We start from the raw sequence: 144,179 nt of genomic DNA on the forward strand, positions 1-144,179 counted from the left end.
TAACTGCTACCCTCCCTATAAACTCGTCCAAGTTCTGGACCGCCTTCCGTCGCCTTACCGGAACTAAACCCTCCCCCTACTATCCTCTTCTCCACGATGATCGCCCCTTTCCTGACGCCCTTAGTAAGGCCAATCACTTTGCCTCCTACCTGTCCGATGTGTTTTCCATCCCTGATGATCCCCAGTTCGATTACTCCCTCTTCCCAGATATCCGCGATCGAACTGATACCTCTGTCCCTCCCCTCGCTCCTGGTTTCCAGTACTTGGACAACATTCCACACACGGACCTTAATGCCCCCATCACCACACAGGATCTCATCAATACACTCCGCACCAAACGCAACACCGCTCCTGGTCACGATCGTGTCACCTACCGTCACCTTCGTGAAGCTCCTGTCTCTTTTCTCTCCACCCTGGCCAGGCTCTACAATGTAGTCCTGTCCACCGGTTACTACCCCGACCTGTGGAAAACCTCCCGTATCCTCATGTTCCTCAAACCTGGCAAACCGCCGTCCGCCGTCTCCTCCTACCGTCCCATCAGCCTTACCTCGGTCTTCAGCAAGGTCCTGGAATCTATCCTCACCCGCCGCATCCACCAGCATCTCCGCCAGCACCGCCTCCTCCCCGTTACCCAGTGTGGCTTTCGGCCGTCCTTCTCTTCCGACGATCTTCTCCTTCACCTCACCCATCTCCTTTCCGAACAGCTCAATTCCCGTCGCTCCGCAATCTTCCTCTCTCTTGACCTCGAACGCGCATATGACCGCGTATGGCATTCCGGTCTCCTCTTCAAGCTCCAAACCTTCGCCCTTCCCATTAACTACGTTCGTCTGATCGGTTCCTTTCTCTCCCGCCGTCCTTCCTATGTCACCATCCATAACACCGATTCCTACACCTTTTTCCCCTCCGCCGGTGTGCCCCAAGGCTCCGTCCTCTCCCCCCTTCTGTACTTGTTGTACACGGCGGACATGCCGCCGCCGTCACCCCCCGTCCACCTTCTCCAGTTTGCCGATGACACCGCCTTCCTTGCCCTTGCCCCCACCCTGCGACGCTCCCAACACCTTCTCCAATCCCATCTTGACCGGTTCACCGCTTGGTGCAACCAGTGGTTGCTCAAGGTCAATCCTTCCAAAACCCAGGCGATCATTGTAGGCAAAACCACTCCCTCCTTCCGCCTCCTTGATTTCTATCTCACCGTTTATGGCCGTCCCATCGCTCTCACCCCCACCCTTAAGTACCTTGGCGTCACCCTCGACCGTCGCCTCTCCTGGACTCCCCATCTCCAGACAATCCAAGCCAAGGCACGTTCCCGACTCCGTCTCCTCAAGCTCCTTTCCGGCCGAACGTGGGGTCTGGACCCCTCCACCATCCTCCACACCTATAAGTCCCTCATCCGCCCTATCCTCTGTTACGCCCATCCCGCCTGGATCTCCGCCCCCCCTTCCTTTTATAAATCCCTCCAAATCCTTGAACGCCATGCTCTCCGCCTTGCCTATCGCATCCGTCTCCCTTCCCCCACGTGGATCCTGTATGACCTTATCCCCTTCCCCCACCTCCTCCTCTTCCTCGAAAGGATACGCATCCTATACACCTCCCGTAAACTCGATCCTCCTCACCCGCTCGTCTCCCCGATCCTCTCCCACCCCCGCCCGCTGCCACGCCTGTACTCCCACGTCCCACCCGGTCTCCATCTCTCCACCCTCCTTACCCTCTCCCAAGGTGGCTTCCGCCAGCTCCCCCTCCCTGATGATGCCCTCCTCCCCTCCATCTACCCCTCCTACCAACTTTGATCCTCCCACCCTCCTCCTGTGCTTGCTCCTCGGGGCACCCTCCCTCCCTTCTCTCCCCTTTCCCTCCCTCCTCCTTTTCTCGTCCCTCGTCCCCCGGGCCCCCCCCTCCCCTGTCCCTATCCTCCTGTCCCCGTCTCCTAAGCCATGGCATCCTCTTTTCCTCCCCTCTCCCCCTCCTCATCCCTGTTGCCCTCTTGGCAGGTCCCCGGACTCGCACACGCTCAGTGGACATTCGCGCGCCGGAGATCACCGCCATCAGTGTATCGTGTGTGCCGTCATGTTTAGTGTTCAGTGTTTACCGTCACACTCCATCGTTCACCAGTGCCATCGTCTCCTTCAGTGTTTGTGCGTCGTCTCAACAGTTTGCAGTGTGGCTTATCGTCGAGTGTGAACGGCTCCGTGTTTGTTTCTCTGTGTCTCCTGTTTATTGCCCACCGTTTTGTAACTTTTATGTTTTTCTCCTGTTTTTGCTGATTGTACCTTCTATGGCTGAAGAGCAGCGTAGTATGCTGCTGACAGCCTGCCTGCTGTACAGGCTTTAAAATAACAATAAAGTAAAAAAAAAAAAAAAAATTGCTGCCTAAGGCATTTTAAGAAATATTGCCTCTGCTGAACGCTGTCCAAGAAATATTTCAAATACATTCCTGAACGAAGCTTGTAGGTATTATACATTGTAGTGTGAACAGTATAACTTCACCGAGCGACTTACTGGCTTTTGTTATGGAAATCATTCACGCATTCTATTCTGAACATTCTCTTCGTGACATGACGTCCTAACATTTTCTTAAAGGTTTCTGGGCCGGCCGACGTGGCCGTGCGGTTAAAGGCGCTGCAGTCTGGAACCGCAAGACCGCTACGGTCGCAGGTTCGAATCCTGCCTCGGGCATGGATGTTTGTGATGTCCTTAGGTTAGTTAGGTTTAACGAGTTCTAAGTTCTAGGGGACTAATGACCTCAGCAGTTGAGTCCCATAGTGCTCAGAGCCATTTGAACCAAAGGTTTCTGGTATTGAGAGGGCTGTTCAATGTGTCCCCCACTCACCTGTTAACGTTGTATCCCAACATCTACTTTAATACTGCATAAAAGCAGAAATGTCATGAGCAGATTAAATAACAAGAATCCAGACGTGTTAAAATAGCCGTATGAGGAAAAATACGAGAAGCCTTAACATTAATAAAACAACGTTAACAATACTAATCATATGAACATAAATACATACAAACATAATAAGAGGAAATAGAAAAACTGAAAAGCACACGAAAATTTATTCTCATGAGGAAAAATGCAGGTTAAAATTTGCGGATATATTAACGGAGTGGAAAGAAGCGGATTAATTAGAAATACTATGGAATTCTGCGGAGGTCGTAGTGAAAATAAAATTAAAACAATGAAATGTATCGGTGCAATGAAAGAAATCCTGGACGATCAGCAATAACAGTATATACGAACAATAAAACTCTTACCCAGCAAATTCACAGCATACCCAGAACACGGGAACATGTTGACGCAACGAGCGGAAAAGAGAGATTCAGAATAATACGGGAACAAAAAAGCTAAAATTAAACTGCGAAAATGCCCTTTTCTCCACATTGCGCGGTCCAGTAAGGCCCAAACAACAAACTAACAATAATAATAGAGGCTGTTTGTGACGTCATCTCGAACAATTTTAGATATACTAACCGCTTGTAGATATGAATACTACGACTGCCAGTTTCGAAATTCTCCTGGGAAAACTGACCCTGAGAAAGATTTGTAAAATAATAAATTATTTCAAATAGAACTTAGGGAAACACAAACATCGTCCGGTCGCCGCGTCATCCTCAACCCCTAGGCGTCACCGGATGCGGGTACAGAGGGGTATGTTGTCAGCACACCTCCTTCCCGACCGTTGTCAGTTTTCGTGACCCCGACAGACCTAAACTTTGGTGATCTGAAGGAAATCAGTGTTACCACTACGACAAGAGCGTTGGCTATGACGACTTATCTCCAGTAGCTTGTTAGATAGGTGGTTCGTAATCCTAGAACGTTTGTTGCCTGACAGTAAACGATACGTGTGCTAAGTTTGACTGAAAATGATCCAGTTGTTTAGGAGGAGATGTGGAAAACACCCACACACACACATACACACACACACACACACACACACACACACACACACACACAAATTCATTTTTATAATATATATCGATTCATTATTTAATTACCAACATTAGATCTCTAATGTTAGGATGTTACAAAAATGGTTCAAATGGCTCTGAGCACTATGGGACTTAACATCTGAGGTCATCAGTCCCCTAGAACTTAGAACTACTTAAACCTAACTAACCTAAGGACATCACACACATCCATGCCCGAGGCAGGATTCGAACCTGCGACCGTAGCAGTCTCGCGGTTCCGGACTGCAGCGCCTAGAACCGCACGGCTAGGATGTTAAGTAGTAAATTAAGTACAAAATGTGGTTTTTTATACCGTACTGCAATTATAAATTCTATGAAGCTTTAGTAATCTAATGTTAAGAATAGCTATGTGAATGATAACTATGCTAAGGGTACAGGCACCATCTGTTATCCACAGCTGCACTCGCATATCAAGAATTTTATTATGATGAGTAATGGTGAGAAAGTAAGGTACTGCAAGTGCAATAACGACAGCTACACTCACATGTCTGCCTGTTCCAGTAAGCGTAATAGCTCGTGATGCGCCCACTACTCTTCCCAGTCCCAAGCTGTCCCGACGCACAATGCATTGGCATGCACAGCACTGCTGCCAAGCAATGCATACGGAGGGATATGAGCAGGAGTCAGCATCTATGTATTGTATAACTAAAGTAGCTATACATTAAAAACTTATACATTATGCAACAAACAGTGTGGAAATATGGATAAAACATACTGAATGTTGTATAAGAATTGTATTCACTACTTTGAATCGTATCTCCTAACACGTGCCATCCAATAAAAGCATTTTCACAAATATGATAAAGAACAAAATCAAAGAACAAATAATTTCTCAAAGCGTAAATGTTGTTTTTGTTTCTGTTGTTGGATCTTGAGTCCAAAGACTGGTTTGATGTAGCTCTCCATGTTAGTCAATCATGTGCAAGCGTCTTCATCTCCGAGTGACTTGACTACTGCAACTTACATCCCTCTGAATCTACTTACTGTATTCATTTCTTGGTCTCTCTCTGACTTTTACGCTCCCCCACGCTTCCTTCCAGTACTAAGTTGATGACAACCTGATGCCTCAGAATGTATCCTACCAACCGACCCTGTCTTCTAGTCAGGTTGTACTACTAACTTCTCTTCTCGCCATTTCTATTCAGTAGCGCCACATAAGGTATGTGATCGACGCATCTAACATTCAGAACTCTTCTGTAGCATCAGATTTCAAAATTTTCTGTTCTCTTCTTGTGTAAACTGTTTGTCAACGATGTTTCACTTCCATACATGGCTACACTTCATACAAATACTTTCTGAAAGAACTTCCTGACACTTAAAACAATGTTTGATGTTAACAAATTCCTCTTCTTCATAAATGATTTTCTTGCCATTGCCAGTCTACATTTTGTATCCTCCCTACATCGACCATCATCAGTTATTTTTCTTCCCAAGTAGCAAAACTCATTTACTAATTCAAGTGTCTAACTCCGAAATAAGAGTAAACATTTATCACTAGTCCTCGTAATATTCTTTAAATCAATGTCTTGTAATATACACACTCTAAGGAAGCGTATGCTCTTCCTCAGGGTCCAAGATATTTTCGTATCAAATTTCATCGAAACCGGTTCACCGGGTTAGCTGTGAAAAAGTAACTGACTTAGCTACTTTTGCCTATATGGTATTAGCAAGGATAAAAAATTCAATAATGATATCTTTTACCGTGGTCCGATTTTGATGAAATGAAAACTTTTAGGATTCCCCTGCTGAAACACCATGAAAATGTTTCTAATAGTTTTGGAAAGCCGAGTTCAAACTCACAGACAGTCACAACACTGTTACAGATTTATTAATAGTATCGACTTGTTTAGACGTGGCCTAAATAGGAATTAAGTGCGACGAGAAATTTATACTTATGTTTGTGGTTTTCTACTGCTTTCAGTTGGCAAACCTCATCAGATTTCTCCAAAATACAAAATGATTCAAAGGAAACTGACCATACCAAAGGCTGACACCGAATAAGAATGATTAAACAAGCCGGAAACATCAGTATTGTCAATTAGCTATTAAATTCTGAATCTGTATGCAATACATGTATGAACTTAGCCGTGCTGGCTCACCTCGATTCTCTCTTTCGACCTCCTGGCGTAGGTTCTTAGCGTGTAGTCGGGCACCCTACCGGGGCGGAGGTGGAGCGCGATCAGCGTTCAGCACATGCTGCATTCTGTGTCTTGGTGTGCCTGCTATTTCCTATTTGGGGACAGCTGGGGGGTTGATCTGCTGCGTGTCTTTCGAGGACACTCGCACGTTGCTCATGTGTTCTGCCCTTGCTGGCTTGCTTGTATCACCGATGCAGGACTTTGGTGGGTAAACCTTGTGGTTGCTGGCCCGCCGCTACGTAATCGAGTGTCGCTCCGGCCTCCATTGCTCTCAGCTGGCTTGCTGTCTTGTTAGAGCCTTCTTGTATAATTTTGCTGGTGTCTCATTAACGTGTATTTGGTATTTGTAAAAGGGTTTTTCGCGCAATCTATATTACAGGGTATGTTGTGGAATTGATTGTTCGTCTTACTTACTGGGTTAAATTGCTTACTAGATTAAACTGTTCTTCTAGATACGTTTGAAAGATAACCTTTCTTAAATCCTTTATTTAGTATGGTCATCACCTGTTATTAATTAATAATTTTATTCAACTAGGTTTTAGATGGCCTCGTATGCACCAGCTATGCATATTTGTTCACGTGTCAGTAAGGTAACTGTACTTATATTATCTAAGATACGCTCGACTGTTTGGACTTCCTGCCCATTCCGCTGTCCTTACAGTTCTTTACGTATTCTTATTGGAGTTCAGTACCTTAAGGCACATCTTTATGTAAATTTAATAAGGTCGTTTTAGCCATTTATTTCCCTATAGAAACTCCGGTAATTTGACGCAACTAGGGGTTGGAAAGCAATATTCGGGGGCCTTTCATTAATTTATGAGGGAAGCACTCTCCTGTTATTAAGTGTCGATATTTTTAGGTCAAGCGATTTCACTTACTGACTTCTGACATTTATATTTATTTCGATTCAAGCCTCTTTTCCTGTCTTGGCCAGTTCTGAGATATTTAAGCTGTGTGTCCTGCCTTATTCCCAGGTATATTAGTGATCATGAAATTATTTTGGATTGTAATCCTTTTTACAGTTTATTCGAGGGCGTGGAGTACCTCTTGTCTGATCGATTTTGTAACTGCCATCAGAGCAATCTTGAGCTTTAAGGAAGAGTGTTTTACGATTACTTTTAAAAGGTTCTTACTTATATTAAAATTATTTTTCTATTGTCACCAAGCTTAACCCAGTAACATATTGTAATTGAATGTGCTTTCTTGTCACCTATTACATTTTCAGGATAAACTGTATTATTCACTCGAGTTCTTGAAATTGTAATTGGTTTTTTGACCCTAAACAAATTGGATCTGAGCAGTTATTCTGTGTCTGTCCTGGAACTTATCCATTTATTGTCAACGATATTTCTAATGGCGTTTTACTTGTCGCTTGGCAAAACCATTGAGCTCTTTAACTCTTGTTAAACTAGAATTTTCCTTAAATATATTTCCTAATCCTATCTTGTTCAGGAAGTTCTACATATGTAACAGTATAGCCTTGTAACAAGTTTTATTAATTGTTTTCCTGACTGTGTGCTTCTTCACTTTTAGCAAGCTTACAGATATATGTGAATTAGTTGTCGTATCAGATTAATATTCCAGTAATAGATAATAAATGCAATTATTGTTTTACTAACAGATATATAATTGGGACCCAGCTCTTTAAAGCTTACCATTTGCTCTTATGGTCTCGTATTGTGGTGCATTGCATGAACGTTAACGAACCTAGACTACACAAGAACAAGCCACTGAAGGAAAAACACCGCTCAACAGACGACTATACTTTTTATGGTAGAAACTGTTTCAAACGTCTTACTGCTTGTGCAAGGTTGCGGATAGTTAAACAGCAGTTCACGTTAATCGATCGACGTTTTACCATCCGTCATAACTCTGTTATCTATTACCAATTTTTTGTTAACGTACACATAACAGAATCTGGTTACAATATCAATATTCCTGTTGCATCATTTGGTAGTGACTACTGTGGCTTTTGGTATTGGACTGCTGCTGTGTGGGTGCACCGAAAATGATGTACTATGTAAACATGTTTCCCTGCGAAGTGTGCAAACTGTTCCATTCGTTTGTGTGGAAACTCCTTAAAACTTTACATTTTCACTTTGATGGCAACTGAGGGAAGATCGTACAGATATACAATAACTTCTATTTTGGAAAATACACCTTTCTATAGTGTGAATCTTAGCGAATTATCAGATTAATACGTTATGTTTGCAAACTACTGACACAAACTTTTTACATAAGAATGGAAAACCTTGTAGAATCCGAAATTATAGATCAGTTTGGATTTTGGAGAATATAGGAATACGCGAACCTATGACTAATTTTTGAAGATAAGCTAAGGAAACGCAAACCCACGTTCATAGCATTTATAGTTTGTAGTAAGATTTTGACAGTGTCGTCTGGAATACAGTGTTTGAAATTCTGAAGGTAGCACAGGTTAAATCCAGTTAGCGAAAAGTAACCACATGCTAGGTAGAAGAGTCGTGGGGCGTGAATGGAAAGAGTGAGACGGGATTGTAGCCTGTTCCCGATGTTATTCAATCTGTCCTTTTAGCAAGAAATACAAGAAACCAAAGATCTTGGAGAGGGAATTAAAGTACTAGTAAAAGAATTAAAAACTTGGGCGTTTGCCGATGACATTGCAGTTCGTCAAAGACAAGAAACGAACTGGAAGAGAAGTTGAACCGAATGGTCAGTGTCTTGAGAGGAAGATATGCAATCAACATCAAGAATAGCATAATGAGGGTAATGGATGTGGACGAACTAACAGAGGCGATCGTGAGAAAATCAGATAACAAGACGAGACACTAAAAGTAGTAGATGAGGTCTGATATCCGGCCAGTATAATAATCGCTAATCGCCGAAGTAGAGAAGATGTAAAACGTAGGCGGTAATGACGAGAAATGCGTTTCTCAGGAAGATTTTTAACACCGAATATAGATATAAAAATTATTAAGTCCGTTCTGAAGATATTTGTCTGGAGTGTAGCTTCTTGTGGACGCGAAATGTGGACGGTAAACAGTTCAGACAAGAAGAGAATAGAAGCGGTTGAAATGGGATGCTACAGAAGAATACTGATGATACGATGGGTATTGTCAGTTGTGACAGATAATGCCTAAAATTTGGTATTTTTGGCACAGTCTTGACTCTGTGGATCTCGGAATATTGAATTTCCTAACGATTTCCGAAATGGAATGTCCCACGCATCTAGTTCCAACTAGCATTCCGGGTTCAGCGTCTGTTAATTCCCGTTTAGTTGCTATAATCATTCCGTAAACCCTTTCACATGAATCACACGTGTACGAATGACACCTTCCTACATGCACTGCTCTTTTATATCTTGTGTACACGATAAAACCGTCATCGGATATGTGCATATCTCTGTTCCCGACTTTTGGGATTAAATGTGCGAACTGGAAAAATTCACTTGTGTCCAGTTACATCCACTTGCCCACAATGATGCCAGTGTAATCGTTTTCCTCATGCACCAGATAAAACCTGTTTAATTTATATTTTCATCGTTCACTCTGTCTTGCAAGTTCTATGTAGCTGGTCCTATTGATTTCGCCCGGTAATCGATAGCGGTTGACCTCCCCCGCATTTTGAGACTTTCTCGATGTAATTTTACGTGGGCCACAATGACGCTGCCCTCTCGCTGGAACACTGTCACCGGCGCATTATGGGCGCGCATGTTGCTCACAATTAATTGCTCGCTGGCTGCGATATTAATTGTGGCCTATTGTGGAGCCACGCCGCATTATGCGAACTGTCTGCCCGGCCACATGCTGGCCGCACCGATGCGAGCGTCGATGGAACTCGCGCCCTCCTCTGTGGGGGGGTAAGTGTGTGTGTGTGAGTGCACGCCACGTGGCGTGTAGGCCTAAGTTCGCAGAAAGCTCTCCACGTGATGAATTGTCGTTGCTTGTAAGTGACAACGAACAGACATTAAATTTTAACAAAGGGATGAAATAAATATACTTGTATTACTTTCTCATAACATTAGCGTTAGCGGAACGGATTACAGAACTTGTTTCAAAGAAGGGATGGTTGAATATTGCAGCCACACACGTATGGTTATGCGCCCTATCGTTTGTAAAATTCCGTGGCGTAGTCTCCCGAGGGAATATCAACTCGGAAAATTTGTAGAGCATTGTACTTGCAATAGATGACCATTGCACTCAACAGATACATCGATAGATTGTTCATCCTATGTCACCCTGTCGTCCTCAATTGCGTATCATATTACGTTGGTAATTATCATAAGACCGACTGTACACAGAAGAATAAAATTAAATTCCACATGTCATTTGCGTTTCGTCATTCCCTTTTAAAGTACACAGCGCTTTTTTTTTTTTTTTTTTGCTACATGCCACGTAAACATCAGCATCGGTTCCTTTCCACCAAAATTTATTTTGTATATGTTTCTTTATTTTGTGTACATTTGTAACAGATAACGCACAATACTTTGAAAAAATTTACAGATAATGTGAATAATGTAGGACATACTGATGCTTACGAAAAATAACAAAAAATTCATTCATAAATTATCTACAGTTCTTTCTCAAACTACGATACCATTTAGTCGCACAACACAAATTTAAAGGAGACTGAATTTTTACCAGATGTTTATGAAACGATGGCTGAGGTACTACATCTAGTAAATTACACGCACTATGTATGTTAATCTGTAAAGTTTATTACGTCTTATAATCTAATTTTTATAATATTTTACTAACGAAACGTATTATCTCTTGGTAATTCCATTCTGTAACTAAATCATTGAAACATAAATAATATCTACAACCTCAAATTTCAGTAGCAAACTTTCAATAGGACGTAAACAAAGCGTTTCACTAAACGAAAACTCAACAGGAAAAAAGATATTAATTCACAAATGCTGGAAACCAGCAGTGTTACCACAACGTATACAATATCTCCCAAAGAGAATTGCAGGAAGGAAAAATTTTCCGTTTGTTTTGCGAAATAACAGTCGCTTGCTACAACTGAACTAAAGAGGTTGTCACAGCGTACAAGATCCCAACTATAATTTTAGTATATAAAGCGGCGATTTCTATATCCAAATCCAATAATGTATATGTCAATGGACAATGACAATGAAGTCATGCAGAATTGATTTTTCTATTATTCAAAAGTACCCTGTGTTCTACGGCATCGTCAGTGGAAAAGTTTGTACGTGCTCTCATGTGTTCTTATTCTCGTTTTAGAGCTGTCCCGGTTTCTGTCATTCGAATTTCCATTATCTCAGAAGAAAAAACATAATCGCTCGTTTACTTCATGTTATGTTTTGAACAACATATGCAATTATTAAGATAATGATCGTACTTTTTCTTTATTGTTATTTTAGCCTCCTCGCTCCACTTAGGCGGAAGGTGGGCTGCCAGCGGTATAGCATCCGGCTCTTTAGCCAAACAGCTATGGTTAAAACGTTTAAAATTTTACAGATTTTCCGTTCGTGGAGGACCACATTCATGCGCAACCCTCCCATCGTTTGTACATAACTATTCATTATTCCACATGAAAATGAAATAAATGAATAGTAATTTATACAAAATCGCAAAAATTCCTTCCAAACAATTTAAAAAAGGTTTTTAAAATCCATAGAGAGTTATACGGTGTTCACATAACATTAAACTCTTGATGTCCTTTATTGTCTGTATAAAAATCGAAAGACTAAATGATACAGACACAAGCAAAAATTTATAGTTATAATACGTTGCAAAACCAGTGATGCCCCCTTAAAGAGGAAACAGCTCTTTCGCTAGAAATCAGAAGGACCTGTACAGGTTAATGACATGGGGAGCAGAAAAGTGTTGTTTATGGTTGAAGGGTTTGGGTGTAAATGTAGGAGTCCTTTGAGTATTATCTATGGAGATAATAGTACGTTTAGTAGTGGATAGTGGAATGACTGAAAATGATGGGGAATTTAGTATATGGACAGAATAATAATATCGAGAGAAAAATGGTTGGGAAAAAAAGGTACAGGGAAGGAGAAGCCCTGATGTGGAGTGGGAAGGATGGGGCCGTTTATAGTTGTTAGCATGAATAAGTAATGCGGAATTTTAGTTATGTTACGTAATTTTTTGCTTGAGAAACAAAGTAAAACAGCTATCACATTCTGGGGAATACAACATCAGCTGCCAAAACTGTGACCTACATAGGTCAAAGTAACAGGAATTTTGAACAGGTTTACTAAACATCTTGCAGCCGTCTGTCTCTAACTACCAGATAAATCAATAGTGTCTCCCAGTTTGCTCTAAACTAGGCCATCTGTTGATAAAACTGAGAAATGGTTCCTATATATACAAAACTGGAAACTCTAAAATGATTCAAAATTTTCATGCATAAAATTTACGCAACCAAATCACAAACCCAACGAAAAATCAGACTGCTAATACACTGCAGTTCTTCACTCTTCCAATCTACGGTTGAAAACGTTCCCCATATTGTGAGCTCTTACTTGACCATGTCTTCTCCAGTTCCTTCAAAAAACAAGGTCTAAGAAAAGGTGTACATCAAACACAATACACCTATCTTTACTACGATTTAAATACTTTCTCGACAAACTACCAAAATATTTTTTTTTGTTTTTCCACTGTTCATATCTGCAAAGCAAAAGTTGTAATTCGCCTTTCTCTTGCGTTTAATTTTAAAGGTGAATTGTATTTCATTACTGGTAAGAAGAAATAGTAGAATTATACTAGTGACGGGAGCTGAGGCGAAAATCCGCGTAATCTGTGAATGATGGCTAATTGCTAACAGGGTGATTAATGATCGTATTAACAAATATCTGTATTTCAATGCCAGCATTTACTTTGCTACTTTGCATTGGAATATTCCTTTAAAAGGCATCAGACTCCGTTGCAAGAATTTAGAGTAAGTGTTTTTTTTATTGACCTCGCAATATACTTTTAAGGCTGCATCGATAGCGGCTCATCAATAGCATCACCGCATTAGTACAGTCTATCAGAGCTCGACGCTCACTGTTCAACTAGGCCACAAAAATGTTTAATTACCAAGATTAGGACAAGGAACAATGATAATATGAAATATACACATTATGACTTTCACGGAACTGTTACCAGTCCAAACAATCTCTACATACATGTTGTTCATTTCAATTGAAGACACTGAAATATTTCGGGAACTACACACCGGATCAAAAAATGTTATAATTCCAATTTGTTTGCCTCGGAGGGGGATACCACACTCGGCCCCCTTCCCCAAACCGTGTGTGGTTAGCAGGGGGGAAATTTAACTTTGAAATCTTCAACAAGAACAATCGTTTTTTATTGTAGGTTACGATTCCACTGCAAAATCTACAACCGTTTTGTCTGAAACATTTTCTTCGTTTCGCCGCAGATGGCGCTGTAATCGGAGGAACCGAAATGGGTACACAGTCGTAATTTACGACATGTTACTCAATGGCTCTTGAATATCCAATGGCACGAGGGACCCCATCTCTGTGCCTGAGGCTAGAACAGCCAGTATTTCATAATTGGAAAACCCACTCGCGAAATTGTATTCCTTCGACATATCGTACAGGGAACTATTCGACGCGACACTGCAGCCGTGGCTGGAGACGAACGCTATTGTACTTTTCCAATTAGAGCAAGTGTCAAACGTAGTACCGCCAAAATTCAATATACTTAGTAATTCACTTTTACACAATACAGAAGGGTATCTGCGGGAATTTCAGCATAGGCGTTGCTGATGCGATCGATCATGTGTTCACGGCGTGTTGGCACTTGCTGGTACACCTTACCTTTCAAATATCCCCAAAGATAGACATCTGGTGACGTCAAATCCAGCGACCTAGCGGGCCAGCTAATAGGGCTACCTCTCTCGGTCCACAGACCAGTGTAAACACGGTCTAATACCTCCTGTGCTTCAATCGCGTGGCGCTGGGCAACAGTCGTGCTGAAACCACATACGTTGTCAAGCGTGTTGGGAAACATCCTGCAGTAGTACTGGTAGTTTCAGCGCCAAAAACGTACGATATTTGGTCCACTCAACGTACCGTCGATAAAATTCGGACCATTGCGTTTTTTCGCCATGAAGCCAAACCATACGTTAACCGATCAAGGACGTCGATGGTCAACTTGCCACAACCAGTGGGGATTGTCTACACTCCACTATTGAATGTTTCGCCGGTTAACGCTACCGTGGTTTTTGAATGTTGATTCATCGGAAAATAGAACCTCGGCAAAGTATGTGCAGGTCGTCTGCATTTGTTGACGTCCCCATTCACAAAAACCTATCAGGTTATAGAAATCGGCGCCATGAAATTCTTGATGCAGTGCACGTGGTATAGATGATACTTATGACGATGCAGTATTGTGACAATGCTATATCGGAATCGCGGTGTGATTGCCGGACACTTATCCGTGGGTTACGGTGCACTGCCGCTAGTACAGCTATTTCATTAGTTTCTCCTGTAACACGTTTGATTTGTTTCCTTTTTACGCTCTCTATGCTACCGTGAGACACAAAGGCGTTCACAACCTTGTAAAAGAACGAACTAGAGCAAGTTTTCTCTGGGGAACGCTCAGCATACAGGGCAACAGCTTCTTCAACATTTCCCTTTTTTTTTTCTTTTTTCTTTATTGTATTTCAATTCCCCATCGGGGCGGACTGGCAGCAGCATATGTGCTGCTCTTCAGCCGAAAGACATAGAACAAAACAATAGAAGACATTTAAAAACAGCAAAGGAGAGAAGAAGGCGAACATAGATATAAAAAAGGGAGAACATCATGGAAGGCAATATACAAAAAACGGGGTGACTGTAAAATGGAGATAAAAAAACTGTTTAAAAGTAGCACACACAAAAAGCCACACACTGCGACGATTAAAAGAACACAAGGCACAGTATGACTGGAGCATAAAGGTGTTGACGGATGGCATAGCACACAACGTAACACTGACGGCGAACCTCAAGGCAGTACACAATTAAAATCACACCTCTGGACGCACACGAGAAACAGCACGAAACACAACACTGACGTGGCACACTGATGATGATCAATACAGAGGATCTGCCAGGTTCAAGGAGATGCGGGAGACCTGAAGAAGGGAGGGAGGGGAAGAGATGGGGGAGGGGAATGGGGGGCGCTCGGAAGAGGGCCAGGTAGGGAGGGATGTGGGAAGAAGAGAGGCAAGTATGGGGTGCAGGGTCGCAGGGGAGGGGGGCATGGAGGAAAATCCGCTCTGGGAGAAGGAGGAAAGAGGAGAAGGGGGCCCTGGGGAGGGGGGGGAACAAGGCCGGGTTATAGTTGGAAGGAAGGGTATATGTCACGGCGAAGTTCGTCATCCGGGAGGGGGAGGCGTTGGAAATTGCCCTGATGAAGGAGATGGAGGGTGTGGAGGTGGAGAGAGGGAGGGATACAACGATAGAGGCGCGGCAACAGGCGAGGGGCGGAGAGGAAGGAGGAAACCAGAGGGTGGGGGGGATCAACCCTGCGAACAATGTAAAGGATGCGGAGATGTTGGAGGAACAAGAGGAGGTGGGGGAAGGGGATCAGTTCATACAGGAGCCGTGTGGGGGAAGGAAGGCGGATACGGAAGGCAAGGCGGAGCGCATGGCGTTCAAGGATTTGGAGAGCCTTGTAAAAGCGGGTGGGGGCGGAGATCCAGGCGACGCTGGCATAACAGAGAATAGGACGGATGAGGGATTTGTAGGTGTGGAGGATGGTAGAAGGATGCAATCCCCATGTCCGGCCAGACAGGAGTTTCAGCAGGCAGAGGCGGGAATGGGCTTTCTGCTGGATGGTCAGGAGATGAGGGGTCCAGGTGAGGTGTCGGTCAAGGGTGAGGCCAAGGTAATTCAGGGTGGGGGTGAGTTGGATAGGACGACCACAAAGGGTGAGGTAGAAATCTTGGAGGCGAAAGGAGCGAGTGGTACGGCCTATGATGATTGCCTGGGTTTTGGAGGGGTTGAGACGGAGGAGCCACTGGTTACACCAAGTGGTGAACTGGTTAAGGTGGGTTTGGAGGGTACGTTGAGACCGTTGAAGGGTAGGATAGAGAGCCAGGAAGGCGGTGTCATCAGCATATTGGAGAAGGTGAACTGGTGGGGGTGGCTTGGGCATATCAGCTGTATACAAGAGATAAAGGAGAGGGGAGAGGACAGAACCCTGGGGGACGCCAGCCGTGGGATAAAAGATACGGGAGTTGGTGTTGTGGAGGGTGACATTGGAAGGACGGTGCGAGAGGAAGGAAGCGACCAGACGAACAAAATTGATAGGCAGGGCGTAGGTTTGGAGTTTAAAGAGGAGACCGGGATGCCATACACGGTCATAGGCTTTTTGGAGGTCAAGGGAAATAAAAATGGCAGAGCGACGGGAGTTGAGCTGGAGGGACAGAAGGTGAACAAGGTTGAGGAGTTGGTCGTCAGCAGAGAAGGAGGGTTGGAAGCCACACTGGGTAAGGGGGAGGAGGTGGTGTTGAGCAAGGTGCCGATGGATACGGTGGGAGAGGATGGATTCAAGGACCTTACTGAAGATGGAGGTGAGGCAGATGGGACGATAGGAAGAGGCGGCAGAAGGGGGTTTGTTGGGTTTGAGGAAGAGGAGGACGCGGGAGGTCTTCCACAGGTCAGGGTAGAAGCCAGTAGAGAGGATGACATTATAGAGATGGGCGAGGACAGTTAGGAAGGAATAGGGGCTTTCTCGAAGGTGACGGTAGGTGACACAGTCGTGACCAGGGGCCGTGTTGCGTTTGGACTGGAGGAGAAGTTTAATGTCTTGTGCTGTGATGGGAGTGTTGACGTCGGAGGGGGGCAACTGCCCCAAGTACTGGAGACTAGGAGCAAGTGGAGCGACTGAGGTATCAGCACGTTCCATGATGGTGGGGAAAAGAGAATAATCAAAGTGGGGATCATCGGGGATGTAGAAGAGCTCGGAAAGGTGGGAAGCGAAGTGGTTGGCCTTACTGAGGTTATCTGGAAGGGGGCGATCGTTTTGGAGAAGGGGGTAGTGGGGAGCGGAAAGGGAACCAGTAAGACGATGGAAGGAAGACCAGTACTTGGAGGAGTTGATAGGGAGGGTGGCATTGAGTCGTGTGCAGGTCTGGCGCCAGTCCCGGCGTTTCGTTGCTGTAATAAGGTTCCGTACGTGTCGCTGTATTTGCCGGTGGCGTTGGAGTGCATCCCTGTCACGAGTGCGGAGGAAGGAGCGATAGAGGCGGCGGGATTCACAGAGGAGGAGGACAGCCCGCGAAGGGAGAGTGGGACGGTGTGGGTGGATGGTTTTAGTAGGAACATGGGCCTCCACGGCGTCAGTAATTACCGTCTGAAGGAAGGACGAGGCGCGGATGATGTCGTCAGGATGGCGATAGGTAAGAGGGTGACTTTCGACCTGGGTGGAGATGGAGTCCCGGTAGGCATCCCAGTTGGCACGGCGATAGTCATGGGCGACCTTGGGAGGGGGTGCAGGTTGCGGAGCCGGAGGGGGGCGGTTTGCAGACGTTATGGTGAGGACAGGGAGGTGATCGCTACCTGTGGGGTCAAGGACGGCGACAGTGATACGCCCAAGGAGGTTGGCGGAGGCAATGACAACATCGGAGGTGGTGTTACTTTCGGGTCGGGTGTGCTGGGGAATGGGAACAAGGTCACCCTGGATTGTGGAGAGGAACTGATGCCACCTCCGAAGGGCAGCAGGAGTGCGGCTATGGATGTTGAGGTCGGCGGCAATCACATAGGTGGAGAAGGTGTGGTCAATGTGTGAGATGAAGTCATAAGGAAGAGGAGCAGTGGAGCGGACATAGATGGTGGCACAGGTAATGGTGAGGGAGGGGAAGAAGACGCTAAGGATAAGGTGTTCAGTGGGGACATTGAGGAGAGGTTGTGGCCGGACGGGGATATGCTTAAGGTGGCCAATCGCGACTCCACCCTGCGCACGAGGACCAGGAGCATCAGTGCGGTGGAGGATATAGGGGGAGGTGCGGATTGAATGGTGGGGCTGGAGAAAGGTTTCGTGCAAGAGGAAGGTGTCGACCTGGTGGTGGGAGAGGGTGTGCATGAGGAGGTATTTGTTGGAGCGGAAGGAGCGAATGTTCTGGAAGAGGATGCGAGACTCGTGCCGCGCCATGACGGGAAGGAGGGGGGGAAGAGAGGGAAGGGAAGAGACTTAAACGAGGGTGTCGAGGCGGGTGAAGGTGAAGTGGGCTTGGTTGTGGGAGTAAGTGGCGAAGGTGTTCAGGTGGAAAACAGAGCGAGCAGCAAGGGATATTTGTTGGAAGGTGTGCGGGCGCTGAAAAGGGTGAATGTTTTGGAGTACAACGGTAATGAACCGGATGATGTCCTCGGCCGTGGGGGGTGGACGGAGGGAATTGTTAGGATGGACAGGAGGATCGACGGGACGAACTGGGACTGTAAGTTCAGGGGTGGCTGGAGGGGGTTTAGCTTTACACTTGTGGGAGTATGTGGGATGGGGGCCATTGCAGGTATTGCAGGAAGGAGGAGCAGCAAGGTTGGGGCAGTTCTTGAGAAAGTGGGAGGCCTTGCAATGGGGACAGGTGGGAGGTTTTTTGTAGTTGGGAGTCAGGTGGTCATTGTACATCAGGCACCGTTGGCAATGGTAGGATTGGGGAGGGGATTTGGAGGATTCAACAGGGTGGCGACGGTGGTATATCAGGGCACCCTGGGTGAGGAGATGGTCTATGGACGGGGCGGACTCTGAGAATACCCGCATGAGGTAGGTGGGACCAGAGGCATTGTGGATACGGCGGGCAGAGAGGATTTCCAAGTCCGGGTGGGAGTTCAGTTCTACCAACACTTCATCCTCTGTGATCACCGGGCTGAGCTTGGTGATCACAGCGGTGTAGGTGGGGGGGGGGGGGGGGGGGCGACGGGGAGGCTGGGGCTGACGAGGAGTGGAAGCGGAAAGGAAGGGTGTCAGGGAGGCGTGGGGGCCAAACATAACTCGTGGGAGTTTTCGCAGGAGGTCTGTGTGAAATGATGGGGACGAGGACTTGATAAGGATTGAGTCCCTGCGGGGAATGAGTTGGGAGATGGGAGCACCAGGTAAGTACTTTCATATTTCCTTGGTGAGGGTACGAGCGTAGAGGAACTTAGGATCGGGAGTTGACAGGACAAAGGTGTGGAGGGTGGGGGCCAAGGTAGGGGTGGCAGGAGGAGGGGTGGTGTCCATGGTGACGGCAGGGGGAGGGGGAGGTGGCGTTCATTTTTTGTGGGAAGTGGCGGGAGCAGAGTCGGTAAGGACGCGCTTTTGGGGTTTTTTGGAGACTGGAGGCTGGGAGGAGGGGAGAGGGACGGGGAGGAGAGGGAGGTGGTGGGTGGCAGATCCCTGTGGCGTAGTGGAGGCACCGGGAGAAGCAGCTGGTTCAGTGGTGGCGATGGTGGCTCGGCGCAACGTGATGCGTGCGGGAGATGCAGAAGACGACGCGACGGGGTCGGTGAGAGAGGGGAAGCCAACCACCTGAGGGGCGGCAGCAGAGGCGGCAACAGAGGCGTACGTGAGGGCGGGGGTAGTAGTGGGAGCTGTTGAGGGTGTGGAGGCTGGAGGAAGGGTGTAGAGGTGTGGGTATACAGCAGGGGAGGAGATAGGGGGGTGGGTAAGTGGAGGAAGGGAAGGGGAGGTGGAAGGAGGGAGGCCAGAGGCGGCACTCCAGGAAGTGACGGTGGGAGAGGGGGAGGGGGAGGTGTAGATGACGGTGGAGGTGGGAGTACTCATTGCAGACGAACGGCGACGGACAGACGGACGTGCAGCAGGCGGCGTCGGCGTCGGCGATGGGCAGCGGCGAACAGCAGGCGGCGTCGGCTGCGTCGGCGGCGGCGAACAGACGGACGAACAGCAGGCGGCGGCGGCGGCGGCAGCGGTTGCGACGACGGCGGTTGACAGCCAGCAGGCGGGCGGACGGACGGACGAACGAACGAACAGCGACAGCAGCGGGCAGACAGACAGACAGACAGACAGACAGACACACACAATCTTCGAAGACGGAGATTCCACCCTGAGAGTAGCCCAGGCTTTGCAATCTGACGCTTTCGAAGGAGGGGATCCAACCCTCTAGATGAACATTTCTCCTACAGTCTCCATATATCAAGATTATTTCGATTTTTTCTTCTGTGGTTGCAACGTTCATCATCCACTTGCGCGTCTGTTTTCCATATGACAGGTTCGCACGCAAAACGCATTAAATAAATATTGTAATGTTCACAGCCGCTGTCAGTTCTACTTGTGCACGATAAGTGATATCAGGTCGCAGTGGTTATGGTATGTCGTAGTTCGCTATACAGCCGCGGTGGCGCGACGAGTTGTCCCCTGTTCGATATGTCGGAGGAACACAACGTTGCGCCTGTGGTTTCCAGTTACAAGTTATGAAACACTGGCCACTCATACCCTCGCAGCATGGAGGTAAGGTTACTGAGTAACATGTCGGAAAGTACGACTGTGTACCCATTTCGATTCCTCCGATTACAGCACCATCTGTAGCGAAACGAAGAAAATGCTTCATTCAAAACGTATGCAGAGTTTTCATAAGAATCGTAATCTGCAATAAAAAAACGGGGCTTCCCATTGAAGGTTTCAAAGTTGCCGAGCCCCCAACCCACGCACGGGGTGGTGTGGAAGATCGAGTGTGGTATCCTTGGATGTCATCCTCCGACGAGAAAAGATTGGTTTTTTGATCCGATGTGTGGTTTTCGAGGTATTTCAGTGTCTCCAGCGAAAATGAACGCCTGTATAAAAGGCAGTGTCCCGATTGACTCACCCACTGACTCATCATCGCTCAGACCAAACTGCTAATAATGGAAACTTGCGATTTGCAGAGGGTCATGTTTTTACACCATACACCTCGTTTAAGATGGGATTTATATTCGAAATTCCGTCCCTATCGAGTGAACCAGGAGATAAAAGCTTTTTGAAAATATCCCTCTATTAAAGCAATTTTGAGGCTAGATCTACGAAAATTGGTATTTGGTTGTTTGGTGAGAAATAAAGTAGCTCGTGTGTCAGCTTTTCTGAAAATTTATTCCCTAAGGGGTGAAATTGTGATGAAACCTGATTTTGAAAATAAATCATTATTAATGAATTACTAACGTATTTTTAAAGCTATACCTATGAAAACTGATATTTAATTTCTCGGTTACAAATGTAAAAATACGTATTTCATTGTTTCTGGGAATTCAGTACCAAAGGTGGTGAAACAGAGGACGAAAAGTTTTATGAAAAGATTTCATTCTGAAGACATTTGAAAGCTAAATCTTTGAAAATTGGTATTGGGCTTCTCGGTCGGAAATGAAAAGAATAGGTGTGTCACTGTTTTGGTAACTTAACGCCTAAGGGGGTGAAATTCCGCTAAGGATAAAATCTTGGAATTTGGAGACAGTACTCATCTTATAGTTTAAGAAGGGATTGTTCAAAATTCCACTCTAAGGGGGAGAAATAGTTCATGAAACGTTTTATGAAATTATTTCATTATGAAACCATTTTCAAAGCTAATTACACGAAAATTTGTATTTGGCTTCTCTGTTAGACATAAAGACATATGTGAAAGGGGATGGATGTTTCTATGGAAATATCACCAGAAGAACGCAAGAACACAGGCATGATTAACAGAAACCTTGGGCCCGAGCGACCAGACTCGGTGTTTCGTCATAACTACATTCGGAAAAGACTACACTTCAGTGGCTCAGTTATCATGAATTTTTATAAGGTTCTGAAATTTACAAACAAAATAAAAATTCGATTAAAGAAAACAATAAGAATGAAATCTCTCAGTTATCATGAATAGTTTAGAAGGTTCTGAAATTTATGAACAAAATAAAAATCTGATTGAAGAAAAACAAAAAAATTAAAATGAAAATGAAATCTTCAGACCTTGCGAGCGGAGCAGCGGACGCTAAGCTACTATAATGGTAAAACAAGACCACGAAGCCGAATCTGATTCCTCAATATTCTTTCGAACAAAATGAAAAGGTTATCCAGAGTCTGGATATTAAACAGATATTTATATTATTTTGTACTTTATTTGAATACATAGGGTTTTGTATATACTGTTCTCATATAAATTGTAATTTTAGTGATCGTCATTGTTCTCACATGCTGTTTATTTTCACACTCAGGTTTGTTCAAAGAGTGTTCAAATGGCTCTGAGCAATATGGCACTCAACAACTGAGGTCATAAGTCCCCTAGAACTTAGAACTCCTTAAACCTAACTAACCTAAGGACATCACACACATCCATGCCGAGGCAGGATTCGAACCTGCGACCGTAGCGGTCGCGCGGTTCCAGACTGAAGCGCCTAGAACCGCTCAGCCACACCGGCCGGCACTCAGGTTTTTCGATGATATACACTGATCAGTCAAATCATTATGATAATTGCCCACTCTCAGATAAAATTCCGTCTGATGGCATAGCGAGCGGTAAGAAAAGTGTATAAGGAAAGAAGGACGCGTGTGAGATCACAGCTATCGATGATACGAACTGCAAATGAGAAAACTGTTATGGCCCGCAGCCTGTGAGCGAACATCTCGAAAAAGACGAAGCTGGTGAGCTGTCCACATGCTGCTGTTGTGAACATCTATGGAAGATGGTTGAAGGACGGTGAAACCAGGAGAGAATCGACAGCTATCTGTGGCAGGTCCGACGTCAGTGCTGGAGTAGGGGAAAGTGTTGCGAAGCCTATTACTGAACATGGCACTCCACAGGCGACGAGCCTTAAGGTTTCTCACACCTACCCAAAGACACAAACAGTTAAGATTACGATGAGCATGGGGTCGTTGAGACTGGATAATGGATCAGTGGAAACGATTGGTCTGGTGGTAAGTTACACTAGGTGCGTGGTCGACCCTTGATGCGCTGTCATCAGGCGCACCGCTGTTAGGAACATGTACCGCTCCACGTACACACGCAGGCGTGGGTAGTACGCCTCTTGTTCTCTCAGGGACATACAACTGTGATTTATATGAGACCTGTGGTAGTAACAGGAGGCACCATGACAACAGTGGTTCACCTCTTAATGCATGATTTCTTCCCAGACTGCAATGGTGCTTTCCAACTAGATACTTATCCGTGCCACAAGGCCACAGTAGTGCTACAATGGTTTAAAGAACATGCTATTGAATTCATATTGATGTCTTGGCCAACAAATTTGCCTGAATTAAATATGATGTAACACGTCTGGAAAGCAAATGGCGCCAGTCGCGCTCTCTCTTACCATAAGACCGTAATTTACGTCAATTCCGAAACCTATTGTTATGTGACAGCACTAAAATTAGATTATTACTTCATGTTTTTCGTCATCGTAATGTAATATCGATTATATTTTTTACATCTTACCTAGGAAGCCAATGATTAACTTCTCATTATTATACAATAATTGGTTAATAATTTGCATTATCAAAATTATGATTTACACCAAGTTGTTTGATTAGTATTGTTGGCAAATGGGTTTATAAATAACTGATATCTCAACGTGCTGACATGAGGAAAGCTTCCAACCGATTTCTCATACACAAACAGTAGTTGACCGGCGTTGCCTGGTGAAACGTTGTTGTGATGCCTCGTGTAAGGAGGAGAATTGCGTACCATCACGTTTCCGACTTTGATCAAGGTCGGATTGTAGCCTATCGCGATTGTGGTTTATCGTATCGCGGCATTGCTGCTCGCGTTGGTCGAGATCCAATGACTGTTAGCAGAATATGGAATCGGTGGGTTCCGGAGGGTAATACGGAACGCCGTGCTGGATCCCATCGGCCTCGTATCACTAGCAGTCGAGATGACAAGCATCCGCATGGCTGTAACGGATCGTGCAGCCACGTCTCAATCCCTGAGTCAACAGATCGGGACATTTGCAAGACAACAACCATCTGCATGAACAGTTCGACGACGTTTGCAGCAGCATGGACTATCAGCTCGGTGACCGTGGCAGCGGTTACCCTTGACGCTGCATCACAGACAGGAGCGCCTGCGATGGTGTACTCAACGACGAACCTGGGTGCACGAATGGCAAAAGTTATATTTTCGGATGAATCCAGGTTCTGTTTACAACATCATGATGGTCTCGATCGTGTTTGGCGACATCGCGGTGAACGCACATTCGAAGCGTGTATTCGTCATCGCCATACTGGTGTATGACCCGACGTGATGGTATAGCGTGGCATAGGTTACACATCTCAGTCATCTTTTGTTCGCATTGACGGCACTTTGAACAGTGGACGCTACATTTCAGATGTTTTACGATCCGTGGCTCTACCCTTCATTCGATCCCTGCGAAACCCTACATTTCAACAGGATAATGCACGACCGCATGTTGCAGGTCCTGTATGGGCCTTTCTGGATACAGAAAATGTGCGACTGCTGCCCTGGCCAGCACATTCTGCAGATCTCTCACAAATTGAAAACGTTTGGTCAATGGTGGCCGAGCAACTGACTCGTCACAATACGCCAGTCACTACTATTGATGAACTGTGGTATCGTGTTGAAGCTGCATGGGCAGCTGTACCTGTACACGCCATCCAAGCTCTGTTTGACTCAATGCCCAGGCGTATCAAGGCCGTTATTACGGCCAGAGGTGGTTGTTCTGGGTCGGTCAACTGATTTCTCAGTATCTTTGCAGCCAAACTGCGTGAAAATGTAATCACATGTTGGTACTAGTATAATATACTTGTACAATGAATACCCGTTTATCTTCCGCATTTCTTCTTGGTGTAGCAATTTTAATGGCCAGTACTGTAATTTTGTCAGATGTAATTTCTTTGTCTTCAAGGATAAGTCAGTGTTGATGTTGTTCTGATCACACCTTGAGCAAGCTTTGTTGTCAAAAATACCATATGGCGAGTCTTGGCTGCATCAGTACTATGAGACATGAAAAGACGTTAAAAAAAAAAAGAAAGAAAGGAAAAAAACTTACGCACCACGAAGGAACTTTCGAAATGGGTCGAAGAGCAATACATGTGATGTACATGTGCAGACAAACGAACGATTACAGTTTTATAACAATTGGAGGATTTATCCGATAAGTTATTCGGCTTAGAATTGATTGACAGAGATGTTGGAGGCTCTCCTGAGAGATATTGTGCCAAATTCTGTCCACTCGGTGCGTTAGATCGTCAAAAGCCCGATCTAGTTTGAGAACCCTGCCCATAATGCTCCAAACGTTCTTAATTAGGTAGAGATCCGTCGATCTTGCTGGCGAAGAAAGTCTGGTAAGCGCGAAGACAGGCAGGAGAAACGCTTGCAGTGTCCGGGCAGGCGTTAGCTTGGTGAAATGTAAGCGTAGGATGGCTTGCCCTGAAAGGCAGTTGGAGGAGGTGTAGAATATCACGGACGTACCACTGTGTTGTAAGGCTGCCGCGGATGACACCCAAAGGCATCCAGCTATGAAAATAAACGGCACTCCCGACCATCATTTCTGGGTGTCGGGCCGTATGGCGGGCGTCATCCAGGTTGGTATCCCACCACCCTCCGGGGCGTCTCAACACACGTCTTCGCTGGTTACCGGGGCTCACTTCGAAGCGGGACTCATCACCGAGGACGATTATACTGCAGTCAATCAGATTCCAGGCCGAAGATATGTCACGAATGCATGGTATGCAAAGTGCTCCCACGCTGCTCATACGGCTGGCAAGGATTTGTTGTGGTAGTACGCTCGACTGCTCCATCAGCCCGTATGTCAACTGCTGGATGGTTGTTCGTGTAAGTGGACTTGCTGCAATACATCACCCATTTCACGAGTGCTAGTTGGGATTTAATTCTGGGACGTGCGCAGGCCAGGCAGTTCGCCGAACATCCTCTCGTTCCCCGAAATCCACCATTTCCGTTCTTCCATGCCTTCGCGCATTGTCATTCATGATAATGAAGTCAGGGTCGAAAGATGAAATGCGGAAGGGGTAAGGTGTTGCAATAACGGCGAGCTGTGTTCAAAGATTTGGAGGTCGGTGACCCCATGCAAACATTATGACTCTCGGCACCGTAACACCTACACCACGAAAACGATCGCATTCGACATTGTTCCTGGACGCATTACCTGTCCCACTTCTCCCCACATGACGTACGTCCAGAACCACTACTCAGACTGAACCTGCTGCCATCCGAGAAGAGGAAGTGACCCCACTCCTCGTTGGTACGGTTCTCAAGGTCTTCGCGCTACTGCAAACGGTGCTGTCGATGTGCTGGTCTCAACAAAATAAAACATACTGGTAGTCGGCAAAGAGACCACCCCACGCAGTCGCCGTGCCACTGTGCAGCGTGAAAATGCGTGCCTTGCATGTGATTGCAATTGTACCCTTTGTGACGTGGGTGCTTTCTTGCCTGTTGCACAATGCAGCGGCCATCTGCTACCAGCTCCTCTTCTACGGGCAGCAGTACGTGTAGTTCGCAATGGTCACAATGTTGTCAGCAACATCGAACTCCTGGACTACACTGGTCACAATTCGTCCTTCTTCCAGTATTCCGATGATTCTTCCCCGAGTGAAGTCATCCAGTAATTTTTCTGGGCTATGTTGTGACGAAGAACACTACCACAGTGCACCGTAACTCCTCACCGCTTAAGACACACTTTTCTTGTTTCTATAACTGCCTCACATTCGTGGCCAGCGACATTTGGTGCTATAGTCATGCGACTTCACGCCATGTGACGTCAGTCGTCTTGTGCACAACCGGGAGCGCTATGGTAACATGCTCTCGTCATTTTCATTCATTTTCATGGAGTTTTTAGTATGTTACGTTACTTTATCCGTCTTGTACCTAGATTCTGCAAAGTAGCACAATTACTTTAACTGCCGCTTTGCCAAAGTTTATGCTTAATTTAAACATTAAGATTAACGTAAAAGAAGAAGGTTCAAAATTGATTTTATTTTTCTCTGAATAAGTATGGTAACGTATCTCGGAAATGTAGAATAATATTTTTTTTTTCTTGCTTACTTAAGTCAGATTATAACATTTCAAGATAGTTTGCGTTAACAATTTAGCAAGCAGATACAGTTTTGTTAACTCAGGACTAGCAACTGATTCCGTAGCTAGTAGTATGTTTCTTCCAGATGAAAAAATCACAGGGTAAGGTTCTACTGGTTCTCGTCCCAGCATTGAGTACAAGCACTCTGGTTTAGTGGGCGGTTAAGTCATTTGAATATGATGTGTGTGTATGAAGTGTTAGGACGACAGGAGCAAACCTAACATCTGTCAAACGAGTGCCATAATAATAATTCAGTCAATTTTAAGTCAAAGTAAACCATTTTTTTCAAATCTAATGTCATCAAAACTTTCAGTACAGTGTCCAGATGTTACAATATTAACTCGTACTCACTGCGGGACTAACGCACGTTTAGAATTACGTAACTCTAACTAAATAATGTGACTGTAATGGTATCTGCGATATCCGGAAATTTAAATCTCATTCAAAACAGCAAAGGATTGTGTTATACTGTACGTAAACATCTAGCGCTACCTAGGTCTGGAAACCTGCCAGTGACTTGTCGAATCCATGCCACACGGAATCGTCATTATATTGTGTTACAGAACTGGACCAACACTATATAAAGATATGGCCATTATAAGTAACCTCATCAGAGTTCGAGCAATGAAAACGTAAACCTTAGCGGAATTTCGTTGTGGGCCATCAATGAATCAGATTCTTGCAATATGAAGATAATTTATAGCGTGGTAGTGTGTTTTTATAGCATTCATTTGTTTTTACGTTTCTTTAATCACATAATATTTCTCAGGTGCGACTAGGTCATCAGTGCATGATGAGAAATCGGGCGAATTTTGCCAACTCTAACGCTGCCCGCTTCGCTATTGAATGCATATCGGAAACTGTTGTCCCACACCACAACCCCTGAAGCGTAATCTACCCTTTTATCACGGCTAGTGTGCGGATTTGACCTACATCGAGCTGAAGCTAGCCAGTACTTCAGTGGTCTTCCACAGAGGCCGCTACCGGAGGTTGCACTACTTCGAGCATCTCCGACACGTGTTCTAATGAGGCAAGGAGATGACATCACTCTGGCTGTGAGGCGAGTGGACGGTGCTCTGGGTGAGAAGCCAATGTACGGATGTGGGACATCACTCATTGGCCACAACCAATAGCGCGGGTTCCAAGTATTAATCCACGCAGTTATTTAACTCATGCCCCATCGAGTCAACAGCAGGTCTCGTCTTCAGTCGGCAGTCTACAGTCTTCATCAGGAGTCTTCTGTCTACAGGTATAGCTGCCGCTGCAGCCACGACTGCTCCGAGACGTCCGTAATGGATTCAGATCTGCACAATGCTTACTTCTGGAGAATGACTGTTTCGTGTACTGGACGTACAACGGAATACTTGAATAACGGCGGGTGTATGTGAATCCACCTCGTTTATTTTTTTTAAAACATGCTACTAGTTTCGACACCAAATGGTGTGATCTTTAGGCCCCTTCACGAGGAAACACACATAACTTGATAGAAGAGTATGAGAGCACAGACAACGTAAATCATAATTTATGACTTAAAAGGGATAAATCACATAATAAAATTTCATAATAAAAACAGAGTATTGTCATCTTTGAAAGGGAATGGTCCGATCAAGTTCGTCGAAACGTACCCTGCAATTTCTCATATAGGAAGAAAACACGCCAAAAAAAGTTCACTGTCAAAAATATAGGAGCTTAGATGTACTGCAAGTATTTTTTTAAAAAAATGGTAGGAAGCTTGTAGCGTTAGATTATACATTCATTCCCCCCTCGCACGCGAATCGTCGAACAAGCAGCAGTGACACGAGAACGTAGAGGGGCCTAGCGTAAGTCTGAAGTGGAATCACGCCGATTTTAAGAACTTAAACCATACCAAATCATTAATTTTTTGAGTAACTTGAAGTTCATATTGCCAGCTAAACCTGTACAGATGTGATTGTTACACAAGTGACTAGCAGATAAAACGAAATCTTGGCGTTATTTGGCGTTATACTGTATTACAGATGACTTCTATCAGTCAGCTACAAGTTGCTATTTTCTTTAGACAGAATTGAGATGGAGTAATAAATTGTCGTGGCCCTTGATGTGCATAGGGTGCTACATTTCAGATGTTGCCAACTGACAATACACAAATGACACAAGTTTAACAAAACTGTTCCGCCAATAAAACTGAAATGATGAAGAGCTATCGGAAATTATATTATCCGGCAATTGCCGGCCGAAGTGGCCGTGCGGTTCTAGGCGCTGCAGTCTGGAACCGCGAGACCGCTACGGTCGCAGGTTCGAATCCTGCCTCGGGCATGGATGTGTGTGATGCCTTAGGTTAGTAAAATTTAACTAGTTCTAAGTTCTAGGGGACTAATGACCTCATAAGTTAAGTCCCACAGTGCTCACAGCCATTTGAACCATTATCCGGCAATTATCTGAAAATGCCTTATATCGACAAAAATTTCTTTGCAGAGAGGCAGAATCACAATATTATTTATGCGTGGAATGCAAATTATAGAAACAGTATATTCGTCAGCGTCCTAAAGGCAGTGGTGTAGCTACATCCAGACCAAGAATACTACAAAAGCAATGAACTATTTTCTGCAACTGGTGAGGAAATGTTTTGGATGTAATATTCAAAATTATTCACTCCAATTTTCCAGATTTTCCAACGTCGACTACATGATATTTTCCAACCAAACAGCCCTTTTCTTGATATTTGTTCCTAATTTGCCCTCAGGTTCCAGAAGATTTGATATAAAGATTCGGTAACAGTAATTCGCTGACACTTATCGTTAACACTGTTGTATACGAATGATTAATATCATTCGTAGACGCAATGTGACTCTGCCCTTTTTCACTCGTAATAATAAAGTTCTAGCACCAGATTGACTGAATATCTTTACAAACTACATTTGGGGCAATAGCAAGAAGTTTTGTCTCCACATCCGCTACAAATATCTATATAGTATTACATATTAATGACGTGTCCTGCACTTACACGGTTACTTGTAGTACACTTCGTACTTCCCCTCATAATTTAATGAGTACGTTTCAGGAGGTCGAAGAAACATGGAAATCAGTAACGTTCATATCACTAGCAATTCAGAGGGCTCAGTCTTGTAGATTTCCTTCGGTAATGGTGCACTGACTCAGACAGGCAGTTCAAATACTTTCGAATAGTTTTTCTTTCACACTTGTGTGGGTTTCATTTTGGCGCATACTTCGTGCTTAGTGTAAATTTTTTGCTCCCTTCACGCAGCTCACGTTCAGATTTTAAGAAACGAAGCTGGCTTTGGAGACTGGTTCACTTTAAGCATCTTCTCCCTCGAGTGATTGTCAAAAAATGGACGAAAAAGAATTTCGTGTGGTGATTAAACATTACTTTATGAAAGGCAAAACGCCTCAGGAGACTAAAGAGAAGCTTGATAAACATTACGGTGACTCTGCACCTTCGATTAGAACAGTTTATAAGTGGTTTCAAAATTTTCGGAGTGGCCATATGGGCACAAGTGGTGTTGAACTTACTGGACGCCCAGTGGAGGTTACGGATCCAAAAATCGTTGATAAAATCCATGATATGGTGATGGATGACAGAAGAGTTAAGGTGTGTGAGATTGCTAGTGCTATGTGCATCTCGAATGAACGGGTACATAATATATTGCATAAACATTTGGACATTGAAAGCTATCCGCAAGATGCTCACGCTTGACCAAAAATTGAATCGTGTGAAGTGTTGCAAGGATGGTTTGCAGCTGTTCAGGAAGAATCCACAGGACTTTAAGCGTCGTTTCATCCCCGTGGATGAAACATGGATACATTACTATACTCCTGAGATCAAAGAACAATCTAAACAATGGGTTATCAAGGGAGATTCTGCACCAAAAAAGGCGAAGGCCATCCCTTCGGCTGGAAAGGTTATGGCGACTGTCTTTTGGGATTCGCAAGGGATAATCCTCATCGACTATCTGGACAAGGGTAGAACTATTACAGGTGCATATTATTCTTCGTTATTGGACCGTTTGAAAACCGAGCTGCAAGAAAAACGCCGGCGATTGGACCACTGAAAAGTCCTTTTCCATCACGACAATGCACAATCACATACCTCAGCAGTTGTGGTCCCAGAATTAATGGATATAGGATTCCAACTCGTTTCACATCCCCCCTATTCTCTAGACTTGATTCCCTCGGACTACTATTTATTCCCCAACTACAGGAATGGCTGGCGGGACAAGGATTTTATTGAAACTAGGAGGTGATTGCAGCAACTAATAGCTTGGACAGTTCCGATTATTCGGAAGGGATCAAAAAATTAGAACAGCATTGGACGAAGTGTGTAAGTCTAAAAGGAGACTATGTCGAAAAATAAAAATGTTTACTCCAAACACGTAAGTAGTTTTTATTTTTGCACGAACATTTCAAGCGCCCCTCGTATTCCCTGTTTCTTCTAACGTTTTCTCAATGTCTAACGAAATGTCACATCACTCGAGTGAATGTCCAAGATATTAAATGAAAAGAACACGTATGTAGGTCCCTAGGAGAAGTTGGTGATTTCGTCTGCATATTCTTTAGATTTGTGTTGTTCATCCTACACATTTGCAAAGCTGTAAAAATTAATTGGATTCCACATTACGTGAAACTCAGGGACATGCACAAAGACAAATGCTATAAGGAAGGATGTGCGAAGAAATCGCAAAAAAAGATTAACTCAGTTTTATGTCTATAGTCAACACTTCATGATATCGCAAAAGGCCACTGCTGATTATTATGGACGTTAAATGAGTTCGAGCGAATAGCAACAGTGAACCACTCTGTCAGAGAAACTGAAATTCGCTTAGGAAATTACGATCGCATTGTTCCGCGTTATCTGTTTACCGTTCTGCATGCAGTGACGGCTATGTACCTGTCCGTTTTGGAAAAATTTGGAAATTTGTGGTAAGTTCCCTAAGTTTACGCACTACGTGGTCTAACTTAAACTAACTTATGCTAAGGACAGCACACACACCCATGCCCGAGGGAGGACTCGAACCTCGGACGGGTGGGAGCCGCGTGAGCCGTGACAAGTCGCATAAGACGGCGCAGATAGCCCGCGCGGCTGCCCGTGTTGTTCATGCACCGTATGATACAGCTACAGTAGGCTGAAACACTTCTCCACCCACATGACGAGCCAAGAATATGTCAAGTTTCAACATTAAAAGAAAAAAAAGCTTGTAACGTGTTTTAGAAGGAAACACTTTGACATTGTATTCCTTTCAGTGTACTCTTCCTGCATAAAAAAAATTCTGAACAGGTGTCAACATGTCGGACTGGACAGTTCCCACGTCAATGGCCACAAGTAATCGCGCGAATTCTCAGTATTAATCCACACAGCTATTTAACTCGTGCCCCGGCGAGTTAACAGCAGGTATTGCCTTATCTGAATGGGCCGTCTACAATCTTCTTCAGTACTCTTCTGTGTACGAGTATAGCAGCCGCGACAGTCACAACTGGTCCTAGACAGATTTAAACTAATATTGTACCTGAAATGGAAGTTATGGTTCTGTATTGTTCTAATCAAAGGGGGTTTATTCGGATTGTATTAGTCATTTGGTAGCTGTGTTGTAAAAAAACTGCCATCGAACAGAACCCCGAAATACAGTCAGTCAACTCACGCATATCCGTAAAATATTTAAACAGGATTCTCTGCCTGTGTAGTCTTCACTCAATATCATTACGGCATACTAAGGCCAACTAGTAAATAGTGCAGACGTCACTTCCCTTTCTCGGGTTTATGTAGAAAAGTGAGAGACGGGACAGAAACAAGCAGGCCACAGCGTTTAAAGCCCTCCACATTTTGAAGTAACCGCTAATAGCATTGGCCTGGGCTTGTGACTCTCTCATTAAATTCTGTTGTGATTCGCTCGCGGCGTCATTTCGCACGGTGGCGTCTGCCGCTTCATATTTCAGCCTCGATTTATTGCACAGTTTGTGGTTTCATCAAGTTGACTAAACGTTTTTCCTGCCTCTCTACCCGGAATTTTGATGTCTGTTAATTTGTCCGTACACCCAATACACTCGTTCAAAGTCAATCGTCTCCTCTGGCTGCGGAAGCGTTGCTGCCGTTTTACCAAATTTTTTAAACCGTTAATACTTATATTTCAATTAACATAATTTTGGGTACACTGTAAAACATTCCACACTATTATTTTTGTACGAGCTAGGTTTTCTGTAAAGGTAACGCTATTATTGAAAATAGGGTAGTAATTCGAAATACGCTACTAAGAATACAAAGAACTAGTAAATAAGCAACAAAGCAGAATCAAGCCCTTATGAGAACAATTTTTTGGGGAAGTTTGTACTGTGTAAACATGTGCGTCAGCGCAGTTTTATTTTTTCTCTCTTAGGAAGCAGTGTTTGCTGGTTTTGTACGTTTTGTACTACTCATTTACTAACAGTTAATGGAAAGCTCAGGCTGACCATTCACTTTTACGGGAACTACTTTCCGCAGGGAAACTGTTAAGATGTCCACCTATGTTAGTGGACTTTTCCTAAAATTGCTAAATAGTCAAAAAGTCCAAAAATCTCTAAAGTTTTAGGCAATAGATAAGTCACTCGACCACACAACGCTGATGAAATATTCTTTGATTACCTGCTTTCACAGCTGATGATGTTTCAGATAATGGTAGACTAACCATTTCAATGGCTCTGCGTTAGCGTCAACATACTAACGAACTTTTCCAGCATTACTCGAATACGTAAGGCAGGGGTAAAATGACTAAGCCGTAAAAATTTGCTTCAAATTGTGTGTCAAATATGCGAAGTATTACATATCTGAAATTAAAGAGGTGGGTAACCGTATACAGTTTTTCAGGAGGAACAAATAACACTTTTCACCAGAATACGAAGTTATGAGTTCAGCAGAAACACCGACAACAACGATGAAAATGTTTTGTACGAAGTGAGTCGACGCCTATAGTTTTCTGAAAGGAAGGTATTATCTACAGTTACGTTCCACTTCGTATCTACCCAGGTTGTCGTAGTTACTAAAAGATACCAGATGAGTGAAAATCCTAAGTTGATTTTATGTTCGTAAAGAGAAAATTTCCTGTCTCCTCCTAATTACAGTTCAAATGGTTCAAATGGCTCTGAGCACTATGGGACTTAACTTCTGAGGTCATCAGTCCCCTAGAACTTAGAACTGCTTAAACCTAACTAACCTATGGTCACCTCACACATCCATGCCCGAGGGAGGATTCGAACCTGCGACAGTAGCGGCGGCGCGGTTCCATACTTAAGCGCCTAGAACCCCCGGCCACTCTGCCTAATTACAGTCCCATGTAACTGTTACTAGCAGTGGAGCTTCGGCTGAAAAGGTAAATTTGAAGTACTTGAGGTCTTTGCATTTAGCAGGAATAATATTATGTCTTTGCAACACTGTAACGATCAGTACATTTAGTAACCACGTGTCCCTTAACATTAATCGATAGATTATGCCTACCATTCTACAATACTGATAGAAGACTAATGAACATTGTAGTTACGATGCCATTTGATTTTCTATGAGTGGACGTAAGTGTAAAGGAACCCCTCTGACGAGATTTTACTACTATCATACACTATCCAGTCACATCAATGGACCACTTGTCAAAACCTGAATAACACACCTTTTGCAGCGTAGACCGCCGAGAGACGCGCAGGAAGTCAATGAGGGTCTACAACAGCAGGCCGTGCTGGGGCATGAGTACCAAAGAGCTCAGTCTCACTTCACATTTTCCCCACCACCACCGTTGCGAGGAGAGGAAGAGGGGAAAACTGCAAATGCACTAAATGGATGTCCGGCCGCACTGCATACTACGTGGTTTTATATTTCACATTTCTCAACAACGTAAGTCACAAGAAAGCAATTTTCCACAATTATTTAATCATTGTTTGCTCGGTGAACAAGTAACATAATTTTTTGACGGGTTAAAACTGACAGCATAAGGACGGACGCAGACAGTTTCACAGCTCTTTTGTCTTTGTTTGCTTTAACAATTTGGATGGGGCCCGCCTTTAGCAAAACACAATTTTCTGTTATATTCCAATCATGTTTCACACCAATTGCAGTATCATCCGTCGACTTTTATTTTATGGCTGTTAAACATAAAGAATGCCTTTTACTGTTTGTACACATGTAAATACTAGTTTTTATAATCGTAATTACATTTTTTTGAAGAACACATTAGTTTATGTATTCTTAACTCTTTACCACATAGTGTGGTTTTCCTGATATCTTATGTTTCTTTATAGTGCCTTTAGTGCCTATAAAAACGTAATACCTCAGGATAACCACATCGTTTCGTAAAAAGGTATGAATACATAATTTGATGTGTTCTTCAAAAAATTGTAATTACGATTTTAAAAACTTATATTTACGTGTGTACAAACAGTACAAAACACTACTCATGTTTAACAGTCACAAAATAAAATCCCACTCATGATGCTGCAACTGTAGTGAAACATGTTTGGGATATATAACAAAACTGTGTTTTGCTAAAGGCGGACCCCATCCAAAAACATATGTATTGTGACTTACTTAGATTTCTAAACGGAAAAAAGATCTTTCACATAAATATGTCGGTCGGAATGTTGTAGTGTTTTTGCAACTTTATTAGGGATACTTGGAAATCTTACCTGAAGAAAGTAATATAGATGTCCTGGACAGTTTTAACGTAAAAAGATTTGTCATTAAAACTGGAATTACCTTGCAGGTCACTTAGTTACATATTCACGTTCACGGGGGCACTTTCGACGGAAACGGCAGACGATCTAGAAAACAGTTCGGGAACAGGTATAACGTAGACAGTGTCCTCTAAATCTTTATAAAACTATCATCTTAATTCTGTCAAGCCCACGATGAATTCTCCCAATGTCGCGTTTTCTTTAATGCCAGTGAGATTAAGAAACTGGGCTGTTTTTATCACAATGTGTACCGTCTACAGGTCGATTTTGTTTTTAAATATGTCTCTTTTAAATCAGAAAGAAGTTGCTTTGCAGTGCCTTACTGTGCATAGTGTGTCATGATCACTTAAAACCCGATGTCTGCAGTCCATTTCATATGATCTAATTTTCGCTCCTGCACTCCTTTTTCGTTCATTAATTCTACATTAGCGAGTCTTAAATGGAAAAATCGATCCATGCAAGGCTCTAGACTTAACCAACGTACCTTGCGGTAACATACGATATCTCCATATTCTTTGTTCCGTTCTACTAAAAACGGTTGCAACTGCCAATCGAATAATGTATGCGACCTCAGAAATTTTACTATTCGTACTACCAATGCTTTTTGATGTACAGAACCATGAATCGCGTCTATCGATAGTCGTATTTCTTTGATCTTTCATTATCACATAAATCTTTAAATTCTTTTAACATGGTAATGTAATGTCGTTTCATAGAAAATATTCAGTACCTGTCGCTTATGCAAATTAAGTATTTTCATATCTCCTTTCTATCATTCCAACTCATTTTAAAGGATTGCGAAGATAGATCGCTAGCCTGCCTCTTTTTGCTCGAACAGCCACTGGACGTGTGGATGTCCTTCATGACACGAACAAATGGTGAAGCTCAAACAGCACCGACAGTATTATTCTGGCAAACTTAGAGAGTTGAGCCAACCAAAATGTGCCGCAGCGCAGTGCTAAATGAGATGTCACGCTGTTCCGTGTACTTCCGCGAAGGAGCGAGTGGGAGGCAAGGCTTTGGACTGGATGTGGGTCGCACACGCTGCACGAGCAATATATGACACTCCGCGACAGGTCCTGTTCTACAAGGCACCAACGGGATATGGAGCCACGCTGACGCCAGCTCTGTGGCCATCTGCACAAGATTTTTCATTTGAGGTTCCAGGGTGCCAACAGCCCGATCTAGGTGGTCCCACATATTCTTAACTGAGGTTAAATTCGGGAAATTTAGTGGCCGGGGGCGTACGATAAACTTATGCTGGTGCTCTTCGAAGCTGCTTGACGTGTACCATTTTCCTGCTGGTAGATGCCATCTTCTCGAAGATCAACAAACTGCATGTTGAAATGGACATGTTCCCCAAGGATACATGCATACTTCTGTTGATCGACTGTGACTTCCAGAATGACGAAATCACACGATGAATTCCACAAAAACATTCCTCAGACGATCATGCTCCCTCCTCCAGCCTCGACCCTTCCGACAATCCGATGTATCATAAAATGTAATTCATGTGAAAAGGCCACCTGTCGCCAGAGTGGATGTCCATTTGCGGTATTTGGCGTGCAACTTGCGACCTTCTTCGCCGATGAACCACCGTCAGCACTGGTACATGGGCCATGCGCCTGATGCAGAGGCCCATGCGCAGCATTGTTCCCTAAAGGGTCGTTAAGGAGAAACTGTTGGTAGCCCCTTTGTTCTTTTGGGTAGTCAGTTGCTCAACAGTTGGAGGTCTATTTGTCTGTACTCATCTAAACAGCTGTTGGTCATCTCTGTCCTCTAGGGCTTGTAGTACACCACATTTGCCTCTGCGCCGATGTTGGCTAGCACCATTTCACCATGTACAGCACACTATAACCACAGGTGCAAGGGAACTGTTAACAAATCAAATGGTTCAAATGGCTCTGAACACTATGGGACTCAACATCTGAGGTAATCAGTCCCCTAGAACTTAGAACTACTTAAACCTAACTAACCTAAGGACATCACACACATCCATGCCCGAGGTGGGATTCGAACCTCCGACCGTAGCGGTCGCGCGGTTCCATACTGAAGCGCCTAGAACCGCTCAGCCACACTGGCCGGCAACTGTTAACAGACCTAGCCGTTTTGATGAAGCTTCCATCCGTGGAGGAAAGGCAATGTTAATGCCCTCTTGGAAGTTAAAAATGGTTCAAATGGGTCTAAGCACTATGGGACTTAACATCTGAGGTCATCAGTCCCCTAGAACTTAGAACTACTTAAACCTAACTAACCTAAGGGCATCACACACATCCATGCCCGAGGCAGGATTCGAACCTGCGACCGCAGCGATCGCGCAGTTCCAGACTGTAGCGCCTAGAACCGCTCGGACACCCAGGCCGGTTCTTGGAAGTTAGATAGTTCGCTTCGTTCCCTCACTACGCCAACGACTGCACCATTTGCTGTGTCTCCCCAACACGGTTTGAATTCCTCCACTGCTAGTGTTGCCATCTGCCATCTGTGTGTGAATATTGCATGTTGGCATCAAAGATAGGAGGTGATCACACTAATATGACTCGATCGTCTATGACTTTGGACGGTTCCCCGCGATACTCGTGTTGACACACCCCCTTAAACTCATCAGGACATTTCAGTACAATGCTCATGTGACAGTTTGCCCTTACGAGTATAATCTATTGGCACCACACCATGGCAGTACCAAAAAAACATTCATTAGCACTTTTCGCAATAATGATTGTGTCATCACGTTTTTGGCGGTGATAAATGTAGGTGTTTCCAGTGTTTGGTTCTCTCCTTCGATTGTGGTCACAGTGACACTCCCAGCACTCTACTGGGATGTACACGGCTAAGCAAATCATGTGAATTAGCCTGAGACTGTTGCAATACTCGCGCTGCTGCCTCGGTTAGGTGCGCTTTTTGGATGAATGTGATCAGTCGAACAACTCAGATCGCGGAGACATTCGCCATGGTCCCACTCGCACGCAAAATGGATGACACTAATCCATGATTGATTTTCACTTTTTCCACTATCAACTCGACTGTGGTATATCGGACTTCGAGCGACAGAGCTTCCACTTGTCCTGCGATTGGCAGTTCTTCGTCAGTCAGACAACATTGGAAGTTTTTGCGCCACCTTCTCCTGTGTCATAAGCTGATAAATTGTTGCCGTACATTTCCACCTTATCAACATCGATTTAACAGGGTAGTTCCCTTCAAATGCTGAGGGCAAATTACTCCACTTTATCGATCTCCTGCGCGATTTGGTTTCGGTGCCTACAGCAGAGTGCTACGGTACTGTGGCGTGGTTAATCCATTGTCTACCAGGACTCCACGTATGTATCTCGAAAAAAAGATCCAAAAAACTAATTAGGCAACTTTACGTGTTTCAAAGTGATAAATGAAACACGATGCCACATCACAATTTTCAGTAATATGATTCTTAGAAAAAAGATTTCTTACCGAGCATTTCTGTGGTTCGTACTATAAAGTACTATGTTCTCCCTGTATAGTGCCTAAGGTCTACTTGCAGACGTGCCGAGAGGAGAGGTTAAGAGCTAGGGTGGTCTGAGTCTGACGGGAACGGTTGACGGGCAATTTTCAGTAGTAAGTCCCTGTTTCACACCTCAGATATGCTCCTGCTGAGGAGTAATTGAACTTCGTTGTCGCTGTGTTAACAGTGCACATTCCTCTGGTGCTTTCTCGTTTACTGGAGTTTAAGTATTTTATCGGAGGTTGTGTTCATAAATACATGATTGAAAGAGCTAAGAATCACCAGCTCATCTTTGGAAAGAAAACTGAGTAACCAGAATGGCAGCCGAAACTTCACCTCGTGTGGTACAGGCAAGTGAATCTAAATACAGTTACACTGAAGATGCAAATTTTTGTCAATTGTCTCTGCGACAACTTTAACTTCCACAAAGGGTGCCAGTCAATTCAGATGATCATCAAGTCACTTTTTTGAAAGCAGTTATATCTTCCAGTCCACTTTTTTGCGTTTCATGTGAACTACGTTGTTACCTATGTGATTTCAGACTTTCTCGGCGTGTTAAAATAATAAAATGTTCGTGGCTGATCAGCCGAGTGCTGGCATCGTCTTGTCGTCACGTTTCAATGAGTTTCGTGTCCACTACCTTCAGGCGAAGAATCTGATCATCCAGACAGATTTTATCTTATGTTATTCGGCAACAAAAGGTTTAGTTCGCATGTGAGACTCCAGTTGCAAGCATACCGAACTAAAAGTGAATAACCCCAGGAGATATCATACTAATGCCCTAAGCTTGATAACGGCACCTTACGGTGAGGAAGAGAGCTCAAAAGTTTATTTAGTTATACCTCATATAGTTGAAACCATTCTATGATGATTAGATCAACAGTGTTACCAAACAGTGGCTATGATGATTGTTACGTTGCTTCCACTTTTCCTAACAGTGTAAAAATTTTTATATGGCATTAAGATCGGATAATTTAGCGGGCAAAGTGTTCGTCAAACCAGACACGTATCTGTGGAACTCTGTGAACAACTTTGTTAAATAAATACTTGAAATTTCGCAGCAGGTATCGATCTTATTGAACTATTTTAATGAAACAGGCTTGTTGTTTGTTGTTGGTGTTGACAGCATACTCAAGATGAAGATGTAAAAGAAACGGCAATATATCGTCACCGAGAATCTGAAATAAGCACCCTGCCGTGGACACAACGGCCGTTATGTAAATGATTAGGAGCTACAGGTCGCAAACAATTGCGACTCTACGAAACACATTATACAACCGTCCACTGCGCTTATTCATATAGAGTGGCAATTATTGAACTGCATGAAATAAAATCGTCATAACTTCTGAAAGGTTTGCGTAAGGACGTTCAAACTGCACAGTTGGCCAGGGTGCATGATGGGAATTAGTATAGTTTCGTTTAGCGACGAAGTCCACTTTCATCTGGATAGGGTCATCAATCAGCAAAACTGGCGTATTTGGGGGACTGAGAATCCGCATTCCGCGATCAAGATGTCTCTTCACTCTCAGCGGGTAACTGTGTAGTGTGCCGTGTCCAGTCACTGAGTAATCCTCGATAGCACGGTGACTACTGAAGGTTTTGGAACTTGATTTCGTCCGCGTTATCGAAAGTGACCGTGATTTCAACATGATGTGGTTCATGCAAGACGGAGCTCGATCCCATAGAAGCAGGAGAGTGTTGGATGTCCTGGAGGAGCAAAGTGGGCACAGCATTCTGGCTCTGTGGTACCCAGAGCCGCTGGCATGGGCCTCGATTGGCCCCCATATTTTCCGGATCTGAACACACGCTGCTCCTTTTCTTGGGGCTATATTAAAGAGATGCTGTACAGCAATAACCCTAAAACCATTGCTGAGCTGAAAATAGCCGTTCAGGAGTTCATCTACAGCATCGATGTTCCTACACTTCAGCGGCTCATGCAGAATTTCGCTATGCGTCGGCGCCACATCATCGCCAATGATGGCAGGCGTATTGAACATGTCATAACCTAAATCTGAATATCTGTAGAGACGTTTGCATGTTGAATAAAGTGTGTGCAAGCCGTAGTTTGTAGCTAATTTATATTTTTTCATATAGTTCAATAATTATCACCCTCTACATTCTTCAGGCCACTGAACTGCAGCCGGCCGAAGTGGCCGAGCGGTTCTAGGCGCTTCAGTCTGGAACCGTGAAACCGCTACGGTCGCAGGTTCGAATCCTGCCTCGGGCATGGATGTGTGTCTCGTCCTTAGGTTAGTTAGGTTTAAGTAGTTCTAAGTTCTAGGGGACTGATGATCTCAGATGTGAAGTCCCATAGTGCTCAGAGCCATTTGAACCATTTGAACTGAACTGCAGCTCTATTTGCTGCTGAGACAACGGACTTACGCGAAGTACCCGACTCCGAGTGCCCATCACATGCACACCCCTTCGCATTATTCAGTTGTAAATTGTTGAAGATGTACAAGAATTTGTTCACAGTAGCATTCCCTGTCGGGTCTGAGACTAACAGATTCTAGCGCTCTCTTCTCGGTTCGGTGTCGATTGAGAGCTTCTTACACCCACTGTTCTTACGCCGTGTTACACTACTGGTAAACAAGCTCGACAGACTAGGTTGATACACCAATAAATTAACTGACTTCATTCGCGGAGTGGTTATGGGCGCGCCCCAAAGTATTATCTCCTGTCTGTCCTTGTGGCACATATGCACGTCAGCCAATCTTAGCGCGTTTATTTCATACAGCCAACTGTGTCGTACATACCACTTTACTGTCTTGACTTGTATCAGTGGTGGAGAATCGCAAGATGTTCTAGTAGCAGGTACACACTCTCTATTACACTCAAGGTGCGATCGTTATTGTCTTATTGTCTGCTAATCTTAGTTTTTGTGGCTGTGTGTCACTGAAGACTTCACGTTAGAAGTGTGCTGCCCGTCTGTGTTCAGTAAAGATGAACAAAATCAATGACGATGAATATTTACTTCCACTATGGCGAAAGAAAATAAATTAAGATATGTCGAGGTGTTCCCGACACTGTTTGGTATATCCGTAACAAAACAGAGCAAAAACTGAAATTATCATTTTTAGTGAACAATCAGCGTGCTTTCTTGGTGTGTTTGAAGCGTCACCTTTGTCTTCCTTTTTTTTCCATTAGGGTTTCGTACCTCAATCGGTAAAAATGAACCCTTACAGGAAATAGGAACACACTGTTGTCAGTCTGTCTGTCTGTTTGTCTTACTCTTTGACTGTGAAAAATCCTTTCTCTCTGAAATGAATAGACGTATTAAGTTGAAATATATGTACACATTCTATGGTAAACCGTCACTTGGGAGTGTAAAAGAACTGAAGCTTTTAAGTCAATGCAATCAAAGATACTGCCATTTGTCAGATATTTAGATGCCTGCAAACAACCCATCAAATCTTACAGGGTACTTTCCGTTGACCTAGGATTTTGAATTGTATCACACAAAAAGGTTTTTTTTTGCCATTTTTTACCTGACTGACTTTCTGCCCGCCTGTCAAGATACCATTTTCTCATGAACAGATTGACATATGAAGCTGAAATTTATGTCACAAGCTAAGTTCTACGATCCATTGTCGATACAATGAATGTAAGATTCTAAGTCAATGCGATCAAAAGATGTCACACATTTTGAGCCCCGCTAACTCACTCATCAAAACCTAGACGGTATCTCCCGTTGACATGCAGTCATGGAATTTCGGAAGACAAGTTTTAGCAGTCAACATAAACGGCAAAGTCAGAAAAATGTTCGTTTACTGTTTACCACAGTAAAAATATTACTTTTGCCATTTGTTATCCGAGAATTAGAACAATCTCGAAAGTCTTTAAATTCCCGGGACCGATATTTTGCCACTATATGGTAACAGGCAAAAACCATCGAGATTCTCGATTCCGGGATGGATGAACTGTCTATATAAATAAATATGTTTGCACAGAAGCCTCAGAGAGCGAGCCCTGTTTTCGTCTGGCCGACAGTTTTATGGAATGTTTCTTTGTACTTTATTTTTCAGTTTCCTTTAATTATAATATGAGTGCTTAGCAAGCACTCCAATTTTTTCTGTATTCTATTTTGAAATAAGAGCATTGTGGTTAAATCATCTATTTATTTCTCAGACCTTATTAATCGTGATTCAATGCCATTTACCACAATTGCACCACATGTGGGGTAATTTGACATATTTTTTTCTAATACATCATCATATTAAATGATATTTTCATAATTAAATTAGAGACACAACAACACATGCACCAGAATTAGTCATCAACGCTGTAGATATGATAGGGAAAATAGAAAATTAAAAGCTGTACCAACTACAGCCAACTGGCACTTGGTGGCGTTGCATTAGAATGTATGCACGATGTACCGGAACTGCACTGACAAACTTTCTGAGAGTGTTCAGGAGTACAATACTTATCAGCTGATCTAGCCGAAATCCCGAGAAAATTCTAGTCCTATGTAACATAACTTAGTCTGTGGTGGCAGTAGAGGAAAGCAAAAGTAAAACCGAAGTTATAAATTTCCCATTTAAGAAATCGTTCGCGCAGGAGAAAAGTACAAATAAATCGTCGTATAATCATCTAAGAGACTCCGTTATGGACGACATAGTAATAAGCATCAACCGTGTACAGAAACAGCAGAAAAAGTTGAATGCAAATCAGTCGATAGATCCTGATGGAATCCCAATTTACGTTTATAAGGAGCACTCTACAGCATTCGCCCCTTACCTAGCCTGCATTTATTGTGAATATCTCGCCCAGCGCAAAGTATCAAGCGACTGGAAGAGGCATAAATGACTCATGTACATAAGAAGGGCAAAAGAAAGGACGCGTAAAATTACAGACCAAAATCTTTAACATCGGGTTGCTGCAGAATCCTTGAAGATATTCTCGGTTTGAATATAATAAATTTCCTCATGAGAGAAAATTTTCTGTGCACATATAGGAACGGCTTCGTAGAGAATCGCTTTTGTGAAACTCCGCTTGCCGTTTCCTCACATGATATCTTGTGAGCCATAGACGAAGGCCGACAGGCGAATTTCATATTCCTAGATTTCCGTAAGGCATGTGACACGGTACCACACTGCTGACCGTTAGCGAAGGCACAAGCATACGGAATAGATTCCAAGGTATGTAAATAGCTTGAAGACTTTTTAATTAACAGAACCCAATATGTTGCCCTCGACGGCGAATATGCGTCAGAGATAAAGGTTTCGTTAGGAGTGTCCCAGTGAAGTATGAAAGGGCTGCTGCTATTTCATAATCTGGTTTACAGAATAGGCAGCAGTCTGTGGCTGGTTGCTCATAATGCTGTTGTGTGTAGCGAGGTGTAATCGTTGGGTGACTGTAGGAGGATACAAAATGATTTAGATACAATTTCAATTTGGTGTGATAGATGGCAGCTAGTTCTAAATGTGGAAAAATGTGAGTTAATGCAGACGACTAGGGGAAAACAAACACATAATGCTCGAATGCATCATTAGTAGTGTGCTGCCTGACAGAGTCACGTCGATTACATATCTAGGCGATACGTTGCAAAGCAATATACGCTGAAGAGCCAAAGAAACTGCTACACCTGCCTTATATAGTGTAGAGCCCCCCCCCCCCCGCAAGATGCAGAAAAGCGGCAAAATGACGTGGCATGGGCTCGACTAATGTATGGAGTAGTGCTGGAGGGAACTGACATCATGAATCCTGCAGGGTTGTCCATAAATCCGTAAGAGTAAGAGGGGGAGGAGATGTCTTCTGAACAACACGTTGCAAGGCATCCCAGATGTGCTCAATAATTTTGATGTCTGGGGAGTTTAGTGGCCACTGCAAGTGTTTAACTCAGAAAAGTGATCCTTTAGCCTTTCTCTAGCAATTTTGGACGTATGATGCGTCGCATTGTCCTACTGGTATTGCCCAAGTCCATAGAAATGGGCAATGTACATGAATGGATGCAGTTGATCAGACAGGATGCTTACGTACGTCTCACCTGTCAGACTCCTAACTACACGTTTCCGGGGTCCCATATAATTCCAACTGCACACACCCCACACCATTACAGAGCCTCCACCAGCTTGAACAGTCCCCTGCTGACATGCAGGGTCTATCGATTCATGAGATTTTCTCCACTCCTGTGCACGTCCATCCACTCGGTACAATTTGAAACGAGACTCGTCCGACCAGGCAACATGTTTCCAGTCATCACCAGTCCAATGACGATATTGACAAGCCCAAGTGATGCGTAAAGCTCTCTGTCGTGCAGTTATCAAGGATACAATAGTGGGGCTTCGGCTAGGGAAGCCCATATCATTGATGTTTCGTTAAATTGCTCACTCGCTGACACTTGTTTATGGCCCAACAGTGAAATCTGCAGCAATTTGCGGAAAGGTTGCCCTTTTGTTACGTTGAACGATTCTCTTCAGTTGGAGATTTGATGTGTCACCGGATTCAGATACTCACGGTACACTTGTGAAATGATTGTACAGGAAAATCCCCACTTCGTCGCTATCTCGGAGTTGCTGTGTCCCGTCGATCGAGCACCAGGTGTAACATCACGTTCAAACTCACTAAAAATCTTTATAATTTGCCCTTGAAGCAGCAGTAACCGATACAACAACTGCGCCAGCGATTTGTTGTCTTATATAGGCGTTGCCGAGCGCAGCACCGCATTCTGCCCTTTTACATATTTCGGTATTTGAATATGCATGCCGATACCAGTTTCTTTGGCACTTCTGTGCACAGTGGAATGTGCATGTAAGGACAATAGTAATTAATATGAAATCGACTTTATTGAGAGTATTTCAGAATAGTGTGAATCATGTTGGTTGCTGTTCGAGTGTTTGGAATCCGCATCAGGTCGGATTAACGGAAGGCATCGAAGTAATTTAGACGGAGGCAGCTAGATTTTTAGCCAATAGATTCGAACAACAAGCAAGTACACTAGTGGCCATTAAATCTGCTACACCACGAAGATGACGAGCTGGAGACGCGAAAAGTAACCGACAGGAAGAACATGCTGTGCTATGAAAATGATTAGCTTTCCAGAGCATTCACAGAAGGTTGGCGCTGGTGGTGACACCTACAATGTGCTGACATGAGGACCGATTTCTCATACACAAACAGCAGTTGACCGGCGTTGCCTGGTGAAACGTTGTTGTGATGCCTCGTGTAAGGAGTGGAAATGCGTACCATCACGTTTCCGACTTTGATAAAGGTCGGATTGTAGCCTAGCGCGATTGCGGTATATCGTATCGCGACATTGCTGCTCGCGTTGGTCGAGATCCAATGACTGTAAGCAGAATATGGAATCAGTGGGCTCAGGAGGATAATACGGAACGCCGTGCTGGATCCCAACGGCCTGGTATCGCTAGCAGTTGAGAAGACAGGCATCATATCCGCATGGCTGTAACGGATCGTGCAGCAACGTCTCGATCCCTGAGTCAATAGATGGGGACGTTTGCAAGACAACAACAATCTGCACGAACAGTTCGACGACGTTTGCAGCAGCATGGACTATCAGCTCGGAGACCATGGCTGCGGTTATCCTTGACGCTGCATCACAGACAGGAGCGCCTACGGTGGTGTACTCAACGACCAACTTGGGTGCACGAATGGCAAAACGTCATTTTTTCGGATGAATCCAGGTTCTGTTTACAGCATCATGATGCTCGCATCCGTGTTTGGCGAGAGCGCGGTTAACGCACGTTGGAAGCGTGTATTCGTCATCGCCATACAGGCGTATCACTCGGCGTGATGGTATGGGGTGCCATTGGTTACACGCCTCAGTCACCTCTTGTTCGCATTGACGGCACTTTGAACAGTGGACGTTACATTTCAGATGTGCTACGACCCGTGGCTCTACCCTTCTTTCGATCCCTGTGAAACCCAACATTTCAGCAGGATAATGCACCACTGCATGTAGCAGGTTCTGTACGGGCCTTTCTGGGTACAGAAAATGTTGGACTGCTGCCCTGGCCAGCACAGTCTCCAGATCTCACACCAATTGAAAACCTCTGGTCAATGGTGGCCGAGATAGTGTCGGAAGTTCCATGCGGCTTTTCGCGGATGATGCTGTAGTATACAGAGAAGTTGCAACATCAGAAAATTGTAGCGAAATGCAGGAAGATCTGCAGCGGATAGGCACTTGGTGCAGGGAGTGGCAACTGACCCTTAACATAGACAAATGTAATGTATTGCGAATACATAGAAAGAAGGATCCTTTATTGTATGATTATATGATAGCGGAACAAACACTGGTAGCAGTTACTTCTGTAAAATATCTGGGAGTATGCGTGCGGAACGATTTGAAGTGGAATGATCATATAAAATTAATTGTTGGTAAGGCGGGTACCGGGTTGAGATTCGTTGGGAGAGTCCTTAGAAAATGTAGTCCATCAACAAAGGAGGTGGCTTACAAAACACTCGTTCGACCTATTCTTGAGTATTGCTCATCAGTGTGGGATCCGTACCAGATCGGGTTGACGGAGGAGATAGAGTAGATCCAAAGAAGAGCGGCGCGTTTCGTCACAGGGTTATTTGGTAACCGTGATAGCGTTACGGAGATGTTTAGCAGACTCAAGTGGCAGACTCTGCAAGAGAGGCGCTCTGCATCGCGGTGTAGCTTGCTCGCCAGGTTTCGAGAGTGTGCGTTTCTGGATGAGGTATCGAATATATTGCTTCCCCCCTACTTATACCTCCCGAGGAGATCACAAATCTAAAATCAGAGAGATTGGAGCGCGCACGGAGGCTTTCAGACAGTCGTTCTTCCCGCGAACCATACGCGACTGGAACAGAAAAGGGAGGTAATGAGAGTGGCTCGTAAACTGCCCTCCGCCACACACCGTTGGGTGGCTTGCGGAGTATAAATGTAGATGTAGAACTGGCTCGTCACAATACGCCAGGCGCTACTCTAGATGAACTGTGGTATCGTGTTGAAGCTGCATGGGCCGCTGTACCTGTACACGCCATCCAAGCTCTGTTTGACTCAATGCCCAGGCTTATCAAGGCCGTTATTACGGCCAGAGGTGGTTGTTCTGGGCACTGATTTCTCGCCGGCCACTGTTGGCCGTGCGGTTCTAGGCGCTTAAATCTGGAACCGCGTGACCTCTACTATAGCAGGTTCGAATCCTGCCTCGGGCATGGATGTTTGTGATGTCCTTAAGTTAGTTAGGTTTAAGTAGTTTTAAATTCTAGGGGACTGATGACCTCAGATGTTAAGTCTCATAGTGCTCAGAGCCATTTGAACCATTTTTTGAGCTGATTTGTCAGGATCGATGCACTCAATTTTTGTGTATATGTAATCACATGTCAGTTATAGTATAATATACAGGGTGTTTCAAAAATGACCGGTGTATTTGAAACGGCAATAAAAACTAAACGAGCAGCGATAGAAATACACCGTTTGTTGCAATATGCTTGGGACAACAGTACATTTTCAGGCGGACAATCTTTCGAAATTACAGTAGTTACAATTTTCAACAACAGATGGCGCTGCAAGTGATGTGAAAGATATAGAAGACAACGCAGTCTGTGGGTGCGCCATTCTGTACGTGGTCTTTCTGCTGTAAGCGTGTGCTGTTCACAACGTGCAAGTGTGCTGTAGGTTCAAAATGGTTCAAATGGCTCTGAGCACTATGGGACTCAACTGCTGAGGTCATTAGTCCCCTAGAACTTAGAACTAGTTAAACCTAACTAACCTAAGGACATCACAAACATCCATGCCCGAGGCAGGATTCGAACCTGCGACCGTAGTGGTCTTGCGGTTCCAGACTGCAGCGCCTTTAACCGCACGGCCACTTCGGCCGGCTGCTGTAGACAACATGGTTTATTCCTTAGAACAGAGGATTTTTCTGGTGTTGTAATTCCACCGCCTAGAACACAGTGTTGTTGCAACAAGACGAAGTTTTCAACGGAGGTTTAATGTAACCAAAGGACCGAAAAGCGATACAATAAAGGATCTGTTTGAAAAATTTCAACGGACTGGGAACGTGACGGATGAACGTGCTGGAAAGGTAGGGCGACCGCGTATGGCAACCACAGAGGGCAAGGCGCAGCTAGTGCAGCAGGTGATCCAACAGCGGCCTCGGGTTTCCGTTCGCCGTGTTGCAGCTGCAGTCTAAATGACGCCAACGTCCACGTATCGTCTCATGCGCCAGAGTTTACACCTCTATCCATACAAAATTCAAACGCGGCAACCCCTCAGCGCCGCTACCATTGCTGCACGAGAGACATTCGCTAACGATATAGTGCACAGGATTGATGACGGCGATATGCATGTGGGCAGCATTTGGTTTACTGATGAAGCTTATTTTTACCTGGACGGCTTCGTCAATAAACAGAACTGGCGCATATGGGGAACCGAAAAGCCCCATGTTGCAGTCCCATCGTCCCTGCATCCTCAAAAAGTACTGGTCTGGGCCGCCATATCTTCGAAAGGAATCGTTGGCCCATTTTTCAGATCCGAAACGATTACTGCATCACGCTATCTGGACATTCTTCGTGAATTTGTGGCGGTACAAACTGCCTTAGACGACACTGCGAACACCTCGTGGTTTATGCAAGATGGTGCCCGGCCACATCGCACGGCCGACGTCTTTAATTTCCTGAATGAATATTTCGATGATCGTGTGATTGCTTTGGGATATCCGAAACATACAGGAGGCGGCGTGGATTGGCCTCCCTATTCGTCAGACATTAACCCCTGTGACTTCTTTCTGTGGGGACAGTTGAAAGACCAGGTGTACCGCCAGAATCCAGAAACAATTGAACAGCTGAAGCAGTACATCTCATCTGCATGTGAAGCCATTCCGCCAGACACGTTGTCAAAGGTTTCGGGTAATTTCATTCAGAGACTACGCCATATTATTGCTACACATGGTGGATATGTGGAAAATATCGTACTATAGAGTTTCCCAGACCGCAGCGCCATCTGTTGTTGAAGATTGTAACTACTGTAATTTCGAAAGTTTGTGTGCCTGAAAATGTACTGTTGTCCCAAGCATATTGCAACAAACGGTGTATTTCTATCGCTGCTCGTTTAGTTTTTATTGCCGTTTCAAATATACCGGTCATTTTTGAAACACCCTGTATTTGTCCAATGAATACCCGTTTATCATCTGCACTTCTTCTTGGTGTAGCAATTTTAATGGCCAGTAGTGTATTACGGAGATGCTTCGGTAGCTCAAATGGTCCCTGGGGGGAAGCCGACGTTCTTTTCGAGGAGATCGACCCAGGAAATTTGGAGTACCGGCATTGGAGTCTTACAGCAGAATGATTCCACTGCCGACAACGTATATTTCACGTAAGGCCCACGAAGGTAAGATCAGAGAGAGTAGGCGCTCTTTTTCCCTTGCTCTATTTACGAGTGATACACGAGAATAAATGACTAGTATTTGTACAGGATGCCCTCCGCCTCGTAGCGTACGGTGGCTTGCTGAGTCTGTATGTAGATGTAGGTGTACTGCTAGCGTATGGAAACGAGACAGCGCATACTGCCGACATTTGCACCATTGTGCACGATTATCAGTTCAATACAGAAACAAATCTAACTGGAGCAAGAAACCAAAAGAAATGCAGTAAGTCTGTAACGAGGTGCGGCATACTAGAATATTCAAAAGATATCCCTGAACAATTACTGAAAATTTACCGGTAAAGCTCTGTTCCATCTTACAAACAGGGCAGGGGCGATAGGGAAATATTGTAGCACCGGTGTGGACGCATATTGAAACTTTATGCCACACTTCCAACTTTTTCCTTCGTCCCTGATTGCACACAAAGGACTGGGACATATCAGTTCATTGTCAAGACCTTCGTCATCTACGGCACTCTAAAGGAACTAATTAACATTTTTTTCCTTTTTGCTTATGATACAGCGGAAGATCGAAGTCGAAATAATCCTGAAGAATGATGAATAATATTTGAGTAATTGATTATAGCTGATGATGTGATCCGTACTAATTAGAGATATGCAACTACTGTGGGCTACCGTTGGCTATCACAAGTAGGAGTGGAATACTGTTGTTTCCCTAGTAGCTTTGGTCAGCTAAGGTCGTAACCGCGTAATCTGTACGTTAGGTGCGTTGCATACCTATCGGACGTGACATTATTTCTATCGCTTTGTTTGTGTATGTGATCAGTGTCTTACTAGATTCCCCTAGTAACAGGAAGCGGTGGAGCATGTAGAAACTGTGTGAGAGTATATAGAAGGCCGCAAAACCAACGGAACATTTTTGTACCACATACGTATCCACATGTCTGAAGCTTAAGAGAAAACAGTATTTACAGCAAAATTTAAATTTTCGACAACTAATTCAGGTTTTATTCGAAAACTGTTGATTTTTAACTTGAAACAGAGAGATGTTTTAGTAAAAATAAGAAATAATACATATTTATCATATAGCTTTAGAAAACGAACTTTCCTCAAAAATGAGGTAAAATTTAAGAAAAAACACGAAATAAAAAAGTATCAAACACGTTTTCAGTACTTCGTCGAGGTTATACAAAAAACACATTATGTTATTCATAAACAACTTTGGCATTTATTAACAACAACAGAAAACTTTGATCGTGATGAACGTTCTACAGAGTACAAATCTCACAACAATAACAACATAGATCTTTATATGTTCGCGCATTGGTCACACAAAACATCAGAAGTTACACGATTAACTATTTTGTAAGGATAGAGAATACATAATGGACCAACACCGAACGATGGGCGGTTCTGATCATGTACAAAATAAACAAACAAAAAAGACAAGTCGTCGGCTCCCAGTTTCTGCCTGACACATTCAAATGTTCAAATGTGCGTGAAATCTTATGGGATTTAACTGCTAAGGTATTAGGTCCCTAAGCTTACACACTACTTAACCTATATTATACTAAGGACAAACACACACACTGTAGTGCTACAACGATGAAAATTAATATTACGACGATGTCAAACCTTATTATCATGATTTAAAGAAGTATTCATGATATTAAAAATGCAATTATAATTTTATTATTTTCATTTTTGTGCTCAGTGTATCAAAGACTTTCCAGTGCACGGAATAAATTAGCATTGTTTGTACTACGAAACTAAATATGGTTGTTAAGGGTTAAGCATGTAATAGTTCGATGTAAGACATTTTGCTGAGTTTGAATTTTGTTCTCGTACTGGTTGGTAGAGAAGGAAAAGTTCCTTAATCGATGTGAAGGTATGAAGGCTGTAAAAATGAGAAAGAGAGAAGGTAAATACAATTTATTCAAAACAAATATCTCCCAAGTGTAACGTCTTGTCATTTCCTATAACTAAAAATTGCAAGGTCTAATCTGAGCCTGTCCTGAATAACAGCGAAGAACATTTATGTTATCATATACTTTCTTCGTTTGATCACGGTTGTGATTCGCATGATTCCTTTTGTAGCGCGACGTGTTATGAATATTTTCATTATACGCGCGAAAGTGGACACAGCTTTAATCGAACCTGCGTCTTTCGGAAACGATAACTTTTAATCAGTACAATTACGCGAATACCGTCTAAATCGCAGCCCTGATCACAAAAGTGTTTCCTGGACCAGATAATTCTTATAAAATGTGTATTCTCCAAAGCGAGCAGCATTGCAGTATCGCAGACTCGCAACAATCGAAAGAGCAAAAACGGTGCTTAAATAGAATTGCCATCTTTTAATAATTATTATTATCCCATTTAATAAATAAATAGCAATTCAGTGGCAACCTATTGATAGGACTAGCTTCTATGTGTGTGCTAATGTGTGTTTTTTCTATTTGTTTCATGAGCGGAAATCTACGACGACCCTAAGCACGATAATTTTGCTGTACCATTCCATCCCAGCGGCAGCAGAACGAAGCACTGCATAAGGTAGGCACAACATCTTCTGAAACCTGGTGCTGTATCTTACTAAAAAAAAAAAAAATACATTTTGTGAGGTTTTTTTGTGATATGTTACAATACAGCATCACCGGTCTATTGCGGTCTAACTGTGTTGGTGAGGCAGTAAATTTATCCACAGGGCACTGACTGCGTCACTGCAATTCACTTTGGAGGTGTGGCGGTGGCACTTGTAGTCCCATACCACCCTCTGACGGTGACAGTACTACATGAGTCAGGCAGAAAAATTTAGCCTAACGTGGGCAGGTATAATTGGAAAGTATTGGACGTAGAATGGGGGCTAGTCCCGCCAAAGGATGCGTCCGTGGTGGGCGTGCCAGACCTATCGTTAGCCATGGTCGGAATCCGATTCCTCTAGGATGGTTAGGAGAACCGGATGTCGATGCCAGCGGCTTGGAAGTGTGGTCCCAACGTGGCGTAACCCATGGACAGTGTCCCGCAAGGCATCCACTTTCTCATAGAGCCGCCGCGCGTTGTTGCGTATGGTCGTCTTTAGGGGGACGATATCCGCTTCTTCGTGGAGAGTGACAATTCTCGTGAGTGGTGGGGCGTGCAGGCTCTACCTGAGCATCTTGTTCTGCAGGCGCTGCAATGTTCGCATCCTGGTGACACTAATCGTGGCCCATGCAGCAGATCCATACGTGAGGGCAGGCAGGATAACTGTTCGGTAAATGCGGAGGTTGGTATGCAGGTTAAGTTCCCTACTGCGAAAAAGCGGGTACAAAGCTCCGGTTACTTTTTGCCCCTTGTTGGTGACATACTCCGCATGACAGTGGAAGAGCAACTTGTGGTCCATCTGGACCCCGAGATAGGTGGTTGTCGGGGACCAGGGCACCTGCACACCTGCAATCGAGGTATTGCGGCGGAGGACTGGGCGCCGTTTCGTGAAGTAAACTGCCGTAGTTTTGGCGGCATTGAGAGCTATTTGTTTGTCCGCCACCAGGTGATAGTGGCGTCCACATGTCGCTGGAGGCGGGCGACGATGGCGTCAGTAATGCGGCCAGTGGTGTATAGTGCTGTGTCGTCAGCGTATTGTGCAAGGTGGCACTCGGGGATGACCGGCATATCATTGACATAGATATTAAAAAGGATGGGAGATAGCACCGATCCTTGCGGAGTGCCTGCCGACAATTGGCGAATACCAGAACGCATTCCCCGTTGAGCCACTAGGAAAGTCCTACCACGGAAGAAGTCATCCACGATCTTGACATAAATATCCGGTATAGGGGTCTGTGTCAGCATCTTGTGTACGAGGTTGTCTTGCCAGATCTTGTCGTAGGCGTTTTGCAAGTCCAGATAAACGGCAGCTGTCGACTTGGCAGTGTTGAAGCCTTTGCTGATGTGTTCAGTGATCCGTAGGACCCGAAGTTCAGCAGAGAGATGCGAAGTGAATCTAAACTGTTCAGGACGGTTCGTCCGAGCTCACGCAAGAGGTTGGGAAAGTCGGTGACGGATCACAGATTCAAGGACCTTCACCATAGTGTTTAGGAGGCTGATGGGCCTGTTGTTGGTTGCGACTGTAGGGTCCTTGAACCTCTTGGGGATCGCAATCAGCTTGGCTTGTTTCCACTGAGGTGGGAAAATGCCAGATGTGAGACAACAGTTTAAAATCTTGGTGAACAAGATGAGTAGTGTGTGGGGAAGGTGGCAAAGATGTTCATTTAAAATTCGTCCAATCCAGGGGCCGACCGGCCACGTTTCCGTCGAAGGATGCGCTGAATTTCTGCCATGGGCGTAAGAAGGGGAGCAGACTGGGGTGGGCGGTTGCGGAAAGCAGCAACAGCTGTCAGGACTTCATGTTCTTCCTGTAGTTCGTTCGGCGAAAGGTCCTGGACCAGAGGGCGGTTTTTGGCCTCGAACGCATCTGCCAGCGTTTCCACAATTTTCAGGGTGTCATATGACAAGCCCCCTGCTGTGCGAATAGGGTGGGTAGTCGCTGGCTTAGAACACCACAGGGTGCGAATGACAGCCCAGTCAGATTTTTGGTGGAGTAGGAAAGTGGACATCCTGTCCTCCCACTGTTCAGACCTCCATTCGGCGAGCCGGTGGCTGAATTCGCGTTGGAGGCGTCTCATTTGGGGTTTGTCCTGAGGGTCACGAAACTGCTTCCACCTCCGGCGGTAGCAGTTCTTTTGCACCTTCAGCTCTCGTAACAGAGGGGGCCAGTCGTCCAGGGGTGTTAAATTTCGAGGTGCAGTGGAGGTGGAGAGTTTCACTGCTTTATATATTTTGGCGGTAAGGTAATCCACAGCACGGACTATATTGGCCGGTGTTGTCAAATCGAGGTCGTGTCGAGTGGTGTTATTAAGTACCGTGGCAAACTTGTCGCAATTGGTGAGGGTCGCAGTGGAACGAACGTCCAATGAAAGGGCAGCATTGGTGAGGTGCAAGAGTATTGGCTCATGATCAGAGGCCAGTTTGTGGAGAACTTCCAGTGAAAACTGAGCGGTGATGTTTTTGAAGATGGCCACATCCAGAACGTCTGGCTGGCAGTTAGTACGGACTGGGATATGGGTAGGTTCGTGGGGCCCACAGACTGATAGTGCTGAAGTATCCTCCAGGTCAAGGAGGAGCCCGCCTTTGGGGCTAGACACGCGAGAATGCCAAGCTGGGTGCTTGGCATTGAGATCTGGCCCAATGATGAGCCTGTCGAAGGATGACAATGTGCGGAGGTCTGCTTCCAGCAGTGGCTTGTTTGGGCTCAAACACGCTGCTGCAATGGCAATGGCACCAAGGCGTGCGGAGATGGTAACCGCTGTGACCTCTATGTGTTTCATTGGCTGGAGAGTTGGGTATGGACAAGAGCTTTGATGAGGAATACAGCTGTGCCTCCACCACGGCGGTCGAGGCGGTCAGAGCGGTAACACACCATGTTGCGAAGGCGGAAATCGTCTGCCGGTTTGAGGTGTGTTTCTGTGACAAGTAAAACATCCACACAATAGTCGTGGAGGAAGGTGTTCAATTCCGTCTTCATACGTTTTATGCCATTGGCATTAAAAATGCAAGTGACAAGATCCCGAGGGGGCTGGTAGTGGTGTGGAGGTCCATTCGCCATTACAACAATATTTGACTAAGCCCTTCCACTAGGGTGATGACCTTGGAGAGCCCGTCCTCCGACTGACGGATTTTTTGTGCAGTGTCACGAATAACAGCCCAGATGTGGGGTTTCGTGAAAAAGGAGATGACGTGGAGGATTTCGCGCATGTCCGCCCGAAAGGACGCATCAGTCTCCACTACTGGGGGAGGGTCCCGGGTGGTCTGCTTGCCCCTGCGGCGCGCAGGTGCAGGTGTAGTAGTAGGCAGTGTGGGGGTAGGGGCAGTGGGCTGAGATAGAGCCACAGATGGACTGATGGGAGCTGCAGCTGGCTCCTGTAGTTGGTGAGCAGTGGGAGCCGTCACGGAAGACAGACAATGAGGAGGAGACCGGGCTGCAGCAGCAAAAGACGTCGTGGGAGTCTGGGCAGGAAGGGGCACAGGAGTCACCGAACCATCTGGTGCCTCAGTGGCTGGTACCAGAGTGGCTGCTGAGGACAGTGCACCAGGCTGACCCCGCAAAACAGGATAGTTGGTCATGTCCCGTAGCGGTGGGGGAGGTCGATTTGTTCTTGGTTTCTTCAGTGCATTCTGGTAAACAGGGCACCCCCTCCAGGAAGCCATGTGGTGGGGATCGTGCGTCGTTCCCAAACATCTGGCACAGGTAGGTTTCTCCAAAGCAGGGAGTGTGCAGTTCTCCACTAAATGTGGGCCAGCACACTTAACACACCGAAACGGCAGGGAGCAGTAATTCCCAGTATGTCGTAAACGTTGGCATTTACGACAGATGGCTGGCCTGTTGCGGCCCTCGTACGATTCAATCCGGACTTTCGTGTACAGAAGATACTGGATTTAGTAAATCCGCTCTATGTCCTCCCTCCGGGAAAGGGAGACGACGTGGGTAGGGCAGGAAATCAATGCCCTGGTCTCGGGATTCCTCTTGCTATACTGGTGGACCAAAGGATCTTCGAAATCGAGTGGAAGCAGTTCCTCCTTAACCTCTGGTGGCAAGTCCTTGATGACGATTTTGGTGCGGCGATTACCCGTCGTCTGCTGGGTAAAGTAAGGCATCGCCTTTGATTTTACGAAATCGAGAATGGTAAGATAGTCGTCCCTACTGTCAAGCAGGTATTTCACATGATCTTTTTGGTGAACAGCTCTCAATTGGCCGACAATGAGCCGCTGGAGCTCAGTGTTCAGCTTCGTATAATTAGTGACATTATATACCACAATGGGGGGTATCTTCCCTTTCTTCAGAGGGCTTGACGGGATCTCTTGACAGGGAGGGTCGGGAGCATGAGCCATTTCCTCATCCACAGGACCGTCCGGTGCGGCGTCCCCCGGCAGGGGGGTGTCGGAACACGATCCGCTGCCACCACAGCCCGCGTGGGCGGAGGGGCGTCTGGAGCGGCGGGCGGAGGACTTTCCGACTGGGTCGGGGTGTCCGGAGGGCTCGCCACGGTGGCGGGACGGCGAGGGGGGGGGGGGGGGGTGCGGGTACAGCCGGGTGGTGGTCAGACAGAGCCGATGTGTTCGCCGCCTCACTACGAGAAGGATCAATTACTAGGCGGTCAGGTGAATCGTCGGACGACGTGGATAAACGGACCCTGAGACGCGACGGTGGAGCGTCTTTCTGATGATCGGTTTCAGTGCCAGAGGTGTCCACCGGCGATTTGTGGCGGTTGGCGCGAGAGGGCTACGCGCACCAAAGGCTTCCCAGTTATGCAGGGGTAATAACTTCTAGGACACAAGCGCTGTTTAGCGGTGCAAAGGTTATAACGATACGGCGCAGTAACGCGCTCGTATTAGGTAACACTCTTAGAGATTCGACCTGAAGCACCAGTTTGAGAATGCGTCCTCTTTGGAAGCTATAAGAGTCAATTTTACTTAAATAACTGCGAGAAAGATCAGTAAAATACAGCATCAAGTGTTTTCAGTAGAGGTTAACTGAACGAGATTGGAACTGAATTTTAATCAAACGAAAGTGGTAGTACTGATTCCAATCTGGTGCAGTGTAGTAATTATTTTATGTTTTGTGTGACGGAATAATTGATGTGTTGCGTGTGACGTTGTCCCGATTAGACTTGCACCCAAACATTTGCAAACATGGTGAATACAGTGCGACGTGTAAGAAAAGCTACACAGCAGGAAGTAACTGTAGAACATTCAGAGGAGGAACGCATAACTAGTGATGTAGAAATTGATAATATTTTTTTCAGATCAGACAAAGGATATAGAACAGGACACTAATATTAAAGTCAGTGATTCATCTGCTGTAGAACACTCAGGCAGAATACAGACAGTAGTTCAAGTGCATACTGAAGCAGAACCACAAGAAACACCAGTTACAGTCGATTTACCACCGGTAGAGCCAACACAAACAGTAATGGATCCATTTTCTCTCTTAATGATGGAAATGGAACAAATGTTTAAAATACAGGAACAATCACAGATACAGCGTGCAACTGAGATTAATAATAATTTAGATAAACGTATTAGCAGAGTAGATGAACGGATTAGGGCCTTGGATGAACGCATCAGTCAATTAGACGAGCGTACGCAGTTAAGCTTTTCACAGTTCTCACAAGAGATAGATCAAAAGCTTGAAAACCGGTTAAAAGAACACGATCGCCAGCTGCGACAGCAAATAAATGCCCAGTTGTCTGCTATACAGAACAACATTTCAAGTATGCAACAAACATACCATGACTTACCACAGAGTGTAAAGCAAGTAACCCAGGATGTGGACAAATTACAACAAACACACACTTCTTTGGAAGCAGAAATACGCAAAATTAGTACACGTAGAGAAAACCTTACGGTTGATAATCAAAACGAAATAGAACAAAAATGCAAAGAACAAGAAGAACGCGTTGTGACCACATTCAACACATGGCTAGATGACAAAGACAAACAAATTAGTACTGTTATACAGAACGAACTACCTGTGATGTTACAACGAGCAGGAACACAACTGATACATGAAAACCACACGAAGATTCATGAACTCCAGACTGAATTACAAAACGTGCAGACAGTGCTTAATGAAACACGTATGCAAACATCTCATAACAGTTCACCGGAGTGTGTTAGTATCACAGAAACACACCCTGATCATTATGAAACGCCTTTAACTGAAAGTAGGGGGCAGACGGGCAATAATTTCAATCCAACAAGTGGAGTAACATCCGTTTATCAAGACCATACACAATCACTGATGACTCAGGATGCTTTAGTGAAGAATTCACAGTTTCAGAAGTTTACCAATGATAAGAGCGCACCCCATCCAATTGTGTTTATCAAAGAGAACCGCGGAATAATGCCAAAAAGTTGGAACGAAAGGGAGAAAATTGTCTTTACCATTACCCATATTCAAGGTGAGCCAGCGTTGTTCGCGACACAGAAAGCTGAACAATGCAGCTCCTTCGATGAATTTGAACACGCTTTTCTAAACAAGTATTGGTCGCTTCGGGTACAAGAACGATTAAGAAAAGAAGTTTAGAGTCCTGAGCCATTTAATAGGAAAGGCGGTACTTTGCGGAAATATTTCGAAAAGTATCTGGACAAAGTGAAATATTTATCCACACCAATTCCTGAGTGTGATGTTTTAAAGATATTAAAGGAGAAGTTACCGCGTGATCTAAAGGAGAAATTGTTTCACATTCCTGAAGACAACGTGGAACATTTTCTATCTGTACTGGACTCTTTAGATTTGGTTATCGAAGAGGACAGACACCATTATGGGAATAATTCGTCGAATAATGGTAATGGTAATGGCATTGGGCGAAACCACAAGAACAATAGTAATAGAAACACCTACTATGGGAATCAAAATCTTTGGAATAGTCCGAATTATTCAGGATGGCAGAACCACAATATGAACACAAATGGACAGTACAGTAATGCACCGAATCACAGTTATCATCCACAGAACAATAGCGGACAAAACAATAAAGGAAACTTTTCAGAGAAACGGAAACGAGATTTTAGAGCTAACGCCAATTACAATAACGGTAATTTTTCAAATAATCAGCAAAACACAGAATTATGGATAACAGCAATGGCAGCAGCCTAGGCCACCGCAAGATCACAACAACAATCATGTACAACCCCCGTACAATACAAATATGTCAAATAACATGCAGCAGCATATGAATGCGCAGCCATGGCAACCACCGAATCAAAATATCAAGATCATTGAGGTAAGTGAACCGCAACCATCAACCAGTACCAGTCAGTCAAACTAGATGCGACGTGTGTCAGTCGCAGGGTGTCTAGGGGGCACTTGCATGAATGATGTTAGTAATAACGAGCATCCAAACGTGCAGACAACCAGCTGTAGTAACAATGAGAATGTGTGTCGCATAGAATCAGCAGCGATCGGCTCGAACGACGCGAAAAATGCAGTGTGTAGGAATAATTTTGTTGATGTTGCTCAGCAACGTAGTTCAACTATGCAGATGTTAAGATATAATGACGGAGTCGATATACGACAGGAATTATGTCAAGATTTTGGGAAGAAGTGTAATTTGCTTGAACGGGAAGTTGTACAAGCAGCTATAGTTTGTGATATTTATGGTATTCAAACTACGGTGATTTTAGATACTGGAGCATCTGTTTCTGTGCTGAATGAATCGTTCTTTCTTCACTTAAAGAAGATTAGAAAGATTCCGGTTTTTCCAGTCACTAATTGTCGAGTTACAGGAGCCATTAGTCAGAAAGTCCAACTAGTTCGGGAACAGACACGGATTTGTATTAGTTTTGGAATGGGAGCCAAAGAGTGCACCTTCCTTATTGTAAAGGATTTAGCAGTGAACTGTCTCCTCGGATTAGATATTTTGCGACAGACGGAAACTGTAATCGATCTCGCAAAGGGTGAATGCAGCATGTGTTTCAGTGACACGAGAGTCAAGTTAGACTTGGTAAAGACCAAAGAATTGCGTGGAAAATATTGTCAAATTTTAAAGATAGAACCGATTCGCGCACTTTTATGGCGGCTTCAAGATAGTTTCAATTGCAGTACATTCCCGGTCATGGAAGATGTGAAGGACGAGGAGAATATCCACCTCTCTGAAATAGTAGAAAAAGTACAACAATCCTCTGGTCTTGACAGTCTGCAACAAAAGCAATTATTAGACAGACTTACTAACTATCGTAAAGTATTTTTGAAAAAATCTGGACTAATTAAAGGTTACGTGTACGACATGCAAGTGTTTCCCCATGAAATTTACTGTCATCAAACGTACTCAATACCCAGCGTGAAAAGGGAAGCAGTAACAAAAGAAATTAGACGAATGCTGGAATGGGGAATTATTGAGACCTCGTTATCACCATATAGTAACCCACTTTTACCGGTAATGAAATCCGATGGAAGCGTAAGGTTGGTTCTCGACGCTCGCCGGATTAATCAAATTATTATGCCTGTCAGGACGCGGCCTGAGAATCTAGAAGAACTATTACAGAAGTTAAATGGGATAAAGTATCTATCAAGCCTCGACCTCCGCGCGTCGTACTGGCAGGTGGTCTTAACGCCAAGATCTAGGAAAGATATAGCATTTATTTATAGAGGAAGAAGCTATCAATTCAGAGTATTGCCATTCGGACTGAATGTCAGTGCCGGAGTCTTTATTAATGCGCTTGACACTGTCCTAGGCCCGGATTTGTTAGAGCAAGTTACTGTCTATGGGGACGATTTATTGATTGCTTCACCAACGTGGGACGAGCATATCAAACTAATTAACTTGGTGTTACACAAATTTGAACTTGCAGGTGTTACGGTTAACCTTAAGAGGTCCAAGTTTGGAAAGACGGAGAGAAAGTTTCTAGGACATATAGTATCATCCGAAGGAATCTTCCCGGATAGTACGAAACTCGAGGCTATCAGAAATTGTCCATATCCGGCCAACAAAACACAATTTAAGGCATATATGGGTCTCGTATCATTTTACCGAAAGTTCGTGTCTAATCAATGGCTTAACAGCGAACATCTATTGGGGCTTCTGAAAAAGAATGCGCCGTGGGTGTGGACTGACCAATGTGCAGATGATTTCGACACTATCAAGCATTACTTGTTACATGCTGAAATCTTGCACCATCCAGATCTCAGTAAGGATTTTTGCATAACCTCAGATGCTTCATGTACTGGGTTAGGTGCGTGTTTATTTCAAACAGAAACAGTAGACGGACACGAGCAAATAAAAATAAAATCTTTCGCAAGTCGTGTATTATCGGAATGCGAACGCACATACTCCACTACAGAGCTTGAAGCATTGGCAGTGGTATGGGCGTTTCGCAAATTTCATTATTATGTTTATGGTAGACACGTTCGCGTATACTGTGATCATCAGGCTTTGAGTTTCCTGCTGACCTGTAAACTTCTCCATGCACGTTTGGCAAGATGGACATTAGCGTGGCAGGAGTATCAATTCCAGATTATTTACATCAAAGGAAGTAATAATATTGTGGCAGATACTTTGTCTAGGCTACCCCAAGTTTTACCCCAATTTAGTGAACTCACAGAGCACGCATCGGAATTTAAAGTGTTACTAATGGCGGACAATGTTAATCGTAAATATTTTCTAGACATGTGTAAAAATATGGCACAAAACAGGATATAGATAATATTCGGAACGAGATCAAGGATCAACTGAGGACGGATCCTACTTCGAAATTGCATAAATATTACAGGTTACATCAGGATGTGTTATTCTTTAGAAGACATGAGGATTCACGAAACTGGCTAGTATGTATTCTGCAGCAATGTGAGAAAAAGTTAATAATATATTCACATAATGTTTGGGGTCATTTCGGTTCAAGAAAGTACCTGGCGAAACTAAGAATGTATTGTCACTTTAATAACACGTATAGAAAGATCCTACGGATGACGCGAGCATGCGACATTTGCCAGCGCGTAAAGCCGTGTGCTTTATCATCGCAGACATTAATGCAGTCAATTGTTCCAACTGCTTCGCGCCAACTTTTAAGTATTAACATCACTGGACCTCTGCCAACTGCCAGAGGAGGGGTCAAATACCACGTAGCAGTGCTAGATAACTTTACTAAGTTTGTAAAGCTATTTGCTACAAAAACAACAGCCACGAGAACGATAGTCAACCGATTGGAAAATGATTACATACCTCATTTCGGAACGCCAGAAACATTACTCTCTGACAATGCCTCAAATTTTACTAGTGTTACCTGGAAGAAATTCTTAGAGAAACATAATATAAAACCAATTTTCATTTCGAAGTTCCACCCACAAGGTAATCCCACGAGACGTGTGTTCCGCGAGTTTAATCGCTTTGTGAGAACGTACTGCTCAGCTAAACAAACCAAGTGGGTAGAATACATAGAGCCGTTTGAAAGTGTTGTAAACTACATACCACATTTATCGACAGGTTTTACTTCAGCAGAACTCACATTAAAAACAAAAGAGAACCATAGTTGGGTCAATCCACTTCCAAAACTAAATACCGAACCGGAAGACTGGGAGGACAAAGTTAGACAAGCATTGGCCACACTATACGAGAATGCACAGAAACGGCAAGAATCACACAACCGGAGACTGCAGAATACTCAACAATATAACGTGAGAGATATGGTGTTAGTAAGGAATTATCCGAAGTCATCATTATCAAAGAAAAAAATAAAGAAGTGGTTTCCGTTATATTCAAGACCATTTGTGATCTTAGGTACACCACATAAAAATAGTTATTTCTTGGTCTATCCCAACTCAAATAGACAGAAAGGACTATACAATCACAAAGACTTGAAAATATATGTATCTTAAGTATAGTAGATGACCTTTTACGCGTGTCGTAATGAGGTGAAGTCAAACATCAGAGACTCAAGTACTGTGCGAGTAGGCAAGTGACAATTAATTATTAATGGACTAGTGCATAATTATTTCATGGACACACTGCTATGTGGCCTGTGGGTGAATAGGAACAGAAAACATTGGAAGCATCAGTACTGCTTGGAGGAAGAAAATGGTTCAAATGGCTCTGAGCACTATGGGACTCAACTTCTCAGGTCATTAGTCCCCTGGAACTGAGAACTAATTAAACCTAAATAACCTAAGGACATCACAAACATCCATGCCCGAGGCAGGATTCGAATCTGCGACCGTAGCGGCCTCGCGGTTCCAGACTGCAGCGCCTAGAACCGCACGGCCACTTCGGCCGGCGCTTGGAGGAAGAGACTCTCAGAATACCAATTAGTTGTAAGAAAATTTCAGCTCCAGTTCGACGGAGAAGAGGACGCCGAGCTGCAGCAAGGAGCAGAAGGATTGCTTCAAGATGATTCCACCTTAAAGCACTTAATCAAACATAATACAAACTTGCTGAGATTTAGTAAACTTTCAGGAACTTATGCGGGTGAAACTACGAACAATGAACAGAACTGCATAGTTCACACAACAGTAGGATATATTGACTTTAGAAAATAAACTGTTCATTTTGTTGATTGCTAACTATTTTGAACTCGCTAGGGTGAGCAGGTTATGTTCTTTTTTTTTCTTTCAGACTGTGTACAGGATACACTTACAACATGTAAAGTTTACGCGAGTTACGTATAGGTTTAACAAATTTTCCACCGTAAGTTAGTGCTCGGACTTGCATGAGCTATAAACCAGGTCGAACAAGATGTTGTCCATGACTGAACAGATCATTACACCGACAAACATATACAGACTTGTGTTTATCACTGCACAATTGTTTGTAAGTCCAGGGGCACCTTTTCGAGAAAATATATGACTTAGGATTTGCTTTTATATTGTAAATGACTACAATTATGTACTTCATTTGATATGCACAATCATTCAGTTATTTATCATTATGTAACTAGACTCTGTAAAGGCATTCTTATGGGTAGCACAAGGACTTTACCTTTTCAGACTTGATAACTGTGATCAAGTGACTACGTGGTGGGGTGAACATGTCACAGATGACCTATGAACAAAGACTTCCTGTGAACATTATCCTCTGCGCGTACGAACTTTATTTCACTGGCGAAAGAGTGGAATTTAACACAAAAGTGGACGCTCAATGAGTGCGTTTTGTTACCATGATTTCGTTTTCAAATTTTGTGCTACGAGTGCTTAGTAATGTCAAATATTCAGAGTGTTTTTGGGACCACATGCGTGGACGTAACATTCCAGGCAAACTAAAACTCAAGAGCAAGTGTTTTTATCGATCAGTCAGCAACAGTGGTGAGTCGTAACAGTGTTGGGAACTGCTACTGACTATATCATTAAACCCGTTGCAGAACTGTATCAATGTTGGAACGGAATTACATGAACCTTTAATTGAAGATAGTCAGTTACGTCGGAAGGACGAATGGAGTTGCATCATGATAAAGAAACTCACAAACAGTCGAACACCTCACAAAAAAAAAAAAAAAAAAAAAAAAAAAAAATATTCTTCTTGTTGAGTGAAAGAGTGCGTGAAATATGATGTAATTTAGATGTTAATTTAAGGAACTGAGACTGCTGTTTGAATTTCATGTGACTGTATGCTGGGATGCTGAGCACACGTGTCGGTGAGGGCAGCATACTGCAGCGACATCATCCGTCATCCCTTGCCGCACCATGCCACGTCATCGCAGTCCATCGCAGACTTACCTGATGGGGCGAGACATCGGTGTTGCAGTACACCAAGTCGCCAGCCGTCCTCACCAACAGCACTACCACGAAATTGTTCCATTATTAAACGTCATACGAAGTGAATATTCAAATGTTGAAAATTAAAAAAGAGGGTATGGAAGATGTGCTCGCTCCGCCGTGGTTTTTTTCCGGGGTTTTCCCATTGGTCTTTGCCCAAATGGGGGAGCGTAACTCAAAATCCCTGAGGCTTAGAAGTAAACAAAGCAGATGCTTCCAAGTGAAAGAAGACAGTGAACTTTAAACTGAACAGACAAGGAAAATAAGCCTGCTTGGATGTCCAGTCAAACAAGTGTGACTGTACATCCAAAGGGGGTAATGTAGTGCTACAACGATGAAAATTAATATTACGACGATGTCAAACCTTATTTTCATGATTTAAAGGAGTATTCATGATATTAAAAACGTAATTATAATTTTATTATTTTCATTTTAGTGCTCAGTGTATCTAAGACTTTCCAGTGCACGGAATAAATTAGCATTGTTTGTACTACGAAACTATATATGATTGTTAAGGGTTAAGCATGTAATAGTTCGATGTAAGACATTTTGTTGAGTTTGAACTTTGTTCTCGTACTGGTCGGTAGAGAAGGAAAAGTTCCTTAATCGATGTGAAGGTATAAAGGCTGTAAAAAGGAGAGAGAGAGAAGGTAAATAAATTTATTCAAAACAAATATCTCCCAAGTGTAACGTCTTGTCATTTCCTATAACTAAAAATTGCAAGGTCTAATCTGAGCCTGTCCTGAATAACAGCGAAGAACATTTATGTTATCATATATTTTCTTCGTTTGATCACGGTTGTGATTCGCATGTTTCTTTTTGTAGCGCGACGTGTTATGAATATTTTCTTTATACGCGCGAAAGTGCACACAGCTTTAATCTAACCTTGTAACCTCCCCACAAAAAATATTTAAATAAACCTCCCCACAAAATATATTTAAATAAATTTATGGATAGTGATTCTAAATTGTTTAGTGTAACCTCGGAACAAAATTGGTTCCCATTTGCAACATCTCTACAGAAATTTATTCACATTCAACCTCCACACAAAATTTGTTTCCCATTTAATGTACCCACAAAATTCTTTTCTCATCTAATGTAAGATTGAAACAGAAAAATTCCTTAACCTCGTAATAAAAAATAAATTCAGTAACCTGGTAAATTTTGGACGACAGCAGTGCTGCGTCATGTCCCTCTAAGATCAACCTGAATAAAAAAAGGAAAAATTCTTACCTCAATAAAAACGGCGAATATATCTGCTCTTATATAAAATTTTTCCGTCACAGCTCTGTGCAATGCTGGCCGATAGATTTGTCATTTATGAAAGGAAGCAACTGATTTTTCTTTTGCAACAGTAGGAATGATCATGGATTGGAGAAATTAGTAAATTCTTTAAATTGAAATGAATGCTTGTTAAAATTACTTTATATCACAAAGATTATTATTAGATTTTTTTTAAAAAGATTTACTTGGGAGTTCACATAACATTACTAGATGTGCGCGAGGCTGCTTTTTACCTTATACAATAACACTCAGGCTCCGGCATCGCTGCACCGCGACCGGCCCAGCCAACATGAAACACTATAGCAGACCAGAGCAGATAGGAGACTAGCGCAGACTCGCAACCACTAGCAACTAAGTTACTGCTACAGCTACACGGTTCCTACTGCAGTCAACACTGCTCTCTGGTCAGCGATTCTCTTATACCTTGCATATCGCAGGCAGTGCATGAGCAATACATCGAAATTACATCTGCTCGGACCTCTTACAACCTGCGTCTTTCGGAAACGATAACTTTTAATCAGTACAATTACGCGAATACCGTCTAAATCGCAGCCGTGATCGCAAAAGTGTTTCCTGTACCAAATAATTCTTATAAAATGTGTATTCTCCAAAGCGAGCAGCATTGCACTATCGCTGACTCGCAACAATCGAAAGAGCAAAAACGGTGCTTAAATAGAATTGCTACCTTTTAATAATTATTAATATCCCATTAAATAAATGAATAGCAATTCAACACCCATGCACGACGGCGGACTCGAACCTCCGCCGGGATCAGCCACACAGTACATGACTGCAGCGCCTTAGACCGCCTGACACATTCGTTTATGTTTATTTTCCTATCAGTGTTACCATTACTACCGGTAATCCTACCGTTGACTACTTCATTTATGTATTGTACCAAGACGACCGGACCGTAGTTTTGTTAGGGTGCAAATCCAGTACAAATATTTTCAAAGTTGCAACTACGGCGCTCCAGGGTTTACTGACAGTGGGAGGATGAGGAAGAAGAAGTAGAAAGTGTCAGCCTGTCAGACGTGAAAGACGAGTTGGCCACGGCCACAGTGTCTACACAGAGGTATTTTGTAGACGCGTGACACTGAGCGTTCCGGTGTTGTCGGCCCCTTAACCCGCTGACTCGGCAACCCGCGTCGCAGTGTGAGACCGGCCTCCCCCAGCCCACTGCCGTAATCCCGAGCACGGCACACCTGAGCGGTCGCACTGCGGGCTTAACTTGCCGGCTACTGCTGCTGCTGCTGCTGCTGCTGCTGCTCCCGCTGCTACTCGCTGCTACTCGACGCGCCACCGCCCACCGCGTTAATTAATCCGGCAGATGAGCGCACCTGAGCTGCACACATGAAGCCCTTCGTCCGCTGCCGCTGTTGCGCAGCTTAGCGAGACGTGGCGTCGCGTTACACTGGGCCGCAGGCGCTCTCCGGCTCGCAGGTAGCTGTATCGTCGGCGACATATAAAGTAACCGTGCATGCGCAGCAACAACTCTCTTTAATGGCTTCTGCCAGTCATGGCAACAGATACGTGGACTCCCATGGGGAAATAACGCGTCTACATCACTAAGCTGCAGAGGAACTGTGTTTGAAGTAAACCATTAAACCAAGGTTAACTAAACTAATTGAAATCAATAGGTAAATATTTATAGGTATGAGAAACATTTTCAGTAGATCCATTATCCTTAAAAGAACATAAATTCTTTTTACCGATATTGAGGGGGTAGGACGTCAAACGGTCCGACTTGGAGCAGGAGAGGCATCACAGGACATTATAATTTCCACTGTCTATACTTTTAGAAATAAATTCATAAAACTTTGTCAGCATGACCAGGAAGGATTCAGGGTTCACACTTATTGCAGTTATTTTTTTTTACCCGTGAAATTTCGTCATTTTTTCACTTACTAATACAGCATTTCTTGCTATAGGTACACTTTTCTTCATAAGTTAGAGAGATTCTTTGATGAATTTGCACAGCATACATACCATACTTACAGGTGTATTAAGCTCTAGAATTTATTTAATTTATGAAAAAACGAATGATCTGTTGTATTTTAAACTTCATGTTTAGAAAAAAACATTGTAGTTAATTACCTCAATTTTTACCACAGTTTTTAATTGATTTGGAAAATTCTAGAGTTTCATACTCCTTTAAGTATGGTTTGTATGTTGTGCAAAATTCATCGAAGAATCTCTCTTACTTATGAAGAAAAGGGTACCTATAGCAACAAACGCTGCCAAAATTTCACATGTAAAAAAAATTATTTCGTTATATTTTCGAACTTCCACCGCTAAGAGTGTGAATTCTGAATCCTTCCTGGTCATGCTGACAAAGGCTTATGAATTTATTTGTAAAAGTATAGACAGTGCAAATTAAAATGTTCTGTGGTGCCTCGCCTGCTCCAAGTCGACCCGTTTGACGTCCTGCCCCCCTTAAGAAGACGAGTAACATACAGGGTGTCTTTAAAATGCGTTTACAGTTTAAGACATTAATGCCTTAAAAACTATACTAGATATTAACAAATAGTTTTCACCACCATTGGTGTGGCGCTCCATCCTGCTGCAATACATCAGGTATCAGGTGTTCCAATTGTGGCACAGCAAACACTTGTAACTTATCCGGGTAAACATCACCTTTGACAGCAGTTTCTGTGAAAGAGAATGGACCAATGCATCAGGTCACACCAAACATTGGCCTTGTGATTGTCTCTTTCCATTTCACATGTAACATGAGAATGCTGTGAACCCCATGCACGAACCGGCGGTGGTGGCCGAGCGGTTCTAGGCGCTTCAGTCTGGAACCGCGAGACTGCTACGGTCGCAAATTCGAATCCTGCCTCGGGCGCGGATGTGTGTGATGTCCTTAGGTTGGTTAGGTTTAAGTTGTTCTAAGTTTTAGGGGCCTGATGACCTCAGATGTTAAGTTCCATAGTGCTCAGAGCCATTCGAACCATTTTTTGAACCCCATATACGAGTGTTATGATGATACAGTTCACCGTATACATGAAACGTTACCTCTTCGGAGAAAGAAATCGTTTCCAAAATCTCACTGTTAGCGTCAATGTTGCCTACCATACTCAGTACACACTGTCCGCGCTGAGGTTTGTCCGTAGGCTTTTATGCCTGAAGCTGCTGCATCTTGCAGGGATATAACCTTAACCTCTTATGCATGACACTGTGCACTGTTGATCGTCTCATTTCCAAATCTCTGGCCGCCGTACTCACCGATTTTTTCGCGTTCCTTGCAAATGCTTGCGTACCTTGTTCACATCGTCGTCTGAAACAGATAGTCGACCCACCTCTTTCCTATGGCCATCACTACCTGTTTCCATAAATGAAGTATGCCAAGCCCTAATAGTCGTTACGGACGGTGGTTGCCTTCCACATCGTTTTCGTAAGTTTTGTTGCACATGGGTATCGAATGCCGTCTATATGAACCAGATCACACACGGAGCTTTCTCTTGTGGCGTACACATTTTATCAGTTTCCGTCATGACTTGGAAGGTAAAAGAACTTTGAGTTACCTTATTACAAGCCCGCCAAGCTAGCCGAGTGGTCTAACGCTCTGCTTCCCGAGCGGGAAGGCGTGCCGGTTCCCGGCACCAATCCGCCCCGCGGTTTTTAAGGCGGTTTTCCAACTACCTCGGCGAATGCGTGCTGGTTCCCCTTATTCCGCCTCAGTTACACTGAGTCGGCAATTGCTCCGCAAACACTGTTTCCACGTACGGTAAAACCTAATTACTCTACCACTCAAACATTTGGGGCTACACTCGTCTGGTATGAGACGCTCCCGTGGGGTGTGGGGGGTTCCAGTAGGGGCCGAACCGCACAATAACACTGGGTTCGGTGTGGGGTGGCGGCAGCGTGGGTGGACTGCTGTGGCCTGTTGTTGGGTTGTGGACCACTGAGAGCAACGGCGGGACGAAGCCAGTCCGTCGTTTCTAGGTCCCCGGTTTGATACAAAATACACACAATATCTTATCACATGCTGAAAACCATTTGTTAATGTCTGGTATAATTTTAAAGTTATTGAAGCCTCAAGTTGCAAAGATAACTTATGAACCCCCTGTACAATACGTCCAGAAACAATATGAATGGAATATCAAGGACGAAAAGTGCTCGAACCAATAAATGTGTAAAATACGGTTGCGGTTACTAGCCCCTATTGTTCAAAATATGTTTTGAGTAAATTTGGCTGGGATAAAACTTGAAGCGAGGGATCAAAATTCATTGTCAAAGGATATCAACGATAGAATTCACTGATGATATTGCTATTCTCAGTGAAAGTGAATAACAATCACAGGTCAACCTAGTGATTACAGTGTATAAACTGAGAGTTGACTGAAGAAAGACATAAGTAATGAGGAGTAGCAGAAATGAGAATGCAATAAACGTAACATAAAAATGTGTGAGCACGAAGAACTTCAAATACGGGGAGGACACAAGTAGCAGACTAGCACAAGGAAAGGGCGAATTTCTGGCCAAGAGAATTTTACTGTTATCAAACACAGGACTTTTTTAAGGAATGTACATTTCGAACACACCATTATATGGAAGTGAACCATGGGAAACTCAAAAAAGAATGTAACTGAAATGTTAGAGATGTATTTCTATAGAACGATACTGAAAAATGTGTGCACTCACAAGGTAATAAATGAGGAGGGTCACTGCACAGTTGCCAAATAAAGAAACATATGGAGACACTGACGAGAATAAGGGACGGGTTGATAGGACCTGTGTTGACATATCAGGGAATAAGTTCTGTGGTACGAGAGTGAGAGGAAAAGTGTAAAAACAGGACGGAAAGACAGAGACTAGGAGCCATCCAAAAAATAGTTTAGAACATACAGCGTATGTGTTACTCTAAGATGAAGTGGTTCGCACAAGAAACCGAGGACCAAACAAAAAACCAGCATATATCTTACTGAATTAAAGAATAAACAACAGTATATAATTAATAATAGCAAAACGTACAAAATAGTCACAAATTTCGGTTGAGTTTTGACTGAAATATCATATGATCGGGTCCGGTATGACAGCGGCTCAAATGGCTCTTAACTTCTGAGGTCATCAGTCGCCTAGAACTTAGAACTAATTAAATCTAACTAACCTAAGGACATGACACACATCCATGCCCGAGGCAGGATTCGAACCTGCAACCGGAGCGGTCGCTCGGCTCCAGACTGTAGCGCCTAGAACCCCAAGGCCACTCCGGCCGGCTATGACAGCGGGAAATACGAGTCTGCCTGGGGGGTCGGGGGGGAAGGGGGGGGGGGAGGGAGGGCGGGGGAAGGAGGAGAGTTGGGAGAAGACATGAAATTCAACTTCGTCCGCATAGAATTTGTTTTTAATTTCTTCTATGTGCGTTCGAGAAGAGCGATGTGCCTGTCTTGAGCAACCAATTGTAGGTATCCTGATATCGTATGAACTGATCTTAATACATGTCTTGGGACAGTTTATGCTCAAGTCTTAAATGATGTTCATATTACATACTTACAGTGTGACGCCGAAGTCAGTCATGTCTCCCGATACATGATCATTATTATAACATCTTGAAAGAAATTCTGTGTAGGCGATGCCAACTTTTACTCTCCAAAAATTAACTTCCGCAGTTCGGTTGTGCTTATGTGCACACATTTCATTTGTCTGTGGTTTGCAGAATTATGCACCAGTGTGAGCTTTGGCACGCTCCCCATAAGCGTACTAACGGTGACGTTCCGGCGACTCACCCAACTTGTTCTGGTAGGTAGTGTTGACAGAACCCCAGTGGAATTCTCTTCCTCTCGTATGCATAAATTCGAGACACGTTCATGTGGTCTCTCCCTGGCTTGTAGCTTCAGGGAAGCACTTCCCACCAACAGGGAAATGTCCGATCCCACCATTTCTTAGAGAGGATAATTATTTCAACAAAAAATTTAATATACCACTTTTCTAAACCGGACTGAAAAGTATAAAATATCTTCTTTTAGCCCAACACAGATTGCTAACTTCATATAGATAGTCCTGAAAATTTCTGAGTATGAATTTTTAATAGCTATGAAAATACTTTTATGATTCATAAGGAAAAACGTAGAGCATATAAAATAGCTAATAATGACGTAAAATGTTAATGCATCCGTTAGTAAATAGTGTGATAGTAAGGACGTGAACTATTCATGTATCAATTTTGTATTACATGCGCCAACATTTTTCGTTTTAAAACTTACAAGTATTTTCATACGTATTAAAAAATCAACAATTCCAAATTTTATGACTATTGCTATGGAGTTAGGAAACTGTCGGAGGTTACGAGAGATTATTTCAGTCCGATTGGGAAACGCTTTCTATTACAAATTCATTTTTAACTAATTAATTAGTTTTGCCTTTTAGTTTTGTAAGCGTGAAATTTTTCATAGGTGTCAAATACTTCGATGAGATTACAACAGAGATGTGTGAGAAACTTCAAGTTTATATCAGTTTCTCTTTGCCTTTCTCTGCGAATATATTGGTTCTTCATGATTGTGTCTCTCGGTAAGACAACAAAGGTCAAAATTTGAGAAATTTGAGCTTACGTGGAGGCTTACTAGCAATCGTTCTTACCCGGAAGCGTACACGATTGGAACAGGAACAGAGCAAATGCGAGTGGTACACAAATTACCTAGGCCACAAAACAGATAAGAAAGTGAGTTAATATGGCGTTGTCATCCAATTCGGAGCTAAGATGAAAGTTTAATGTCTCCAGCTCATCGGAAAATTACCCTAAAATCAGTTGCAAAATTTGCACATAGACAAAAAAGAAAGCGATATAATAAAAACATGTTAAAGCACATAGTGTCTAGGGCAGTGGTCCCTTACTTTCTCAGTCCTTTACGACTGATCGAGAACTTGAACGACAACTCCTGCTTTTGACACATATTAACTATCGCAGATAAAAGTTGTCGAGGGGTCAGTACTTAAGACGGAGATGGAGAGGTTTCTTTTAGTGATATTACTAAACATAATCTGTGAGATTTTTATGTTATCTGATTTTAAATTATGTGAAAAAATAGTTAAAAATCTATAAAGACATTCACTGTTTCGAACCAACTATCAGCGTTAAGTTTTATTCAGTTCTAAAGAAAGGTTAGTTGCCTGAAACCATGTCGCTGACTGTGCGGTCCCTCTCGCCGAAGGTTCGAGTCCTCCCTCGGGCATGGGTGTGTGTGTTGTACTTATCATAAGTTAGTTTAAGTAGTGTAAAATCTAGGGACCGATGACCTCAACAGTTTGGTCCCTTAGAAATTCACACACAATCGAACAATTGAAGTTGCCTGAAATACGAGAAAACTTGCGCAATCGCTTCTGAAGTTGCAATTTTTGCTTGCTCACACCGAAGTAACAGTTTCCAGTAAGCGTCAGTGAGCTGTGGAGAGCAAACAACAGGTTGGTTGATTCGTTGGTTAGTAGGTTGGGGATCCATGTACGAGGCGACTGTACTGAGCAGATGCTGTACTTGATACGTGCGTCTCAATATCTGACACACCGATGCCAGCAGTGGTGTTTTGAATGTGGTGTACAGTGACGGAAGGGGAGAGTGGTGGACAATTTTCAGCTAGTACAGAGCACATAAGCTGGGATTTGCATCAGCTTTTAGACTACACCTTTGCAAGATCATAGGCTGAGCAGCTAGGTCTACCGTATTCTCTTGCCTGATCTCTTTATTTTAGCCCATCGGACTTTTAGTTACGGTAACACAGAAAACGTGTCAAGCTCGCCATCTGCTTACCAAACACATAAATGACCTGGAAGATCGAACCCGCAGTGCCTCCTCGCGCCTTTTGCAGCTGTTGCACGTGACCCAATGCGAGCTACTTCGCTGGTCGACATTGAGACGTGGAGACACTGCTGTCCGGTGCGAGCACGTGGTTTGTCACCTGTTAAGCACATTCTGTTACGCAGTAACATGGAATTCAGTAACAACGTTATGTGATAGACATGTTCACGGAATATTTTACTTGTTCTGGACCTTGGAGTATTTCTTCTCGCGTCCGATAGTTTAGACAGACTTCATAACTGTGTTCTCAGAATATTTACTTCGATCGAGACAATCCATGAGAGTAACTTGTGATTAACACTGCGAACAGGGATTCATCATGGAATGATGACGAACTGTAAATATTTTGCGGATACCACACAGTACGGGGGACAGTACATGATTACTTCGTCACAGAAAAACACATATAAGTGAGTTTCGAAGCAAAAGAGAGCAGTATTCTGTCTCCTCCAACCTGCACCTATCCTGTTCCAGGGAGTGACACTGGCGCGTGCGAACCTCTGCGGGCGCAGCAGTGAAAAAGGTGTGCGGCTCTGTAGCTTTCCCTGTTTGCTGTGGCCCACACCTCTGAGGCTAATTAGACCCGAAATACGGATACACAGGTGCGTGGTTCTCTGACAAAGAGATGCCCTGTGGAAACGCTGTGCGTGTGTGAACATGTCTGCTTGTGACGTTAGTGTGTAGCCAGCAAACCGTGTGGTGAGAGTACCGCGCCAGCAGAGGGCGTATACTGATGATTAACTACTTGTTGGCAGTTGGCCCATTAGTGACGCTACACCATCGGGGATCGATTAAGGTTTGTTGAAGGGATGGACTGAGATCTTCTTCAAGAAAAGGCACCGACGTTCCGGGAAACCCCGCTAAATCCAAATCTGTATAGTGTGATTGGATTTTACGGTAGTAAATGGCAGCATTCAATCGTATTTCTGTCCTACACACAACCCAACAACGCGCTTCGAGATATAATGCACTTATCATGAGGTTATAAAACTTACCTCATGCAGTTAGAACACTGAAACTCTGCCTACAACTATAGTTGTGGCGTTCATAAGTTAAAATAGAATAAAAGCTCATTAAACTTTTGGTCCTTGATTTATGTTAAAATCATAGACATCTATCGGTGCCCGTCCCGTCTCACACAACACAGCACACCAGGTCGCGTCCTATGACTCTGCCGTGGATTTGGAGAGCGTCAATTTGACGCATTTGCAGAGGTCCAGGTTCTGTTATGAGCTGACGTGTCCGCGGAATTACTGTGCTACTGTGGCTATTGGCTCAACTATAATGCTGTTCAATTGGTCGCCTAGTTTTTCTCAAAAAAAAAAAAAAAAAAAAAAAAAAAAAAAAAAAAAAAAAAAAAAAAGGGTTGAAATGGCTCTAAGCCCTATGGAACATAACATGACGTCATAAGTCCCCTCGACGTATAAGTACTTAAACCTAACTAACGTAAGGACATCAAACACATCCATTCACGAGGTAGGATTCGAACCTGCGACCGTAGCAGCACCGCGGATCCGGACTCAAGCGCCTAGAAACGCTCGGCCACAGCGGCAGGCACCTTTCTTCATTTCATAAACCTACGATCGTTATCCTCTGGCTATTCTGGAAGTGTGAACTTGACACTCTTGGAGTCCACAGTAGAGCAATAGGGCGTGTTCCGGTGCAGTGTTCAGTGTGATATGGACGACCATTGACGTACGTCGACGATTTTAATGTAAGGTGAGAGGCAACAATTGTTCCTGTTGGTAGATTTTGTAGTGTTTTAACTTCATGAACTAAGTTTAACAACCTGATGAAGAGAGCGTTGCCTCTCGATACGCGTTGTTGATCTGTGTCCAGGACAGAAGTACGGTTGAATGCTACCAACTATTACTGCAAAAATCTAACAGCCCTTACCTCACACCTGCAATGAATAATATTAAATTAAAAGTTCTGACTGATATTTCAGAGCCTGAGAGTACTAAATAGGAGTCCAGACTTGTAAACGCTTCAAAATGTGATTCAGTCAAGCCAAAACACTTCAGCAGCACCAAAATCCTTTGCTATCTCGTTAAAATTTTGTCCACCGATATTTCTGCACGCACTGACAGAAGATATTCACTAATTAATCAAGAAACTGGGGCAATATAGTTCAACAGTTGTGTAGCTCTTTTCAATATAACACAGGACGAACGTAGCGAGTTAGTATTGAAAAAAAAATCACGTGTGAAGTAAACGTACAACGTGAGTGTGATGTCTAGGTTAGTCTAGTGCTCGTTTTGGATTTATGAATGTAGCTTCAGTCATTTTTTTTATTTTTGACCAGAATCCACTCTCGTAAGAACACGGTACATGTTTTTCAAATAGAACTCATTTAAACAGTCACAACGGTAGAGATTAGCGAGACTCAAATGTATCCGACAGTACATGTAGGATGTTCAGAAACAGGCTGAAAAGTTTGTAAGGGTATTGCAGGGTAGGCTGTGCTGAGAAATAATTAATAAGGAAAAAATTCGATACACTGCGGCGTTTCCGAGGTAATTAACATTTAAGATGGCCAATAAGACCGTTGCGCGCGCCAATTCAAGCGGCCTACCTGTGATGGTGCCACCAAACGAGTTCTTTATTGGTTTCCTAAAACTGAACAAGACAGCAACACAAAAATTGGACCTGGGTCGGTGGTAAGGATTGAGCCATAGACAACGGCTGAGAGGTCTCTTGGGTAAAATAAACGCTATTAGAACTAGCGACACTGACTGTATCTACGCTATGACAACTAACGACACTGTATCTGGCGGGTCGCTTGAATCTGCACACTTAACGCTCTGATTGGCTAACTGCAATGCTAATTAACTCCGAGCCAGCGCAACGTATTGAATTATTTCTTAACAATTATTTACCGGCATAACCTACCCTTCAAAACCATTACAAACTTTTCGGACTGTTTATGATCACAGAAGCTGGACAAATCACCCTTTCATTATAGTAACTGAAACATTACGGGCTATCCGTTCACTTCTGTGTGATCGGCATATGAAGGGGACTACAGGTAAATGTAAAAATTGTTACCAATACCACACACAAGAGAGTCCGTTGGAAAAGAAATGTAGAATGTAAATGCAGGATAGAGACATCGCTTTTGTAGACTCAGGTGTCTAATTACAAGTATATCACAGGGTGATCACGCTGTGCCGGAACTTTGATATCATCAACGTTAAAGATCTATGGAACTCCTGTTATCGTCTCGAGGTCCTGAGTCTGAAATATCGGAGACCAGTGGGGAACAGTCTGCTGACAGGGCCGTCTTACGAAGTTTCCTACGCCATAAACCCTCCATTTTCTCGTGCTGACACTTTCGATTTTTGCCCAGACGCTTCGTCAATAGCAGCTTCAGCGGCATTAAAAGGTCAGGGGCCGTAGTCGAAAGTTATTTACTTGCAAAGACAGGTTAAAAAGCAGATAGACGATAAATAGCTCAAAAGGACTGCTATTATTTTTGCTACCGTTATCTGAAACTGTTGTTGTTGTTGTGGTCTTCAGTCCTGAGACTGATTTGATGCAGCTCTCTAAAGCTGCATGCCCTCGGGAAAAATTACGGCCGTAGTTTCCCCTTGCTTTCAGCCGTTCGCAGTACCAGCACAGAAAGGCCGTTTTGGTTAGTGTTACAAGGCCAGATCAGTCAATTATCCAGACTGTTGCTCTTGCAACTACTGAAAAGGCTGCTGCCCCTCTTCAGGAAACTATAGAAGGAAAAAATGCGAAAGAAAAGTATTATTTATTCATGAATTTAAGTATTTACGAAAGAAATCTAGGAACTCTACCTTAAATGTTTAATCAGCTATTGAGTAGACGAAAATTAAAATCACTTTAGAAAGAATATAATTACAACAGGTGCATTCAAGTTCTAAGGCCTCCGATTTTTTTTCTCCGGTCTGGAAAGAGATAGAAACATGCGCATTGTTTTAAAATGAGGCCGCGTTTATTGTCAATACGTCCCAGAGATGGCAGCACCGTACGGAAGATGGAATTTTACCGCCAGTGGCGAGAATGAGAACTGTTTTAAATACTTAAAATGGCGACATTTTCCTTACTTGAACAGCGTGCAATCATTCGTTTTCTGAATTTGCGTGGTGTGAAACCAATTGAAATTCATCGACAGGAGACATGTGGTGATGGAGTTATGGATGTGTCGAAAGTGTGTTCGTGGGTGCGACAGTTTAATGAAGGCAGAACATCATGTAACAACAAACCGAAACAACCTCGGGCTCGCACAAGCCGGTCTGACGACATGATCGAGAAAGTGGAGAGAATTGTTTTGGGGGATCGCCGAATGACTGTTGAACAGATCGCCTCCAGAGTTGGCATTTCTGTGGGTTCTGTGCACACAATCCTGCATGACGACCTGAAAATGCGAAAAGTGTCATCCAGGTGGGTGCCACGAATGCTGACGGACGACCACATACCTGCCCGTGTGGCATGTTGCCGAGCAATGTTGACGCGCAACGACAGCATGAATGGGACTTTCTTTTCGTTGGTTGAGACAATGGATGAGACGTGGATGCCATTTTTCAATCCAGAAACAAAGCGCCAGTCAGCTCAATGGAAGCACACAGATTCACCGCCACCAAAAAAATTTCGGGTAACCGCCAATGCTGAAAAAATGATGGTGTCCATGTTCTGGGATAACGAGGGCGTAATCTTTATCCATTGCGTTCCAAAGGGCACTACGGTAACAGGTGCATCCTACGAAAATGTTTTGAAGAACAAATTCCTTCCTGCACTGCAACAAAACCGTCCGGGAAGGGCTGCGCGTATGCTGTTTCACCAAGACAACGCACCCGCACATCGAGCTAACGTTGCGCAACAGTTTCTTCGTGATAACAACTTTGAAGTGATTCCTCATGCTCCCTACTCACCTGACCTGGCTCCTAGTGACTTTTGGCTTTTTCCAACAATGAAAGACACTCTCCGTGGCCGCACATTCACCATCCGTGCTGCTATTGCCTCAGCGATTTTCCAGTGGTCAAAACAGATTCCTAAAGAAGCCTTCGCCGCTGCCATAGAATCATGGCGTCAGCGTTGTGAAAAATGTGTACGTCTCCTGGGCGATTACGTCGAGAAGTACCGCCAGTTTCATCGATTTCGGGTGAGTAGTTAATTAGAAAAAAAAATCGGAGGCCTTAGAACTTGAATGCACCTCGTAAAATTGAGTTTGATGTCAATAGGACTAGAGTTTTTGCATATAAAACTTAGAACCCTTAGAAAATTTGAACAAAGGGATAGCTACCCAGAGGGACGTACGTGCAGAAACAATTAGAAATTTCTGACAGAGTCTAGTAAGGCCCTTAAAAATATAAAAGTTTCAGGTATATATTTCATAACACAGATTTCTTTAAGTTTGAAGTGCTAACTCTGACTCTTGGACTGCTTCATTTATTCAATTATTTGGTGGAAAAGCAAGCGCATTCCAAAAATATCCCAAAGGTGAAAGGTAATTTCGCTATATATGTAAAACAACAGTTGTGGTAATAAGAAACGGATCAGATTACTAGAGGCAGAATATAATGTACAAGTGACAGCTCTCAGTAATATACAGAAAGCGATGTAAAAGGACGTGTTAGACAAAGAGCAAGAGAGATTTTAAAGCTACCGGTAAACAGTCGGTAATATTTCTGCGATGAAGGAGATAACTCGAAAGGCAGATTCCTTTACAGAAGATAAACTTAAAAACTGTATAATATTGTATGCAACATTGCGTACTACTATGCCAAAGGCATTAGGCGAGGATTATGATTGCTCTTATTATTTATAACATTTAATAAAATATAAAAGCAGAAAATCCAGTTCCAGGTGGGGTAAATTTTGGTGTAAAACAGAAACACTTCAATTTAATGGCTTGATTTATAGCCTAAGGGCAGGAGCATTTAATAATTAACATGGATAATAGATATGTTTGTGTGTATTTCAGTTATGAATTTTGTCTATGAATAAGTATTATGTGATATACAATAATTTATAAGGAGAGCGTAGTACTAATAATATTTTCCTTTTTACCTACATGTAATCAATGAAGGAGGGAGCGATATGCCCTTGTGCATAAGCGAGTCACAAGTACACTATTACAAAGGAAAGAAGCATACGCACTTGCGATTAGCAAGGCATAAAACCACTACTGTACCGAAGAAGCCATGGAGAAGGGATGCATATGGCAAAGGAAAACGTACTCAGGTTGGAAGTTTGAACCACCAACAACGCCACAGACCCTCAAAGTAGCTTTAAGATGAATCGACAAGTTTTTAATTTTTTTTTAATAGAAAGACAAAAGTTATACCCGTTTTCTCTGAAATCAGCCACATTTAAAGATTGAAATACAGTAATTCTGCAGTTATAAAGCATTATTGTGTAGGTCACCAACTGTTTAGGCAGATGAAGTAGGATCTCTAGAACTGTTACACGATAGAATGTGTAAGAGAAGTAGAAACAGCGATTTTGATTTTATGAAAATTTTGATCGTGAAAGTAAAAGTTAATTCAAATTTCATGCTTGTTGAGATATTGTGTCAAGTTAAAAGACAAAGGACCTTCATACTGTAAGGGGGAAAGGAGGTTATGTGGCAGTATCTTTGATGAACTCAGATGTTAAGTTTTTTCATTAAAATATCAGATAAGGAAGAAGTGATCTACAGTAACGCACCAGTCCGAAAGGACAACTGTTAGCAAGGCGTATTGAATCCATTGTTGGCTCAGAGGAGCAAGTATTGTGCAACACGCGCAAAGCGACTTCGGTAGCGCCAGAAGGCTACCCGCAGATTCACCTACAATATATGTACACCCAAGGGCGACTCCAAGCGAGGTGTACTCGACGGGGGTGGCAATATAGACAGACGGCGTTAGGTACAGCCGGAAAGCAGAATGCAGTGGATTAGAAGTGATAGCTGGTTTTGTTGAAGAGCTAATGGGTTAATTAACAGTGGGAAAACAATGTAAGGAGACCATAAGAGAGAACTGGAGTGTGATTATAAAGGCGTGAACAACTTTGTCTTGACTGAATGAAGAAACATAGTGCAATAAGATAAAAAGTGTCTGGTAATAGATAAAAAACGTTTGGTTACACTTGGTGTCACAACTACAGTAAAATCCGAATGAGAATAATAAACGAAAGTGGTTACTGATCTTACTGATTTTCAGTCCATCCCACAGAGAACAAATTTACGTAGAGACAGAAATAACACAACTCATTACAGCACCTAGTCATCAGAAACCAACATAAGAACAGATTAATTACTTTACAGGAGCTACTACAGAATTCCCCAGACTAAGAACGACTCTTCATGATATTCCGTTAAATCAATGTTGTCTGCATGTTGTAGGAACTATAAGTAGCTTTCGTTTGAAGTTAACTTGAGTTCAGAAAAAACTCTCAGATGTTATGTAAAACCGAGTCAGATTGCTTAACATAAACAGTTGTAAAATTCCCATTGTACACAGACATTGACTTTTTCAGATAGGGACCATAAGCAGATTATGACTGGTTTAAAGGGCCAGAAAATTCCAATTATAAAGCTGATAATACGTTCTAGTCCGATACCAAAGATATACATCTATTTGAAATCAGCTCTATATGGGAACTGAGAAACTCTAACAGTGTGGTTTGGACCGTTACAATGTTCACAATACGAAACCACCGGTGTCGCAGAATTCTGCCTGGACCGCAACGTGGTTATCCATTGGAACTGAGCCTTGGCATTCAGTGACAACAGGCGCAGATCTCCTACGCATCTGCTGGCTTAGCAATCGGCTTTTGCTAGCGCTGCGCTCTCCATCAGTGCCCAGTCCATACTAGCTGATTCTATGATCACATTAAGGAGCAATTATATACTATTTACAATTTGTACAGAAACCACATGGCAGTTATAAGAGTCGAGGGGCATGAAAGGGAGACAGTGGTTGGGAAGGGAGTGAGACAGGGTTGCAGCCTGTCCCCGATGTTATTCAATCTGTATATTGAGCAAGCAGTAAAGGAAACAAAAGAAAAATTCGGAGTAGGTATTGAAATCCATGGAGAAGAAATAAAAACTTCGAGGTTCGCCGATGACATTGTAATTCTATCAGAGACAACAAAGGACTTGGAAGAGCAGTTGAACGGAATGGACAGTGTCTTGAAAGGAGGATATAAGATGAACATCAACAAAAGCAAAACGAGGATAACGGAATGTGGTCGAATTAAGTCGGGTGATGCTGAGGGAATTTAAATTAGGAAATGAGACACTTAAAGTAGTAAAGGAGATTTGCTATTTGTGGAGCAAAATAACTGCTGATGGTCGAAGTAGAGAAGATATAAAATGTAGACTGGCAATGGCAAGGAAAGCGTTTCTGAAGAAGAGAAATTTGTTAACATCGAGTATAGATTTCAATGTCAGGAAGTCGTTTCTGAAAGTATTTGTATGGAGTGTAGCCATGTATGGAAGTGAAACATGGACGATAAATAGTTGGACAAAAAGGGAATAGAACCTTTCGAAATGTGGTGCTACAGAAGAATGCTGAAATTAGATGGGTAGATCACATAACTAATGATGAAGTATTGAATAGAATTGGGGAGAAGAGGAGTATGTGACACAACTTGTCAAAAAGAAGGGACCGGTTAGTAGGACATGTTCTGAGGCATCACGGGATCACAAATTTAGCATTGGAGGGCAGCATGGAGGGTAAAAATCGTAGAGGGAGACCAAGAGATAAATACACTAAGTAGATTCAGAAGGATGTGGGTTGCAGTAAGTGCTGGGAGATGAGGAAGCTTGCACAGGATAGGGTAGCATGGAGAGCTGCATCAAAGCAGTCTCAGGACTGAAGATTACAACAGCAACAACATATACACTGATGAGCCGAAACATTATGACCACCTACTGAAACACGTGTTGGTTCACTTCGGCAGTGATTCCGCGGGTCGTGTATTCGACAAATACTTGACAGGTTTACAGTGGTTTGTGGCACCGTATGCCAACACACAGGCCACACATTTCCGGCAACTTACGCGCGGTTGGTGGGGGGGGGGGGGGGGGGAGGGGTGGAACTGGCGCCAGATAGCGTCCCAGTTGGGTTTAATTAAATTCAGATAAGCCGAATTTGATGAAAAGATATCAACGTGAGTTCACAATCATGCTCCTGAAACCATTGTAGCACAATTCCCGCTTTGTAACACGAGCAATTATCCTGTTGGAAGATGGCATCACTGTTGGGGAAGACATCAGGCATAAGCGGTTACAGGTGGTTCCTAATAATGTTCACAGCTGTCATTCGATTACTACCACAATTAACATGGAAGCCCAAGTGAATGTCCCCCATAGCACAGTACTGCTCCCAGCGGCCAGCGTCCGTGGCGCGCTCTATGTTTCGGGCAGCTGCTGGACTGCATGACAGTGTATCTGGAGATGACTATCGACCTGGTTTAACAATAATCGAAATTCAGCCGAGCAGCCGACATGATTCCTTTGATCCTCGGTCCAATGTAGATGATCCCTTTCCCACTGTAGTCACTATTGACGATGTTGATGGGTCAACATGGGAATTCTGCTGCTGCGGAACACCATGTTCCATCCTGTGCGCTCAAGGATGTGTTCCAAAACACTTGTGCCTGCTTCAGAGAGCGGGGACGCCTCCAATCCCTACGTTCCGTAGTGAGGTAAGGACGTCCAACTTCTTGTCGTCTACTCGTGGTTTCAGGACTCTTCAACCACTTTCCACAGATGCTCACGACAGTAGCACGCGAACAGAGGCGCTCATTCGCAGGCACTGAGACACAACAATCTGGTTTTCGTCATAGTCGCTTAAGTCGGCGTATCTCCGCAGGCTCAGTCATTCGCTGCCAAAGAAAAATTTCTACTCTACCGTCACAAATCGAATCACGCAATGTAATAAAATTTAGCGAGTTGGAAATATAGATTTTTCCATACATAGTACAACAGGAAATTCTCATAAGGCACACCCAAAAAATTTCTGTCTCCTGAGTTTCACTGTCTCGACTGTCCAGGATGAGCGCAAAATCTTCCCATGAATACAAAAATGTCTTTCTAAGGAACTACGCTATACACAGCTTTGCGGTTTGTTACAAATGGCTGCTTGACTAAAAACTTACAAATGTGCTTCGGATGTTGTCTGCAGAACTTCAGGACGATACCCAATTTCTCTCCATGTCCACGCCAAAATTCCTTCCTTCACCAAACCAAGAGAATTTCTCATTCGTACCGTAAGAGTTCCCGCATCAGAAACTGGCGAACTGAACACTTAGCTTTAAGCGTAACCCCTCAAAAAAATCTAAAGATGTTATTTACGTCTGATAAATAAAGGACCACTTGTATGATCCATCAGACTGGAAAGATTTCACCCGATAATTACGGAACAGTATCTCCCAGTCTGGCGGTGCATCACCTTGTTGAAACACTACCAACGGTGAAGACTGCTGAATTGAGATGCAATATATACTACCAACACGTCGAAATAAACTGTTACTGTAACAGTAAGCTCAGTACAACAGAAAGGTCCAGAGTATTGTGTTTTGTGCATTAAGTCATAGCGCACTTTCATTTTCGAGCTGTCTCTTATCTACAAGACCAATGGTATGTGGGTTATTAGACCCCCAAAACCGGACATTAAGCATGTTTACTTCACCGGAAATGTGAATAGTCGCTTGATCGAAAAAAAAAAAAAAAATAATAAGGTAGTCATTATCTGCAGCTATTCATTCTAACGCGTTCCTAATTAACTCAGCACGTCTGGACTTATTACCATACTGGCCATTAAAATTGCTACACCACGAATATGACGTCCTACAGACGTAAAACATAACCGACAGGAAAAAGATGCTGTGATATGCAATGATTAGCTTTTCAGAGCATTCACGAAAGGTTGGAGAGGGTGGCGACATGAGGAAAGTTTCCAACCGATCTCTTATACACAAACAGCAGTTGACCGACGTTGCCTGGTGAAACTTTGTCGTGATGCCTCGTGTAAGGAGGAGAAATGCGTACCATCACGTTTCCGACTTTGATAAGTGTCGGATTGTAACCTATCGCGATTGCGGTTTATCGTATTGCGACATTGCTGCTCGCGTAGGTCGAGATCCAATGACTGTTAGCAGAATATGGAATCGGTGGGTTCAGGAGGATGTTACAGAACACCGTGCTGGATCCCAACGGCCTCGTACCTCTAGCAGTCGAGATGACAGGCATCTTATCCGCATGGCTGTAGCGGATCGTGAAGCCACGTCTCGATCCCTGAGTCAACAGATAGGGACGTTTACAAGGCAACAACCATCTGCACGAACAGTTCGACGACGATTGTAGCAGCATGGACTATCAACTCGGTGATCATGGCTGCGGTTACCCTTGACGCTGCATCACAGACAGGAGCGCCTGCGATGGTACACTTAACGACGAACCTGGGTGCACGAATGGAAAACGTCGTATTTTCGAATGAATCCAGGTTCCGTTTACAGCATCATGACGGTCGCATCCGTGTTTGCCGACATCGCGCTGAACGTACATTGGAAGCGCGTATTCGTCATCGCCATACTGGCGTATCACCCGACATGATGGTATGTGGTGCCGTTGGTTACACGTCTCGGTCACCTCTTGTTCGCATTGACGTCACTTTGAACAGTGGATGTTACGTTTGAGATGTGTTACGACCCGTGGCTCTACCCTTCATTCGATCCCTGCGGAACCCTTCATTTCAGCAGGATAATGCACGACCGCATGTTGCAGGTCCTGTACGGGCCTTTCTGGATACAGAAAATGTTCGATTGCTGCCCTGGTCAGCACATTCTCCAGATCTGTCACCAATTGAAAACGTGTGGTCAGTGGTGGCCGAGCAACTGGCTCGTCTCAATACGCTAGTCACCACTCTTGATGAACTGTGGTATCGTGTTGAAGCTGCATGGGCAGCTGTACTTGTACACCACATCCAAGCTCTGTTTGACTCAATGCCCAGGCGTATCAAGGCCGTTATTACGGCCAGAGGTGGTTGTTCTGGGTACTGATTTCTCAGGATATATGCACCCAAATTTGTGTGAAAATGTAATCACACGTCAGTTCTAGTATAACATATTTGTCCAATGGATATCTGTTTATTATCTGCATTTGTTCTTGGTGCAAGTAGCAATTTTAATGGCCAGTAGTGTATCTGGCTCTAAAGCTTTCAAGAGTTGCACATTCTACGCATAGAAACACAGCCTGCGATGTACCCGTTTCTCTTTGTCTTCTCAGGTTAATAGCCAGGCTCTTTAAACTTTCACGCCATCCTTTGCTGCTCTCCACATCTGGTCGATTTCGACCATACGCACCTCGAAAGTGTCGCTGAACTGTAATAGGCGACCTTGTTCCATGTAACTACACAGACACATTGCAGTTTCTCCTGCATCGATGCCACTGCAAGAGGAGAACTCCTAAATTACGCTGTCTGTAACAATAAAAGCTGAAAAGAAATGCTGTCAGAGCAAATGCTCTCACCCTGAAACAGATCGCCTATCCCTCTTTGTACGAAGGGGTGGCCTGCGTGACGCGAACACGGCGTTGACGACACGGTGGGCTGAAGTTTGCCAAGTTTACTTTAACAGAATTAGAGGGAGAAAGTTCCCCAGGATGCTTAGCACATGTGGCATTGGAACGGAGAGGAGAAGTTATTGGCTTATTAGGAAGTCAAGAAGGGTGCAAACACTTACGGACACAATTTAAGAACTCTTTTATTTCCCAACAATTCAACCTTACTTGGAAGAGGTGTCTTACAGTGGCTTTATACCCGTACAAATCAACAATTACGCTCTACCATTGTATATGCTAGTCCCTTCCAGCAACTCCAAATGCCTGAGCCCTACCTTCTCAGTATCGGAAACGAGTTCTCTGCTTGCATCTCGTTCAACAATAGACAATCAATTACTCTAACCACAATAAGAGACGAGTGAGAGCAAGAGCTCATTGCTCTCTTCATTCTCCACACAGAAAATTTTAATTATTACTCGTAGTGGCTCACACACTTAGACACCTTATTTGCCGGGCGGAATGGCCGCGCGGTTTGAGGCGCCATGGCCGGATTGCGCTGTCTCTCTCGCCGGAGGTTCGAGTCCTCCCTCGGCCATGGGTGTGTGTGTTGTTGTTAGTATAAGTTAGTTTAAGCAGCGTGTTAGTCTAGGGACCGATGACCCCAGCAGTTTGGTTCCTTTAGGAATTCACACACATTTGAACAACTTAATCACACTAGGAGACAAGTGTAATGCAGCACTTGATAGTCTGAATGTTGGGACACATAGGAAATACCAACTGCACTGGCGCTAAAAATATCGGAACAACAAGAAGTAGTTGTGCGACATAAACGAAATTTAGCAGGGGTGTTTGTACATGCGAAAAGAAAAAGTCTGTTCCAATTTCGCACAAGTCGTGTAAGAGTGGCGCTAGCAGCTTGATTTAGGTACACGTTGCAACGGTTGTGAGCGTTAGTTATCTTTGAGACTGGATATGGTGAGTTGATGTTGGTCAGGAGTGCCATTAAGGCCACAAAGTCGCCATTATCAGTACCTCATTGCGTTTCAACGAAGTCGTGTAATAGGGCTACGAGCAGCTGGAAGTTAATTCTGCAATATTACAGAAAGACTTGGCAGGAATGTAGCCACGGTACATGATTGTTAGCAGCGGCGGCGGCCACCAGAACGTAAGGTCGCAAGAACACCGGGCTCCGGACGACCACGTGGCATTACCGAGAGGAAAGATCATCATGTACGGGGTATGGCTGTGGCGCATCTTACTGGTCAGGAGCGGCAATGTCAGCAGCAGCTGGCACCACAGTGACACAAGTAACTGTTAAGGAATTGGTTACTTCAAGGACAGCTTTAAGGGAGACGTCCTGTAGCGTGCATTCCACAGACCCCAAACCACTGCCATTTCCGACTTAAATGGTGTCGAGGGAGAGTTGACTGGAGGGCAGAGTGGAGATCTGTTGCTTTTGCTGATGAAACCTGATTCTGTCTCGCTGCCGGTGATAGCCGTGTTGGCTGGGAGGAAGCCAGTTGGGGGCCTGCAAAGAACGTGACTACGTGCTGGACACAATGGACCTGCAGCTGGGGCTATGATCTGGGATGCAATTTCGCATGACAGCACAAGCACGCTCGTGGCTATCCGATGCACCGTGAATGCGTAACTGTACGTTAATCCGGTGATTAGATCTGTTGTGCTGCCATTCATGAAAACCATTGCACGGGATGTTTTCCAACACTATAACGCTCGCCTACATTCGACTGGTGTAGCCCTGCACACTCTACAGACAGCCGACATTTTGCCTTCGCTTACTCGATCACCAGATCCGTCTACATACAGGACATCTTCGAACGACAGCTTCAGCGTCAGGCACAATCAGCGTTAACCGTCTCTCTGTCCACCAGCTGAGTCCAAGAGGTAGGACCTCAACCTTACAAACAGACACCCAGCACCTGTATAAGACAATGCAAGCACGTCTGCATGCTTGCATTCAACATACGTTTGGATACACCGTTTATGAATGTACCAGAATTTCACATTTGCATAGGGCTTATTTCGCGCTTAGATTAACCTGTGAATTTGCAATGTTTATCACTTACATATGCTACCTAAAGAAATGTGTCCCCGAAATGTCATTACGCTACGTTAACAATTTATCGATGTTGCGATTTGTTTTTGTCAGTGTATTACTCATTTCTGCTGCTATTGACGAACTCTACAGAGTCTACTCTTTACCAACGGGCAGAAAACTCAAGACAATAGCTGTTGCTGGATACTTATCGAAAACTCAGTTGCCTTCCCTAAAATGTGTACAACCTCTCGTAGTTTTCTGCTGCAGCAGCAACGAACTGTCACGCTACAGTGACTCCAAGGCTCGGCTGCGGTACTGCTCTCGACGATTCGGTTGCTCCCTGCCAATGACAGTGACTCTAACTGCAAGTGCGACTGTTAACGGGACTGTGAGTGCTTGTGCCATTTATACACTGATTTTTCGGGGAGTTTTGGATGAGTTTCTCTAGTAGAGGGGCTTTCCTGTTGCCGAAGAAATCTTTGCAGAACGGCTATTACACATATAGAAGTTGACGGCCATCACCCCTTTTATACACTGAAGATCAAACAAACTGGTAGATCTACTAAATATCGAATAGGGCTCTCGCGAGCACGCAGAAGTGCCGCAACACGACGTGGCATGGACTCGACTAATGTCTGAAGTAGTGCTGGAGGGAACTGACACTCATGAATCCAGCAGGGCTGCCCATAGATCAGTAAGAGTACGAGGGGCTGAAGATCTGCTCTCAACGGCACTATGCAAGGCATTCTAGATATGCTCAAAAATGTTCATCTCTGGGGAGTTTGATGGCCAGCGGAAGTGTTTAAACTCAGAAGAGTGTTCCTGGAGCAATTCTGGACGTGTGAGGTGTCACATTGGAATTACCCAATTCCGTCGGAATGCACAATGAACATGAATGGATACAGGTGATCAGACAGGATACTTACGTATGTGTCACCTGTCAAAGTCGTGTCTAGAAGTATCAGGGGTCCCATATCACTGCAACTGTACACGCCCCACACCATTATAGAGCCTCCATTAGTCTGAGCAGTCCCCTGCTGACATGCAGGGTTCATCGATTTATGACGTTGTCTCCATACCCGTACACGTCCATCCGCTCGTTTAAAACGAGACTCGACCAACCAGCCACCGTGTTTCCAGTCATCCACAGTGCAATATCTGTGTTGTCGTGCGAGGAGTAAAGCTTTGTGTCGTGCAGTCATAAAGGATACACAAGTGGTCCTTCGCCTCCGAAAGCCCATGTTTCGTTGAATGGTTCGCACGTTGACGCTTGTTGATGGCCCAGCACTGAAATCTGCAGCAATCTGCGGAAGGTTTGCGCTTCTGTCACGTTGAACGATTCTCTTCACTCGTCGTTGTTCCAATTCTTGTAGGACCTTTTTCCGGCCGCAGCAATGTCGGATCTCGTGGTCGTGCGGTAGCGTTCTCGCTTCCCACGCCCGGGTTCCCGGGTTCGATTCCCGGCGGGGTCAGGGATTTTCTCTGCCTCGTGATGGCTGGGTGTTGTGTGCTGTCCTTAGGTTAGTTAGGTTTAAGTAGTTCTAAGTCCTAGGGGACTTATGACCACAGCAGTTGAGTCCCATAGTGCTCAGAGCCATTTGAACCATTTTTTGAGCAATGTCGGAGATTTGATGTTTTACGGGATTCCTGATATTCTCGGTTCACTCGTGCAATGGTCCTACTGGAAAATCCTCACTTTATCGTTACACGGAAGATGCTGTGTCCCATTGCTTGTGCAACGACTATAACACCACGTTCAATCTCACTTAAATATTGATAACCTGTCACTGTAACAGCAGTAACAGATCTAACAACTGCACCAGACAGGTAGGCCATGCCGACCGCAGTTCCGTGTTCTGCCTGATTTCATATTTATTTATTTGAATACGCAGGCCATACCATTTTCTTAGTTGCTTCAGTGTAACTATAAAACTTGACAGCCTTGACAGTGTATCCTAAACGTCTTCACTAGTTGTGCTACCATCTGCAAAACGGCGCACAGATATTTAGAAATGTATCCACAAACGAATCTTATGAGTTAAGCCATCATTTGCAACAAACCACATAAATGTATGTTGCATAGCTCCTTAGAAATAAATGTTTGTACTCAGGCAAATAAATTTTGCTTACCCTGTACTTCGAATGAAAAATGCTGTAGCCTGCGTAACAGAAAAGCGTTGGTCCAGTTTGCAGCACTGAATGCGTGTGCAAGTTGACTTCCCGTTTTGGTGGGTACAACACTGACAAGGAGACGGCACGATCGTGGGGTCGGGGATTTGTCCGCAATTTTGTGTGGTGAAAGAGGACCCCTAACACCTCACGTGGTTAAAATATTAGGACGCACTACTCGGAAAATCCCGAGAAAAATCGATCCAAAGCTTCTTAGGTGACTTACGAGTATAAAATGTTAGTCCACTGCCGAGCCGCCATCTGGCCTACATGGTTAGTGCTCGGACCCTTATGCCAAAGGTCTCCGGTTTGATTCCTCCTCTTTTTTTTTTCTTCTGTTGCTTGCAAAATTGCAGCGCGTTGCTACAGGAGAATCGTGAATTTAATTCCTGGGAAGACTGTGTAAAAATTCATTCTATAATTCACTATCAATTACCGTCACCAACATGCCGAGACATGATTTAATATGCCTGGTTTGCCTCAAAATTGTCAGAAACTCGAAACATTTTAGTAAATATTAATGGGGCATGTTTTTGTACAGATTTATTGCAGACGACCGGTGATTGTAAGAAATCCGCTTTTATATGTTGCGCAAGATGTCGCAAAATTTATTGCTTTGTTTGTTTTTACTATAATTACCACTGCGGTTCTTGTTTATAATTATTATATGTATAAAAATTGAATGTTTTCAAATCGACTTTGTTATTCTGATTAAAAAGGCAATGTTTCTCATAAAATTTACAATGAAAAATGGAAAAACCACCGCCATGAATTGTGTTGTTGGACAAAAAGAAAATATTTTTATTGAATAATGAAACTAATTTGTTAAAGATAATGTAGGTTTGGGAAACTTTCTGAATAATTGGCTGAATAACGAAAGAAAATGAAACAGAAGAAAAATAAATTCCCAGAGGAGGAATCGAACACGAGACCTCTGGCGGCGTAAGCCCTAAACACTATCTTCTTCGTCTTCTTTTTTTCTCATTTTGTTCGACATAGTTCGTTGCGTGCTGACAGATGTGAAAATTACCGAACAATGAGTTTAATAAGTCACGGATGCAAAATACTAACACGAATTCTTTACAGACGAATGGAAAAACTGGTAGAAGCCGACCTCGGGGAAGATCAGTTTGGATTCCGTAGAAATATTGGAACACGTGAGGCAATACTGACCCTACGGCTTATCTTAGAAGCTAGATTAAGGAAAGGCAAACCTACGTCTCTAGCATTTGTAGACTTAGAGAAAGCTTTTGACTGTGTTGACTGGAATACTCTTTCAAATTCTGAAGGTGGCAGGGGTAAAATATAGGGAGCGAAAGGCTATTTACAATTTGTACAGAAACCAGAATCGAGGGACATGAAAGGGAAGAAGTAGTTGGGAAGGGAGTGAGACAGGGTTGTAGCCTCTCCCCGATGTTATTCAATCTGTATATTGTGCAAGCAGTGAAGGAAACAAAAGAAAAATTCGGAGTAGGTATTAAAATCCATGGAGAAGAAATAAAAACTTTGAGGTTCACCGATGACATTGTCATTCTGTCAGAGACAGCAAAGGACTTGGGAGAGCAGTTTAACGGAATGGACAGTGTCTTGAAAGGAGGGTATAAGATGAACATCAACAAAAGCAAAACGACGATAATGGAATGTAGTCGAATCAAATCGGGTGATACTCAAATGGTTCAAATGGCTCTGAGCACGATGGGACTTAACATCTATGGTCATCAGTCCCCTAGAACTTAGAACTACTTAAACCTAACTAACCTAAGGACAGCACACAACACCCAGCCATCACGAGGCAGAGAAAATCCCTGACCCCACCGGGAATCGAACCCGGGAACCCGGGCGTGGGAAGCGAGAACGCTACCGCACGACCACGAGATGCGGGCAATGTCGGGTGATGCTGAGGGTATTAGATTAGGAAATGAGACACTTAAAGTAGTAAAGGAGTTTTGCTGTTTGGGGAGCAAAACAACTGATAATGATGATGGTCGAAGTAGAGAGGATATAATATATAGGCTTGCAATGGCAAGGGGAGCGTTTATGAAGAAGAGAAATTTGTTATTATCGAGTATAGATTTAAGTGTCAGGAAGTCTTTTCTGAAAGTATTTGTATGGAGTGTAGCCATGTATGGAAGTGAAACATGGACGATAAATAGTTTAGACAAGAAGAGAATAGAAGCTTTCGAAATGTGGTGCTACAGAAGAATGCTGAAGATTAGATGGGTAGATCATATAACTAATTAGAAGGTGTTGAATAGGATTGGCGAGAAGAGAAGTTTGTGGCACAACTTCACTAGAAGAAGGGATCGGTTGGTATGACATGTTCTGAGGCATCAAGGGATCACCAATTTAGTACTGGAGCGCAGCGTGGAGGGTAAAAATCGTAGAGGGAGACCAAGAGATGAATACACTAAACAGATTCAGAAGGATGTAGGTTGCAGTAGGTACTGGGAGATGAAGAAGCTTGCACAGGATAGAGTAGCATGGAGAGCTGCATGAAACCAGTCTCAGGACTGAAGACCACAACAACAACAACAACAACAGTTCGTTGCGTTTGGTCGGGGCGGACGACACAAGACATCCGTTCAAATTTATCGTTGGTTCCTTGACTCAGTTTTTTTTTATTACAGAGAGCACGCAGCCCTCTGACGGAACACGCTGAGCTACCGTGCCGGCTAACCTAGGCCAGACGGGGGCTCGGCAGTGTACTAATATTTTATAGTCATAAGGCACCTAAGAAACTTTGGATGGATTTTTCCCGGGATTTTCCGGGTAGTACGTCCTAATATTTCAACCACGTGAGGTGTTAGGGGTCCTCTTTCAGCACACAAAATTGCGGACAAATCCCGGACCCCACGGCGTGCCGTCTCCTTGTGAGTGGAGACACTATATTGCGGTCTTCACAATGTCCGACATGTACCCAGTTTCCGATACGGCCGACTTGTGGCCCCACCGACTGGAGCCCCCTGTTCTGACAAGGGAACCTGCCCATCACACACCCCTCAGATTGAGTTATAAGTTGGCACAGTGGATAGGCCTTGAAAAACTGAACACAGATCAATCGAGAAAACAGGTAGAATTTGTGTGGAACTATGAAAAATATAATCAAAATATACAAACTGAGTAGTCCATGCGCAAGGTAGGCAGCATCAAGAATAGCATGAGCTTAGGAGCTCCGTGGTCCCGTGGTTAGCGTGAGCAGCTAAGAAACGAGAGTTCCTTGGTTCAAGTCTTCCCTCGAGTGAAAATTTACTTTCTTTATTTTCGCATAGTTACGATCTGTCCGTTCGTTCACTGACGTCTCTGTTCTCTGTATTAAGTTTAGTGTCTGTGTTTTGCGACCGCACCGCAAAACCGTGCGATTAGTAGACGAAAGGACGTGCCTCACCAATGGGAACCGAAAACATTTGTTCGCAAGGTCATAGGTCAACCGATTCCGCCACATGAAAACACGTCTGATATATTCTATACGACATTGGTGACGGCATGTGCGTCACATGACAGGAATATGTTGTCGACCCACCTAACTTGTACACTTGGCGAAAGGGTAAAAAGATTCTTCTACCTTGCCCGATTTAGGGTTTCTTGTGGATGTGATAATCACTCCCAAAAAAGTGCTGAAAACATAAGAGTTTGTCATAAACTGCAACCAATGAATGCAACAGTTTTACAGTCGAACTGTTTTCACCGTGCTCTGTCAAAACATATGTTTATACATCACATCGGACGGACGGACGGACAGATAATAGTTGTCTGAATATAAAAAGTTTAACTTTCCACTCGAGGAAAGATTTGAACCAAGGACCTCTCGTTCCGCAGCTGCTCACGCCAACCACGGGACCACGACGCTCCTGAGCTTATTTTATCCTTGATGTTGCCTATCTTGCGCATGGACTTCTCAGTTTGCATATTTTGCTTATTTTTTTCATAGTCCCATACAACTTCTTCCTGTTTTCTCGATTGATCTGTTTTCAGTTTTTCAAGGCCTATCCACTGTGCCAACTTATAACTAATTCTAAGGGGGGTGCGATGGGGAGGTTCCCTTGTTAGAAATAAATGTTTGTACTCAGGCAAATAAATTATGCTTACCCTGTATTTCGAATGAAAAATGTTGTAACCTGCGTAACAGAAAAGCGTTGGTCGAGTTTACAGGACTGAATGCGTGTCCAAGTTGACTTCCCGTTATGGTGAGCATAACACTAAGTGGAGACACTATATTGCGGTGTTCACAATGTCCGAGATGTACCCAGTTTCTGATACGCCCGGCTTGTGTCCCCACCGACCGGAGCCCCCTGTTCTGAGGCGCCTAGGCCGCACGCCCTCGTGACGGGCCGCGCAGGTCTTCTGCGGCTGGCGTCATTAGCAGGTAGCGGCGCCAGGTGTTGCCGTGGAGGGGAGCGGGCGGCCGTGCCGCTGAATTTTCGCGGTCCGGCGCTGCATGTTTAACGCGCTACGTGGCCAGCATGCCTGAGCACCCGCCACCGCTTTTGCCAGTGTCTGGCTCGCCGGCCTCCCTAGCGCAGTTGTGGGCCGTGGTTGCGGCCTCGAACCTGCCTCCACCACTTCAGCCCGCAGATAACCTTCCTCAGGTCGCGTTAATATTCCGCACGTTCTGCTCTTAAATAATTACAACCCCATATTTTTACTCGTCAGAATATTCTGGTGCGGGCTGGTCCAACCGTGGGCTGGTGCACCAAGATATCGCCACCGTTTTTCCAGTGCTCCTCCACCTGGAAACACCCTTCCTTCGTGAAGGTTACGAACGGCTTTCAAAATGACTGAATTTGAGAGCGGTACACTTGCCACGCAACTTACTTCTTCTGCAGCTATCTTGCAAAAAGAAAAAAAAAAGAAAAGAAAAAAAAGAAAAAAAAAATCAAATGGCTCTGAGCACTATGGGACTTCACATCTGAGGTCATCAGTCCGCTAGAACTTACAACTACTTAAACCTAACTAACCTAAGGACACAACACACATCCATGCCCGAGGCAGGATTCGAACCTGCGAGCGTAGCGGTCGCGCAGTTCCAGACTGTAGCGCCTAGAATCGGTCGGCCACCCCGGCCGGCTATCTTGCAGTCATTCTATCAAATGAGAAATACAAGACCATCGACAATAATCAAGCTTGACGTTATCGACAGTGTCAGTACAAACACAGGGGTTAGTGATCACGCTGTCATCATAGGTAAGCTCGGCACTACAGTTAATAAACCATTCAAGAAGATGAGGACAGTGATTATACTAGGAAAAGCGGGTAAGCATTTGTTAGCATCCCAGGAAGACAACGAATTGGGTCTAATATGACAGACTTTGAGGAATTATGGGCAAAGCTTAAATTCATTGTTAATCGCTCTCTGGAGACGTACGTGCCAAGCAAGTGGAATAAGGACGGGGAGGACCCTCCGTAGTGCAATAATTAAATTAGCAAAATGCTCCGTTCAAAAGATAACGCGCAGACGTTGACAGGCAAAAGTAAGTAGAAATCCCGTACGTCTACATCTACATCCACATCCATACTCCGCAAGCCACCTGACGGTGTGTGGCGGAGGCTACCTTGAGAACCTCTATCGGTTCTGCCTTCCAATTCAATCCCGCATTGTTCGTGGAAAGAAGGATTGTCGGTATGCCTCTGTGTGGGCTCTAATCTTCCTGATTTTATCCTCATGGTCTCTTCGCGAGATATACGTAGGAGGGAGCAATATACTGCTTGACTCCTCGGTGAAGGTATGTTCTCGAAATTTCAACAAAAGCCCGTACCGAGCTACTGAGTGTCTCTCCTGCAGCGTCTTCCACTGGAGTTTATCTATCATCTCCGTAACGCTTTCGCGATTACTAAATGATCCTGTAACGAAGCGCGCTGCTCTCCGTTGGATCTTCTCTATCTCTCCCATCAACCCTATGTGGTACGGATCCCACACTGGTGAGCAGTATTCAAGCAGTGGACGAACAAGTGTACTGTAACCTACTTCCTTTGTTTTCGGATTGCGTTTCCTTATGATTCTTCCAATGAATCTCAGTCTGGCATATGCTTTACCGACGATCAACTTTATATGATCATTCCATTCTAAATCATTCCTAATGCGTACTCCCCGATAATTTATGGAATTAACTGCTTCCAGTTGCTGACCTGCTATATTGTACCTAATGATAGGGGGATCTTTCTTTCTGTGTATTCGCAGCGCATTACACTTGTCTACATTGAGATTCAATTGCCATTCCCTGCACCATACGTCAATTCGCTGCGGATCCTCCTGCACGTCCATAAGAAGATCAATCCGCAAAGCATATAAGAACTTTCAGCGTCATACTTTAGCCAAAGACCTTCTGTCCGTACGTAAAATCGTTAGCAGCATCGGCTTATTTCCAGTCACTCGTCGACCAGGCTGGGGTGGCAACAGAATATAGCAGAAGGGAAAGCTGAAGTTTCAAAATTTCACGGTTAAGAAATCATGAAGCAGGAGGATCGTATATACTAATCGTGATTCGATTGTCGCACAGACTCCCGCATGGAGGACACAGTAACAGTCATCCGTGGCATAGAAAAACCACTGTAGGAGTCGAAAACAAAAAAATCGCTGGGTCCGGATGGAAGCTCATTTCGGTTTTACAGAGAGTACTGTGCGGTTTTGGCCCTTTACTTCGCTTGCATTTATCGAGAATTTCTCTCCCAGCGCCAAGTCCCAAGGGCTGGAAAAATGCTCGTGTGACTCCTGTACGTAATGAAGGTAAAAGAACGGACCCCCATAGTTACAGAACAATATCCGTAACATGGGTTTGCTGCAGAACTCTGAAATACACTCCTGGAAATGGAAAAAAGAACACATTGACACCGGTGTGTCAGACCCACCATACTTGCTCCGGACACTGCGAGAGGGCTGTACAAGCAATGATCACACGCACGGCACAGCGGACACACCAGGAACCGCGGTGTTGGCCGTCGAATGGCGCTAGCTGCGCAGCATTTGTGCACCGCCGCCGTCAGTGTCACCCAGTTTGCCGTGGCATACGGAGCTCCATCGCAGTCTTTAACACTGGTAGCATGCCGCGACAGCGTGGACGTGAACCGTATGTGCAGTTGACGGACTTTGAGCGAGGGCGTATAGTGGGCATGCGGGAGGCCGGGTGGACGTACCGCCGAATTGCTCAACACGTGGGGCGTGAGGTCTCCACAGTACATCGATGTTGTCGCCAGTGGTCGGCGGAAGGTGCACGTGCCCGTCGACTTGGGACCGGACCGCAGCGACGCACGGATGCACGCCAAGACCGTAGGATCCTACGCAGTGCCGTAGGGGACCGCACCGCCACTTCCCAGCAAATTAGGGACACTGTTGCTCCTGGGGTATCGGCGAGGACCATTCGCAACCGTCTCCATGAAGCTGGGCTACGGTCCCGCACACCGTTAGGCCGTCTTCCGCTCACGCCCCAACATCGTGCAGCCCGCCTCCAGTGGTGTCGCGACAGGCGTGAATGGAGGGACGAAAGGAGACGTGTCGTCTTCAGCGATGAGAGTCGCTTCTGCCTTGGTGCCAATGATGGTCGCATGCGTGTTTGGCGCCGTGCAGGTGAGTGCCACAATCAGGACTGCATACGACAGAGGCACACAGGGCCAACACCCGGCATCATGGTGTGGGGAGCGATCTCCTACACTGGCCGTACACCACTGGTGATCGTCGAGGGGACACTGAATAGTGCGCGGTATATCCAAACCGTCATCGAACCCATCGTTCTACCATTCCTAGACCGGCAAGGGAACTTGCTGTTCCAACAGGACAATGCACGTCCGCATGTATCCCGTGCCACCCAACGTGCTCTGGAAGGTGTACGTCAACTACCCTGGCCAGCAAGATCTCCGGATCTGTCCCCCATTGAGCATGTTTGGGACTGGATGAAGCGTCGTCTCACGCGGTCTGCACGTCCAGCACGAACGCTGGTCCAACTGAGGCGCCAGGTTGAAATGGAATGGCAAGCCGTTCCACAGGACTACATCCAGCATCTCTACGATCGTCTCCATGGGAGAATAGCAGCCTGCATTGCTGCGAAAGGTGGATATACACTGTACTAGTGCCGACATTGTGCATGCTCTGTTGCCTGTGTCTATGTGCCTGTGGTTCTGTCAGTGTGATCATGTGATGTATCTGACCCCAGGAATGTGTCAATAAAGTTTCCCCTTCCTGGGACAATGAATTCACGGTGTTCTTATTTCAATTTCCAGGAGTGTATATTCTGAGTTCAAATATATTATATTTAAACTCAGAATGTATTTCAGAATTCTACAGCAAAGCTTCTGGTCATAAATAGGCACAGATTTAGAAAGCATCGTTAATGCGAAACTCGGCTTTCCCTTTTCTCTCATGATATCGTTAAAGTCACAGTTGGTGGACAACACATAAATTCAATATTCCCACATTTCGAGAAAGTCTTTGATACGGTGCCCCATTGCTGGCGGTTGATGGTCCGAGCATATACATTTTATTCCTAGATAAGTGAGTGGCTGGAACACTTCTAATGTAATGGAACCCAGTATATTGTCCTCGACGGTGAGAGTTCATCAGAGACGAGAGTATTGTCACGAATGCTCCAGGGAATGTGAGAGGGCCGCTCTTATTGTCTGTAGACGTAAATGATAAACGGACAGGGTGAGCCTCAATTTACGGCTGTTTGCTGATGACACTGTGGTGTACGGGAATGAGTCGGGGTCGTGTGACTGTGGGAGGATACGAGATGACTTAGATACAATTTTTGGTTGGCGTGATGAACGGCAGCTTTCTCCAAATGTAGGATAAATGTAAGTTAATACGAATGAATAGGAAAACCAGTCCTGTAACCTTCGAATGTAGAGTTATGAGGGTGCTGCTGGAGACAGCCAAATCGATTAATGTGCAAAGCGATACGATATGGAAGAGAGATCAGGTTGTTAAATGGGCGTACGAACGCTCGACTACGTTTTATTGGGAGAATTTTCGGACAGTGTGGCCCATCTATAAAAGCAGATGGCGTACAGAACACTAGTGCAACCCATTTTTGAGTGATGTCCAAGTGCTTTGGATCCCCATCAGGTCGGATTAAAGGATGACATCGAAACATTTCAGAGAGGTACTCCCAGATTTGTTATCGGTTGGTTCGATCAGCACGCAAGTATTATGGAAATGCTTCGTGAGCTAAAATGGGACCCCTAGAAGGAAGACGACGATCTTTACGCGAGGCACTCTTGCGAATACTTAGGGAACCGGCATTTGAGGCCCAGTGTAGATCGATTCTACTGCCATCAACATACGTTTCTTATAAGTATGACGAAGATAAAACGAAAGAAACTTTGGGTCGTACAGAATCTTGTAGACAATCGTATTTGACTCGCTCTGTTTGTCAGTGGAACAGGAAAGGAAGTGACTAGTAGCGATGTGTGATGCCTTACGCCATGCCCCCTACTGTGGCTTGCGGAGTATGTACGTAGATGTAGATGTAAATTTAGGACATCAGCTGGAGGGGTGTCAATCTCATTAACTCTTAAGCAACAAATTTTTTATCTGGCGTAACAGTGAAATTTATGTCAGTCTGTAGTCTTTGCTCAATTTATTACGTATTTCTATGTTCACGATGAGTTATAGGATGCTAAATAACCATATAAAAAAAAAATCAGAACAGAATCAGCAGAGAAAAAGTTTGAAAAAAATGCCCAGGAAATTAGCAGTGTCAGCTTATGTTAGTAAATATATGCTCTCAGGAGGAAAGTATTTCACAAAGGGCTGTGGTTCACAGCCAGTTTTAATTCATTCAGATTAATCCACGTTTGAAGCTATTTCACTGAGATTCAATTTGACGACCTTTATGAGATGAAAGCTCAGGCAAGCATATACACTAACTGCTGCATTGTACTTGACGTTTCAAATGTTTATCCACCTGACACTTTGTAGCCGAGACTAACATCGGTTACTGTAGTTGTGATTGTAACGATAACAGTTGTGACTACATCATCCGCACCACACTCTCCTCTAATTTCTGAATCATCTGCGTGCTCTTCTGTAACGTCTTCCCACGGTTCATTACACGATCAGCCAGAACTTCATCTGCCAGTGATCTGTGCGACCTTCTTGAAATCATTCTTATAGATACAAAACAAATATGGACCAATATTATACCTCTAACTATAAAAACTAACCCAAAATTAGTGAATAATATGCTTATTTCATTCTATTGGGTACATACACTGTTTTCGTGATGTAGGATATTTTCAATAATCATCCTACATTTGCATTATCAGCGGAAATAATTTGTGTTATTTAACGCTTTCGAGATTATTTGTGAAACAACACTGTGTGTAATATTTCACAGCATGTAATCAGTAAAATTAAGTACGAGGGCACGTCGAAAAGTAATGCAACCCATTATTTTATGCGAAAACTCTACAAGCTGTTTTAAGATAAAACAAACGTTACTAACATTCTACATCTTTATTATTAGTGTGTACAAATTTATTTCTCAACACCGTCAACTTGGTGACGAATACACTTCTCCCACCGACAGACCAGTTTGCTGATACCGGCGCTGTAGAATGCTTAACTTTGTTAACGAAGCCAAAACCTCTGTCTGCACCGCTTCAGTACTATCAGAGTGAAGTGTTCGCAGGTATTCTTTAAGTTTTCGACACGGCGGAAAATCATATGCGGCGTTCCCCAAGGGAGTCTTATAGGTTCTTTGCTGCTCCTTATCTATATAAATGATTTGAGAGACAATTTGAGCAGCCGTCTTCGGTTGTTTGCAGATGACGCTGTCGTTTATCGACTAATAAAGTCATCAGAACATCAAAACAAAGTGCAAAACGATTTAGAAAAGATATCTGAATGGTGCGAAAAGTGGCAGTTGACCCTATATAACGAAAAGCGTGAGGTCATCCACATGAGTGCTAAAAGGAACTCGTTAAACTCCGGTTACACGATAAATCAGTCTAATTTAAAAGCCGTAATTTCAAATAAATATCTGGGTATTACAATTACGAACAACTGAAATTCGAAGGAACACATAGAAAATGTTGTGGGGAAGGCTAACCAAAGACTGCGTTTTATTGGCAGGGCACTTAGAAAATCTAATAGACCTGCTAAGGAGACTGCCTACACTACGCTTGCCCGTCCTCTTTTAGAATAGTGCTGCGTGGTGTGGGATCCTTACCAGATAGGACTGACGGAGTACATCGAAAAAGTTCAGAGAAAGGCAGCACGTTTTGTATTAACTCGAAATATGGGAGAGAGTGTCACAGAAATGATACAGGATTTGGGCTGGACATCATTAAAAGAAGGGCGTTTTTCGTTACGACGGAATCTTCTCACGAATTTCCAATCACCAACTTTCTCCTCCGAATGCGAAAATATTTTGTTGACACCTACCACGATAAATTAAGGGAAGTCAGAGCTCGTACGGAAAGATATAGGTGTTCACTCTTTCCGTGTGCTATACGAGATTAGAATAATAGAGAATTGTGAAGGTGGTTCGATGAATCCTCTGCCAGGCACTTAAATGTGATATGCAGAGTATCCATGTAGATATAGATGTAGATGTAGAACTTGGAACTGTACAGAGGATGATCGATGTCAGTAAACACAAGGCGTCGCCGGCCGCTGTGACCGAGCTGTTCTAGGCGCTTCAGTCTGGAACCGCGCGACCGCTATGGTCGCAGGTTCGAATCCTGCTTCGGACATGGATGTGTGTGGCGTCCTTAGTTTAGTTAGCTTTAAGTAGTTCTAAGTCTAGGGCACTGATGGCCTCAGATGTTGAGTCCCATAGTGCTTAGAGCCATTTGAACCATTGTTTTGAACGTCCTGGTTGTCAAAAGTCCAGCTATGAAGGGTGATGTATCATCGCAGGGCAGCGGCCTCACCGAACACAGACGGTAGCGGCTAAACAGATAGCGTGTACACAGCAGGCGCCGATATTCTACAACTGAAAGCAGGGAAACACGACTTCCTCAGGCTTGTCGCCGATTTGCGGTGGGCTTCCAGTTACCAGCAAGCCGTGTAATCGACGAACAGTCCGTCATTCATATCTTCCCATCATCCCTAACGCTGGCAAGTGTTGTTTTGGGGCCAGTGTGATTTAAGAAATGTCTTTCGATGGTCTTATGCCAGTGTTAGACAATGCACTATATCGACGCACTCAGTCCCCTGCTAAGGAAGTCTGTAAGTGTATGCAGTGAGGGAGGCGGTAGAAAATTTTGTTTTCAGGATTTCCCATTACGATCTCGTCACCATAAAACAATGAAGTTGCAAAATATAAATACATAAAAATATCATTTACAGTTTTAAGCCAATTTTATGGTCGCGTCGCAGGTAAGTGCGGGTGTATTATCTTAATAAAATTCTTGTTTACATCATAAAAGATAAAATTTGAAGACGCAACTGCCTACAGACATTAAGAGCACTATTAATGACAATATGCTAAATTAGCAGTCTTACGGCAGCGTGATCTGTGCGGCTCTTGGTCTTACTGCTTTATCTTGAGCACGGAAGTGGGCCAATGTAGCTTTCCATGGCAGAAAACGCCGAGCCACAGAAGATGCAACGCTAGATAATCACAGTTCACCGCCCGTGGTAACCTACTTGCATAATCATTTACTGGTATATGGATCCTGTGCTGAGTAGCACGAAAGGACCCAGTCAGCCTTCTATCTACCTGCACAACTGTACCTACTACTCGCGGAATTCTCGCTGACAAGCGGCGAGGTGCCTGATGGGAGCGATTGTAAAGGATTCTGCCATTCTCAGTCGTTCCCACATGCTACGGCGCCGAGTATCTGCCACAAACTACGCGAATAGCACAGGACGGTGTCAAGATGACGTTTGCGACTACGTCCTAGATCCATTGCTCTTTGACTTACGAAACATCCGGCGGCAATAAAAGACGGAGCGCTCAGAGAGACAGAGAAAGAGAGAGCGTCGTGCACACATCTAGTCTCCTGGGACAGACGGTGCCGGCCGACACATGCCCTGCCCTCAGGAAACCCAGCGTTTATCACCGTGCATGCGCAGACGTATCCATCACGAGCACAAAGCGCTGTGTTGCTTGTCGTGGTTGCTACAGGCCATGCACCCTGTTGTGTTCCGGACGTTCCGCTGCTCTCTGCGACACCTCTGAGGGAAAAGAAGGGGAGGTTGCTACGAAGCGACATCCTCATTGCAACATACAATTAAACAGACCGCATAGTTGTAATCGGTTATAGTTTTCCCATTGCACGTTCGACATAGAACGAAGGAAATGTTCCCGATATGCCAGAATCACTCCCTAATATTAGTCAAATTTCGTTTTACTTATTTTTCTTTGGGTTATACAACAACGTAAGTCAAAGATCAACTTGATCAGCAGAACGAGTCTGATTATTAAGTATAAACAAATATATTATTGCATTATAAAATTTTAGTCTTGAACGGTTTTCTTACGAAGGGGAAATGATCCAAGAACGGTTGGTTTTACCGGAAATCTGGTCCATCAGTTACCATAAATGTTAGATGATCAAACTTAAATGTTTGCGTATACAGGATGCGGTAGACGATTACCAGACATGATCCTTAACTCACGAGGTGGCCGCTCTGTAACGTACACTAAGAGTTAGGATCTCTGGGGCCCTAGTGTTTAGAAAGATTTAAGGCACAAGTCATTTGAAATTTTTAACTAAAGTTACATAAAATTTACTTAAGTATTGTTTAAATACTTCTTGTTGATTATATTGCAATAAAAAGCCTGCAGCATTGTACCTTTCATGAAAAAGAAACACGTACTTCTGTGCGGTTTTTAAATAGTATACGTAAACTAACTACTAGAGATCTGAATTTTACATTCTGGAAAATTGTAATATCTCTGTAGAAAGTAAATTCTCAAATAAAATAAAGTTACAGGCACATAAAAGCTACCGTCGATAGACACGATGAGAAAGCCAGCAAATTTGACTTTCTCTGCTGGGATCTACATTTTTCCTTATCAACAACCAGAACCGGTTTCATTTTCGGTAACACACTAAATATTTAGTTGGTGAAACAGAAAGGTCCCGGTTGTAGTCGTCCTGAAGTTCTTCAAATGGTTCAAATGGCTCTGAGCACTATGCGACTTAACTTCTGAGGTCATCAGTCGCCTAGAACTTAGAACTAATTGAACCTAACTAACCTAAGGACAACACACACACATCCATGCCCGAGGCAGGATTCGAACCTGCGACCGTCGCGGTCACGCAGCTCCAGACTGAAGCGCCTAGAACCGCACGGCCACAACGGCCGGCTTGAAGTTCTTCTTCTGAATGATCCTTCCACCATCCACGACAAACAATTTTGTATGGATATGGTGTCTGTTCTTTCCCACATGTCCGAAAGAACAGACACCATATCCATATAACTATATAGTTCTGGCAACACCGGCCATGACATTTTCTCCTGTGCGGATGCTCACATATTCCCCAAACTCTTACGAGACTTGGTAAGAATGTCTTCTACGAGTAATGTGTGTGTTGCGGTGGGACACTACGAATGTAGTGTGTGGGACATACAAGGTGAGAATGTGGGTCTCGCGGGAGGTGTGCGCGAGATAATCCCTGCAGGCGCGCTATCGTCTGTTCCTCGGCGGCTCAGACGGCCGGCACGGTAGCTCAGCGTCTTTGGTCAGAGAGCCGGCTGGCTTCTGTAATAAAAAAACTGAGTGGAAGGATCAACAAGCGAACTTGAACGGAAGTCATGTGACGTCCGCAACGACCAAACAAAAAAAAAAGATGGATAGAGCGTCTGCCATGTAAGTAGAAGATCCCGGGTACGAGTCCCGGTCGGGGCACACATTTTCACCTGTTCCCGTTGATATACTTATCAACGCCCGTTAGTAGCTGAAGGTATAAATACACTCCTGGAAATTGAAATAAGAACACCGTGAATTCATTGTCCCAGGAAGGGGAACCTTTATTGACACATTCCTGGGGTCAGATACATCACATGATCACACTGACAGAACCACAGGCACATAGACACAGGCAACAGAGCATGCACAATGTCGGCACTAGTACAGTGTATATCCACCTTTCGCAGCAATGCAGGCTGCTATTCTCCCATGGAGACGATCGTAGAGATGCTGGATGTAGTCCTGTGGAACGGCTTGCCATGCCATTTCCACCTGGCGCCTCAGTTGGACCAGCGTTCGTGCTGGACGTGCAGACCGCGTGAGAAGACGCTTCATCCAGTCCCAAACATGCTCAATGGGGGACAGATCCGGAGATCTTGCTGGCCAGGGTAGTTGACTTACACCTTCTAGAGCACGTTGGGTGGCACGGGATACATGCGGACGTGCATTGTCCTGTTGGAACAGCAAGTTCCCTTGCCGGTCTAGGAATGGTAGAACGATGGGTTCGATGACGGTTTGGATGTACCGTGCACTATTCAGTGTCCCCTCGACGATCACCAGTGGTGTACGGCCAGTGTAGGAGATCGCTCCCCACACCATGATGCCGGGTGTTGGCCCTGTGTGCCTCGGTCGTATGCAGTCCTGATTGTGGCGCTCACCTGCACGGCGCCAAACACGCATACGACCATCATGGGCACCAAGGCAGAAGCGACTCTCATCGCTGAAGACGACACGTCTCCATGCGTCCCTCCATTCACGCCTGTCGCGACACCACTGGAGGCGGGCTGCACGATGTTGGGGCGTGAGCGGAAGACGGCCTAACGGTGTGCGGGACCGTAGCCCAGCTTCATGGAGACGGTTGCGAATGGTCCTCGCCGATACCCCAGGAGCAACAGTGTCCCTAATTTGCTGGGAAGTGGCGGTGCGGTCCCCTACGGCACTGCGTAGGATCCTACGGTCTTGGCATGCATCCGTGCGTCGCTGCGGTCCGGTCCCAGGTCGACGGGCACGTGCACCTTCCGCCGACCACTGGCGACAACATCGATGTACTGTGGAGACCTCACGCCCCACGTGTTGAGCAATTGGGCGGTACGTCCACCCGGCCTCCCGCATGCCCACTATACGCCCTCGCTCAAAGTCCGTCAACTGCACATACGGTTCACGTCCACGCTGTCGCGGGATGCTACCAGTGTTAAAGACTGCGATGAAGCACCGTATGCCACGGCAAACTGGCTGACACTGACGGCGGCGGTGCACAAATGCTGCGCAGCTAGCGCCATTCGACGGCCAACACCGCGGTTCCTGGTGTGTCCGCTGTGCCGTGCGTGTGATCATTGCTTGTACAGCCCTCTCGCAGTGTCCGGAGCAAGTATGGTGGGTCTCACACACCGGTTTCAATGTGTTCTTTTTTCCATTTCCAGGAGTGTATCATTCTAACTAACAATTTTATCAAATAGGATTGTTAAAACTGACATGTTCGTACGATTCCATTCTGTTCACTATAAAAGAGAACAGGTACGTACTTCAGGAGGCGCGATCTAGGAGGCCCCAACTCGTGTCAATAACATCTTGGCCAAGAAACAAATTAGACGACCATGTAACTGATAGCAAAACATTGTGAGGGTTGGCAATTTAAGGAGGGTAGTGGGGTTATAGAAACATTTTGCCAGGACGGTTCCTGCAGAGCGACTTCGAAAATTTCCGCGCCGTCTGAGACATCACAGCTCGTGAGTTAGCGGTTAAGAGGCATGGAAACCAATAACCAAGAATTTGTCATACTGCTTGAAAATGAAAATGGGAGAGTTCTAGGAAATATTGTGACGGAAATGAATCGCAGTTTAACATTAATTCTGAAATTTAAAGTTAGTCGACAAAATGGCATCTCCCAACAAAGAAGTTTAGAAAGTAACAGTGTTTTCTATTTAGAGAAAGGGATAGAAATTGCGTATAAGAATCAGAAGGGGTTCATAATGCTGTGTATTTTGGAGGAAAGTTAAAAAATTAGAAAGCTCTTATGCTTTATGCTTTCATACTGGTGAGATTCTTAATCTTGAATGTGGAATGTTGTCAGATCTCCCTTATAGGGGAGAGATAATGGATATCGCTAGTAGACTGCGTTCTGTATGGTCGGGTTACTAAAGGAAGTTTGTGACTGCTTACTGCTTAGGGAATGTAAATCCTGCAAAATTTGTTGCGCAACAACGGATGAAATGTTTTGAGAAGGGCAGCGATTGTACTGAAAATTGAGAAACATTCCCGAAGTTGTGAATGTGTGTATTTCATTTCGCTTCATTGTGACTATGCTAATTAATTTGGATTTCTCGTAAATTAAAAAATAAAGGAATTGGTAGGCATTACTCCCCGTAATGAAAGAAGTATTCTGAAAAAAAGCAGTTCTCACATAATTGTGATATGGATGTCTCATCCGGTTTTCCTTCAGAATTTGAGATCATATATTCTACCAAAAACAAAAGCTTATCCATATTCGTTGACATTTCCGACTGAATGCTGAAGAGTTCATAATCCATAATAAGTTCTGTCTGTTACGAAATATGTAATGCATCACTAGCACACGGCATTTCTCCAGAGAGATGAAATAGCCAGCCGCAGCGGCCGAGTAGTTCTAAGCGCTTCAGTCTGGAACCGCGCGACCGCTACGGTCGCAATTTCGAATCCTGCCTCGGGCATGGATGTGTATGATGTCCTCAGGTTAGTTTGGTTAAAGTAGTTCTAAGTTCTAGGGGACTGATAACCTCAGATGTTAAGTCCCATAGTGCTCAGAGCCATTTGAACTATTCTTTTTTAAGAATGAAATATGCCCTTGCTTAAACCTCATTTTGTAAGCATTAAATAACAAATTAACACTGATTTGCTATTTTCCGGATCCACCAAACGCATTTATTTCACTGTGTGAATAATAATATCCTTTTAGACAAACAGGTTGTATGGAAGATATAATAGCCAAACAATGGGTAATACCAGTTCTAAGATAATAATTCAGAAAATTTTATTTAATTTCTCAGCTGATGTAAGGAGGGTAGTTTTTTCTGCCTCAGGAGAAATCCTTTGTGGGATCCCATAAGACTCAGTCTTAGGCCCATTATTGTTTCTCATATATTGTACGACTTTATAACACAGAACAAGCGGATTTAGTTTTCTTTACAGATGACATTAGTATTCTTGTCAATCCATACATACAGCTTCAGAAGAAACGAAAAATAATTTTCCTAAAACTATTATTGGGCGGTTTTCTGAAAATCTTCTCACTCTCAATCTCAAAAAGATACAACATATTCAGCTTTCTAGAAGAAGCAATGATAAATGTAACAGATATATTGGATACCTAAAAAAATTTAGGTATACATATTGATGTCAATTTGAACTGGATGAAATACATTTTTGAATTTCTAAAGCAACTCAGTTCAGCCACATTTGCACTTCAACTCATTTCAGAAATTAGGGAGGGACCAATCATTAAGCTTATATACTTAGTCCATTGTGATTCACTGTCCATTGCGAATAACATTTGATGTAATTTGTCTTTTTTGTTTTTGCTCAAACATATTCTGGAAAAATAATATGTGAATCTCCTTGATGATCATGTTGTAGAAATTTGTTTAAGCAGTTAAACATCTTTCTCACAGCTTTGTGTCTGCTACAGTTCTTTTTTCATGAAGATAATGAAGATAGTTGTAAATATCACACCAGAGTTGCCAAGGAATAATGATATACAGAACCGCAGTAACAGATAAAAAAATATTCATTAATCAAAATTGATGTTGAATAGAGGACAAAAGGGACTCACTCCTACCTCAAAAATTTTTGATCACTTGCACAAAGATATAAAATATCTGACAGAGAGCAAAGTAAAATTGGAAAAGAAAGTGAAAAAAATGTTTCCCTTGACTACCCGTTCTGTTAACAGAAGAACAGAATAATTTCGATTTATGTAATATTTAAAAGGTGATTGGTAGGAATTACTAATTCAACTCTACATGTATGCTATATGCCAACTTTGTCATGGTTTGTACTCAAAGGATTTCAATAGGTCATTTGAAATATCTACTCTAAGACCTTGATGCAACTGACGTGTTTCAGTGTTGGCACATTCTTCTTATAGTATCGCATCCTCAATCTGATTTTCATCTATTTCCTCTTTTCTTTCTATAACATTGTTTTCAAGTTGTTTTCGCTTATAAAGGCCTCCCATGTATTCATACTGCTTTCCCTTCTTTCTTTTAGTTTCCTGTCTCATCTATTAACATTCATATATTTATACGCCTCTCATTTCTCCAAAGGTCTCTTAAATTTTTGTACAGGCGGGTCTACATTTCCCATAGTCGTGCGTGTTTTTATAACATTCCATTTCTCCTTAGCCAAGCCCGCTTTGTCATTTTTCACTTTCTGTCAGCCTCACTTTTTAGACGGATCTATTGATTGTTGTGTCATGGAATTCGTATTACTGCATCTTATAAATCCTACAAACAAAGACTCTTCTAGCAGAGTTTCGTATTTCTTTTGGTGACTTTTGGCAAATTGAGACTAGATATGTGCAATGAATATCGGTGTGTGCTGTGTAACAGTGGATGTGCATTGTCGGTAACTAAGGCTCTGAAACATCATATAATCAGTATTAAAGATAAAATATCGACCTTGAATGATGATGAAAAACTACGCTACTGAAAATAACAGCAAGTTTTGTTTTAATCGTTTAAACGAATTTTTTTTAACATGTCACAAATGACAGCAGCGCAACAATTGTCAACCGTGTCTATTGCAGGGTGGAGGGGTAAGTGGGCGGAAGAGAGAATGTGCAGTATTTTTTAACTTCTACTTAGATCTATGTAAATGCAGTTTCCGTTCATGACAGGTAAGATAACATTCTTAATAACTCTTTGCGATTTTCACGCGTTCTCTACGAACTTTAAATACGCTTAGGAAATGATACGGCAGAGTAGGAATGTCATAATGGCGATGAAGGACGTAAGTGACTGTTGGTACCTTATTTTTAGCACTTACGTTCTTGCGAAGCGCCCTAAGAAAACGGAGGGTAACTTACGTTAAGTGTGGCGCATGGGGCAAAGAATCCATTTATATCTGGATCATTGCTGTAACTACCAACAGGTAATATAAAAAAGAATGTTACAGTCTGGAGACAAACATACGCGGGACAAGTAACGTTAATTATTTTTCTAGTTTTCGATTAATAAACATCTACATCTACATCTACATTTATACTCCGCAAGCCACCCAACGGTGTGTGGCGGAGGGCACTTTACGTGCCACTGTCATTACCTCCCTTTCCTGTTCCAGTCGCGTATGTTTCGCGGGAAGAACGACTGCAGGAAAGCCTCCGTGCGCGTGCGAATCTGTCTAATTTTACATTCGTGATCTCCTCGGAAGGTATAAGTAGGGGGAAGCAATATATTCGGTACCTCATCCAGAAACGCACCCTCTCGAAACCTGCACAGCAAGCTACACCGCGACGCAGAGCGCCTCTCTTGCAGAGTCTGCCACTTGAGTTTGCCAAACATTTCCGTAACGCTATCATGCTTACCAAATAACCCTGTGACGAAAAGCGCCGCTGTTCTTTGGATCTTCTCTATCTCCTCCGTCAACCCGACCCTGTACGGATGCCACACTGATGAGTATAGGTCGCACGAGTGTTTTGTAAGCCACCTCCTTTGTTGATGGACTACATTTTTTAAGAACTCTCCCAATGAATCTCAATCTGACACCCGCCTTACCAACAATTAATTTTATATGATCATTCCACTTCAAATCGTTCCGCACGAATACTCACAGATATTTTACAGAAGTAACTGCTACCAGTGTTTGTTCCGCTATCATGTACTCATACAATAAAGGATCCTTCTTTCTATGTATTCGCAATACATTACATTTGTCTATGTTAAGGGTCAGTAGCCACCCCCTGCACCAAGTGCCTATCCGCTGCATATCTTCCTGCATTTCGCTGCAATTTCCTAATGCTGCAACTTCTCTGTATACTACGGCATCATCCGCGAAAAGCCGCATGGAACTTCCGACACACGATATTAGATATATTTTTCGTGTTGCTTTTTACGCCAGTCAGTAAGCTCATAATTTAACATCAGTGTTGGAAACATCGATGTATTTGGGGTCGATTATTATGGGCTATCGATGTTTGGATGTCGATGATGAAACCGAAATCAGCATCAATGATTTGCCAGCGTGGAACGTCGCTACTCCAATCCCTCGTTTGTCATCTGGAACTGACACTTTCGTCTTTCTCATTATCTCAGACACTATGTACCACCATCGTGGATACACTTTACGTATGTTTCAGTTCCGGAGATCCCACGAACACTTCTGTCGCGCGGGGCACCTGTGTAATTTATGCTGCTGAGCGAACCGCGTAGCATTGACGCCGGATGCGGCGGCCGGTATCGTCCGCTAACGATGACGCTGTGGGGGCCGCTCCCTTGACGCGTCGCGCGTGACTGGAATCCTCGGCCGCCCGGCAGCGGCGGCGTCGAAGACGACGACGACGACGACGACGACGACGGCGACGCCCTGCGAGCGCCTCTCGAAGGCAGCCATTAACATGCGGCGCCGCCACCGCCGCAAATAATTATCGCAGCCCAGCCAGGGGGTGAGTTCGCCAAGCGCTCTCCCATCCCTGCTTTCCGCCGTGCTCTGACAGCGTAGGAGCTACGTTGCACCTGCAGGGACTCCATGAGACCGCCGAGTTTCGAGGAACAACAACAAGTACAGGGACTGAACGGAACCACTCCGTACACCGGACAAAAACTTAGTTAGCCCCTGGAGACATCTCGCTAATACCGCTTAACATCGTTTCCGGCCTAGATAATGCCTCTATTCGATGAGGAACAGAGTGAGCAAGTTCCTTCAAGTATGATAATCGCTGCTGATTAGATCCTCAGAGCTACCAAGCTGCGAGTATGTTGGTTGCTCTGTTTCACATACTGTCCCAAAGAGTGTAACTGCTTTATATTTTTATGTAGTTTGTTGTGTGTTTAAACTAACTTTCATGTGTGTCTGGGTTGTAATGTGAATCTGAACACTGCAAGTGGTGTGTTCAAATAAATTTCGGGCTTGCAGCCAGTTGTTTAATACATCCAACGATATTTAAAGTGGACTCCTGCCAGTAATATTCAGGAGAGCCATCGAAGACTGACAAAGACTTTTTTTTTCATTGTCATTTCGATTTTAATTCTGACAAATGGATATATGCAGACATTCGTAAAAACGGCGATGATACATCAGTCCATACTAATGTAAAATTGCCACCTTCTGAAGAAGACAAATTTAAATTTGTTGAAACCTAGGTAAAGATTTCTATATCCATTGCAACTGGTCTGCTGTTTATAATTTTATTTATCATTTCGATTTCCCATAAAGGACGCAGTAGGGGTATGGGAAAAAACCGCTCTTCAGTCAATGGTCACATAACCTGTACACAAAATATGGATAAAATATGTTAAAAGATGACAATAACAGATGATTTTGTATGAAACATGTTCTTGGTCAATATTTATGATTTTTACAGAGAAACAAAAAGCCCAGCAAACGAGATTTTTGTAAAATACACACACGTGGGAAATATTGGTCATTTTTAAAACTAGTTTGACGATTTCATACAGGGTGGTCCATTGATAGTGACTGGGCCAAGTATCTCACGAAATAAGCATCAAACGAAAAAACTACATAGAACGAAATTCGCCTAGCTTGAAGGGGGAGACCAGATGGCGCTGTAGGTCAAACAGATATCAACTGCGCTTTTTTTTTAAATTACAATCCCTATTTTTACTATATATTCGTGTAGTACGTAAAGAAATATGAATGTTTTAGTTGGACCACTTTTTTCGCTCTGCGATAGATGGCGCTGTAATGGTCACAAACGTATAAGCACGTGGTATCACGTAACATTCCGCTAGTGTGGACGGTATTTGCTTCGTGATACATTAGCCGTGTTAAAATGGACCGTTTACCATTTGGGGAAAAAGTCGATATCGTGTTGATGTACGGCTATTGTGATCAAAATGCCCAACGGGCGTGTGCTATGTATGCTGCTCGGTATCCTGGACGACATCATCCAAGTGTCCGGACCGATCGCCGGCTAGTTACGTTGTTTAAGGAAACATGAAGAGTTCAGCCAAATATGAAATGTCAACCACGACTTGCAACAAATGATCATGACCAAGGAGGTGTTTTAGCTGCTGTCGCGGCTAATCCGCATATCAGTAGCAGACAAATTGTGCGAGTATCGGGAATCTCAGAAACGTCGGTGTTGCGAATGCTACATCAACATCGATTGCACCCGTACCATATTTCTATGCACCAGGAATTGCATGGCAACAACTTTGAACGTCGTGTACAGTTCTGCCACTGGGGACAAGAGAAATGGCGGGACGATGACAGTTTTTTTGCACGCGTTCTGTTTAGTGACGAAGCGTCATTCACCAACAGCGGTAACGTAAACCGGCATAATATGCACTATTGGGCAACAGAAAATACACGATGGCTGCGACAAGTGGAACATTAGCGACCTTGGCGGATTAATGTATGGTGCGGCATAATGGGAGGAAGGATAAGTGGCCCTCATTTTATCGATGGCAATCTAATTGGTCCATTGTATGCTGATTTCCTACGTAATGTTCTACCGATGTTACTACAAGATGTTTCACTGCATGACAGAATGGCGATATACTTCCAACATAGAACATAGCTCGCGTGCGGTTGAAGCGGTGCTGAATAGCGTATTTCATTACAGGTGGATTGGTCGTCGAAGCATGGCCCGCACGTTGACATTACCTGACGTCCCGGATTTCTTTCTGTGGGGAAAGTTGAAGGATATTTGCTATCGTGATCCACCGACAACGCCTGACACCATGCGTCAGCGCATTGTCAATGCATGTGCGAACATTACGGAAGGCGAACTACTCGTTGTTACACGTATTGCCAAATGCTTTGAGGTTGACGGACATTTTGAGCATTTATTGCATTAATGTGGTATTTACAGGTAATCACGCTGTAACAGCATGCGTTCTCAGAAATGATACGTTCACATAAGTACATGTACCACATTGGAACAATCGAAATAAAATGTTCAAACGTACCTACGTTCTGTATTTTGATTTAGAAAACCTGCCTGTTACCAACTGTTCGTCTAAAATTGTGAGCCATATGTTTATGACTATTACAGTGCCATCTATCACAAAAGGAAAAAAGTGGTCCAGCTAAAACATTCATATTTCTTTACGTACTACACAAATATGTAATAAAAATGGGGGTTCCTATTTAAAAAAACGCAGTTGATATCCGTTTGACCTATGGCAGCACCATCTAGTGGGCCAACAATAGCGCCATCTGGTTTCCCTCTTCAAGCTAGACAAGTTTCGTTCTTTGTAGTTTTTACATTTGACGCTTAATTTGTGAGATATTTGGTCCTGTCACGATCGATGGACCACCCTGTATAGCTTCCTTATAGCTAAAATATTGTCACTGATGAGTGTGAATGATTGCGTGATTTAATGATGATCCTAGGTGATACACGAGAAAAATGTCATAATTGAGATGCGACGATGCATATGGTTATGGGGCCCTGCAGAACCGTAGCTAGCGACTAGAAGTCACCAAGGTGGATGAAGAGGGAAGGAGAACATTGAAAGACTGTGTGAGGTGGATCGTTGTGATTATGGTTGCAACGATGACATTGCTTCGTTTCGCAAGATATGGTGCGATGCGAATATTCCGTGCATGCGTCAAAATCGAGCTGACTGAAGGACGACACTTCCTGATGGCAGGGCCCTCGCTGGTGGAACCGCTGAACACAGCTGTCCTCTGCATTACTTCTCGCTGCGGCAACTGGAGCTCCCTGTTGTGGCTTCGATTAGAACAAATCGTGGAGAAGATGGGGTTCCACGCACTGGCCAACTGATAGCCCGTGTTCGAGTACAGCCGCGGTGATGCAGAGGACATCTGAGGTTCTGCGGCTGCACCAGCGAGGCCGCTGCCACCGGGAAGTGTCGTACGCCTGTCAACCTGATTTTGACGCATGCGCGGAAAATCGCAGCGCGCTATATATTGCTGAACGGAGCAAGTTTTCGTCAGTCTTCGATGGTTAACTTGAAGATGACTGTCAGGTGACAAGTTCAAATGTGGTCTAATGTACTAAACGACTTCCTGCTGCGAGCCCGAAATTTGTTTGAACATTCAGTTCACTTGGAAAATTTTAAAATTCCCAGTGCTAGTGGTGTGCTCACGTCTTAGCGCGCTGTATTTCCGTAGAACGAGAATGTCTTATGCCCACGGAAAATCGACATGAAGAACAGTTTTTGACCTGAATATGCTCGACCAAAAGCACGTGAAGTCGAACAGGTTATCAAAGAACACTGATTGCAACATTCTTGTTGGCATCCACCTCTCTAAAGTGAGCAGAATGGTATACGTGAAATTGACCACGGAGAAGTATCTGACAGAATTTACTTGCAGCTGCAAGTGGTCTGAAATTCCGTCAGTCTAATGGCCACATCAGTGACGTGACTGTGGAACATGCGAGACTTGGACTGCGCACGATCCAAGGCGTCTTTTTCCCCTATGGAAAGGTGATTAGCCATACAGCTGAAAAGTGGTTTCAGTTCACCACATATCCGAGTACGACAGATCCACGTAGAGCTAACTAAACATGTGACGTCCTACTTATACAGGGTGAGTCACTAACTGTTGTCACAAGAATAACACCGGAAGAGTCATAGCAGCTGAAAAGTTTGTGGGACAAAAGTTGCATGGTATAACGAGGGCCATAATATGATGTTGGTTTTTTGTTGCTAGGTGGTGTCGCGTCAGAGATATGAGGTTCAATTTTTTTTTTTTTTTTTAAATGGGATGCTACAGTTTGGTACTTATTTTCTGAAAGCGGCTATCGAAACGAATCCAATGATGTGTAACAGTAAGGTCTTTGAAGGTCAACGAAGTGATAACCATTGGTATCAATGCAGTGCTGCAATCTTCTTACCATGTATTGAGTGGTATTCCTTATCACGTCGGCAGTTATCGAGCCACGAGGAAACTGAATGCCGGCTTTCCGCTGGAGTTCTGCCGTACATTCCACATCGTGGCTTCACGCCGGATGTGATGTACGAAAAACTGATGAACCCTGACCTCCTCTCACTAGAATTCGTAGAAAACTTGCTTATCTCGGTCACCAAACTGTTCGGAGGTCAGGGAGTTGGATATTATCGGCCGTTGACCACGTTAAATTATGACTTCAGGACTTTTACTTGGATTCTTGCGGCTCGCCTTCCACGCGTCGTCCCTCAAGTCATCTCTATGGATTTAAATGGGCTTTGGTGGTGGCAGTAACATTCACACGGCACTCAGCTATTACCGTGGCATCATAAGTCTGGCTGCCACCTGCCCCAGTCGCAGTGCCTTAGTGACCGACCGCGCCTTTGATAGAGTGAGTCATGACCTTGTAGAAAAAGTACTCCGACGGCTGGGCTTACCTCACACATTTATAGACATCGTCCTGCGACTCCTCCGAGGCGCTACGTCACGGGTGACGGTCAGTGGCCGCGTGATCTGCCAGCCAGGGATACCCACTGTCGGTGCTTTATGCCATCGCCCTTGGGAGGCGGCTAGTAGGATAAAATGGAGCTTGCTTTCACCTGCCTTGAGTATGCATGTGACATGGACTTCTTGGTTATATCAGGGGATGAAGTGCGACACGCACTGGAATGGATCAACCAGTATGGCTCTGCAGCGGGAAGCCGTATGCACCTGACGAAATCTGGTGCTATGTTCGTTGGCAGAGGTATTCCTGCAGAGAGTGTAGGTAGCGAAATCGGGGAGTGTCCGGGCACATACCCTCCCGTCCTTCGCTGCTGGAAAGGCCCTTCGACTTGTTTCCAAGCTCTGTAGTCGCAGCTGTAGACGCGAAAGCCCGCCGTGATTGCTGTAGCCGAAGACAGACCCCAGGAGCGGAGCCCGCCCTTGCGAACGGAGACGTACAGCTTCGGTTTGCCTCACAGTTGCGCTCTATGGCAGACCTCTCTACCCTCGGCTGAGGTGAGCACGTTGTGGCTCACCAGTAGGAAAGCGCCAACTATACGAGAGTGAACTTACAACCAGTATATGGCTCAATGGAGGTGGAGACCATGACTGGTTGTGGCCACTTGCAAAACCATTTCTCCCTGTCCCCTAGGGTGGGCGTCTCTTTGTACTGGATGCCACCCGACTGCCAGTGCCTCTTCTGAAAGTGAAGGGTATTTATATGGGTTCTGTGCCCACTTGTTGCGCTGAAGCACTGACTCTAACCACGCACAGCGAAACAAGGCGGCGTACGGAAGGTACTGCAACTGGACTGCCGCTTCTACAGTGGACCCACCATTCTGTCACGTTGCAACTGCTAGGCCCTGGCCCGCAAGTTGGAAACTGATTGCCGGTATTGCTGCGTCTAAAAAACTGTTTTGGTTCGCTCTGTGCTCACTGTCATCTGTGGCTAGCTTGCGGAAACTGTGCCAATTTAGCTTTTCCACCCAATAGCGCTAAAAATTAGTTTCGGCGCCATAGTGGAAAATTCAGTATTACTCTTTGCCCTCCATAAAGTTAAATGTGCAGTTTAGAAGAGTCACAGACGTTAGTCTCAAAAACAATGTTCAAATGTGTGTGAAATCTTATGGGAGTTAACTGCTAAGGTCATCAGTCCCTAAGCTTAGACACTACTGAACATAATTATCCTAAGGACAAACACACACACCCATGCCCGAGGGAGGACTCGAACCTCCGCCGGGACCAGCCGCACAGTCCATGACTGCAGCGCCCTGGACCGCTCGGCTAACCCCGCGCGGGCGTTAGTCTCCAGAGTTTCATAAGAATGTTGTGATGTACGATAAACCTGTACACACAAACCATGAGGGACAGGCTAATGTCCCTGCTTACTGCACCTCACTCCCATTCCAACTGCGTACCCATAAGAAAACTCATACGTGTTTATACCTCTTAAGGGGTGATAAATCGACGACCAAGTCCTTTAATTCTGTGCACGTGGGCATGCTGTGAAGTATTGCCTCAAAATTTTTTATTTGAAAACTTTTAAAGCTGTTAAAATAAAAAAGATGGTTATAAGTAATTAAAGTAACGAAATACTATAAACTGGTTCCGCCACACCGTGCAGTCATCAATGGTGCACCAACCAGCCTTGGGGAAGGTTGGCACTTCCGTCGCGTTGAACAGTTCTCTGCAATAGTTGTTAGTCCCGTTCTTGCAGAATCGTTTTCTGTGTGCAGCGATGTCGGAGATTTGATGTTTTACCTGATTCCTGATATTCAAGGCACACTCGTGAAATGGTCGTATGGGAAAATCCCCACTTCATCGATACCTCGGAGATCCTGTGTCCCACAGTTCGTACGCTGACTATTGCACCACGTTCAAACTCATTTAAATCTTGATTACCCGACATTGGAACAACAGTAACAGATCCAACGACTGCACCAGACACTTGCTGTCTTATATAGGCATTGCCGACTGCAGCGCAGTTTTCTGCGTGTCTACACATCTCTGTATTTGAATATGCAAACCCATAAACACTTTATTAGGCGCTTCAGTGTTGTTAAATGGCAGTGCATTGGCGGAGCTGCCATTTGTTTCAGGCGATTCATGTGAAAAAGTTTCCGACGTGTCGCACCACATGAATTGACAGACTTAGAAGATTTAAAATATTAATAACCTCTTTTTTATCAACAAGCTGTAACAGTTTTCACATAAAAATTACGGAGGAATTACTTTGCAGCATACCCTCGTATGTCATTTGCGCATGACCAAAACAACATACAAATAACTCGTATTTACGGGTCGAAAATGTTGCCCTGTTTGCTTACAAAATAAATGGTTAAAAGTTTTGCTACAACGCTGTTGATGCGCGTGGCGAAATGATCCCGCAATCTTGAATCCACCACAATGTTTCGATGGGGATGCAGGGAGAGGTTGGGGGTGCTCATATCCGGGCGTTAACTAAGTGGGCTTGTATTCGTCGGCGGCCATGAATTCTTTAAGTAACGCGAGCAGCTCGCATGCTAATTTCTCGGGCGCGCGCACATCGAGGCACAAACAACGCAGCGCTAGGCTACACGCACAAGCCACTGTGCGTATTCGCAGCACGCAACCGCACGCATGAAGAATTAACCCTACAGGCCTCTCGTGCCACGCTCCCCCATCCGTGCCTTCCTGCTGCTTGAGTAGACGATGCCTGCTTCATTTACATAATTTCGTATCGGCTTGCTTCTTGATTAATAATTTTTCCCCTTTCATGTACAGGAGCTTGTAGTATGCAAAACACTCGTCATACAGTCTGTTACGTAAGGTCGTTTTCGAATTAAGGAGTAGAAAAATGTATTTAACAGCAAACTAAAACATACACGTACATCATATAACAACAAAACAAAAATACAAATACAATCAATTATACCGCCAGCCACCGGCAGCATCCACAGTAGCTTGGCATCTTCGAGGCATGATTGAAACCAAGTTTTCAGATATTCGCGTAGAAAAGACCTTCAAATGCGTCGAATCTGAGTTGGCAGCGGTTTCAAACTGTGGGTTTGTTTTCCTGCAACTTTTTTTAATGTAAGGTCATATATTTTCAATAGTATTAGCGTCAGGCGATTGTGAGGGCCATTGCAGGAGGAGTAAGAAGAGATTAGTGTTTAACTTACTACAAAATTGTTAAGGCTTTTGTGGCCACTTGTTGACAAACTACCTATTGGCTTCTGTCTCGGGTTCTTCGGCCAACGTTCATCTGATGATTACACTGACGTTTCGCCAGCACGTGTGGCTGTCATTGTCAAAGCTTCACCCTCCATTGCCGGTGGTGAACTGGTGCCGAGATCGCTGCCGCAGACTATATGTACCTGGCGCGCCAACGTCCGAGGGCTTCTCCGCGGTCATTTCCGGTGCGGTTCTCCTCTTGCTACCTGCTACGGTCGTTCGCTGGAGTAGGGGAAGCCAGGATCCGTTTACCTTAAGGCTTTCCTCTTTCTTGTTGGTGCTATTCGCGTGTTTTTGTATTTCTACAGCTTCTCTGAACAAGCAGGTGTGATAGTGTTTCTCTACAGCCAAAACTTCCGTGTCGACGAATTTCATTATGTGGTCGGTCTCACTCAGTGCGTGTTCTGCCACGGCCGATTTCTCCACCTGCCCTAACCTGCAATGTCACTTATGTTCTTTGATCCTGATGTTGATTGATCGTCCAGTCATTCCGACAAAGACTTTTCCGAATGTACATGGTATGCGGTATGTTCCCGACATTGCAAATGGGTCCTGTTGTGGGTTGGCAGGAAAGTCAACACCGTATCATTAGAGGAAGCCGAAAGGCACGCGTTTTAGCTCACGCAGGCTGGCGTTAGGTCTGGAACAGGACAAGGAATTTAGACTTTAGAAAAACGGACGTAGCTGGTGGAATACTTAACTTTAATCCATTAATGATGAGCGTCGCTCTTGACTGTACGTGACTCAGTATCAATAGTAACTGGTAATGGCGCCTTTGTAGGTCGTAGCAAATGACGTAGCTGAAGGCTATGCTAACTATCGTCTCGGCAAATGAGAGCGTATTTTGTCAGTGAACCATCGCTAGCAAAGTCGGTTGTACAACTGGGGCGAGTGCTAGGAAGTCTCTCTAGACCTGCCGTGTGGCGGCGCTCGGTCTGCAATCACTGATAGTGGCGACACGCGGGTCCGACGTATACTAACGGACCGCGGCCGAATTAAAGGCTACCACCTAGCAAGTGTGGTGTCTGGCGGTGGCACCACAGGTCCCCTTTCTCCTTTGCTGTTCTAAGACACTCTTTGATCTTCCTTGTCGGTTTGAAAATCGTCTTTACGCCGTGTTTGCGCAATATACTGCCGATACTGTCCGTCACTCCGGAATGTATGGCAGAATGGCCGTACCTGACATTTCTTTTTTGATTTCTTACTTCGCCGAGTGTTTGGCTCTGTTACAGATGCTGAGCGCAGCTGCTTCGTATGTCGACAGAGCGATTTTGTGGAAGTGTTTCTGGAAACACCTCTTCATGACTCCTTAGATGGCTTTTCTATTTACCCTCAGCCATTATCGCTGCGCAGTTACAGCCTGTCGAAATTGCTGCCAGGTGTCAAGGATATTTTTAACTTGACTCGACTGTCAAAGTGTCTTAGTAGTAACTGGGTCTTCGCACAGAATAAACGTATGAAAACTTCATACATGATGAGCCAATTTTTCATGCATCTCGGTGTTTGTGATGTCTTATCTCCTAATCTATGTATCATACAACTATATAATATTGTAGGTACATTAAGCGACACACGTGGACACTGCCTGCAATAGGTATTGGGAATGTAGTAAACAGCAAAGGACTAATTAATTTAAAAATCACGCACAATGCTGAATTTTTTCATGTATCTCAGCCTTTCCTGTCATACCACCTGAAATATGTGTGATACCATGACATAATTTTGTAAGTGCATTTAGCGGCGTTTCTTTATACTACATACGAAATTTATTGAAAATAGAGTTAGTATCACAAAGGTAATAAATTTAAGCGTCTTCTATGATTTGGTAGTTTTTCATTCATCTCATTGTTCATGACATCATCCTTAACTATGAAAGGTAGGTGGTTCTTCCCCGACAGCGACTGTTGCTTGATAGCAAGCAACATACTATGTACCAAGTTTGGTTAAAATCGGTCCAGTGGTTTAGGACGAGAAGTGGAACACACACACACAAACACACACATACACACACACCCATTTTTGTAAGTGTATAGATTAACGATATTGTTAATTCATCAGATACAGAATTTTGTTGTGAGCAAAATGCTACATATTCCTAGAACTGTTTATATAATATGTGGACAGTGAAGCCGCACTTCGTTGGTTTTACATGCAGCTTGAAACAGCAGGAAGTGTATTAGCGTAGAACATATGATAGTTGCAAATGAAATGGGTTTCTTTACTGTGTTAACAATTTCACTTGTCTTGAAAATTAAAGTTCTGTTAGTCCCCAGTAGCTTCTATTTCAAAATGTATTCAACTACTAACTGCTTTATGATAATACCTTCGCTTATTTTGATTTCACTTACTAATCCGCTGGTCAATAACATTTCTGTTGCATTGATATCAGCAGTGGTTCCTACCCGGCTTAAAGATGCTGATTTCAGATCTGAGGTCGATTTTTTTCTGAAAGCTCCAATTTTTTGCAATTGCAAAACATCAGTATTTCATGTTTTTTATCATTAAATCGTAATGTAGATGGGTAAATTTTTTGTTTAAGTCTCTTGAACTTAGCTGGTGATACAAATTACATTAAATTAAATACAAATGAAATAGACAGACAGTCTAAATCTATTCAGTGATACGAAACGAAAAACGTACCGCCATACAGAAGGTCACAGTTTAATAAAAAAAAAGCACTCCGTCTTCAGGCCACGAGTGGCCTACCGGGACCATCCGACCGCCGTGTCATCCTCAGTGGAGGATGCGGATAGGAGGGGCGTGGGATCAGCACACCGCTCTCCCGGTCGTTATGATGGTATTCTTGACCGGAGCCGCTACCATTCGGTAGAGTAGCTCCTCAATTGGCATCGCGAGTCTGAGTGCACCCCCAAAAATTGCAACAGCGCATGGCGGCCTGGATGGTAACCCATCCAAGTGCCGACCACGCCCGACAGCGCTTAACTTCGGTGATCTCACGGAACCGGCGTAGCCACTGCGGCAAGGCCGTTGCCCACAGTTTAATAAAACTGACGTATAGTTAACTGACACTTTCTGTTGAGGCAGGCATTTTCATTTCTAGCTCTTACGTTTGTGGGCTACTTCTGCGAGGTCTCGTTAATACCCCAGCAATAGTCTGGCTCCAAATGTTTGTCCCATCTCCCTGCATAGCTCTCTTCCGCTGTCTTGAGGTCCTGATGGAACCCTCCGCCTTGCTGGTCACTGACCTCTCCTAAGTTGTCAGGGTATTTATAAAGGTGACTGTACAGGAAACGGAGTTTGGTACTCGTATTAAACGTGAGGGAATGATTTGCTGGTAACGTATCAGCAACGAGACTTTCATACTTAGCAGCTGTTTTACCACCAAGAAAGCTCCCATTACCGCCACGAGTGACACCCATGCAGCCCTTTCCTTAATGTTTATCTTTGTTATAAGTTGGTGTTATTAGGAAATGATATTTTATGACTGTTTTTTGTACCAGTTCCCCTTGTATTAACTACACGAAAACAGCAGTCACTTGTGTCATGAACTGGTTCACGTCAGGACATGGGGATTCCGAAACCTAAACCCTTAGGCTTCCTTTGGTCCAGTCACGCAGTGTTTGTCACAGTTGTGACATGCAGTGTGAGGGGCGAATGCTTTGCCTTACTCGCCAAGAGTAAGTGCAAAGTATGCTTCATAGGCTTGCCTCATAGAGGATGTTACATCGCGTCTTTGAATTGTAATGAAGTAGTATCTACAAATGTGACTATTACATTGTTGTCTCTTCGCAGCCATGACAAAATGACATCATATCTGCAAGAAAAAAGATCCAACGTCATAATACATCGGTAACATAAACACGTAAGTCATTAATCGAACCGCAGATGACTGGAATGGAAAATTTCTAATTGCATGAAAACCAGAGCATGGGGAGCAAAACCGATTTTAGATTTGAAACCATCAGATCAAAGCCATTGAGAATCAATAAAAAATTTCAGGCAACTGTCAGTTCGAAAAAAAGTTGTTGACCAATAATTATCTGTGTTTAGTAAATAATAATGCAACAGATAGGTTATTAAATGCAGTACTGACAAGTTTGCTCGATTGCAGTACTTTTAAATTTAAATCTAATATTTTTTTCTAGGTAATTGACCATGTAATACCTTGAAACAGTTGTTTGCACTTGGAAGAACCCTACTTTTCTGGAATAATATTTGTAAATTTGGAAAACGATTGCAGCACACAAAAAATTGATAACATCACTGACAAACCAAAGAAGTAAATATACAGAATTTCCATTACATATACAATTTCTACACGCGAAAGTCTTAAAACTCTACTTAGCTACAATGCTCTCCCCTATGTATTCTTGCGTATAGAAGTTAATTTGATTTCTAATTTAATTTACTGATAATGTGTCAAAACCAATTCCATTTGAGTGAACTGAGACAGAAATACGTAATTTAAAAACTTTCGATGTTATCTTACGTAACAATGGTACTGTCTTGTATCCATTTGTGGAGCTTACCGTCATCAGTGACAAAAAGATTCATATTGATAAGTGTGCTATTTACTTGTGAGATTGTTTTAACTCATTTCATTCCTATTCCAACAGTTTGCTTTGCTCTCTGTCTGGTTCTACCTGTGATTATTGCTAAATCGTATCTAGAAGAATGAGAAATAAATGAACAACTTCTTACACAAGGAGAAATTTCCTTACTATGACAACGGAAGTCCAAATATACGTAAGATACATAAAATGGTCTCATGTGTTATAGATATTATGGTATATTGAACGTATCATTACTGAAAGTTGGAACTATACCACTGGATTAGCTCCTTGAACAAATAAATAATTTAATTCGATCCTGTAACATGCGTTGTTGGAGTGCAAGAAGTAAGTTAAAGAAATGAATATAAGTGCTATAGCGACAGACTTTATGCTGGAAAAAGCAGAGAACACACAAGTAATGCAGTGTCCAGAAAGCATTAGTTTACTTTGATTTCTTCACTGAGATTTGCACTCGTTTACCGACAATTTCAATGCACCTAAGATGTTACAAATTTATCAGAGGTGTTTGTTGCCGAATGGCAAATGTTGGTTCATCGACAAAAACGAAGATTGGACAATGCAGGAGGACAATGATCCGAAGCACCGTAGCAGAGACTGGAAAAAAGGAGAAAGTTGTGCAGGTACTGGAGTGAGTGGGTGAGGTGGCGCAGTGGTTAGCATACTGGATTCGCATTTGGGAGGACGACGGTTCAAACCCCGGATTTAGGTTTTCCGTGATTTCCCTAAATCACTTCATTAAAATGCCGGTATGGGTCCTTTGTAAGGACACTGCCGATTTCGTTCCACATCCTTCCCTAATCTAAGCTTCTGCTCCGCCTATAATTACCTCGTTATCGATAGTAAGTTAAACAAATTGCCTATTGGCTTCTGTCTCGGGTTCTTCGGCCGACGTTCATCTGATGATTTTACTGACATTTCACCAGCACGACTGGCTGGCTTTGTCAAAGCAGAGGTACAAGCTTTTGGGAATCTCAATGCCGACGAGAGTATATTGGTACTGCCTGCCGATAAGGGGAATGCGACCATCACCTCGCACCGAGTTTACTGCGGGAGTACAGATGTGGCTTCGTTTATAATACACAATTGACAAAGTGTATACCCGAGCAATGCCGGGTTTTTCAACTAGAGTATTACACAGCACTTAAATGTGTAGAACTTGAAAAATAAATGAGATGTGGGACAAATGCTCGAGGATACTTCAAGTCAGTAATGAGAAGGCAATAATTACCAATCAAACACAAATTATGACTTGTAACTTCCAACAGATTTTAATTAACGATTGCATGACAACATCAAACTGCTCTTACCTCAGAATAATATACATAATTTCCCTAGAATATAAACATTACTAAACAGGCAAAATGTCTAAGGGAGTCAGACACCACCCCAAACAATAAATAATTTTAAAACCCTCATTACATGAATCTTAAGAAGCGTATAAACAGTAAATGGTTTACTGAGAAAACCTCCCACAGAAACAGAACACCTTTGAAGATATAACATCAGAAACAACTCACACTTACTCTTTCTGAATAAGATATTGGAAACCCAGCACAATGAAAGGCATCTTTCAGGTTTTACAAAATTTTGATTGACAAGTAATGGCACGTCAGAGGTGCGCGGAAACTACAACTCAGATCGGGCCTGAATGAAAGCTGAAAGGAACGGTGAAGATGGAAAGACGAACGCCTCGGCGTCACCGGCAACAATTAATAAAATACTCTACTTAAATTCGCCGAATAACTGGAGTCTACTGATAAATACAGCGACCGGGCTATTGTTTACAATTCAAAGTGGTCGCCGTCAAGGCATCGCCTCCAGTTAAACGGTCAGCTACAACGGACGACGCGCACCGTTCCTTCTTGCTTACCTCTGAAAACATTACCTACATACACAGCCAGAAAATCGAACCTGTGGTTATTTCGGAGAGCACAGACACGTACTTAGATATACACTCCTTGCCCGTATCTCAAGTGCGTCCTAAACAGGCAAACCTCATCCACCACCGTTCAATAAGCTGTGCACCAGTATTCAATATGAAACAGATAACATGGGCGTCCAAACACTGGGATAGCCGTTAAGTTCAGTGGAATAATTCCCACTGTTTGATTCTGTAGCGTATCCGGTTACAGCCTGATACATTCCAAAGCCACCTTCAAATGTTCACATCGCTTAGCAGCAAAGACGAGACCACCGTCCTCTAGCCGGCCGCGGTGGCCGTGTGGTTCTAGGCGCTCCAGTCCGGAGCCGCACAGCTGCTGCGGTCGCAGGTTCGAATCCTGCCTCGGGCATGGATGTGTGTGATGTCCTTAGGTTAGTTAGGTTTAAGTAGTTCTAAGTTCTAGGGGACTTATGACCACAGCAGTTGAGTCCCATAGTGCTCAGAGCCATTTGAACCATTTGAACCACCGCCCTCTCACTAGAAGCAGTGCATTTCCGCCGACCGCACGCACGTCCGTCCCCGTCCGCGGCCGCACTGCCCACATTACAGAAAGAGGCAGACAATGCGCAAAGAGCGGCAGCCGACAGCCGACAGCCGGACGGCACACCGGTAGACCAACCAACCGACCAAAAACCATCTCTCTCCCCATCGAGTTTCGATTACCCCCCCCCCTTTCTCTCGAAGGGGGAGGGCTGGCAGCAGCTTAGTGTGTCGCTCTTCAGCCTACAGAATTTGTTTTAAAAAGATGAAGATAAGAACTAATAGAAACAGGCGACAAAATCGGAGACTTTAATGGTAACATGGCGGAAAACCGTGGAACTTGAAACATAGAACAAAGGGTTGATGATGCTAATAAAACACATATGAAGCAGACAGGTAAAATAATAGACAGACAATTAAAGAACACGGCGACAGTCTGGTTTCTGTTCGCAAGAGATATAAAATTCACACCCAGCGACAGCATGATTTCTGTTCGCAACACTTTGGAAAGATGAACAACACTCAATATTCACTTGAACACTGCACTAAAAAGTTGGCACAAATATGACATACCACAGCCGAGGGTAGACAGGGGGAACCTGGACAGATGATGGGAAAGAAAAGAGGGACAGGGAGGAAAAACGAAGTGGGGTGGAGGGGGGAAAGGAGCCGATGGAGGACAAGGACCCAGGACCCATAAAGGGGGGGGGGTGCTGCGCAGACGCGACAAGGAGTGGGGAAAGGAGGAGGAGGATATTAGTGTTTAACGTCCCGTCGACAACGAGGTCATTAGAGACGGAGCGCAAGCTCGGGTGAGGGAAGGATGGGGAAGGAAAGTGGGGAAAGGCAGAGGAGGGGAATACAAAAGGACTCGGGGGGGGGGGAGAAGGGAGGCAGGGAGAGGTTAGGCAGGGAGAAAAGCACGATGCAAGGCAGGAAAGAGGGAGCCCTGGGAAAGGACAAACGACAGGAGGGCGTTGAGGATCAGAGTTGACAGGAGGGATAAATGGAAGGAGAGAGGGCATCATCCAGGAGGGATAGTTGACGGAAGCCACCTTGGGAAAGCAGATGAAGGGTGTAGAGATGGAGGGTAGGGGGGACACAACAGTGAATGCATGGCGGAGGGCGGGGAAGGGAGAGGAGAGAAGCAACCAGGGGCTGAGGGGGATAAAGCTGGCGGGAGGTGTAGAGTCTGCGGATATGTTCGAGGAATAGGAGCAGATGGGGGAAAAGAATGAGGTCATAGAGGATCTGCGTGGGGGACAGGAGGTGTATACAGAAGGCGAGGTGGAGCGCATGGCGCTCGAGGATCTGGAGGGACTTACAGAATTTGGGGGGGGGGGGATGATTTCCAGGCAGGACTGGCATAACAGAGGATGGAACGGATTAAGGATTTGTAGGTGTGAAGGAAGGCAGAGGGGTGCAACCCCCATGTCCAGCCAGAAATTAGTTTGAGGAGTTGGAGGCGGTTGTTGGCTTTGGACTGGATGGATCGGAGATGAGGCATCCAGGTAAGGTGACGGTCAATGGTGACCCAAGGTAGGTGAGGGTGGGGGAGAGGCGGACAGGACGGATGCAGATGGTAAGGGAGAAATCCAGGAGTTGGCAGGAGCGAGTGGTATGTCCTACGATGATTGGCTGCGTCTTGGAAGAATTGATTTTCAGGAGCCACTGGTTACACCATGCTGCAAAAAGGTCAAGGTGAGTCTGGAGAAGGCATTGGGACCGTTGGAGGGTAGGAACGAGAGCAAGGACCCTCTCCCCATAGCGTCGTGCGCTTAAACAGCCGAGAAGCGACCAAAGAGGAAAACCGCGGCCATGCGATTCAGAGTCCATCGCAGAGATCTTAAATGAATACAGAGAAACGATTGGCGCCACATATCAATAAAAATGCTGTTCAAAACGCAACCTGGCGTCTAACAACAACAAGAACTGCAGAAACTGGTTATATTACTCTCTAGTGCGCTTTCCTTCATGTAACAATGAAATCAGTCACTAGACTGAAGTATCGAAGACAAAAACCAGAAAAACGTCATGTGGGCTCATATTGTAAGCATGTCGGCGCTCTCACTGTCTGAACAGAATGCTACAACTAAATGCGTAATAATGCAGAGTTCCTGACCCTCCAATCTTAAATGTAAGACTGTAAATATTAACTACATAAAAGTGACTGTGAGAACTTTACTTCCAAAAGTCAATATCAGTAAAGAATTACTTAACTACTGGTGTAGATAAAGAGAATAGACGATCTTCCACTGCATACACAGGTAGCTGGCTGTCAAAAATGTACACAACACAATCAGAATGGGATAACCGTCTGATCTGACTACTACTAAACAAAAAAGTTCAGAAGGCTTCCATTGTGTCTCTAGGAATGTATGCCCATTCTTCGTTCGAAACTATTATTTTCTTATTTAAAAAAATAGTTTTCTATGCCATCTCTCATAACAAAGTTTTAGAAACAGGTGTTCGAAACTGATAATACAATACATGATGTCCACTTCTCGTACAAAAACGTTCTTAACAGTGACAAATAATTCCAAATATTTCTGTAAAGAAATGATGATGTTCAAGTATTTCAATTGTTGTTATTTTAGACCAGAAATTGAAATAGTTCTCACGTGATTTGTCACCAAAGAGTGCATCGTCCGAGCTGCAAATTTAATAAGGTGACATAAGAATATGTCGCAAAGTGGCAAAGAGATGTTGATGTCTCTGTTCGGAAAAAATTTCTCTTGAACAAGTGTTTCATTACGTAACAATGATGGAAGTGCTATATTTACATGTTATAGCAGAATTCTTCTTCTTCATTTGTGTGTTGCGTATGACGTGTTTCTGAACACTACACGGAATTCAACACGAGGGCGCGCGCGCTTCCGTGTATGTGTGTGTGTGTGTGTGTGTATGTGTGTGAGAGAGAGAGAGAGAGAGAGAGAGAGAGAGAGGGAGACGGAGAGAGAGAGAGAGAGAGAGAGAGAGAGAGAGAGAGAGAGACTGGTGTGGGAGAAAACAGTAACATGTCACCATCAGTTTACTGAACACTCACTGCTCCGAGTACCATCAAACACGCATCTCAAAAACAATGGTTCAGCTAAACATGACGTTTTACTAGCAAAATGGCTTTACTTGTATTAATGGGATTCGCGTGTAGCATGGTATTTACGTAAGGCCTGTGTTTCTGGTGGTGTTTGGAATATTTGTACATTGCTGCCTACGTTTGTTACCGGCTTTGTACTGCAGGTAGTTCAAGCAAACGTAATATAGTTCCTCAGCTTTCTATAGTGCCGTATTCTAAACAAGTGCGCTTTAACAAGTGCTTATGGCAAATAAGTGCTTTTTCCCTAAAAAGCGTCACATATGCACTTTAATATATGTGTGCTAACCACGTAAGAGTCTTATAAAATCTTTACGTTTTGCTGCTTACGTTTTCAGTTCATATTATGTTCCAGTTAGTTCATGCCAACATAGACTAACTGACGTTCCCCAATACTTCAAGGTTTCTATATAATGTTATATATTTATTCAAATATTCGTCGCATAGGTAGATGATATTTGAAAGCAACACATCCAGGAAATATTCAGAAACCACGTCAACTGACTAACATATTAGCTTCCACAATGTGTTGTTTTTCCTGTAACTTAAAGAAAAGAGTCTGTGTTCTACATAACACAGCCAAACGTTAACACAACGAAACCTCAAAAATGAAAAAAAACATTGAGCCTTTAATTTAAAAGTAATTATAAGGTCAAAAATACGCTTAGATTGTATCTGTTTAGAGCAGAAGTCAAATTTTAATTATCTCATTTTAATTACTTCAGCTTTAATGTCACGTATAAATACAACCGGGCCCCCATGTTGTAGGTAGCTAGTACCTAATGTACAAAAAACAAAATCTGAGAAAGAATTAACGAAAACCTACTGCACGGAACGACAAATGAAGCTCAACAAGACAATGACAATCCAGACTCTTTTGTACGACAGCGAAGTACGAATGGTAAAAGTCAACGACCGGCGTGAAACTCAAGCCATAAAAGTGAAGCATTTGACAGGAATAAAAAGGTGTAGCCGACTGTACAACATTCGCAATGAAGGCATAAGATGAGAACTGAAGATCTTCTTACTTGTAGGAAAAAATATCGAAGCAAACAGCTGAAACTGTCCTACCCCTGTCCTTCAAAAGGGCTGCGAACGGAGACCAAGAAAAGCTGTTGAGTACCAACTGAGGAGCAGAAGACATTTTGGAACACTTAGTATCAGTTAAAGTGACAGGCTCGAAGGAAATCCATGAAGTAGATGATGATGATGATGATGATGTTGGTGGTGATAAATCGTGATGAAAGCGGCTGGTTCTGGCGGAGGTTCGAGTCCTCCTTCGGGCATCGGTGTGTGTGTTTATCCTTAGGACAATTTAGGTTAAGTAGTGTGTAAGCTTAGGGACAGATGACCTTAGCATTTAAGTCCCATAAGATTTCACACACACAAATCCTGATTAAACTAAGACCGCTACAAAACAGCAGCCATCACTTCTGCTATCGACAAGACACTATTTAAGCTTAAGTTTCACCTTTGCTAAACCACAGTTTTGACAGCAGCTTCATCTCCATAGTACAATGGCGGATGCATATTTCATTAACGAGCAGAAAAGACGCAGAATGTCTTTCGAATTTTTCTTTGGCTTCGGATGATACGATTTTGAAATGTCCATCCACCAGCACTCTTGACCTAAAGCCAACAAATACGATACACATAGTGAACTCTGTTTCTTCGTGTGTAGCGCTTCAGAAAACTGCATAGAAAAATCTGAATCTACACACTGCCAACACTGATCTGCGGTGTAAAACTGTTGAGGCAAGGAGAACCGTACCGAAGACACACTTCTGACTTTGCTTTAGTTATTCGGGAAAAAAAAGGAAATATTAAAATACGTTCCCTGTAATAGCGGATTTGGAGAAAGATGTGTAGGCGATTTAAAGACTCATCAGCGACCATACCGTTAGAGGAAAGTCACAAGTAAAGTAGAGAGGCATAAGATAGTTGCTGTTCAGAGACAGACAAATGATTTAGGAACACAAAATATTTCAACACAATGTAGCAGTAATATGTTCAAATGTGTGTGAAATCTTATGGGACTTAACTACTAAGGTCATCAGTCCGTAAGCTTACACACCACTTAACCTAAATTATCCTAAGGACAAACACACACACCCATGCCCGAGGGAGGACTCGAACCTCCGCCGGGAGCAGCCGCAGAGTCCATGACTGCAGCGCCTGAGAGCGCTCGGCTAATCCCGCGCGGCAGCAGTAATATAAGCGAAAGCTGAAAAAAGACTAGATCGTGTTAACAATGGTGTAAGGTATTCTCACCGTCGTTCTGTAACTTGTGCTTCGAAGAAGCAATGAAGGAAATGAAAGAAAAATCCAAGGAAGTATAAAAGGGCAAGAGAAACAAATGACCATGCTAAGATTCGTGAACACGAACGACCTCCCGTTCGGAAGTACAGAGAGACAGAACTGTTGAATAGAACGTGAACCGAACGTCAACAAGAAGTTACTTGGTGTCAGCGATAAGAATAGCGCTGTAATGTAGAAGTTGAAATAATTCTTCTCCGTAGGAAGTAACATCACACACGATGGTCAAAACAAAGAAGATACCGGAATTCGACAGACAAAGGTGAAACAAAGAGCCATACCGGTCTTGACAATAACATCATTATTATAATAATACCTTTAGCTTCTGGCAGACAGTGCCCCTAAGATACCTTGAATATCTCAAAGATATTAGTTGCGAATAAATGTTATCCTCTCTGGAAATCCTGAGCTATAAAAATTTATGAAAGTGATTGTACCTTGCGTCACGCAGAAAATTTCCCCTTACGACTAGAACATTATAACTGTATTTCATTTAGAGGTAGTAAATATAGCGTTTTTGAATGCTACAATGCTGGAAGATTGTACATTTACTATCCTCGGTGGCTGTCTACTTGCTGTAATTTCAAATATTCTGGAAATTGAATTGAAGTCCCATGCTTCTGGACAGAGCTAAGAGGAACGATGCGAGAGACTCGCACCGCCGTACTAGGCAAGGTCCTAATGGAGGTGGTTTGCCGTTGTCTTCCTCCGACCGTAGTGAGGATGAATAATGATGAAGACGACACAACAACACCCAACCATCTCGGGACATATGAAAGTCCCCGACCGCGCCGGGAATCAAACCCGAAACCCAGTGCTCGGAAAGCGAGAACGCTACCGCTAGACCACGAGCGGTGGGCTCGAACATTCTACTCGACGTATTTCCTCTGGGAGCAGTAGCGGTGTGCAGTCCTGATGGACATAAACCAAATTATTTGCTTCATATGTGATATTCTTTCTGGTCAACATCCGCAGAAACTAAAAAGTTTACAAACTAACACTATCACTGACACGGAACAACAGATAACCTCTTCGCTCACGTGAATTAGTGGGAGCTAGATGTGCCGAAGTTATCTTTTACTTGAAAATTTCGTAGATAGTAAGTTCCTGGTAGAGCTATGAAAAAATGACATAAAGTCAAGGAAAAGGTTCCCAATCCGAAGAAGACATCCGGAATTATATCAATCTGAAGCGAGTACCCTTAGGAATCCGCAGAGAAAAGTCTGAGTCTTTTAAATGAGATGTAGTTGCACAATTTTCCAAATTATCTGCACAGAGAAGCTGCGGAATGAAGAGGTACTAAAACGACGGAGAATGAAGAATATCATGGAACATCCCTACCAGAAAGAGTGAATGTTGTAGCTTTTGGAAAAATTATAGGTTACTCACTTTTATTGACAACTGTAATAAGTGTACTAAACGACAGGAGGCAAAACGATATCAGTTATTTCTATTCGAAAACATAGATTCACAGGGAGATCGTAAAATAGTGCTAACAAACTGGGTGTAAATGTAGGCTCCACCAAACAAGTTTACAAAGAAACTTTTAAAATGCTACCGTCGGAGGTTCGAGTGCCCCCTCGAGCATGGGTGTGTGTGTTGACCTTAGCGTAAGTTAGATTAAGTAGTGCGTAAGCCTAGGGACCGATGATCTCAGCAGTTTGGTCCCATAGTCCTTACCACAAATTTCCAATTTCTTAGAAACGTTATAATAATACTGAATTAAAAAATGAATAAAGTAAATTGTGGTCTACACAAAATTTCGTTCTTATTTAAACATTTTAAATGAAGATCAAATCAGAAATTATATTGCAATCCATTTGACCCGTAGTTCGCAGCGGTCGTTGAATGTAGACAATAGAGAAATTGTATATTGAGCAAGCAGTAAGGGAAACAAAAGAAAAATTCGGAGTAGGTATTAAAATTCATGGAGAAGAAGTAAAAACTTTGAGGTTCGCCGATGACATTGTAATTCTGTCAGAGACAGCAAAGGACTTGGAAGAGCAGTTGAACGGAATGGACAGTGTCTTGAAAGGAGGATGTAAGATGAACATCAACAAAAGCAAAACGAGGATAATGGAATGTAGTCAAATTAAATCGGGTGATGCTGAGGGGATTAGATTAGGAAAATGGCTCTGAGCACTATGGGACTTAACATCTGTGGTCATCAGTCCCCTAGAACTTAGAACTACACCCCTGGAAATGGAAAAAAGAACACATTGACACCGGTGTGTCAGACCCACCATACTTGCTCCGGACACTGCGAGAGGGCTGTACAAGCAATGATCACACGCACGGCACAGCGGACACACCAGGAACCGCGGTGTTGGCCGTCGAATGGCGCTAGCTGCGCAGCATTTGTGCACCGCCGCCGTCAGTGTCAGCCAGTTTGCCGTGGCATACGGAGCTCCATCGCAGCCTTTAACACTGGTAGCATGCCGCGACAGCGTGGGCGTGAACCGTATGTGCAGTTGACGGACTTTGAGCGAGGGCGTATAGTGGGCATGCGGGAGGCCGGGTGTACGTACCGCCGAATTGCTCAACACGTGGGGCGTGAGGTCTCCACAGTACATCGATGTTGTCGCCAGTGGTCGGCGGAAGGTGCACGTGCCCGTCGACCTGGGACCGGACCGCAGCGACGCACGGATGCACGCCAAGACCGTAGGATCCTACGCAGTGCCGTAGGGGACCGCACCGCCACTTCCCAGCAAATTATGGACACTGTTGCTCCTGGGGTATCGGCGAGGACCATTCGCAACCGTCTCCATGAAGCTGGGCTACGGTCCCGCACACCGTTAGGCCGTCTTCCGCTCACGCCCCAACATCGTGCAGCCCGCCTCCAGTGGTGTCGCGACAGGCGTGAATGGTGGGACGAATGGAGACGTGTCGTCTTCAGCGATGAGAGTCGCTTCTGCCTTGGTGCCAATGATGGTCGTATGCGTGTTTGGCGCCGTGCAGGTGAGCGCCACAATCAGGACTGCATACGACCGAGGCACACAGGGCCAACACCCGGCATCATGGTGTGGGGAGCGATCTCCTACACTGGCCGTATACCACTGGTGATCGTCGAGGGGACACTGAATAGTGCACGGTACATCCAAACCGTCATCGAACCCATCGTTCTACCATTCCTAGACCGGCAAGGGAACTTGCTGTTCCAACAGGACAATGCACGTCCGCATGTATCCCGTGCCACCCAACGTGCTCTAGAAGATGTAAGTCAACTACCCTAGCCAGCAAGATCTCCGGATCTGTCCCCCATTGAGTATGTTTGGGACTGGATGAAGCGTCGTCTCACGCGGTCTGCACGTCCAGCACGAACGCTGGTCCAACTGAGGCGCCAGGTGGAAATGGCATGGCAAGCCGTTCCACAGGACTACATCCAGCATCTCTACGATCGTCTCCATGGGAGAATAGCAGCCTGCATTGCTGCGAAAGGTGGATATACACTGTACTAGTGCCGACATTGTGCATGCTCTGTTGCCTGTGTCTATGTGCCTGTGGTTCTGTCAGTGTGATCATGTGATGTATCTGACCCCAGGAATGTGTCAATAAAGTTTCCCCTTCCTGGGACAATGAATTCACGGTGTTCTTATTTCAATTTCCAGGAGTTATTTAAACCTAACTAACCTAAGGACAACACACACATCCATGCCCGAGGCAGGATTCGAACCTGCGACCGTAGCGGTCCCGCGGTTCCGGACTGAGCACCTGAACCGCTAGACCACCGCGGCCGGCTTGGATTTGGAAATGAGACACTTAAAGTAGTAAAGGAGTTTTGCTATTTAGGAAGTAAGATAACTGATGATGGTCGAAGTAGAGAGGATATAAAATGTAGACTGGCAATGGCAAGGAAATCGTTTCTGAAGAAGAGAAATTTGTTAACGTCGAGTATAGATTTAAGTGTCAGGAAGTCGTTTCTGAAAGTATTTGTATGGATTGTAGCCTTGTATGGAAGTGAAACATGGACGATAACCAGTTTGGACAAGAAGAGAATAGAAGCTTTCGAAATGTGGTGCTACAGAAGAATGCTGAAGATAAGGTGGGTAGATCACGTAACTAATGAGGAGGTATTGAATAGGATTGGGGAGAAGAGAAGTTTGTGGCACAACTTGACTAGAAGAAGGGATCGGTTGGTAGGACATGTTTTGAGGCATCAAGGGATCACAAATTTAGCATTGGAGGGCAGCGTGGAGGGTAAAAATCGTAGAGGGAGACCAAGAGATCAATACACTAAGCAGATTCAGAAATATGTAGGTTGCAGTAGGTACTGGGAGATGAAGAAGCTTGCACAGGATAGAGTAGCATGGAGAGCTGCATCAAACCAGTCTCAGGACTGAAGACCACAACAACAACAACAAGAGAAAAGAACAACAGTCGTTGCGTAATCCGTCCTTTAATACAGCTGATCTACATTTCAGGCATGATATAGTCATCTTCAGTGTATATAATAATAGGTGACGTTAGTCCAAAGTCTCACTTGGTAAAGAATACTGGTTGCTGTATGCAGTGCATATAACAAGATATGACATTAATCCGAAGTGTCACTTAGAAAACAATATTGGTTGATTCGTATTCTACATCAACCAATATTATTCACGACGCGACACTTTGGAGTAATGCCACCTGTTATTATATTGCTGAAGATGACTATGTAATAGTTGAAATCTAGATCTGCTGTAATAAAGTCCGCAGCTCGTGGTCGTGCGGTAGCGTTTTCGCTTCCCACGCCCGGGTTCCCGGGTTCGATTCCCGGCGGAGTCAGTGATTTTCTCTGCCTCGTGATGACTGGGTGTTGTGTGATGTCCTTAGGTTAGTTAGGTTTAAGTAGGGGACTGATGACCGTAGATGTTAAGTCCCATAGTGCTCAGAGCCATTTTTTGCAGTAATAAAAAGACGAATTTCGCGATCAGTTGCTGTTCTTTTCTCCATTGTCCAAATCAAAAATTATTTCCAGATATCGCAAATGTAAATGGGTCTTTCAGCACTGGCACATTCTAGGTGACACACACACAAAACGCATACTTTTCCGCTAGTGTTCTGACGGAATTCTCCATCACGAAAGACGCATCACTCGTGTCTGGTGCATATCCATCTTTTTTAATCCATTCATTAACACTGTGAAAAAGGGAGAGGTCGCAGGATTATGATGAGGAATCACATCGTATCGTGAGGTGATTTTTTTTTCTTTTTCCTTTTATGAAGTCCTTTGGTCTCCCTAATCCTCTCCCTTGTCGGCCTCAACTACTGGAGAAACTCAGTGGCCTCTTCTTGATAGCATTTTTGTCAACCGACTTGGTCAGCGGGTCCTTGTATGCCGTCCAGTGATGTGGGTGACAGTTGGTGTTTTGCTTCCTCAAGTACTTAGTTGCTTACTGTATGGAACATGAGGCGTGCTGATCGGAGAACCTGCATTTGAAGGCACTTAAGAGTATTGCGGTAATAAAATGGAGACCCATTCTTACAACAAATTCACTTAAGTAAGTTGGCCAGTTAATGGTTAACCCCAAGACTTGGGTGACTAAGACGTGTTTCTAGAAGTAACTTAGAATTCTGCATTTCCGATATCACTTTAAAATCATGAGGGTCGTTCAATGAGTAATGCCCCACAGTCTTTTAAAAGGCCATTAATATACATAGACAAACATACTTGTCGGTGCTTCACATTTCATGTTTTTTCTGTGCGGCGGTCAAGTTTCGAACCGTTTTGGCGGATGGCAGAGCTGTAGTACAGTATCAAAATGGCATCTACATACGACTCACATTATAAGCAGCGTGCTATTATTGCATTCTTGTGTGTAGAAAAAGAAACCGTGGTGAACATCCATAAACGTTTGTGTGCAATGTATGGCGATGCTGCAGTTGATAGGAGGACAGTTGGACAATGGGTAAAGAAAGTTACAGCCTCAGGAAATGCACAAACAAAGCTCCATGATCAGCCACGCTCATTGCCTCAACCATCCTACAGTCCAGACCTGGCCCGCACGGACTTCCATCTCTTTGGGCCGCTTAAAGATTCTCTACGGGGAACACACTTTGAAGATGATGAGAGTGTCAGTCACAGCTACGCCTACAGGACAAGAGCTTTTACCAGCAGGGAATACATACTCTTCCACAACGTTGGCGTACGGTACGGCCATAGAACGTGATGGAGGCTACGTGGAAGTATAGGACGTGGACAAGACGTGTTGATGTATATTGTCACCAAATTCTGACTCTTAGCAATAAATATGTTCTGAGGAAAAAAATCTGGGGCATAACTTACTGAACGACCCTCGAACATTACCCTAACCATATGGATATACTTAAAGGAAAATGATTCCACGTACCTGCAACGGATTTGCAGGCCAGAATAAACATCAATTCGCACTATAGCAGACACTGTACCCACACCAGTTGAAAGAAAGGTCCCAACTCTGACTTCTCTATGTCTCCAAACGGTACCGTTTAAAGTCATGGTCGCCAATATGCAGCAGCTACCATACCCCCTTCCTAACGAGCGGCTATATTTATACCTGTGTCCCTATTCTACATCTTGTTCTCAATCAGCGGGGCTGCCTAATAGGCGGCCGCTGTAGCCGAGGGGTTCTAGGCGCTTCAGTCCGGAACCGCGCTGCTGCAGCGGTCGCAGGTTCGCAGCCTGCCTCATGAATGGATGTGTGTGATGTCCTTAGGTTAGTTAGGTTTAAGTAGTTCTAAGTCTAGGATACTGGATGTTGAGTCCCATAGTGCTTAGAGCGATTTGAACCATTTTTTTCTGCCTCATAAACGATACTGTAAGAAAGAACAGATGGAGGAAACTACAGGCGCAAAAGTCTAGAAAACACTGTAGTTGGGTGCAGCAGAAACGAAGAGGTGAAGAAAGGGAGATACGAAAGACAAGATGAGGAGAGTTGAAAGAAAAAGTGTTGAAGAAAAGGGATTATTTTTGAGTGATGATTCGATAGTATGTAGCACAGGGAGTATACTTAGATTTCTTATTTTAAGCAAAATAAAACTGCCAGAATCTGAGTGAAATGACTGTCATCGTTTTATTACTTGGTACAGTATTGGAAAGGAACCAAGATAACTCCTCGGTCTAAAACGGATTAATGATAGATGTTTCTCTTTAGTATTTTAGATTGTCACGAGTTTAACTACTATGAAACATTCGCGACGTCGATTACATGTGGTACTTTCGCATGGTGATAAACAACTAAATCTCTACAGAGCAGTTAACACCTATACCCTACCCTATGCCGCGTTAGGGTGGAACTTTACGACAGGTGGGTCATAAAACGGCGGCAGCCGAGACTCAGTGAAGTAGATTGCCTTTTTTCTCTCGCGTTACATCGTCCAGTATTCATCGTGAAATGGATTGTATGACGTATATGGGTCTTAAGGGACACCGACTCGTGAAATGATGCCATTATCCCTTGCATCTTGTATGAATATCTTTACAGCCTAGTGACCATAAACAGGTAAATAGTTCCACAATAGTTGCAAACTCGTATTGCATAGCTTGTCATAAACACATACTTTACAAACGGCAGGCCGTGAATTCAAGACGCACACTAGACTCAGATGTGGGCTATAACTGCATCTTGACAGTGTGAGTACTTATCAAACTAAGTGCTAAAGAAAAAAATATGCAGAACTACAGTTTGGATTACCGTTGAATTTATGTTAACGATGTGCGTATTTCACTGAGTAGCACATGACGTAAATGGCGAAACAATATTTTTCCTAAAACTTAACAATAAGATAAAAATAAAGCCAATGTAATATTATAATTTTATGAAGAGAATACTGTGTACATCGCAGACACTTTTTTTGTAATGACTGATCTGTACCGAATTAGGCCATCTTCAAATCTAATTAATGGGGAGGCTGGGTAGCTGTCGCCAGCACCAGCTAGTTTTAGTTGTCATATCGCACAACGAGAACAAGACATGATAGCGATAGTTACCATACTCCGCCTAATCTCGTATGAAGATGAACTAATTCTACCAAAACCATCATTGGACTACAAAATACTTGATATAGATTGATGTATGTTCGTAATATAATAAACCAACATCATGTTTTTCTCCTGGCGATATAGTGACACTTTTCTACAATGTAACGTCTCCAGTACTTTTAATCATAAAGTAAGCTAACTGGCCAATTAACAAACAAGAAATAGATATTTCAATTTGTTTTTAAAAGTAATGACTGCCCAACGTGTATTTAACGCACAAACTTTTTCTATTCATTATATGTGTCTGAAGTGGGATGTGAGGAGCTGACAAGCTGTACGTGTGATATCTAGTTCGCAGTGTTCATTGGAAAAACTCGAATGTTTGTAAAAAATGAAGTCAAAGTTGATTTCATCTCTCATGAGTTACATGAAAATAAGATTTCGTACTAAATCTTACTAAACAATAATGTTCTTAACAAATACCAGATCACTCATCCGCCGAGCGGTCTCAGCCACTGCAGTCACGGACTGTGCGGCTGGTCCCGACGGAGGTTCAAGTCCTCCCTCGGGCATGGGTGTGTGTGTTTGTCCTTACGATAATTTAGGTTAAGTAGTGTGTAAGCTTAGGGACTGATGACCTTAGCAGTTAAGTCCCATAAGATTTCACAAACATATGTACATCATCACTCATCTAATGAAGACTTTTCTCAAATTTAGTCATTACATTGGTGGAGGTATGTTCCCTCTATGCAGCTAATTGAAGACAGTTCGTTTATTGCCATATTCGTTTCGCATCTTTTATTTGTGAAGCATCTTCAGTGGCCTGTTTCTCTTTATACATATAATAATCGTATTACGTGATAGTTACAACATGTTGCTATGTTACATTTTGTTGTTTTTTTCCCTTGTTTTCTTTTAGGTTAGAATCAACTTTTGCAGCACAAATTTCGTGATGTGAAGTTATTGTTCGGTGTAACTTGCGATTTCCATATTTGTTAGCTCATGCGTGTTGTCCTAGAGACGTATTCGATAGTTTCCATGTTCCAGTGGCCAGATTTCCGGCGTTCCTTCACACATATTTGATTCAACACATCGCATACATCACTTGCACTTTCCATTTTCTGATCGACGTATGTGTGTTTTGTATGTATAGTGTTGCCAACAGTCGTTGTGTGTCGATCGATCTGCCCTCTTTTGTTTGTGTGGCTTGTGTGTTTTAATATCTTTGATTTCTTGTGTGTGTGTGTGTGTGCATGTGTGACACAGAGAGAGAGAGAGAGAGAGAGAGAGAGAGAAAGGGGGGGAGGAGCATTAATTAATTTTTTATTCTGGTTGCCTTTCGGATCTCTGTTTGTTATTGTTTTGGAAGGTAACATGACCAGAGAGTTATTGCTTACACTGATTTGGTTATTGAGTACTTTCCTTTCCACCGGAATGGTTCTTTGTACGTGAAAGTTTACATGCAATGTAAGGAGCTTTTTGTTGTGATAACTGTCACGTCTCACTTCACGTTGGATAGTTCGTGTCCATATTTTATCAGGTGTTCACGAAAATAGCCATTTTGCCTTCGCCGGACACCTTATAACACATGGACGCGAACCATCCAACACGGAACGTGACATTACAGTTACCATAGTGAATAATCACAACAAAAAACTCCTGAAGTTGCAAGAAAACTTCCACATACAAAGAGCTAATGCAGAGGAAAAGACGTTAGTGACCAAATCCATGTAAGCAATAACCTTCTGAACATGCTAGCCACCAAAACAATAAAAAACAGTGATCCGAAGTCTAACCAGAATAAATAATTAATGAATACTACTCCCCACTTCTCTCTCTCTCTCTCTCTCTCTCTCTCTCTCTCTCTCTCTCTCTAACACACACACACACACACACACACACACACACACGGACACACACACACACACACAAAATCACACACAAGAAAGAATGACACATTCACACACAGCAAAATAGACACACACACAAATATCCATTAAAAAGTAAAAAAAAAGAAAAAATTAAAAATAAAAATCACACTTTCAAGAAAGAATGACACATACACACACACACACACACAAACAAACACACACACACACACACACACACACACACACACACACACACACAATTAAACACACAAACAACAAATGAAACATATCAGGCCCCATACAACACAAACAAAAGACGACAGATAAACACATAACGACAGTTGACAACAATACACCGAAAACACCCATACATTGATCACAAAGTGGAAAGTGAAAGTGACGTACGCAATGTGTTAATCAAATGTCCGTTAAAGAACGACGGAAATCGCCTAACTGGAGCATGGAAACTCTCGAATACATCGCCAGGAGCATACGCTTGAGCTAACAGCGATGGAAATGATAAGTAACACCGAACGATAGTTTCACATCAAAAAATTGGTGCTACGAAATTTGATTCTAACCTAAAAAAACAAGAGAAAAACACGACAAAATGTAAAATAGCAACATACTGTAACTAACACATAATACGTTTATTATATGTATATAAAGATGCATTACAGGCGACTGAAGATGCTTCACAAATAAAAGAAATAAACAGGCTTCAATTAACATACCTCCAGGAATTTTAAAGCAACTAAGGGAAGACAGAAAGCAGAAAAAATGACTAA

The 144,179-nt window shown here is 43.9% G+C and overlaps 1 protein-coding gene across 1 annotated transcript; it reads right to left on the bottom strand.

The window, feature by feature from the left end:
- Positions 1 to 19,297: 19,297 nt before the first annotated feature.
- On the bottom strand, positions 19,298 to 113,033 carry LOC124545867 (lysine-rich arabinogalactan protein 18-like). Its single transcript, XM_047124827.1, has 2 exons — positions 112,886 to 113,033; positions 19,298 to 19,635 (listed from the first exon to the last, which is right to left on the bottom strand). Exons 1-2 carry the CDS (start codon positions 113,031 to 113,033, stop codon positions 19,298 to 19,300), a joined length of 486 nt encoding a protein of 161 aa, XP_046980783.1.
- Positions 113,034 to 144,179: the final 31,146 nt, after the last annotated feature.

This window comes from Schistocerca americana, chromosome 8 (genome assembly GCF_021461395.2).
Source record: "Schistocerca americana isolate TAMUIC-IGC-003095 chromosome 8, iqSchAmer2.1, whole genome shotgun sequence".
In the NCBI taxonomy this organism is placed as follows: Eukaryota; Metazoa; Arthropoda; class Insecta; order Orthoptera; family Acrididae; genus Schistocerca; species Schistocerca americana.

Coding starts and splice junctions, on each gene's coding strand:
- LOC124545867 (XM_047124827.1), bottom strand. CDS start 113,033: ATGTTAATGGCTGCCTTCGAGAGGCGCTCGCAGGGCGTCGCCGTCGTC. Junction 19,636..112,885: donor GCGGCCCCCACAGCGTCATC/GTTAGCGGACGA, acceptor CCCTTCCTCCAG/CCTCCACACCCTCAACAGCT.